General features: G+C 42.5%; 4 protein-coding genes and 2 long non-coding RNA genes across 10 annotated transcripts in view; 4 read left to right on the top strand and 2 right to left on the bottom strand.

The window, feature by feature from the left end:
• Positions 1-579: 579 nt before the first annotated feature.
• On the top strand, positions 580-12,675 carry LOC133273895 (uncharacterized). The gene is made up of 2 exons (XR_009744954.1): positions 580-700; positions 12,549-12,675. It is a non-coding gene; the product is annotated as an uncharacterized LOC133273895 (long non-coding RNA).
• Positions 12,676-13,188: 513 nt separating this feature from the next.
• On the bottom strand, positions 13,189-27,137 carry CGRRF1 (cell growth regulator with ring finger domain 1). 3 transcript variants are annotated; one of them, XM_061462567.1, is made up of 6 exons: positions 27,016-27,137; positions 20,708-20,847; positions 19,261-19,438; positions 18,925-19,072; positions 15,680-15,787; positions 13,189-14,201 (listed from the first exon to the last, which is right to left on the bottom strand). In XM_061462567.1, the coding sequence occupies exons 2-6, from the start codon at positions 20,784-20,786 to the stop codon at positions 13,893-13,895; spliced, it is 822 nt and encodes a 273-aa protein (XP_061318551.1). In that variant the 5' UTR covers positions 20,787-20,847; positions 27,016-27,137; the 3' UTR covers positions 13,189-13,892. The 3 variants fall into 3 exon arrangements, with proteins under 3 accessions (XP_061318551.1, XP_061318550.1, XP_061318549.1); XM_061462566.1 differs by lacking the exon at positions 27,016-27,137 and adding an exon at positions 25,985-26,118; XM_061462565.1 differs by lacking the exon at positions 27,016-27,137 and adding an exon at positions 25,875-25,997.
• A 455-nt stretch (positions 27,138-27,592) lies between these two features.
• On the top strand, positions 27,593-41,750 carry GMFB (glia maturation factor beta). The gene is made up of 7 exons (XM_061462563.1): positions 27,593-27,704; positions 29,972-30,068; positions 30,594-30,643; positions 31,601-31,652; positions 32,723-32,803; positions 35,679-35,752; positions 37,963-41,750. The coding sequence occupies exons 1-7, from the start codon at positions 27,702-27,704 to the stop codon at positions 38,032-38,034; spliced, it is 429 nt and encodes a 142-aa protein (XP_061318547.1). The 5' UTR covers positions 27,593-27,701; the 3' UTR covers positions 38,035-41,750.
• Positions 41,751-49,600: 7,850 nt separating this feature from the next.
• Positions 49,601-59,754, top strand: CNIH1 (cornichon family AMPA receptor auxiliary protein 1). 2 transcript variants are annotated; one of them, XM_061462561.1, is made up of 6 exons: positions 49,601-49,789; positions 51,475-51,543; positions 51,807-51,854; positions 55,149-55,261; positions 56,229-56,372; positions 57,128-59,754. In XM_061462561.1, exons 1-6 carry the CDS (start codon positions 49,709-49,711, stop codon positions 57,153-57,155), a joined length of 483 nt encoding a protein of 160 aa, XP_061318545.1. In that variant the 5' UTR covers positions 49,601-49,708; the 3' UTR covers positions 57,156-59,754. The 2 variants fall into 2 exon arrangements, with proteins under 2 accessions (XP_061318545.1, XP_061318546.1); XM_061462562.1 differs by lacking the exon at positions 51,807-51,854 and having other exon boundaries at positions 49,603-49,789.
• Positions 59,755-62,708: 2,954 nt separating this feature from the next.
• CDKN3 (cyclin dependent kinase inhibitor 3) lies at positions 62,709-69,093 on the bottom strand. The gene is made up of 7 exons (XM_061462564.1): positions 69,008-69,093; positions 68,261-68,316; positions 67,559-67,603; positions 65,989-66,211; positions 65,073-65,104; positions 64,154-64,257; positions 62,709-62,926 (listed from the first exon to the last, which is right to left on the bottom strand). Exons 1-7 carry the CDS (start codon positions 69,076-69,078, stop codon positions 62,840-62,842), a joined length of 618 nt encoding a protein of 205 aa, XP_061318548.1. The 5' UTR covers positions 69,079-69,093; the 3' UTR covers positions 62,709-62,839.
• Positions 69,094-120,404: 51,311 nt separating this feature from the next.
• LOC133273993 (uncharacterized) overlaps positions 120,405-121,810 on the top strand; it is an 8,470-nt gene continuing 7,064 nt past the window's right edge. The window contains exons 1-2 of one of the 2 annotated variants that reach the window (XR_009744987.1): positions 120,405-120,588; positions 120,702-120,836. This is a non-coding gene — a long non-coding RNA (uncharacterized LOC133273993). The remainder of the gene's footprint in view (positions 120,589-120,701; positions 120,837-121,810) is intronic. The other variant, XR_009744988.1, reaches the window with a different exon arrangement.

Here is a 121,810-nt window from a genome sequence, read left to right as displayed (position 1 = left end):
ACACACATATACACGCACACGCAGGCACACGCGCGCACACACACACATGCGGTACTTTCAGCGTGCCGCAGCAGCGAAAAGGGACATTTTAAACGTGATTGGATTTGGTTGAAGCGTTCTGCATGTCGGCATGCTCGGTGGTAAATGCTGCCCCAGGAATCGGGGGAGCAGGCAGTGGGGATGGATGGGCTTAAGGCTGAGAGCACCAATAGTGCCCAAGAGGGGCAGGATTTGTGCTTCGGGTTACTGATTTCCCCAGCAGTCATATTTCAGTTTAGTTTAGTTTAATTTTATTTTTCTATCCTATGATACTATATTCTGCTGTATTCTGTTCTGTTCTATCCTGTCGTACTCTATTTCAATATCCCTGCTATTCAAGGAATGAGTGATACAGGTATATCCAAGGGAAATAGAGGGGAGATGCGACCAAAACCAAGAATAAGCATTTACAAGAAGGCAGAAAATATTGAGCAGATTCTAACACGTTATAAAGCCCAAATAAAGGCGTAAAGTGGGTTTATTTGTGAATGTGGCAAATGTTGGGTGTGTGTATGGCTTGTGCTTCTGGGAACTATTGCAGCATTTCCTGGTACCTGTTGTGTTGTGGACAGGGAAGCTCGGAGGTAAGAGGAGTCAGGAGGTGGTGAAGGAGGTACGTGGGATGTGACTGTGGGAAACCAGGGGCTGAACCTCCCCAGTGGTGATGCCATTCCCCAAAAACAGCCATGTGTGGGTGCTGGAGAGAGGAAAACTCTGAATTTGGGCCTCCTTTGGCTCAAAAAATCAACACACATGGCTGAACCTATTACTTTTTTTGGGGAAAAGATAAAGGCTGCCTGAAGCACCAGGAATACCCAGTCCCGTGCGCAGGAGCGTCCCCCCCACAGCAGGACCGCAGGACGAGGATCACCAAGTTGCTTCCCGTACATCAAGCGCAAGTGGTCCATCTCGCCCTGCTTAAGAGTTTGCACATTACACGCTTTAGCTTTCAGTATGTCTGGTGACTAATTAAACAAACAGGAGCGGAGTTCCCTGCCAACAAACCCAACCATCTGCCTCATCCTCCAGCTCCATCCAAATAAATGGTCCATCAAAGAGCCCCTTTCCCCTCACCTCGGTGCTGACAGTCCTCCCGCTGTCCGGGTGTCTGAGGGACAGCCCGCCGAGCTGCGAGGATACACCATCTGTGTGTGCGCGTCTGGCATGGGAATGTGGAGCGAGGCTTGTTAAACTATCGGTGTAAACAGCACAAGGAGCTCTGGGCAGAACTCCGTGCACTTGCACGTTGCTAATTTAAGAGTTGCCAAGCTTGCTTTGCCGATAACGCCTCTCAGGTTTTGCATTTTGCACATCCAAAGTGGTAACAGCAGAGTATTTAGGGATCAAACATTAAATGCAGCCCTCTGCAAGGCCACGTGGATTGGTGAGATGTGGTGTCCCTCCACATGCAGAAGTCATGAATGAGCGAGAGTAAAAGGACTGAAGGCACAGAGTCTGTCCTGTGCCCTTGGAGACATTGACAGCTGCCTGATAACAGACCCCAAAGTAATCATCCACCACTCAGGACCCCACAGTACCTCTTTCCCCTTTAACGTCCCCAGGAAGCAGATGTGGAGGAGTGAGATACTGATGTAACAGCATACGCTGTGATGTTTGGAGGTTTCTATGGTAATTACAAATAATGTATCTGCGACCCATGGAAGAAACACCCTTCCGCATCCCCAGCTGCATCCGTAGGTGCATTGTGGGGTGGGCGCACATGCAGATCAATGTGACCCAAGGGTTCCAAGCTGGCTGGAAGCAAATCTTCTTTCCCAGGGCTCATATGCTGGGGCAGAGGTGCCCATCACCACCTCCACGGTCAATTCCCTTCCCCAAGGATGGAGGACCCCATGTGCAGATGTTGTGTCCTAGGGGCAGAGACGCCCTAGCTCCGCACAAACACGAGGCAGTGGAAAAGCAGGATAATTCTATTTGATATGGCAACTCCTGGGGAACCTTGGGATCTTCATAGATCCAGCTAGAGCATTTCTGCAGGGCTGGAAGTCCCAGGGTAAAAAGCAGAGGCTGTTAGTGGGGTTTGCAGTGTCCGGGCTGTCATTATTTGGCCAAGGCAGAACTGATGGCATGATCTGGCCTGCCTCCACTGCCAGCATGCCAGGGCAGCTTGTACAGCAACATTTAGGCATGCTCTACGTTTCTGTTTACCACTTGAGAGAGAAAACAAGAGGCCTGTGGTGATATCAGCCAAGCAGGTGGTCTAAGCAAATTAGAGAATCTTGATGGTTCATGAGTTCAAAGGAAGCAGTTGCTCATCTCTGTGGAAGCTATCCGATAGCACATTTAGCTGAAGAAAGGATGAGTACATCCACCGGCATACAATGGCCCAGATTTCCTAGCTCATGAAACCCAAATATTAGTGAAAATATCACAGTAGGCAGGCTGAGGTAAGTAAACATCCTTCCATTTGTTCCTAAACAAGGTGAGGGAGTTGGGCACTACGATGCTAGCATTTTCCTCACCTTGGGCAGTGAAGGGGAGCTGTATTATTCATGCAAATAAGCCCTACCAAAAGCAAACACAAATAAAAAAATCACAAAAAAGTTAAACAAGAAAACCTACATATTTCCAAATTAAATGCAGCAGCATTAAAAATATGTATTTATTATACTCACAGTCGTGTGCCCAGTCTCGGGTTCAGGGAGGACCTTGGGTCTGAACTCACCATGAGAGGTCACAGATCTATCCTGCCTGGGAGAAAATAAAAGACAATCCCAGGCCTGGAATACCTCATCTACATGCACCACACTCTGCTGGCATCGTTCTGGGGTAGGGAGTGAAATGCACATCTTCCAGCCTTTAATGCATGACGCTGGCATGGGGATCAGCTCTCAGCCTGGATGTACAACCATTCCTTCTCGAGTTAGCGGTAGGTTAGGTGTTGCACCCCAAGTCCTTCCAAGAGAAGTATGCACTGACCTGCCTGCCGCAGGAGGCAGTGATGGAAGATGAGGGCTGGGAAGAAGAGCGCATTTAACCCTCCAGCTTGAGCTACAGCAGGGGATTGGTCTGCATCTGAAGGGGAAAGAGAAGAAGTGCCAGCATCTGGGTGCTAGTGAAAGCATTGGGAAATACTGGTTAGCATGGGAAGCGCGGCTCACATTATATTTGTTTAGCCACTGTCAAGGGGTTGCTTTGAGGAGACCCTGCTTCAGTTCTGAAAACACTGTTGTGCTGTGAGCACACTGGCACCTGCCTCTCCAGCTCTCTGTGCTCTTGGTGAGCTGTTTTGCAGGTACCCTGGGGACACAGAGGCAACAGAATAAATCAGCTTAACTAATGGTTCTCAAAAAGCCACCCCTGGCTAAAGTACCATAGGCTGCTCTCGTGCCTAGTGATGTGCAGAGAATTGGTGACAAAGAGGAGCTGAGGAAGAAGGGGATGCGAATGATGTGTGTGTGTTGAGGGCAAAGCCTGACCCAAGTCCTGCTGGCCCGTTGGGGCAGCCTGGTTATGAGGTTTGTGCAGCACACATGTCCCATCCCAGCCCCTCTGGCCAGTCATCCCACAGCTACGGCTCACACCTCGGGTGGATCTGCAGCAAGATGCCTCAGTGGCTGTGGGCCCCTCTTCATCCGTGCTAACACCCTGTAAATGCCTGCTGGTGAGATAACTCCCTGGATGGCTATATCCCATAGCCTCACGTCATGTTTACCTACAACACCCAGATTTTTCAAACCATTTCCAGCCAGCAATGAAAGCAGCTCGTTGTAGGACTTGGAGCTGACTGAGTCTGTGTAGCAAGCAGATGGCCCTGATGAAACAAGACACTGATCCCCAAGGAGACACCATTCAACAGAGCTGCTTGACTCCCTGGCTCCAGCAGCTCCAAGGCAGGCTTGGAGATGTGCATTAGCACGCACCATTGAGGAAATTGCTTCCCTAACTACCCCTTCTCAAGCAATTCTCTTTGGAAGCCTGGTTACAACTCAAGACACATGTCAGCGGCACTGATACTAGGGCAGTTTTTCTGCTTAATAATGAAGCATGCCCAGTGCTGACAAAATGATAGTAATTGAAGGAGAATTTCCCTAAAGGAGAGTGGAAGAGTTGCCAGGCTGGGTGAGGGTTTAGATGTAGCCAAGGTTTTGGGTGGAGGAAAACCTTCACACTCTCACCTGACCAAATGGCAGGGGATCCAAGCATGAAAGGCAAACACAGGGGGAAAGAGCTCTCGTTGATCCTCCTGCTCCTGGCTCCAAACATGCAGCTTTCAGCCGGACTTGCAGAAATAACATCTAGGGCTGCACAGACATAGCAAGCCTGTGTGCATACAGCTAGAATAGATGTAAATAGAGACCACAGTATCATAGAATGGTTTGGTTTGGAAGAGACTTTAAAGCTCATCCAGTTCCAACCCCCTGCCATGGGCAGGGATGCCTTCTGCTAGACCAGGTTGCTCCAAGCCCCATCCAACCTGGCCTTGAACACTGCCAGGGATGGGGCAGTCACAGATGATTCACTGAGACACATCTATGGGGTATTCTACATTTTGCCTGTGTCCTCTGAAGACATTGCAAGAAGCAACAAGACAGAGATAAGCCATGGAAACTGAGTAAGCTGATGAGAAAGGCACAACATGCTGAGGAGGTAGGGTGGGTTTGGCAGAGGGCATTCAGTCTCAGCCATGCCCTGCACACCGCCTTCATGTCTCTCTCCATCCCACCACATCTCAGACCACTTGCTTGCCCAGGATGCTGCCTGCTTGCCTGGTTATGGAGGTTGCTTCTCAGAGTCCTCAGGAGAGCTCCATCAATGAAGGCTAGCTCATCTATGAAAGGCTAGAAGTAAACTGGATACCAGCCCCAATACCCTGATGAACCAGGCCAGTTGTACAACACTTTGCCAGGTGCTTAAATTGCTTCTTTTATATGTTTCCTTGAGATCAGGGAATAAATAAACATGTAATGTTGCTCCATATATACCAAACTCAGCTCTCCCAGCTAAGCTCCAGCCACCACCCAGCAGAGCACAGTGGTGATCATGGCTTCCCTGAGGAACATGGCATGGGAAGTGGGGAACTGTGGCATCTCTGCCCAAGTGCTCCAAAACCACCACTCCTGTCTTCATGGATATCAACAAGTTTCTCTGCAAAAGGTGAGAAAAGAAGAAAAGAAGATTCTCATGGAAATGAGAAGATGCAAAAAGGGAATCAAACCACCTTCTGAGATCAGATTTTTGCAGGTGGGGTCAGACCAGGGCCCATCTCCAAATCCTGTTACAAAGGATTGTGTCGCTCCAAATAAGAGATGTGCAAAAACCTGAAAATCATTCCTACTCTTGTGCTTTAAGGAGCTCATTCAGAGAAACAAGACATCATTGATCAAAAGTCAGCAGATACATCTTTGTGTTTGCCTTTCCCTTGTATGGATTGGTCCTGCTCCCTGCAGCAGAGACGACCACATAGTTAACACATGAGATCATGTTCCAGTGTAGATGGCTGTGGTTAGAACTGGTTGCTGGCTCCAGGGAAAAGCTTTACAAGCTGCCACACCTCCTGTGATTGTCCCCAACTTCACCAGTATCCAGCCACCATTCTGTTGCCACTACCTCTTACAGCAGCCTTCAGGCTACATGGGACAAGGGAAATATGGGCTGTGCTGGAGGACATTGATTTTATGGGAATCTTCGAAGAATGAACACTTAATATGCAGCAACCAGGAACATTTAAGTTCATTATTGAAAATGTGGCCTACTGGAGATCTACTTCTTCCAGTTAGCTACAGCAGATGTATCCAGAGGGGGGCTAGTGGGGCCCTGCATTGCAGAGGTCTCACCTGGCTGCAGTCATTGGAAGCAGAAGCAGGATGAATTGCAGAGCAATCTGCACATTGCTAAGCTGCCTGTCACACCCAGCAAAATGAAGCCCAGCAAAGTAAAGCTGAGGGTATAGCTTGGCAAAGCCTGCAAATTTCTGAGTTCATGTGGTTCTGTGAAATAAGTGTCTAGTGGGTTGCTGCAAGTAGACCCAGCAGTTAGACTGAGAGAACATCAAGGCAGATGTTGCTAAAATGAAGGATATAAATGACCTCATCAAACCATGTCATAGGGCCAAGAGTCCTTTATATTATCAAATACCTTTTTTAGGACAGGAGAAAAGCAAATGGTTTCTTAATCCTAGAATGGTTTGGGACCATGGAATGGAAAGGACCTTAAAGCTCATCCAGTTCCAACCCCACTGTCATGGGCAGGGACACCTTCTACTAGACCAGGTTGCTCCAAGCCCCATCCAACCTGGCCTTGAACACTGCCAGGGATGGGGCGGCCACAGCTTCTCTGGGCAACCTGTGCCAGAGCCTCACCACTCTCACAGGGACGAACTTCTAATACCTAGTCTAGATTTCCCCTCCATCAGTTTAAAGCCATTGCCTCTTGTCCTATTACTACAAGCCCTTGTCAAAAGTCCCTCTTCAGCTTTCCTGTTGGCCCCTTTAGGTACTGGAAACTGCCCTAAGGTCTCCCCGAAGCCTTCTCTTCTCCAGGCTGAACAAACCCAGCTCTCTTGACCTGTCTCCATAGCAGAGATGCTCCAGCCCTCTGAGCATCTTCATGCCCTCCTCTGGACTCACTCCAACAGTTCCATGTACTTCTTATGCTGAGGGCCTTAGAGCTGGATGCAGTACTCCAGTATGAATGGTAGAGTGTTAAATGCTGTTGGACTCGATGAACACTTTTGTTAAGAAGTTGGCACTGAAAGGGAAAACTGGAGTTGGAAGACTTACTTACACATTTTTTTATGTCTCTGGGAAGATACTTAAAGATTGAAAGACTGGAAAAGCTATAGCCATTCTTAAATGTGAATCCACCACCTCCTGCAAACATCTTTCTTTTGGTGCTATAGCAAAACTTCTTGTGTTATTCAGGAGAGGAGTCCAGCCAGGGTCTGGTACTGACCACCTAGGAAGAAGCTGACTTTTAAAAGCAAGGCAGCAGCTGGGTTGTCAATCTTGTCTCCCTGTATGGCAGCATCTGGTGAAAAGCATTGCTTTTCAACTGTCATATGCCATAAATCCTGCCGTCTTCTCACTTTGATCAATGAAATGTGCCCCCATAGAAAGGGGTCTGCTAGCCTTGGCAAGCGGAGCAGCGCATGAGCAAACACGGTGCCTGACTCCCTCGGAGCTCCCCACTTCCTTTAATTATCCTCAGCCTTGTTGCCAGCAGTATCCCACCCCAGGCTTCCAGCAAGCTGGTGCATTTTGGGCTTGCAGTCTATTCCCTATAAGGAAATCCTTGAAATTAAGGACCCTCAGGAACTGGAGACCAAATAGAATAGCTTCGAGCATGGTGTCTGTGTTGCATTTGACCAGTTAAGATGCAACAGAACTTCTGTATCTCACAATCAATTCTGGTGACAGAATATTGATGCATGGTGACCCCCGTAGATCTCTGGGGTCTCACTGCCTCCAAACTCAATAGAATCTGCAGAGTTAAAAGACAAAAAAGAAGAAAAGGAACAACTATCAAAGTAATTCACAAGTCAGCAATCCTCCCTCTAGCCTGTTTGTTAAAATATTGCTCACAAGGAGCTGATAGACACTGAAATAAATAGCACTATGAAGGAGATAAGTGGTGCATTAGACTTCTCACCAGTCCCCTGACTACAGCTACTGTTTCAAAATCTGCCAAGTGTGAAGTGGCTATGCAATGGGGGAGTAAAAAATATTAGGAACTGCCAAAACCTCTCATCTGATGAAGACAAAAAGCTGGAGGAGGCATCTAAGACCTAGAAAAGCTTTCTAGGTACAAATCTGCTGATATGAGGATGCCACAGGCTGAGGCTGTAAAACACAGGTAGCAACTAATTGTTCATATAATTGATTGATGGTTCTTGGGTTCACTCAACCCTCAGGAGCACCGGGCACAGCACAGGTAGTACAGAAGTCTTCTGAAGAATGGAAATGCAGTGATGCCTCCTGTCATGACTATGGCACCCATGACTATGGCAAACATCACAGCATCGCCCTTTGTATGGCTGAGGAGCACATGTGAAGGGAGGAGGATTAAAAGGAATATGTTGGGTTCCTCTGAACCCTGATGAAGGCTCAGTAATCTCAGCATTTATTTATAAAGTCACTGCTTTTCAAAATACTGTCAGAGAAACAGAGAGGCTGCTTACTTTTGACATCAGACTGAAGACTTCATCTAGTCTTATGACTAAGTTTACATATGGCATTTTTACCATTTTAAATCATTCCCATTATGAGTAGGCATAATGAAAGAAGGAACTCTCCCAGCTGAGAAGCAGTAGCATCCAGACAAAAGACCCTTTATGTAGGTGTTGCACATTCCTACAAATTTATGGAACCAAACCAGCAGAAGCCCCTTTTTAAAGTATAACCATTGCTGCACCGCAAGCTCATGTCTCTCCACCCTGGACTGGAGCACCTCCTGTATGAAGACAGGCTGAGGAAGTTGGAGCTGTTCAGCCTGGAGAAGAGAAGGCTGCGTGGAGACCTCATAGCAGCCTTCCAGTATCTGAAGGGGGCCTATAGGGATGCTGGGGAGGGACTCTTCATTAGCGACTGTAGTGATAGGACAAGGGGTAACGGGTTAAAACTTAAACAGGGGAAGTTTAGATTGGATATAAGGAGGAAATTCTTTCCTGTTAGGGTGGTGAGGCGCTGGAATGGGTTGCCCAGGGAGGTTGTGAATGCTCCATCCCTGGCAGTGTTCAAGGCCAGGTTGGACGAGGCCTTGGGTGATACGGTTTAGCGTAAGGTGTCCCTGCCCACAGCAGGGGGTTAGAACTAGATGATCTAAAGGTCCTTTCCAACCCTAACGATTCTATGATTCTGTGATTCTATGATCCATATTGCTGACAGACACGAGGGAATAAAAGCAACACAGAAACAATGCACAGAGCTGCCTGAGCGACTGCACACTGCTCAGCTTCTGAGCCCCTCTCTGTGCTCACTGGCTGGGCAAACATCCATAAGGATCATGGTTAGCACTGCTTCAGAGAGCAGTTCGCAAGGCAGGGAGCAGGGTCTGGCTGGTTCTGGGGGAACCTGCAAAGCACAGCACTCCCCAGTGCTTGGCTGTGGCCTGATCGCTGTGCTCAGGTGTATTACAAGATCACTGTATGCTATCAAAGCAACATTAAAATGGTAGTAATACTGAATTTATCCAGAAATATAACCCTAATCCTGATTTTCTCTTTGTCCTTCCTGCCCAGCGTACTCCAGCAAGACAATACCAAGTCTAATGCCTTAGTTTGGAGGAGCACTTTTGCTGTATCAGATAAAATTCAGCTACTGCTGGCATTAATTACATGAGCTATAAATATACAGGATGCCAGGGACAGCCTTTGCAGGGCCTGCACGTCCACTGCAGTGACAGAGGCCAGTGCTTGTTTATTCTGGAGATCAGGACAACTGAGTAAATGGCGACTTACTGCAGAGACTTCCCAGCTGCAGATGTCACCCCCCAGCCTCCTTCACCTGGCCCAGCTCACAGAGCTTCATCGGGGCATGGGGAGACTGAGCAATGCACAAACTAGTAGGAGAAACTCAGACCCCAATTCCTGGCTCCTTTCACCATACTTAAGGTTTAAAGTTTGATGTTAGCAAGTAAATGAATTATTTTAATCAGATTCACACAGAAGCTTGTCTTAAAGTTGAACAAAACGTGAACATGGGCTCTCATCTGCTCAGACCCACCAAAATGTGAGATGCTGAACTCCCCCTTCCATTATTCCCTGATGAGGAATGGCATTGTGTCAGGATGGCAGTGTTGGCTGCTGGTAGCTCAGCAGCCCGCCTCGGCACTCTAATGGTCAGTGATCATCCTCAGTGGCAATGGCACCATTTCAGCCTATAAGGAGTAAGGGGCAGGGTATTAGCTAGTTTTCTAAGCTCCTTATGGGAATTCAGAATCCCTTGTGGGAATGGAAAGACAATCTTAAAACGAATTGACCTGAATTGTCTCCCTCCTACCATTTGCCTTCTTCTAGGAGAAGGCAGGCAGGGATGAAGGAAGATCCTCACAGAGGAACTTTCTCTGCAAAAGGAAGATGTCCACACCATAGTTCACTGGCACTTGGAAAGGAACCTAATTTGGAAAGGAACACCTCTAGTACCACTTAGTTTGATCAACTCGTTTCAAAGCTACAGCTCTGATTACAGCTGATGAACCAAACCAGTAAGGTACCTCCGACCTCTCTCCTGCAGTAAAACTCATTACAAATTTGTAATGCTCCGATGCTGCCGAAAAGAAGCAAGTCTTGTTGCCTGCAGCTGCATATGTTCCTTGATGTTACCAAATCCATAACCATCACCTATAATGAGTGGAGAGTAATGTTATATTACCTCTATTACAACAGGGCGACAGAGCAGAACAGCCTCTGTCAATATACTGTGTTTTTGTGGGTCAGGGGAAGGTTTTATTTCTCTCTTAGAGCCTTGAATCCCTGTTTTAAAACAACCATTGGACACACAAGGCAGCTTTAGAGCCGGTCCTTTTACTTCTCCCTGATCTGTATTTTGAGATGGCTTCCTAGAAGAAGGGCTACCATACCTTTTATAACTCTCCGTCAGGCCTTTGATTTGGGCCAGCAAAGAAACTTGTTAGATTTGATAAAGTAACTAAGCATCTCTGGAAAATGCTATTAAAAGAACATGAAACAAATGAAAAGCCAGGATACACTTAATGGTAAATACATGGCCTCGCAGGTCAGCAGAGCTACATCCTGTTTGCCATTGTTTTTATTTAATACTGGCATCGATTTGTTGAAGGATGAGGCAGACCAGGCAACTCTCTGTAGGCTTTACTTGAATACCATTTCACTTTGAGATTAAACAAGCCCACAAGCTTGGATCACACCGTTTTGTTGGGAAATTTTAATGAATTGATTGAACATTGGGCACTGCTGTGGTCAAGCAGTAAACACCACCTCTTTGATTATCTGTGTGGACAAACCCAGTCCCTGCTGACTAGAAAGCAGTGCCCAGCTCAAAGTTAGGACCAGCGCAGCATTAACCTGCTCCTCTGGAATAACAAGCTGTCCAGACACTATTCCACATGCTGGTAGCACAAGCCGTTTGTATGGAAACAGTTATTATCATGGCACAGGCTCTTTATATGCTTTATATTATTTTTTCTGAGAGCCCACAGAGGCGTGGAACAATTTACAGCTGCTCTCCATTCACAGCAGTGACACATGGCTATGAAGGGAAGTCTGAAGAGTAATTATTTCCACCATCATCATGTTAACTGCTCCCCTTTAATGGCAGAGCAAGGCTCATAACACGGGTAAGGAAGCTAAACTCGGCAACTACCTCCAGCAGGTAGGCTGCAACCAAGCCAACAAAACTTTATGCAAGACCACAGAGAAAGGGAAGGTGACGGTTTTTATAGCTGCCCCATCCCTGGAAGCGTTCAAGGCCAGGTTGGACAGGGCTTGGAGCAACCTGGTCTAGTGAAAGGTGTCCCTGCCAATGGCAGGGGGTTGTAATTGGATGATTTTTAAGGTCCCTTCCTACCCAAACTATTCTATGATTTTTAAGGCTGATTTTACCCACTCATTCTTTCATGCTTATTCTTGCACGCTCACATTCTCACTAGCATCAAGGGATCCAGTGAGGCTTGCCTAGAGTGACACAGAAGACAAGTTCTCATGTGATTCACCCTGAGTGGTGAAGCCACCATATGATATATACAGTCAATATACTCTCTTTTGATACAGGCAGCTCTGGGTCTGCTTGAGTTACATCACCCTGTTGTTGCTCCGTATCTGTGCTGTGATCTTATCTGAGGTACGGCCTTGCTGCCACCAGCACTCATTCCTTCTGCAATGACTTTCTCCTCTGCTCTCCTCTCACTGTTCTCAGCTTCCTGAATTGCAGCATACACACCATTCATTCTTTGCCATGATTTCCTCACAGAACCATGTGTTCTCTGCAAGCACTAAGCAGTTCTCACAGACACCTGGGTATTTAATCCCTGTTTGATCCACAGTGCAAACACAAGGCCCATTTGGCCAGCAGTTTGTTCCCATGTTGTCCCTGACAAGGGAGGTCACTTTATGTAGACCAGATAAAGTGTCTTACAAACAGCCTGCTGAATGCTGGAGATCAATTCCCAACCTCAACGTGTCTTTACAACATTACTCTCCACCACCACCTAAATCTTTTCCTCAGAGGCAATTACCAAGAGTTTGGAAGCAGGGTCATGGCAAATGAAAAAAAAAAATAAAAAAAAAAAATGGAGAGATGCAATACCTTTGCTTAGGGGAAGCTTCCTGCCCTGGTTTTGAGGTGTGCAGCACATAAAACTTGTATGTACCTTGTACAGCAGCACTGTTAGAGGAGTTGCAGGCTGAATCACTTGTAGCATAGCTTGGAGCATGGCTTTCTTTCCCCAGTACTGAGCAGCTGTGCTGGAATTTGATGTGGGGAAAAGCTGCAAAGGAACAAGAGGGAGGACAGAAAGCAGCTACTCCCCATTTTCCACAGGTTCTAATGAGGATTTGCATTTTTGTCTTCCAGAAGCAGATGTGAAACCCAGCCTGTCTGTTTTTAGGAAAATTCAGCACTCTCTTAAGAAGCAAAACAACACTTTCTCTTCTCAACAGCCATTTTTATTGCTTTTGACAATACACCACTGGAGGGAAAAAGACGTAATTTTCTGCTCTTCTTTAGCTTCTTTGAATAAGTAAATTCCTTGGGACTACTGAAAAAAGGTGAATGGTTCATGTTACATCTAAGCTGACAACACAAATAAAGAGTTGGAAATTCCCCAAAGCAGGCTACTCGTATCAGAATAGCACCACAAAACTGCCCAAGTAACCACTCTGTGGAGTAATTAACTGACATTTGCATGGAGAACAAGTTCTTACAGCCATAGCTAACAAGATGGAAAGTCTGTCTCAAGATGAGATATCCTCCTTGGATATAACGAGGAAATTCTTTCCTGTTAGGGTGGTGAGGCACTGGAATGGGTTGCCCAGGGAGGTTGTGAATGCTCCATCCGTGGCAGTGTTCAAGGTCAGGTTGGATGAAGCCTTGGGTGGCATGGTTTAGTGTGAGGTGTCCCTGCCCATGGCAGGGGGGTTGGAACTTGATGATCTTAAGGTCCCTTCCAACCCTAACTATTCTATGATTCTATGACTTAGCAGAGCCTAGGCTTGAAAGTGACAGCAATGTTTAGTTCAAGACAACAATTATCAACTAAAATATTTCCACTCATGACAATGGACTTTGACACAGGTCCCTCACACATGCATGCACACACAAAAATCTTTCAAAACAGCCAGAAACAGTGTCCTGAATCATGCCTTTGACTCCCAGCTCCTGCCACAATACAGCCTTCATCTACAAAATAAACATACATGGGTTTAACAATGAAGAATAACTTTCCTTCATTTGACACATTCTGTAAAGTCCTACGTTTCTAAATTATACTCAGCTAAAATGATATATCAATCTAGTATTTTAAATACAATAAATATAGAATGAGCTGTGTGCAACTGCACTTGCAAGTTTTGCTCTTTTTTTAGTAGATGCACTAGATTTAGTAATCAAAACAGCCTCCAATACTGCTCCATGAAAAACTAGTAAGAAGTTATAACTGAAATCACATTCTTCAAAGATACCCCACACACTTCTCTCGTTCACACTGCATGGATAAGCATGGTGTTCCTGTGAGCATATGAAGAAAAATGAGGACACTGAGAATTACCTAACAACAAAAAGCAAAACCATATGAGTTAATGCTACGTAACCTCCCATAAACAGTCTGTTTTCTACATTTAATCTTGGTGCATACAACCCAGTTCTATTTTTCTCCATATTAAAAAACTCTTCTAGGAGAACATCTTGCAAGCTATGGGTTCATTCATTTTCATCTTGCTCTGTTTCACTGCAAAGTGGAAAAGATTCTTGAACAAACTGCCTACACATTGGACACTGCTGAAAATATTTGATGCAGCCATCACACAAGCACGTGTGCCGGCAGGGTAGGAGTACCCAGTTCACTGTGCCATTCTGGCAAACAACACAGTCTTTACTGTTTTCTTCATGCAATTCTGGTTCATCTTCAGCCAGTCCAGCCCTTTCTAGTAAACTTCTGTCAGTGCTTCTCTCACCGGGAGATGTGTCACTTGAAGATGCTGCAGTACTATTTGCAGACATGAAGAGTTGCTAAAATACACATATACACAAACATTCAGAAGCCAATAAACTTTCCCCTGATAGCTGAAAATACACATACACATGATGCAAGCTCCACTGGGTCAGACTGACTGGTTTCCACTGGGTCAAGTAGTGCCAGACAGTCTTCCCCCATGTCCTGACAGTTAAAGATAGTTCAGAAGCATAAGATTACATAAAACACTGGGAAAATATTAAGGATAAGTCATCAAATCTCAGCTAAACAAAATCAATGTACATGCATGAACTTTAACAGGACTGTCCAGGTTTTGAAACCCAGCTTGGGTTTCTGTTTCTGGTATACTGTTCTCTGTGCCTAGAGCAACGCTTCTATCCATTCCTACCCAAAATATATCCACCTAGCTGTTAAATCTACTTCACTCAACCCATCCCACTCTTGCTCACATTACAATCCCCTACTCCTTTTTGTTGTATTTTACGTGAAGTGCAAATTCTTCTGAGTGTGATAACTTAATAAAGCCGGTAAACTACCATGCAGCCAAAGGTGCCTGTGGAGAACACACTACACAACTGCAAAGTGTGCAGCTGCACAGTTATTTCCGTTCAGCTGAAGTGTGATTTACAATGGAAACCATACACTTTGTATGTGTTTTATATGTAAATATGAATATATTTATATAAATGAGTATATATAACTTTTATTTATAAATAAATGAGAAGGTTTAAGGGGATCAACAGGGAATTTTACCTGGATAATATGTCTGCAAAAAATGGCCAGGACAAACATGTCTTTGGACAAATCTATTTCTGAATGAATGCTAATCAACTCAATTGAATTAAGTTGGCCTAATTACTAGCTTATCAATACCATATATTATTTTTATTATGAGTGATAAAGTGGATTGCATAGAATCATATCATCAACTGCCTGACAGACACAGGAGAAAGATGCTCCCACAGGAAGCATAGATAAGGGAAACTGGACTGGAATAACAAGACCATTGGTTTAATTTTTACTGATTTGTGCTAGGTCTAAGTTTTATTTGTGTTTTTTTTGTGTTTGTCCTAAGTTTTGTGCATGCGTTGCAGTAAAAATACATTAAAAAAACCCAAAACAACAAAACAATCCAAAAAGAATTTCTTCTTCACCTTTCCCAACTGAAGGGCAGTACAGGAGAAATTCTGAGAGACTAGGAAGCAGGTAGCATGCTCTGGAGACAGAAAGCATTCAACAGCTAGTTAATTTCTTCCTACTGTTTTAATAAGCAGACATGACCTAGGTTGCCTAGATTAGAATCAAGTAATTTCTCCAGGAAATCTTTAATATTGTCACATAAAATATTTCTGTTCAATAACTTTTGCTGAAATCACTTAACTGATCATTTTAGCTATTATCCAATTCTTTGTTTGCCAATAAAACTCTTACACTAATTTAGACTTCTGAAAGCCTACGTAAGCTAAACTTAACACTGCCACCCGAATGAAACAACACACGGTATGGGGCTTACCTTCAGCTCATGGTATTGACCTCGAGCTAGAAGTAGATACTGATACAGTATTCTGCAGGGAAGTCTGTAGCTCTCATCAGGAATGTGAATTACAGCTACCATTGAGATCTACAAAAAAAAAAAAAAAGAAAAAGGTATGTTTAATAACTTTCCTTTTCCTTATATGATTCACATAAAACAGTTGGTTTGAAGGACTGCATACTTTGTTACAACCTCCTGACCTGCTTATTTCCTTAGACAATGGGGACTTCAACAATGTTGACTTCAAACACAGCTTAAAAAAAAAAAAAAAAAATAAAAAACATACAGGACATGGCACAAGACAGCACTTTGTGGCACTTCAGTTTTCTGCCCTTGCTCTCCATGGAGCCTTATTATGGCCAGCTTACAGCAGAGACCACCTCTGACTGCTCTCACCTAACGCAATCACACCCCACACTGAAAATGCATCTAAGCACATGCACTCCTGAAGGTAAGTGCTCACTCAGCTGAGGTAGGGCTGCTTACACCATCACAGATGTGCCGTGGAAGAAAAAAATTATTTCAATCACAAGAAGCAGCTCCTACACTCCTCTTTCCACTCCACTAACTCATGATGAGCTCCTCCTACATGGGAGAGAAGTTGACAAACTGCAAGGAGTTTCCTACAGCAACCGAGCCCCAGGTGAGTGCAGGAATTTAGGTTCCGTACAGCTTCTGCAGCCACATCCTGGGCTGTCTTCAAGACAAGAAATTACCCTGTCCATTGAGCTCCAAGTGCATAATTAGAGGGGAACATGTAAAAGACAAAGTTTTCTCTACTCTCTCTCACTTTCCTCACAAACACAGACCAGTTTTTTTTTACTCTAAAAAGCGTTAAGAAGGGTCCCTGATCGGCTTCTAAACCGAGTAGGCAAAAGAAAAAATTTCACTGGAAAGGATTATGACAGGATCCTGTGGACTGACTTTAGAATCATTTTTCTGAAAGTAAAAGCACTCCAAGCTTGCATGCTGTGCCTAATACCCCTCACCCTGCCTAAATTACATAACAGCCTCTAAAAATAAGAGAAAAAGAAAGTGAAATTCAATATTATTGCAGTTCCCAGAAGCTGTCAAAAAAAAAAATGAAATACAGAAAAAAGCTGTTTTGTTAAAAAAAAAAGAAAAAACAAGAAAATTAAAGGCAAATCAGACTTGCACTTCAAAATCCACATATGCCCAATTACATGCAGTTTCAATATATGTACCTACACATATGTATTTATACTAACTGAATTTACTATTCTTTGGCAATAAGGTCTTTTTTTCTAAATCACAATGTGTCAAAACCACTGCAAAACAAACAACCCCACACCACTACTAGCTTTGTTTTCAAACCTGAAAGCCATTAAATCTGCATTAAAATGACAGCTTTTGTCTTTTGATAGTAAGATCTCAAAAGTTAACAGTTTGCAGCGTATTTGTATTATGTCATTCCACCACAAATGCCTTCTCAACGACAACACGTGCTCAATTCTTAGTTTGTTCAGACACCTAGGAAACTGTTTAACTCTGAATGGGATCACTTCTGAATACAAGCATCTGAATCTTCAAGTTATTGATTCCTCTGTTACCCTGTAGTACAGGAACATATACAGTGATACTATGATCTAGTAGAAATGCTATGCTGTTTGATTATAGAGCCCCTTCCTCTTCAGTACCAGGTATTTTCTCTCTCTGTAAGTATTTGTACACCATAATCAAGTTACCTCTCCATCTTCTGTTTTCTACCCAGGCCTGAGATCTAAGCTTTCCTCCACTTCACCCCTGCCAGCCTTCAGATAATTTCTGTAACTCTTACATATGGTCATGTTAATTTCTGGAGCTAGAGGAAAATTAAGGCACAAAATCAAATAGGTATGATCTAGCCACAAATATGGTTTGGATGAAAATTAGTCTCTCCAGAAAAGAGATACTGGAACACCATCCATAGTGATGGACACAGACACACAAAATAAAGATGGTACTTCATGCACTGATGTGAGAATAATGCAGTAATACCATACTGGTCACAGTGGCAAAGATCCCTTTCCACACTGTATTTATATTTTAAAAGTTTGCTTTTACAACAAGAGATGCAATTCTGACATTTGTCTGGCAAGGAGTTCAGGTAGAGTTACTTCTTTGACCATATTAACAGATTCTAGTCATGTTCCTTTTCCCCAAAACCAGAGGAAAAATACCTTCCCCACTCTCATTTCATCCCTTTCTTCTATGTTAACAAACAAAAGAGGTGTTACAGATTCAGGTCCATACTGATGTCAAACACATGGAAAATAGCTGGGGCATGTGGGAGTGTCTCAAGTGGGGACAGGAGGGAGGGAGGCAGTCCTAAGGTTAAGTGACAAGGAGCCAAGGACAGGCACCACTTGGAAAAGAACCAGATTTCTTAGGCACTGGTGTGATCACAATCAATTTCCAAATGAATGTATACAAAAGTGTTTAGTGGATTTAGGCAAATTGCTTCCTAGTTCATTTGTATTATCGTTCAAGCACTTAGTGATATTAGATTATCAAGCAAATGAAAAGATGGGAGAGAAAAGTGTGTCTCAAATCATTCTAAAAAGAATCAATTTAGTGTTTAGAAGGGATATTGAACTGCATGTGACAAAGCTGAAGCTGCTTTAACTAAGAGATTAGGAGGAGACCTTTCCGGGGAGCAGAGTATCCCGTATCAGTCCACTGCAAGACCTTCATGCCTTCCTGTAAACACCCTGGAGCTGGCTACCGTGAAACACAATGTACTGTATTACAGAACTGGGCTGTGGCAGAAAGGTAACTTCTATGCTCCGAACAGCCAAGCCAGCAGTCAGCTCACATATCTGTGCCAGACACACACACAAAAAAATCCTCTCATTTTCCCAACAGCAATCCAAAAGACTCTTATCAGTGCAAGAACTCCACCACAGGTTTATGCGATCAGAAAAATGGGAGTAATAGCTTACTAACCTACAACAACCCCAGTTCATCTCACTACAGGGTTTACCACAGAGAATTTTGCTGAGATAAACGTTGTGAAAATCATAAGCATCTTTTGAATGGCACACACATTTTATATACAGCAATGATCTTTGCACTTCTGCCATGCTCCCATGGAGTCATGGGTGACAAGGCTAGGGACCAAATTCTAGGGGACAGAGAAAGGACATTGTTTTATTCAAGCCTATCTCCTGAAACATTCAGAACTTAAACACACTGACCCTAAAATATATTCTTATATTACTTACAATATCATATATTTCTCTGTCTTCTTCATCTGCTAACGTCAGCAATGCTACCAAGGGATAGCGAGATCTGGGCACTGGGCCAAAATCAACAACTTGAGCATCTTCTGGTAACTGACAAAGTTTTTCTTCCTTGTCATTTTTTTTAATGCTTAGTAGGTGTCAAGGAAAACAATCAGTGTTATTGCAATTGTAGACAAATGTGACGTTTGCATAAAGAATATTTGTCATATTTGTTCATAAATATGTTGTGCCAAGAACAGCTGAATGTTCACAAGTCTTAACACTCCCTGTGCCAATGAAACAGCATTTTGTCAAAACAATTGCAAAAAAGGATACAAGTACTGTTGTCGATAGAGGTATTCGCTGTACAGAGCATCCTCTAATGCCTGAGGAGTCTTTATTCTGAAGCAGTAGACATGTTTCTGCAATGCTTTGTGGAGTTTTTGAACACTGCAGCCCCAGTAGCATGTAAGAATACACTCTTCCAGACAGTCTGGTGTCAGTATTATACCCTCTTGTAGAAAGAAGATAAGGATTTCATTAACCCACCTATGTGCAGGAATTCTGGAATTGCTAAGTGTAGGTTCTTACAGGGCAGCAAGCAGAAAACAACTTCAGCATCCCAGACTTTTATCATTATAATCTAATCTTCTCAGAATTCAGACCAGGTTTAGTGCTATGAAAGTCAATGGAGATGTGGAAGTGGGTGCAAGGAAACAAAATGGCTGATTAAGCTAACAAAAGTAGCACATGCATTTTGTGAAGGATAAATGTTAACTTCTGGTAACATTATACACACTCACTGGCAGACCCATGAGTACAACCCCTAGTCCAAAGTCCATTCCCTCCTTAGATAATGGTATTAATTGGATCACCAGCCTACAACACTCTGTGGTCTCAAATAATAAGGCCCTTTTGATCGTACAGAGGGAGGATAAACAGAGGATCTGTGTGCTTCATTTCTTTTATAAAAATCAAACACCCAACTCATTAACTTCTAATCACTTACTGCACAAACAGCAGCAGAGCTCTTGAAAAGTCCCACAAAATTCAAATGTCCAAACCTCTTGAAAAACCCAAGTTACCTGAAGACTACATTGCTGGATTTCTTGTTTGGGGTTTGTTGGGCTTTTTTAATGTAGACAGAGGGGTGAAACTGCTGCAGCCCTTTTCTCATTCATAGGAAGGCTCCACATCTGTGATGGCAGAAGATGCCAATGCAAGTCAGCCTTGTTTACTACTCCCCAGTGAGATGCAGAAGGGCATGAATTTCACTTCCTATGTGAGCCATTTCATGGATGTTAGGAACTACCTTGAACTGTGATCCAAACAGATATTTAAATTCAGTTTCCGCTGAGACACAGATAGAAAGAGGAGATCTATTTTTAAAGTAAAGTAGTGCACTTCCACTGGAGACTGGGATTTAGACTTCAGTGGTTGGCATATATTCTGTAATAAAATCTATACAGTTCTTCACTTCTGTAAAGTTTACCAGTTACTGCAGGCGTTTTTGTAATCTACAAATGTTTTTGCTACTTAGAAATCTGTTACAGCAGAAAGTGTTTCATTAATAAGAATTAAACTCTGTTTAAATAGCCCAAAATTTTACTTTTAAAACCACCACATTTATAAATGGTGTAAACATTATTTCTGTTGTAATGATGAACAGAAGCATGTTTCTGAGGAATTTTGATAAAGAAAAAAGCAGAGAGCAAGAAAACAGAAAGCACTAAGTTCAGGAACCCAAACTGACAAAAATCAAGCACATCAAAAATCCACTAACTTGTTACAGAAGCTGTAGCAGGATGAAGGATTTCTAACCCAAAAGGATTCTTCACTTGTCTCATCTGCTTTTTCAACATTCTTGCACTGGATTCTGTTTCTTCTGAGTTTCTCAGAATAACAGGAACACCCAAACCAGACCTATGAGACACAAAACAAGAACAAGTGGGTTAAGTATTAGGGTTGACACACTTGAATTTTTCTTCACTCTAAATAGCAAGCAGCACAACATCTGCCAGGATGCAAACATAACACAGGCTGCCAATCTGACTTCAGTTTTCCGTGGCAGAAGGTAGGAGTCTTCACAGTGATACAAAAGATCTCTAAAAGGGGAATACTTTACTCTTGCCTCTCCACAAAGGGAGTAAAATAAATGAGAATGGTCAATGCCCTCTAGTGGTAAACGGTTAGCCAGTACTTTCTCGCAGTTGACATTCTTGCACATCCTTTTACAGGATCCCCGCCAAAAAAAACACTGCTTGCAAAGATGGAACAACCTTAATCTATTGGGTGCTCAAACGGAAGAGTAAATCATTCAGCTCTAAGATATTTCTCTAGCTGTAGCTACAGCCAACAAGATGGAGATCCCGATTTCCCATGTAAACCTCAATTACAATATGCTGATACTGAATCAAAGGCCATAAAGCCTCTACTTTGAGCAAGAAACCAAGTGCAAAATAGCTAAATCAAAGCTGAGACTCTACAACCCCTTCAAAGCCAAACCTAGCACACTATCCCAAGTGGTATTCTTACCCTAAAAGGATAATGAAGAAAAGGTTTCAAAGTTTAAACACCCTTAGAATAAAAATAAATTAAAAAAAAAAAAAAAAAATCAAAGAAAGTGAGGAAGAATATTTTGGGACGATGATTTTTGACACAAATTAAAACCCCCAAGATTTCTGTATTACCTGGGGCTTCTAAAAGAACCATTACATAAGGTCAGGATCTAGAAAACAAGCTCTATAACAGACTTCTTTTTACATGTGGCTAAATATAATTCTTAGAAATAACTTTCAATAACCAAAAGTTGATTAGAGAAACTGTCCCAGATATGCTATAAAAAGATTACTAAAGAGATTCCTTAATTGCATTAATCCAGTCCTGTTTCATTAGTAAGGTAACAGGGAGAGGCTGTGGGAGGGTTTTGTCAATGCATTTCAGAAAAGTTATTTATTAGCTCAGGCTGTACTTCCCTGAATTTGTGCTTTTGTTGCTGCCACATGTACTATTGACATGACAGCCTGTTGAATGGCTCTGAATTTTGGTTTAGGCAGCCATCAGAATATTGGGTGCTGGAAAACACCAAACGGCACAAAGCACCAGTTCTTCTCCGCATCAACTGTTGCCATTCAGTATACTGAAATAGCAGCTATTACAGTAAGATGGGTCTTATATCAATAACTCAAGCTGAAAAGGGCACTACCAACTTGAATTTAATCAGTTTGAAACTGCTAAAGTAATTTTGTGTACAATACAGCTCTGAGCCAAACAGACAATTCTGTGCTTAACTACTAATTTTCCCTGGTTTTAAAATCTTTTCCAACTCCTGTGCATCAAAAGCAGACGAAAAGCAAAGCTTTTACTGACACTGGGCTCTTTTCTATTGATTCATGTCAGAGAGGTGCCTTTGTAAGACTAACTGGGAAAAACATCAGTCAAAAGTGATTTTCAAGTTGAGGAAACTACTTCAGGGAAAAAAATTTTCAAATCCATTCTCAATAGCAAGAACCTGTTCCTGGCAGTCTAACAAATATTTGCCTTTACCATTTAACATCTTGTGTGCCAGAGTGTCACAGATACAACACAGAGAAAAGAGACTGGGCTGGCAGAAAATGCTCTATACTGATTACTCCATCTTTGAGAAATGCCTTTGTTTTGCTAGACTATGATAGCAACGTTTGCATTTCTTCAATGATATAATATGGGGCACTCAGCCATACTCGGTTTGGGCACATGGAGGGTCAAATCTCTCTGATGTAAGTAAAACCAGCCACGCTGACTTCCCTGGGGCTGTAATGAAAAACACCAGTTAAACATCTTACAAAGAAACCAGGTGCAGCAGCTGTTTCACTTATTCAATATCCAAAACTCAGTGGAGCTAATCTCTCCTACTGCACATAAAGATGCCTCCTGTTTTATACCATCTGGCTGATTCTGAAGTAAAACCCCTGTTCTTTGGAAACTTTCTTCGCTGGTCAAAAGCAACAGGATAATCACCATGAAAAGCAGCCATAGAAAAGAGCCTCTAGTACAGTTTTAGCAGCAGCTGAAGGCAGAAAGGCCTCTCTGTTCAACAATAAGGTACAGTGTTGCTGTAAAATTTTTAAGGTAGTATTCAGCATATGAAGGATGAATATAGTTTTCATTTTGTGATCCTGGTCTCTCAGCCAGGATCGTTAGTTGGTATAGAGGAAAATTCATTTCTTCAGAACAATGTTAGTTTATAAAAGGCAGGAGCTTCCAACAGTTTTGTTCATGGGTTAATTTCCCCAAAGACCAGTCTGGACTTCAAACAAGTGCTGAGCCTCCAGTTCCTCCTTATAATTCATCTACAGCTAAAAGATGACGCACAGGACTGTACTCAGCTAATTTAAATTCCATATAATTCCTATATACCCAGAGGATCTATTGGACTGGTTCTAGGTTACTGCTGTAGGTAGGTTACCTGTGCAGTAACCTACTCAGACTCTGAGCAAAGCCACAGGTACCCAGACCTGGCCGTAAAAACAGCCGCTCATCAAATCAGTGCAGAATTTTGCAAATAAAACCATCAACATTCCTAAGCAGCTGGTGGTTTTCAGGCTGACTGACACCACCACAAATGTATCTGTAAAACAAACTGACAATTGATGCTGAAATGATGGGGGAAAAAATGTCATTGCAACAATATACTATGTATTATATCACACCATATGCATTTATAGTACTCGCTGTAGCAAATAAAGAATCAAGTTGTTTTCACAAGTAAGTTCCAGAGCACTTAAAAAATGACTGCAACTACACACACACACTGAAGTTGCTTCGAGGCTATTGGTCATATGGCTGTGGTAAGGTCAAAGGCAGCAGCAATCACCTCTGAGCAACTGGCTACATATTCACAGGTAAGTATGTGCTGAGCTCCTGACTGCTAGTTCTATTCGACTAACAGTTCCTTAACAAACTAGTTTGTAGACAGTTTGTATATATTTACATGAATTGCAGTAATACCTAGTGTAGATACACCTAGAATCTCTGATCTGGAAATAAAAATGCCTCTGGACAGTCCTCTGCACACCCTCTGGCCCAAAATGCATCAATGGACACATGTAAGGATCAGATGTAAGGACCTTCCAACATTTTACAGTAGAGAATTGCAAAGCAGGCCTGCAGTGATAAGGTTTAGTGGTGGTCGTGGCAGCCCTAGGGTAATAGTTGGACTTGATGATCTTAAAGGTCTTTTCCAACTTAGCTGATTCTGTGTTTGAAGCAGGTTCTCAGCCATCACATTTAATTCCACACACTGTTTTCCTTCATATAGGGAAATAGAGTGCTGGCAGCTTCTTTCTTAAACAGGGGTAGGAATATTCCCAACAGCCTCATCTGCACCAGAAAACAGAGGAGACCAGATACAGCTTATCATGAATGGCACTGTTCACTGAAAGTCCACTGCAATGGATTTGGCAGTGCTGGGTTAATGGCTGGACTCAACGATCTTAAAGGTCTTTTCCAACCAAAATGATTCTGTGTTTCTATTAAAAAAATATTAAATTGATAAACGGATCATTGGTTTGGGATATATATGCAGGAGGCTTATTTAAATCATGATTCAGTATGATTTTTTGGTAAAGATAATATTTTTGAAGAACTGATGAAGCAAAAAAGTGAAGTAAATTGCAATGTAATACCATGAGTGTGCAGTAGGACACAGAGAGAGCATTATGAAATGCTTTAACTTTTTCTCCAAATAAATAATGGGGTGGAATTTCGTCCAGCAAAAAAAATAACAAAAGACCAGTTGCCTTCACTACCACTTGCCGACCACTAGGGGAGGCAATGCAAAAGAGGAACAAAAACTTCCCACCAAACGTATCTGACAGATCAAAAGATACACTTTATTCCCACTGAAAGGAATGTTTGAGCCAATGGTAGCGAAAAAAGTGATATAAAAAAGGGAAAGGCTTTACACTGAAGGAAAAGTCAAGCAGAGTATTTGTAAGCTGCCAAAAGAACAAATAGCTACAGCTAAAACATCTGTAATTCAAAGAGAGACAATGGATGGAAAACACTGAAACACAGCACTACAAATATTAATGTTGAGCTAATGGGAGGAAATGAAATAACCCAATTTTATTCTCTCCAGAAGCCCCAGAAGTGTAGCATATCCACAGTTCCTACACAAAATATTTTGATTGCTAATCAATGCCCTGCACTGGCAAGTATCAGTATTTACATCCATAGATGCTCCCCAGTTGGCAGGAAAACAGACAGAACAGTGCTATCTATGACAGACATGCAGGGACCTGCTTCTGAAAAAGGCAGCAGTGACATCTTTGCTGAATCCTCGCAAACACAAGTAGAAGGTCTTCCACTCCTGGCCCCTTTATATACTTTAGCAGATCAGTTATTTAAGGCTCCTCCTCATCTCAATCCCAGCACCCTGTTACGTTCACCTTAAACACCCCCTTCTCCAAGTTCCAGCAGCAGAACAGGCTGGTGCCCCATCAGCAGTCCTGGGTACTCTCATACCTCAGTACCAACCCTGCCTTAAAGCCTGTCAGATTTAGCTGCTACTCGGCCTGACACTAGTCATCTTACTCAATATCAAAATTTTATTTACCATCAAGATTTGATATGGTTATCTCCAAGACTGCCAAACTTTTCCCCTGAAGGAACTCTCCCTGACCCCACCCCCACGCTCAGGGTCAGGCCCTCTCCTGGCCACCGTGTTTCCTGACAGCTCTCATTCTCTTCTTCTGCCCGAGCAGCCCCTCTTCTTCCCCTATGGTCAGTACTAGCCCTCCTTATCATCCCTCCTTCAACACAGCCCCACTCCCCAACCTCTGCTAAGCCCCACACACCCATCCCCACTGCTAGACCCGACGCTGTGGCACCCCACAGACACCCCACATCCTGGAGCTCATTCCCCAAGGGGTACCAGCTCCTATTACCCGCCTCCTACGCCTTGCCACCTCAATACGCGGACAGACCTCCGCAGCCAAAGCCCATCGCCCCAGACCGGTATCCACAGGCAGGAGCGGCCCCATAGGGACCGCCACTGCCGGCCGCCCCGCCGACTCACCATGCCAGCACCAGGCCGCTGGTGACCAGGAAGCAGACGAACACCACGGTGATGTAAAAGAGCGGCGAGTACTCGTAGAGGGTGACAAGAAACACAGCGGCCATGGGGACAGGCCGGGCCGACGCGCCCACCTCACAACAGCCCTCTCCGGCTCGGGAGTCAAGCGCATGCGCAGTGGCGGAGGGAAGCCGTTGCTCTCATCTTGCCCGGAGATGGGCGGTGCTGCAGGCCCCTGCCGGCGTTCCCTGCCTGCGGTGGCTCAAAGCGTTAAAAGAACAAGAAAACGCCTATGCGCCGTCCGGTACCACCACCTTAATCGCCTCAGGCCTTAACGCGGCAAGCCCGGGCTTGCAAACTGATCTGCGTGAGGATGGGGTAGTGCCAAATGCTGAAACACTCGCTGAAAATGTGCAATTGTATCTTGTAGAGCTAGCGTTTAAGTCGTTAATTATCAAGAGGTTGTGTTGGACATGTGAAGTATTGACTACATTTTCATTCTCTTTGAATGAGCCAAGCAACCATACTCTCAATTCTCACTGATACAGGATTGCCACTAATACAGAATGGTTTGGTTTAGAGGGACCTTAAAGCTCATACAGTTTCAAGTGCTGCCATGGGCAGGGACACCTTCCACTAGACCAGGTTGCTCCAAGCCTGGTCCAACCTGGCCTTGAATGTTGACAGGGACGGGGCAGCCACAGCTTCTCTGGGCACCCTGTGCCAGGGCCTCACCACCCTCAGGTGGAAGAACTACTTTAATCTAAATCTTGCCTCTGTCAGTTTAAAGCCATTCTCCCTACATGCCCTAGTCAAAAGTCCTCTTCAGATTTCTGTTACAGTAGCTGAAATTCCCAGCAGCACGAAAAAGGCCAGACGTTTACCCCAGCACCACAACAGCCCTCCACCAACAGCCTATTAGGGAAGTGTCTGCCTCGTGCTCAACTCTCGTATTTGTGATTCATGAGCTCCAAACCCTGGTTTACTACACTCCACTTGTACAAACAAGAAGCGCCACAAGCAGCAGAACTTACTGATTTCTGCCTTGTGCTTGAATTTTCTGGTATTTAATGAGAGAGACATTCTAGCTGAGGCTTTTTAGTAGGCGTTTTTGTGTGTGCGTTCTCTGGTGTTTTAGTAAAGTATGCAAAGTTACTGTTACTTAACAGCCTAGTTGAAGTGTGGTCATCCTCCCCGGGCCTGGTGCTGACCCTGCCGGCAGGCTGATACCCCAGCCCGGCCTCAGCACAAGGGGGATCCTCAGCGGATCAGGACTTAAACAGCCACCCCTTGTCCCCCTAAGGGCCATCAACCGCTGACAAACAACCGTCCCCACCCCAACCCCGCTCCCCCTGAGCTCAGACCGGACCGTACCACCCCAGAAGAAACGGCCGCGCACCGCCCCCGCCCCACTGCCATGACTCCTGGGAGGGCAGAGCCTAGCCGTCACGGGCAACAGGGCAGGGCACAGCAGGGTGCGAGGCCGAGGGCATCACGTGGCGCCGCGGCACGTGAGCCTTCCCGCTACCCGTAGGCGGGTGACCCCGCCCGCCCAGCCGGGATAGCGATGCTGATTGGCTAGCTGTGGAGAAGGGGTGGGGGAGAGACGGGGTCTGAGCCGCGCAGGCGCAGTGGGGGTGCGCAGCCTCAGCGAGGGGGCGGCGGCGGGCGGCGGCTTCCGTTGTTGGCGCGCGAGCGGCGGCGGTTGGGCGCGTGCAAGATGGTGAGAGGACCCCGCGGCGCCTGAGGGGGGACCCGGCGCGGGCTGGGGCTGGGTAGGGCAGGGCAGGGCGAGCCGATCTCGGCCGCCTCTGCGGGCTTGGGGGGTGCTCCGCTGAGGCGGGAGGGGCAGCGTGCAGCCGGGGTCCCCGCGCGGTGGGCTGGGGTGGAAGCGCTGAGGGGGGAACAGGTGCCTGTGGAGTAATGGGGACCGGGGTCTCCTTAGGGCTAGCCCTTCGGGCTTGGGGTGCTGCCAGGGAAGGTGCTGCCGTGAGAAGCTCCCCCGGCCCTGGCCAAGCCCCGGGTCGTGCTGTGTTCACCTGCTGCGGACCTCCCCAGTTGTTTTTCTGCGGACGTTGCCAGCCTGCAGGGGGAGAGTGAAGAAACAGCTGTTTAAAAAGGAAGTTGTGATCTGCTTTGCCGGCAGCAAGCTAAATCGGTTTCTGATAGTCTCGTAGTATGGTGGCTGAGGTTAACCAACAGCAAGACGCCCCCTCCCCTGCGCTGAGTGGCACGTTTGCCTGCTGTCTGCAGCCCTTCTGTCTCTTGAGTTTCTTCAGTTTTTACTAAAGCAAGCACCGATGAGCCAGCTTAGCCCCAACAGATGATCCAAATCAGATGTCACCATGTGTTTTGCAGGCACAAACTTCATCTTCTATTAGGGATTTATGTTTGTGTGGCTGCACAGGTATGAACAAGGGTGTGTAGTGATAGGACAAGGGGGAATGGCTTTAAACTGTCAGAGGGTAGGTTTAGATTAGGTATTAGGAAGATGCTCTTCCCTATGAGCATGGTGAGGCCCTGGCCCAGAGAAGCTGTGGCTGCCCCATCCCTGGCCCCATCAAGGCCAGGTTGGATGGGGCTTGGAGCAACCTGGTCTAGTGGAAGGTGTCCTTGCCCATGGCAGGGGAGTTGGAACTGGATGAGCTTTAAGGTGCCTTCCAAACCATTCTGTGATTCCGTAACAGCACTGCTTACCCTGCAGTGTCTGCTGGAATTCATTAGGAAACTGCTGGCTTGGAGAACTGGGAGAAATGCCTCCTTCAGGAAAGAGCATTTGCCTTACTTGTTCCAGCTCCAGCTGGTAAAACGAAGCAGAGGCACAAGACTTTGTGCCACAATTTGGTCAAGGTGGATTTTTTTTCTAGGAGTGACAACAAATATAGGATATTTACAAGGTGATTTTGGAAGTGGGGAATGAGAGATGCTTCTCTGCTTCTTGAGGAAAATCTCACAAACAAGCCTGTGTTGAGTCCGAGGAGACAGAACTCAGAGTTTAAATAGTAACTTCTGATTTATAAGCAGTGATTTGTCTCAATGAAACAGCTCTTTAGAGTGTTAGGCAGAGCTTGTGATAGGTAATTTTGCAACTATTTATTATTTGAACAATTTTTTTAAAAGAAGTCCTGAAATACTGTTGGTTTTGGCACAAAAGCTTTGATGCCTTAGGACTTTATGAATACAGTAGCATGAATAAGCTGGATATATTAACTTTTCTTTGTCTAGCTGGCATGCCTGCCATAACTGGCAATAGAGGTTGTGTGTATAAAATGTTATTCAGGAAATGGCAGTGGTTGGCTTGGTGCATTTTGAAAATTGCATGTGTAATGGAAGATAACCTGCATAGTTGCTTGTGAAATAATAATTTCCTTCCCCATCTGCAGTGTGATGACTAATATGTTATCTGGACCTCTCTTCTGAAAATTTGGAGTTAATCAAAAAGCATGTGTACTTTTACTAAAATGTCTAAAATGTTTTCTGCGTGCATAAATCTTAAAAGTTCAATTAATATTTTTGTAGGTAAAAATAAGCCTTCACCCTTAACTACTGTCTGTGTTCTTCTGAAATACTAACAGTAGCTTCTGCTCTTTCAAATTGTTGAAAATAATTTAGTGCCACTCTGAGGGGCTTTCTTATTTCAGGCTTATTTTAGCAAATGAACTGCAAAATTTGTTTAAGAGCTCTGAGAATAATCCCACTCTGGGAATAGCTAATAAACTATTTCTAGTTAACTGTGTAGCTTTGAGGAGGGATAGTAAAACAGATAGGTTTTACTACCAGGTTCTGTTACTGTGTTTTTTAAACTGCATTCATCTGTGGTTTTTCTGGTTTATGTGTATGTTTTCAGACTTTGGACAGGGTGCATGCAATTCCACTTCAGTAGAGTTTATGTGCACCTATACGTGACTTGGGGATTTTTTTCTGCTTTTCTAGAAAGATTTATCTTGGCCCCCCACCCCCCCCCCCTCACCCCCAATTTCTGTTTTATAGAGTGAATCTCTGGTGGTTTGTGATGTTGATGAAGACCTGGTAGAGAAACTGAGAAAATTCCGGTTTCGTAAAGAAACTAACAATGCTGCCATTATAAGTAAGTTAAAAACATGTCTGACAAAAATTGCAAGGTCTTGCAGAAAATTCTGTCTCTTCCTTCCCATGTAATGTTGCTGCTGTAACAGGTAGAGGTGAGCCAAAAGGCTGTTTTTTGTATGAACTTAAGTTCTTCCAAGTCTGCCTGTAGTTTTGACAGTAAAGCAATGCTTTTTATGACACAAGACTGCATCTGCTCATAGTATTTTTACTTAATTCTGGCTCAGAGTCTACCACTCTTTGTAAAATGATAATAAAAAATATCTAGGCACAGTCATTTTGAGTTTGTAAGTTTTGTAGCCTTTAAGTAGGGGGGGGTTGATGTTTCTGTCATTGCAATATGAGGATAGCATATTGCAGTGAACTCAGACTGGGCACTTCTAACCTCAGTGATTTTGTGAAGTCATGGGATGAAGCAGCACAACGGAAGCACAAGGAATATACTTGTGGAGGAATGTTAAAATGCATCATGCATATGTTGTATAAATTGATTGAAAGAAACGATCTCTTTTATTTTGATTTATAGTGAAAATCGACAAGGATAAGCAGTTGGTGGTACTGGATGAGGAGCATGAGGTTTGTTAAATGAATTGTAAATAAGAGTATCTTCAGCCTGCAATGTATTGTTGTCTCTAAGGTACTGCCTTAGTTTCAAATTGTTATCAAACTCTTAATCTAATTTGGGTCATGAGCTTATTTAAATGCATGGTCACTCTGCATGTAAAGCACAGCACTATTTATAGTGGAACTATGCAGAAGCAATTGAATTGATTAATTAATTGCAAAAAAGAAAAAGTTGTTTTAAAGTTGTTAGGACACAGCTATGTAAAAGGTATCTTTTACACCTGCTGGCTGGCTGAAGAGGTTTCTGCTGTTTCCACGTAAAGCTGCGTATTTGCCTCTGAGCTGGTCTGCCATCAATTAGAAGCTAGGATTGCTAATCCTCTGCAGACTCTAAATTTGTGGGGTGGCATAATAAGGTCAGCCCAGCATGCAGCGTTTCTTAATGGTGCATAGGGAAAAATTAAATCTTTTCCAGGGATTTGAGCATTAACCATAGCTCTTATTCCCTAGAATGTAGGAGTTAATGTAACGTTTAAATAGAATGGGGACTCTTCTTGCTTGCTGAAGGAGGAAGGATTGATTTTTTTTTTTGTTTTTTTCCAAAAGAACCGCTTATGTCGTTGATTTTAGCAGATAGTTTTTTCTGTGCTTGCTTACTTCAGCACTAGAGTTAGAAAAGCATGATAGCTGCCAGCACATACAATCAGAACTATTTTTTAAACTCATTATGCCTAAAATAGGGGTGATTACTCATGCTAACATTAATCCTGTGTTGGGTCATAGGAATCTCTTAGCACATGAGTTTTCCTAAACTGCTCTAGTAATTTGAGAGGAGGTTACCAGTTAAGCTGTAGATGTACACCTGACTTACAGCTGTTTCACTGTTCCATTATTCTGCTTTAGCCTTCATACTTTACCTTGAAGTGCAAGATTGTGTGCTCAGATATTGCTTGTGTTTAATGTTACCAGGGTATTTCTCCTGATGAACTAAAAGATGAGTTGCCTGAGAGACAACCTCGATATCCTTTTTATGCTGCTGGCATTTACTCCTGGAAGCTGTTCGAAACATTGAAAGTTGGACTTCACCTTCTTGGGCCCATACTTGCCTGTAGTTTGACTTTACCTGTACTTCCTTTGTGAGATAACCTAGGGATCAGTTCTCATGATGTGCTGAGAAGTTGTCCCACTTGCTGAAACAAGATTTTATTTCTCTTTAGACTATATAATGTTTGGGAAAGTAAAGCGAAGCCGCACTACTGTTAATGTAAAGAAGTGAGTAAGATGTACCAGTTTTATATGTGGCTACTTCGAAACACAGAAAACTGCCTGTGTAACTTGGAATCTGTTTTGGTACTTTCTCAGTGTGTGACCCTTGCTATTTTGCTGCAGTTACTGGTTCTGGGAGTGCTGTAGGCATGTGATCTAGGGAAGAATCCCTGTATTTAAAAATAAAAAGAGAGGGACAAGTAAATTATTCTTTAAATAGATGAAATAAAAGGAGTACTCAAGTTACAAGTGAAGAAAATATCAGCCTCAAAAGTTGGCTGGCACTATTCCATGTGCTGTTCTGAATCATTCTTTTCATCACTGTAGTTCAGTAGGAAGGTATAAAGCAGGAGTCCTAGCTAAAACTTGAGTTATATTCAGCAAAACACCTGAAACAATGAAGTGCTTAGTCTACAAAAGAAAGAATTTTCCTTTCGTTAAAAGCAAAGAAGTTTAATTTCATTAAAAGAATTTGCCTTTCACTAGCCAGAAACATGTTGGTGGGTGTGGGAAATCCTTTTACACAGCTGGGAGCATTTGTGATGAAACAGTGATATTTAGCTCTGATGTGAAACAGCAGTATGGTTTAGTGTGAGGTGTCCCTGCCCATGGCAGGGGGGTTGGAACTTGATGATCTTAAGGTCCTTTCCAACCCTAACTATTCTATGAGTCTGTGAATATAGAGACAGCCCTTGCACCCAGCTGGGGTAGAGGTTGGTAAAGATGGGCAGGGTCAGTTCTGAAAGTCGGGTATGGAAGCTCTGATAACCAAGTATTATATGTGAATAAAATCATTGATAGTTTCTTTAACCTCAGAAAAAACATTTATTGTGTATAGTTACAAGTATCAGCATGAAGATGGAAGAGTTTCTTATCCACTGTGCTTTATCTTCTCCAGTCCAGTTGGTGAGTGAACATTGTGAATAGTAGCTAGTATGTGCTGTAAAAACGAGAATATTCTTTACTGTGGAAGAGAAGCTGAGTTCTTAATGCTAGCATACTGGTCAGGTGCTTAAGGCTACATGTGCTTATGCCACTGCTGGAAGCAAGGCACTGTAAAGCTGTGGCTTTACTGGAGACCTTCTTTGGCAGAGAGGAATCTCTTCACACCATCAGCTCATGACAAGTGCTTCTATCTGTCCAGTTGCACTGTCTTTAGGGGTTGACATTTAGGATAGATGATAGAACAGATTCTCTTTTCCATTTCTAAAAGTTAAATGGAACTGTTAGTTTCCTGTGTAGCTGGCCAAAAGATTCGTCTTCCTAAATGTGCCTGCCCTCTGTGTTCTTGGTGGTATGCTCAGCAGCACCCTCCTGTAAAGGAAGGGGGCCTGGAACACTCTGCATGTAGTCATACAGGTTTAACCTAATGGCTTTCCTGTCACCCTCTTTTCAAATCTTGGTGAATCTTCAAGATATGACCAGAAAAGGCTCAGGGGATAAGTGAGGAGAGAGCTGGAAGATGCCACCACCATTCCTGAGGGTTTCTGTTCACCCCTGTCCATCTTGCTATTCCAGTGTTAATGACAGAGGATGCCTCCAAACACTGCAGTGATCTGGAGGTCTAAAGGACTGCCACAGCTATGGGTGAAGGAGGTAAAGAGGGCTCCATAACCCAGATCTGGGGAGGTGGAAGTCCTGGGTGAACAGACTATGTTCAAAGAGAAAGAAACTAATTTTGGATCATTCCAGGTTTATATAGAGCAGTAGCTTCCTCTGTTTGTGCTACATCAACCTTCAATATAAATATACCTGTGCAGGGAACTGTGTGATTTTAATAGAAGCCAAAGTACCTGTGTGTGCTTGATGTGGACTTACAGAGCTGAATTGCTCCTGTGCCTTCCATCTGTGTTCTGAGTTGTAATAGGGTAGCTTGCTAGCATTACTGGATTATCCTTGTTATCCTATAGAAGAAGATAAAGTGATTGAATTGTTTTACCCTTCGTTACTCAGAACTAGAATAAGTAGGTAAAAGTTTAGCAACCTGTTTGCATATGCGTCTTTAGTTACACGAGAATGTTTGCGAGAATGTTTGCAAGGGTGTTATGGGTGTTACTTCTCTTCTGAAGGAGAGATACTATGTGAGTTAGAAAAGCAGTAAGAAACTTCCTCAGAGACCTTGAAATAGCAAAGCGGGCAGACTTGCAGTTAGTGGTTAGGCTGTAACTGTAGTCACAAAAAAAAAACATTAGTTGGGACTCTGAACATCAGTTAACTTCAACTGTGACTGAAGTTGCTCTGTGGTGCAGGAGGAGGGGAAGGGGAGTGTGTGTCACTTTGACCTATCAATACAATCGGAGTATTTGGGGAGAGATTAGATTAGGAAAAAGAATAACAAATTCAAACCAACTTAGCTTGTTCTCAGTTTGACTCCAGCTCAAGGCATGGAGACCAGTAACAAGTGGCGTCCCTCAGGGATCAATGTTGGGACTGGTCTTGTTAAACATCTTCGTCACTGACATGGACAGTGGGATTGAGTGCGCCCTCAGCAAGTTTGCCGATGACACCAAGCTGTGGGGTTCGGTTGATATGCTGGAGGGAAGGAATGCCATCCAGAGGGACCTTGACATGCTTGTGAGGTGGGCTGATGACAGCCTTATGAAGTTTAACCATGACAAGTGCAAGGTCCTACACCTGGGTGAGAGCAATCCCAGGCACAGCTACAGGTTGGGCAGAGAAGAGATTCAGAGCAGCCCTGCAGAGAAGGACTTGGGGGTGTTGGTTGATGAGAAAATTAACATGAGCCAGGAGTGTGCGCTTGCAGCCCAGAAAGCCAACTGTATCCTGGGCCTCATCAAAAGGAGCGTGACCAGCAGGTCGAAGGAGGTGATCCTGCCCCTCTACTCTGCTCTTGTGAGACCTCACCTGGAGTATTGTGTGCAGTTCTGGTATCCTCAACATAAAAAGGACATGGAACTGTTGGAACAAGTCCAGAGAAGGGCCATGAGGATGATCAGGGGACTGGAGCACCTCCCGTATGAAGAGAGGCTGAGGAAGTTGGAGCTGTTGAGCCTGGTGAAGAGAAGGCTGCGTGGAGACCTCCTAGCAGCCTTCTAGTATCTGAAGGGGGCCTATAGGGATTCCGGGGAGGGACTCTTCATTAGGGACTGTAGTGACAGGACAATGGGTAACGGGTTAAAACTTAAACAGGGGCAGTTTAGATTGGATATAAGGAGGAAGTTCTTTCCTGTTAGGGTGGTGAGGCACTGGAATGGGTTTCCTAGGGAGGTTGTGAATGCTCCATCCCTGGGAGTGTTCAAGGCCAGGTTGGACGAGGCCTTGTGTGATATGGTTTAGCATGAGGTGTCCCTGCCCATGGCAGGGAGGGTGGAACTAGATGATGTTAAGGTCTTTTCCAACCCTAATTATTCTATGATTCTATATAAAGATCTGTGTAACTGTAACTAGAAAAACCATGGGAATCTTCCAGAAATAGCAAGAGGGCAAAAAATTGAACATAGTGTAATCAGCACATTACTGTAGTGGTGGGAGATAACTACTTTGTTGGCTCTTGTGATTCGAGTTTGACTGCTGCCGCATTTGATGCTGGCTCAGAAAGGTTGGCATGTTGAGACCATCAATTCAACCTGCACAACTGTTACTTCTCGAAATGCCTTTCAAGTGGATGTGAAAGTAAAAGGAAGGATGAGATTGTGCATGAAGAAATAGGTCACTTAATGGAGATCTCTGCTTTCAGTTTGGATTCTTCAAATACTCCTTTTTTTTTTCTGTTACAGTCAAAGTAACTAAACAAAACCTGTGTTTTTCCACACAACTACAGGATGTAAGCCTGAACAGCAGATGATGTATGCTGGAAGCAAGAATAAACTTGTACAGACAGCTGAACTCACTAAGGTATAACTGACTAGTTGAAATAATTGTCTCCTCCTTAAACACAGGTTGTGAAAGCTGTTTTGTGTCTTGCTTGAACCTATCACAGGAAAGATGTTACAAGACTTTGCAATTCCACTGAACAGATAGTTTTAGGAACACTGAAGAGAGGAGTGGGGATTTCTGGCAGTTGAGGGCACAGGAACAACAGTGGTCTCTAAAACTAACATATCCATTGGTAGGATGGATGTCTTTATTTGGGGAATGAATTTACTGATGGGAGGAATAGACTGAAGTCTTAGTTTGGTGTGGTGCAGACTAGTTTTGCGGCATGATTTATGGAGCTGTATGCTTGCAGAACATAGCCTCCAGAATACGTTAGTGTGTGCCAAGTGCTGAACAATTCTAAATCTTCCTGTGTTTGCTTCTTTCAGTACTGAAATCAAAAGAGATCACTGCATTTACTAGGGATAGAGGTGTGTGTGTGTGTATATATGTATTTAAAAGTTTAAAAAGCTACCTAATTGTCATTTCAGAAATCTTTGAAATGTCTGCTTAGTTGGGACCTAGACTTCAAGTTCTAGTTCCAACCAGTAAAGCTAAATAGTCAGTGGTCACTTCAGCTTTTTCATATGTGAAATGACTTAACCATTCCCCAATGGCACTGTTCCCTTTTGTTTTTTTCCTTATCCTGACTGAGTACTTTAACATCGCAGTAAAAATGTTTATTGGGCCAGTAAGAGAACTGTGAACTTTTACCTCTTCCAGCTGTACCATGTAAGAAAGGACCTTTTTGTTTTAAATTAGATGTCAAGTTGGCAGGATTAAATAGTAGTGAAGCTTAAGAGAAGATGGTGGAAGCAGTCATTTACAGCCCCAAGAAATCTCTGTTTAGGTCTGTTGAAACTGCATCTTAGAGGCCTGACAACTTTAGCATTTTTGATAGCAAGGAAGAATTGCTTGAGGAGGAAGGCAGTTTTCAGCAATAGGGAAGGAAAGAGTTGATGAGAAGAAAGTGAAAGCCTGGGGACTAGCTCTATGGGACTTACTAGCACCTGTCAAGTAGGAGAAATTCACTCTGAAAGGGTTTTGAATGAAAGCCTAGGAGTGGATATAGAGGTCTTATGATCACCTTCCTTCTGAAGCTGGAGAAGATAGCCTGTCTTCACTTTGGGTTGCTTACTCGCACTTCAGATGTGCTTTATTCTTGCCAATCACTGAGCTATGTTTCAATTCAGCTCATGCTGTGACTTCTTCCTGGTGTGACTTCAGCATGTGACTCAACTGAGCCCTTTTATTTTTTCCAATGGCTTGCATATTAGCTTGGCTTTTGTTAAACTGTTCTGTCCTTATAACCCTGGATTTTGGGGGTTCCCCTTATATTTTACTTAAAAAATCAGTATTAGTTTGATAGTAGTGGATTACTGTCTGAATACAGGAAGGAGTGTCCAGCGCCCACTCCAGCAGAGATGGAAAATGAGGAAGAAAAGGTACAAAACTTGAATTCTTTCCTGAAAGAGATTAAAATGGTGAAATGGCTGAGGACAGGACTAAGTAGGAAGTTCACTCCAAATGGCAGTTTCACAGAGAAGCTTGTTTTGTGAGTCTCTCAAAATCCCATCCATTCTATTGGACTGAGCATGCTTTTTGCAGCTGGGTGATCCATACCATTAGAAGGGCAGATAATAGATTTAGTGCTGACGTGGTTTTATTTTCAGTATTGTCAGTATTTCAGATATTAAAATATTTTTGTTTTCATTGCCTAGAAGAATGCTTTTGAAGACCGGTGGATTTTTAAGGTCCCTTCCAACCCAAACCATTCTATGATTTGTAAAATTTACTTGGCTTTACCAGATGTTAAAGTCATTTGTATTCTTCAAATAGACAGTCTTCTTGCTGAGATAACAATTACGAGATGGTACCATTTCAGAGTAACTTTAAAATGTAGTACATGTGCTGTTGTCACATATTCTTAAAGAAGAGGGAAACCTAGAAATAGGAATTACAGGATTCTTATTCAAGTTAGAAATACTCCTTGCCACTTAGTCTTGTGCATTTTCCACTGATGTTACTTTAGAATACTAACCAATCCTTTCAAGAAAGCATATGAAAACTCTAGTTTGGTTACTCGTTTATTAGAGCTGAAGTTGTGTGGAAAGGTACTGTCTGCATTGTATACTTATCCCTTTCAAGTACCATCATCTCAAGAATTTCTGCAATGCAATTTTGTTTAGGTATTTGAAATAAGAAACACAGAAGACCTAACTGAAGAATGGCTGCGTGAGAAACTGGGCTTCTTCCATTAAGAAAACCTCTGTGATAAGTATTTATGTACCATCCTGATAATACTGGAACCATACATGAATACTTACATCTAAAGAATGCACTGTATTTACATCTGTCTCCTGCAAGTATCTCTCTTGTGCGAAGTTTGTGCAAAGAATAGCAGGTCTGTCTCATTGAAGTAACAAATCTTTGCAGGTGTTTCCTTGTTTGTACCTGTTAAAAGGGAATACTCCTCTGCAGGGACTCCTTTTGCACTCTTGTAACTAATATTTCTATAATTAAAACAGTTCAGTTCTGGATTTATAACTATCTCCAAACATCATTTGGAAGCTGACGCTAACTTTTTGTGAGCTACAAATGCATCCTTAAGACATACTAGCCATTTATATGCAAAAATTGTCTACTGTCAACTACTCTTCAGATTTTGTGACTTAATGTCTTCTTAATTATGAAAACTATTTCCTGGAAACATTTAGTATTAAAAAGACAAAATCATTGTACATCAAATCTTTCCTTCGAGTCTATGTGAACTTTCTCAAATTCCTGGAACAAATTTTTGTTATTCCAGTAATTCCTCAGTTGAGTCAGTCTTAATAAACTTCAGGGCAAAGCTTTGACTGTCCAGCTCTCATGCTAACACAGTCTTACAGGAACTAGATGATAACTAAGGGCTGAATTATGACTCTGGTTACTCTTGTACCAGATGTCTTGCATATATAACTTATTACACTGTTAGGAAGTTTACCTCTGCTCATCTCCTGTTATATGAACACATGTTAATACTGTGTGCCTTTAATTTGTTAGCTTTAAAATGACTTGAGAATTTTACACTGCCACTTACTATAAATTTGGTAAAAACTTTGTTAAAGAATCCAAGTAACATTTTTTTCCTAGTGCCTATTGTTGCAGTTGACATCTGTTTAAATAAAAAGAAGCCAACCTCATTTTCTTCGAAATTCCACTCATCTACTCCATTTGTAGGAGTCAGGAGGTTAAAGCTTTTCATTGTAATGAATGATTTATATCTCTTTTGTTATAAAAGTTGGCCACATATAGCTTTTGAGTACTTAAATTATACAGTCTCTTAACTTTCTTAACTGCTTGTTGGTCAAAATTACATTCCAGATAAAGCTTTTGCATAAGTGATAATTTGATTTTTCATTTATTTACGGTTCATCTCTTTGAAACAGCAAATATTCTAATGTGAAATTAGTATTTAACTTTTATAAATGACCAGTCTTTTTACAGGTCTGTTTTATATTGAATAGAGTAGTTGTCTGATATGGGACATGTTCAGCTCATGCAGTGGCACAAGGAGTACTCACGTGACAGTATCTCACTATCTTGTGTTTGTTGTGCTGCTGAATAAGTATCTGCATAAGAGCAGCTTCCTGTTGATAGCGTACCTTAAAATACAGCTGCCCTAACAAATCTGTTTGGTGGGAAGGAATGCAGTGTTAAATTTGGAGGCCAGTATTTCATGCTGTGAAACCTTTGCTGAAAGGAGGTTTATTTTCCTTTTTAAACATATGTTGTGTTAGTGTTAAAACACTAATTCCCCTGAGATCACAAGGAATTAATTTGCAAAGGTCCTCAGTGTTGGTAAACCTCTTCTTAGTTTGATGTTACTGCTCATTTATTTGGAGTCAAACCTGACTTGAGAGGAGCTTTTCAAAATACATGTTAGAATGATGCAATTAAATTGATCTTTCAGTATGGAAAAGAAATGCTTGCAATTAAATTTCTGTGTAAATGTAGTGAACTGGAAAAACAATTTCATTTCCCTGGAAAAAAAAATTTGATTATGAAACTGTTGCTTGATCATGATGTACTACAGATCAATAAAAGCCATGTGTTTTGTGACAAACATTGTATAAATAAGACTTTGGCTTAAAGAATAGTGTCATTTTAAGCGTCACTTTTGAAACAGGAAGATTTGATCTCATTTTGTGGTGTTGTGCTAAGGATAAGGCATGTTAAAGTACAGCGTGGGTGAGAGGGAAGATGCTACTTGCAATGTTCAGCTTGATTTGCAGTGGAGAAAACTGGATTAATCATCTTTCTTATTGTACTTTGTACACTGGTGGGCTGCCAGCATCCAACTGCTGCTTGCACAGGTCTTGACAAAAATAACAGTGAAAGGGCCTGTGTCTCAGGAGGGGGGGAGCTGCTGCAGCCAAGTGATTGAATTTGGTTCTTCATCTCTGCATCACTCCGCCTTCTGCCGAGAAAATATTTCTACTTTTGGCTATATCAGAAAGAAGTTCTTATTGCCTCCACTTAAGGACTTTGTGCCTTGAGTGCTTCCCCTCAAGTGCTGCAGAAAGCAAACAAATCCTGATGAGGCTGTTAAAGCCCACTTTCTTGTGAATGGTGATTCTATGATGCTGCTCAGCCCACCAGTATTACTCATCAAACAGCCCTGGTAGCTGTACCTCCTTCTCCTCTCTGAGCTATGGAATTGCGGAAGCAGCTGCAGGTACTTGGAGAATGAGTGTGCAGAGGATGTTTGCTGTTCTAGGCTTGTTTGTGATTTCCTTGTTTTTAATGCAGTGTTTTGACACAACTGTATGATGTTTACTTCCCTGGGCTTTCAAGATACAGGTAGTGTTAATACTTGATTAAACAAAGGTGTTAATCATGTCAGAATCTTTCCTGCACAAATAATACTCGCTTTCATAACATTTTTTCCCCACCTTATTTTCTGTACTGTTGCCCCCTTAAGATCAGCGGGTGGCAGATGTGTCCATGTTCACAAGGCCAGTATGTTCTGACTGTGCTTTATTAGCGAGTTGCCCATCTGTAATCATACATTTTTGTCTTGAATTTTCAGATGTTTAAAGAGGGTTTAGACAAAAGGACAGCCTAAATTAACTAAAGGCACCTGTGGGAGCCTTTGTAGCTAAAGGTCTGAGAGTCAGCATTTTCCATTGTGAGCTCCTATTTTTCAGGAGCTAGTAATTTGTCCATAAAATCTTTGGCCTGGAGTTAGAGTTGAAGGTCCCTCAAAGGGAGAATTCTGCCACAATTAATCTGGTTTGCTTTAAATATTGACTGTATGACTGGGATGCAGCTGTTGTAATCTTATTAATTGATGGTAGACTGAATTAAAGCATGAGTTTGCATGTCAGCTTGTAAAATGGACTTGTATTGTTTGAATATTTTTAACAAGAAAAAAAATTACATGCTGGTATTTGATGGTTTAAGTTTCTAGTATCATGAATGCTGTTTTGATCTGTCAAAGGAGGCAATAATGTGGGTGTTGACACCTTTTCAGTTCTCCAAAGGAGCATCTTAGGTGTTTGTACTAGCATTCCATTTTTGTTTTTTTTAACTGTCAAATAACTAGTCCAGAAATTATGTTAAGCTGGTAACAAGAGTCTGAATCAAACATGCAAAATGAGGGAGTTCAGTTCCCCGCTTCGGTGTGCTCAAAAAAGAAATATCCAACATACTTTTTTTGGATACATCTAGAGAAGTGGAGGTGTGGTGTGATCCAGACTCAGTGTGACCTGCGTGCTGTGAGATGCCAGGATTGGCACCACTGCTGCAGGTAGTAAAAGGTGCAAGAGGTTCATGGCCAGTTTTGTGCATTTGGTAATTCCATGAAAAAAAACAGTACAACTTCCATATGCTGTTTAGTCTCTGCTAGTTCACATTGCATGTTTACTTTAAACCAAATCTTTTTTGCTAAGCGTGGTGCTTGTATTGGTTTAAATAAAATGTTTAATTAAGAGGTTCTGGTGCCCTGTTTTAATTGCAAAGTAGCACATCTCGCATGGGTGTCTGACAGGGAAAATCTATTAATACTATCATGACTTTCTTCCTCTTGTCAGCTTCCTGGAGTTTACTTTGTACTTGTAGTGGGATCTTCAGTCCTGAATGTGCTCCCTCACTTGCTCTTCTACCCAAAATAATTCCTCTTTCCATCTGTTGTGAAGGGTGGCAGCGAGGGAGAGGAAGAGACTGCAGTTGATGGGGTACTGCGGGATAACTGCCATCATCCTCTGCTGCTTTGCACCTCCGTGTCACAAAACTCAGTGTACGTTTGTGACTTGCAGGCAGCATGAGAGCTGGATTTCATTCTGAAATGCCACATAGACTTCCATGTTGTACTTCCACAAGGCCAAGGCTCCTGGCGTGACCTGGAGCAGTGAAATACAGTATTTGAGTGAAATACAGTGAACTAGTATAGGGTGCAGGTGCCAACTGTGCGATGTTAAGAGTAGTTGTCAAGGAGACCTCAAAGCTTGAAGGAGTCAAAGGAACTTAGTTGTACCTTCTCATAGTTGTTGCCTCATCTCTTTCCTGGCCAAATAGACCATTAGATTAATTTGATTGAAACAGTCGTTTTCTTCATTCTTGCTGACTTTCTGCCTTTCCTGATCTTTGGAGGGTTGTGGGGTTTTTATATTGTAGAAAAAATTTACTAATGACCTAAGGAATTCACACTATGACGTACATTGTTTCTGCCAATGCTGAAGAATAGCAATTTTCTTCTACGTGTATATCTAGTTTGGTAACAGTTATTATCTGTAAGGTCTTAGGGCAGGCAACTGCTTCTCTCTAACAGCAGAGGAAGAGTTGTGGAGATGGTACCAAGTTGGCAGAAGGGCGGCTGCTTCCCCATCTCCTCCAGTAGGATATTGAGCACGGGGAGTCAGTCCTGTGCACTAAGCTGGCCTCGGGGCTGGCCTGGGTACACAGCTTAAATTGTAACTGCTGGGGATGAGAGAATTCTGCAATCTGTGAGGAAGCCCTCGTGTTCCTAAAGAGCAGTCCAGAGCTCTGGATATGCAAGTGTAAAGGTCCCTGCAGCTTAGTGAGTGAAAGGAGTCATAGTTCTCAGAAGACCTCTGTGGTCAAATGTTGATCTTTGAGAACTGGCAACATCTCTCTGGGCTGCTGCATAAGGTAGTGGACTGGCTTGATTTGTGCTGTATTCAAGGCACTGGGAGCTTTGCTTTCAGCCATGTTTCAGTAAACCCAATTCTGAAGTGTAGGAAGCCCTGGCATTAGCTTTTATTTGCTTCAGTTAATCACATTTGTATCTTCCAGGTGTCTATACTGAAAGGTTGAGCATGAGGCTGAGCAATTGCATACATACATTACTGATGCTCCATTTTCATTTTGTGGAAGACGGTGAAGGTAAATGGTGGAGTACTAAACTGAATATGCTGTGGTAATGGTTTGGACACTACTTCAAATTGTATTTGCATTAGTGTAAACTTGGCCACTGTTCCCCTCCCAGTTCTTGTAGGCTTTCTTCAGCATCTGCTATTCCTTTTGGTGCTACTAAGATTATGTGATCCTGTGTGGATGACAGACTATCTGCTGCAGCGTGTACTTGTACAGCTTGCCTTGATCTGACTAGCCTCTAGGTCTTTAAAGTGAAAGAGATCATTTTTAGTACACTTGCATAGAAGTAGTTAATCAGAATGGGCCATTTTGTCACACCACAGGGGAATTGTCTCCTCTGGACTGTTCTGTCATGTTCCATTCTTTTAGGGACTGCAAACACACTCCTGGTTAACCTTGTTCACCTTTGGTGATAAGTGAGACATCTTGTACAGAACGTGACTGAGCTCAGCTGAAACTCTCCCCACAGCTCTATCAGTTCCTCTGCAAGAGACAGACAGAAGAGAGCAATTATCAGCCAGAAAGACTCAATGCGGAACAGATGTGAACACTGGGAGAACAGCATGATTGTCTTTCATGGCAAATTGAGTACTGTGATGGGGAAGTCCCAGCAAGCCTTTTTGAAAGGTGTGCTCTTAACTGTCCCCACTGTTATGTGCTGCGGCAGGCAGCTAGTAGCATGAATGCAGCTTCTCCTCCCCTTTCTGCAGTGCTCAGCTCATCAATTAATATAGCGCACCCTTGAAAACCTCATGCCAAACAGCATCTGTTGCTGTCACCTCTGCTCTGCAGAAAGTGGGAAGACAGCAGAAGAAAATGGGGCAGAAATATTCAATTGAAAGGGAAAGGGGCACCAGCCATTCTATACTTTTACTGACGCCTCGGAGGACAGATGTAGAGCAGAAAGTTAGGGGTCAGTGCCCTTATTAAGCTGAATAAGGAACAGAGATTTAGCCTTTCTTCAAAATCAGGTCTAATTTTAAATATCTGCCATTAGAAACTGCTGCTGGATAATGGAAGGAGAATCTGCCTGCCTTGCTCACAACTGCAGCCTGCCTGGCCATCTGCTCTGACAGCACCAAATCCTGGATTGATTTGCGAATGTGATTAATTCAGCTAGGGCGACTGGATCAAGGGATCAGCTAGAGACAATATTTGTACCCGACCTCCAACTGTTAATGTGCAATTGTTTGGTTCAGAAGTACAAAACACACGGTATAGCTGTATTACTGGAAGAATAGAAAAATAGATGCATCCACTCAACAGCCCTTTTCTCCTTAAATGGCCCACATCCAAGGTCTGTACAGCCTGACATAAGCCTGCTTTCCCTCTCTGTGAGGTGAAGGAAGAGCTGTTCTCATTTCACAGAGCTTCTGCATCTTTGTTCCTTACACTGGCACTGCTGTTGCTCTTCTTGCTGTAGTTTAGTCCAAAGATCTTGGAGCTGCTGGCTCTGCAACCTTGTCCACATGGCCTGGAGGGGCAGATGTGATGGGTGAGCCTGCCATCCATGCTGGTCCCTCTGCATGTGGTTACTGATGGGAGAACTCCTGCAGACATAGAGCCCCAATATGTGGCAGGATTCTTAAGATTTAAACCTTAAGAACAACCAAGGAGGTGGATTTCTAGCACTGACAGAGCTGTGAGATGATTTGATAATACAGATATAGCTGGAGAGATGAAAAGCAAGATTTGTAAGGGAATTTAGATGTAGATGAAGCCTTTTGAAATATTATTTACTGTGATTTAAGTGTGTAAATATACATTGGGCCTGAAGATGCCAAACTCAAAGCCACATGGGTTGTCTATGGCAGAACAAGGAGACCAAAGCCAACTGCATCCCGTGTTGACTCTTTATTCTCCCTCACAAATCTTCAAGCATGCTGCATACCTGCTGGGACCAAAAGAGCAGCTTGGGGAAGCATGAGGTTGTGGTGTCATGGTTTAAGCCCAGCTGGTAACTCTGAACTATGCAGCCACTTGCTCACTCCCCCTTTTCTTCGAGGAGAATTGAACCCCATGGGTTGAGATAAGAACAGTCCAGTAACTAAGGTATAATGCAAAACCACTACTACTACCACCAATAATAATAATGATGAAGGGGAGAGAATACAAAACTAAAAAGGGAAAAGGAAAATAAAACAATAGTGATGCACAATACAACTGCTCACCACCCACTGACTGATACCCAGCCTGACCTGAGCAATAATCTGTCCCTTCCAGGTAGCTCCCCCCAGTTTCTATACTGGGCATGATGTGCTGTGATGTGGAATACCCCTTTGGCTAGTTTGGGTCAGGTGTCCTGTCTCTGCTCCCTCCTGGCTTCTTGTGCCCCTCTTCACTGGCAGAGCATGAGAGACTGGAAAGTCCTTGATTGGGGTAAGCATTACTTAGCAACAACTAAAACACTGGTGTGTTATCAGCACTATTCAGAGGCTAAAATCAAAACCACAGCATTGCACCAACTATGAGGAAGAAGAAAAATAACTGCTACAGCTGAAGCCAGGACATGTGGTAACTGGGCTGTGTCTTCTGGCTGTTGACAAGACACCAACCCCTGAACAGCTCATGGGTTTTATGATACAAAGCAGAAGTTGCATGTATCGTCCCTCCTTTTGGGCAGAAGCAATAATGAAGTTATGTCTGGCAGAGGACTGAATGCCTCATTTGTCCCAGTGAGTACCTTATTGCAATATTCCCGCCATATCCATCAGTGATGGGGTTTCTGCTGCAACAATTGAGATAATTAATGAGGGAGACCTTTTTAGGTGTCATCACTCAGTACCAAACATGATGCCATCTTAAAACACCACTACTATGGCTTCCTCTTCTGTTTATTCAGGCTGACACCACTGCACTGGTTTATATTTGGATGGGAATTTAAAGTTGTTCTTTGAAGAGTTAGACACTAAGGGTGGTATTTTCAGAGTCATCACTGCTACAGGCGAACACAGAATGCCTTGGAAAATCCCCCTCTTACTTTGTTAATGAGCAGCCACCTCCTGAAACGCATTCTAAAATAGTTACCGAAAACACAGTTATTGGTCCCTTTGCCTGATCACAGGCTGGTATTATGCTGTGGGCTCAGAATTGTACAGATAGGTATCAACAACACAGAGAAAAACAAAGCCTGTTATTATTAAAACAACAGGTTGAGTATTCAGTATTAAAAGAAAACTGTTGCCATGTGGCAGTAAATGTCAGGGGGATTGAGGCCACGAGTGGATTCCATAATGAGATGTGGTGAGATGCCTGGCAGTGTCTGTGTTCTGAAATTGAATTTTAAATGTGATTCTGGTTTCCCTTGAGACTTACTTTCACCTGGAAATGAATTTATAACATCAGTTTGTTTACGTGGTCGTATACGTAATGGTAGAGTCGAACCAGGGATTCTAAAGATGAGTTATTGAGTGCAACAGGGAAGGATACTTGGTGGTTTGGGAAGGAAGCTTGCAAGTCCAGGGATCTTTTCACTCTGCTAAGGACTGATCAGTGAACCACCATCCTCCCCCCTGCTGTCTGTTGGCGCAGATGTGAGGTAAGCGGGTGCGGAGATGGCATTGCTCCTTCTGATGTGTATCAAAAAGGTGTGCAGAAAGGTGACCTCTGTCACACTATGTCACAGGTACTTGGAGTCTCTACTGGATTGCAGGTAAACACTCAGATTTTCCTCTCTTGAACACCCAGGAAGTGAAATTTTTATTGAAATCAGCAGGATTTTTATTACTGAGTTCAACAGTATTAGATTCTTCCCCGATACTTGCAACTGAAATGACTGTTTTCCAGGGATATTATTTTTAATGTCAACAGATGTCATTAACCCAGGCATTTCTACCATGATAATTCAGAGATATTGCTCTGTAACCTTTTCTCACAGCTCTCTGCCAGAGCACTGCTGTCATGACCTGCCGAGTCTTCTTTCTTCACCTAAATCTTCCCTATGAACTGACTGTAACGTGCTGAATTATGACTGATGATATGACTGTTTTCTGACAAGGAAAAATACTTGAGAAGGATTTAAGATGAAGTGAACAGACACTGACATTTTCCCTTGGGATTCCAATCAGGATTAAACTCAATGAATCCAGGATAAAAGGACAGTGCATTAAAGGCTGTAGGCCATCGCCAGATCTCCACTGTGTCTTCCTTACATTGTTTACAAAGTTTAATCCAAGTACTCAGTTTATTGATTTGATTTTATTTGATTGTATTTGAGAAAAATTGTTTGATTTAAGATCCCAAATAAATGAACGAGAATTGATTAGACCCTTTTCTATAAAATTTACTTTTAATTTCCTTTTGTGTTATCTTAAAAAGACAATCTATAACACAAGAAATCCTTCAGTGAACAGATCTGTGTTGCACGAGATTACAGCTGCCTTCCATTTCTCCTGACAAGATAATTGCAGTTGAATGGCATGCAACCATCAGAGCCAATAAAATGTCACATTCCTTGAGGCAGAACCAATATTGCAAATGCAAGTACATGGCTGACACACCTTTTTATTTCTGATACTACACATCCCTGTTGCACAATGTTCTGTTGTAAAAGAATGCTGAATGAAATCCCATTGCTTATTCAGGTACAGAACAGATTGTTTCCCTTTTCTTTCCCCTGTTTCAGCTAATTCAGATCATAACATCCCAGTCCAAACTAACCAGCTGGAGTGCTGGGAAGGAAATCTTACTGCTGCAATGACTTGTGTGTTCGAACAGCCACTGACAGTGTGGTGCTGGCCTGCCCAGGTGCTACATGAACATTGGCTTGGCCTAATCCTGTGTGGAGTCCTTACTGCACATTTATGTGCCTTGAAGGACAAATTTCTGTGTTACATGTGAACCTGGTGGCTTCTTATGGGTCTTGTGGGGAGCCAGGTCTCTTTCTTGAGAAGTATTAAAGGGCTTAGTGCCAAAACACCTCTAATTCTGCAGGGCTTTGGCTTGTCAGCAAGGCTCTAGGTGTAACAGTTCAGGCAGCTATGGTCACTACATCTGGGTGTCTTTGTAACTGAGTATCTACCTCAAATGGATCAAATGGCTGGTTTCCATATTGCAATTAAAAAGCAGCACTACCCAGTTCCAAGTTATAGCAGGATGTTTACGCACATCTTCATCTTCTGTACATCCCACAGCTCTTCTGATGCAAATGACCCTCCTTGGACTGCTTAGAACAGCCTGAAACCAGGAGTTTGGCCACAGAACATCAGGTCTTCCAGCAGAGTCCTGTCAGATGGGCTTGGGAATAAGTGTTCTATGCAGCTGGAGTCTTCTCGAGGTAGTAAATGAACTATGCTAATAAGTACATCCTAATGAAGCATTTGGTTAAGTTGTCTGTACAAAAATAGCTTATTGCAGAGGAAGACTTTGGTCTCCTGTGTTTTCTAACTCATTCCTCAGGAACAAGGGATAAAGAGTGTTGGAGGGTGGCTGTGATGCACTGCCAGAGCCACATCTCCTTTATTTTCTTACCTTTTAATTAATATTCACTAAGGTTAATTTTCAGGTCTCTTTTCTAGGTTTCAGTTGAAGTTCATAATAACACCATGGAGGTTTTATGGGAGTATTTTGTGGGTAAGTGATTTTATACTGAAAGATCAATTTTATGTTCGCAATGACTGATTTCCCAAAGACAACTTGTTTGCTACACTTTGCCCTCTTATTTTGGTGAAGGACATAAAGCTTCTGCTCATCTCTCCTTGTGACACTCAATTACTGTGTGTAAAGCTTTCTGGCAGATGTCACTGGAAAATATTATTTGGCAGCTATTAGTTTTATGGAAATCATAGAATAGTTTGGGTTGGAAAGGACCTTCAAAGGTCATTTAGGCCAACCCCCATTACTAGTGCTGCTTGTCTGGAGGAAATGGCTGCAGCAATTACCCAGATTGTCCATTACCATGAGATATCCCTACTTAAAGCTGAAATTACTTTTATCTGGCCCTGCAGAAGGAAAATCGCAGAGTCACAGAGTGGTTTGAGTTTGAAGGGACCTAAAGCTCATCCAGTTCCACCCCCCTGCCATGGGCAGGGACACCTTCTACAAGAGCAGGCTGCTCCAAGCCATGTCCAACCTGGCCTTGAACACTGCTGCGGATGGGGCAGCCACAGCCTCTCTGGGCACCCTGTGCCAGCGCCTCAGCACCCTCACAGCGAAGAACTTCTGCCTTGTACCGAGTCTAAACCTACGCAGAAATCGATGTGCAGTCTACCTTAATTTCTATTCATTTCCTGCCGGCAGGCTCCAGGTGGTACCGATGCGGGGCTCTATGCCCCAGGGGCACGCACTTCCCTCCTCCCCTCACAGGCGCCAGGCAAGCCCCTCGGTCACCGCCACCGCCGCCTCCCGCTCTTTACCCGCCGCCACGTCTTGCCCGGCCGCTGGGCAGGTCCGCGCTCACACGGGCCCCGCGGCTACGGCGGCGGTGCCGGCGGTCCCCGACAGAGGGCGCCGCCGCGGGGCGGGGCGTGGCGGGCGGCCCCTGCCGGCGGTGGATGCCCGCTCCCGGCTCTCCCCGCGCTGCTCCCAGCCCGCCGCGGTTCGCCCGGCCCTGCCGCCATGGCCTTCACGTTCGCCGCCTTCTGCTACATGCTGGCGCTGCTGCTCACCGCCGCGCTCATCTTCTTCGCCATCTGGCATGTGAGTGCGGGGCGGGTGGCTCGCTCTTCCCGCCGGCCTTTCCCCGCGGCCTGAGGCGCGGCTCTCCCGCTCCCTTCCCGCCGCCTCGGCTGTGGGGACGGCCGCCGGGCCGACAGCGGGTCCTGCGGGTGCGGAGTGCGGCCCTTCCGGGTGGGGTCCCTGGGCGCTCGGCGGGCCGCTCTCTCGGGGGGGGCCGGCGCGGGCCAGGATAGTGCCCGTCAGTCCGCCTGAAGGAGCGGCCCGCTCTTGCGGCGGGACGTGCTTTACCTCTCTGTGTGCTGGGCCGTCGGCAGATAAGGACCGAAGACAGCACGGAGAAGGGTGGGAGGGGGACACAGTCGAGGCCGCCTTCGGAGCACCAAGCCCGGCTGGAGCTGAATGTGAAGGCGCGGCCGGCAGGGCCGAGGTGTGTCACGCAGGGCTCCCCGGTGAGACCCTCCCCGTGAGCCGCAGCGTGTGGGCTGTAGGCTTCCGGGGGTCAGCCGGGGATCTCCTCCCTGCCCGGGGGAGGGGACCCAGTGGAAGCTCGAGGCCGGCAGGTGCAGCGCTGGGCCGGTTCCCGAGACACAGCCCTGTCAAGAGCTGGGGCTGAGGCAGCGGCGTCATACTTGGCCTGAAGAGGGAGAAACCTGGCAGTGCTCGTCTGCGAATAACGTGGATTTTGGAACGCTCATAGAAGATACAACCGTTTAACTGAGCGGTGTTTTAAATGCAAGCAGCCTTTTTTAAATAGTGTATTTAGATTCCCTGTGAGGGTGCCGAGACCCTGGCACAGGTGGCCCAGAGAAACTGTGGCTGCCCCATCCTTGGGCAGGGCCAGGTTGAATGGGGCTTGGAGCAACCTGGTCTAGTGGAAGGTGTCCTTGCCCGTGGCAGGGGGTTGGAACTGGATGAGCTTTAAGGTCCCTTCCAACCCAAACCATTCCGTGATTCTTATAAAAATGTCAGTCTGAAGTCAGTCTGGCTGCTTATTTAACAAAAATAATGAATTCTGTGTTGTGTGATGTATTTTTTCTGTGCTTTATACTGAGATTTAATTTTTGAGAGCTGAGCAAATAGGAACCTACCTAGGGTCAGCTGTGAGATATTTCTCTAGAAGAGGTCATAATGCCTGGCAAGACATGTGTTCTATAGAGTGGCTTTTGCTGTGTTTCAGGCCACACCTTTGTCTCATTTTTATGACATGAAAAGCTTGAGTCTGTGTGATTTCTGTATGGATGCACCTTTTGGACATATATGTGGAGTCAGCGTTTACTTTGACAGTAAGACAAACCGTCTGTCTGCTGTTAAGATTGCTGCTGACTTTTCTTGGTTCAGGACCCCCGTGCCAGGTCACCAGGAGAGTCACTGGTGATGTTTGGGGTGAGCACATGGAGTGGGTCTGTGCGCGGGGAGTGGGGTTAGGAACTGCTGGGAGGGATGTTGGGAATTCCTTGCTGGTGGGAGGCAGGAAAGTGGGGTGTGGGCAGAGGTCTTTGAACGCCTGAAGTGTCTTCTGCTTTCTCATTTGTATAACCAGTTTTAAACATGTCTGACCTGCACATTTACGAAGTTAGAACTTGGCAGAAGCAGTGTTCTGGGTGGATATTACCACTCTGTGCCAAAACGTTACTTTTTCATGGTTAAAACTCATTGTTGCTCCTGGACTGAAGAATCACAACTGTTTCATTGTTACTTTTTTCTAGATTATAGCATTTGATGAACTGAAGACTGATTACAAGAATCCAATAGACCAATGTAATACACTCAATCCTGTGAGTAGCATGCTATAAATTTGGGGTTTTCGTTAATAAATATATGCAAGTGTTGTTTTTGGTGTTTGATGTAATCAAACTAGGCTATAGAATTGCACCTGGGTTGACAAAACCTGGCTGTTTGATAGAAGTTCTGTGGAAACTTCTTTGTCTGATTCTTTACTTTCAAGTTGAATATTCTGACTGTTGTTAATCTGCTGGTGATCTTGTCAGCTGTCGTACTAACATTCTTTCAATCTGCTTTCTACGTTTTCGGCACAAAGACAGTTGAAAAGGTCAAAAAGATTAAAAGAGTCAAAATTGCATTAAAGGTGTGTACTGCTTTTCAGTTTAATGTTCTTAATGCCACTTCCCTTTCATTTTGTTAGGAACGTTTGTAATACTATTAAGCTGTTTTGTTTAGTGTGCCTGTTCATCTGCTCACTCTTTGTTTGTTGGGGTTTATAACAACTCCGTGGATTTCCATATTTTGTGCAAAATGATTTGCTTGCTTACCCAGTGAAGTGGGGAAAACTGTTACATGCCTGTTAGATATCCTCTTGGTCAGTTGAAGTAACTTCAGATAGACGTAACTAGTGTTTTCCAAGACTTACTGATCTCTGAGATTATAGGAGACTATTTGGTTTTTTAAGCATTGCCCAAATATATTCTGATCTCAGAGGATTTAGGGGATGCAGCCTGGTAGGTGTTATCTTCACTTCTTTGTTTTCCATTCCAGGATCAGGGGTGTATCTTGGTGTTGTCCTCTCTTGGATGCAACTCCTGACACTCCTTGGTTTATGAAAAGAATTTGAGGCAAACTGCCTGCTTACGTCTGTAACAGGCTGATAATAAGAGGGATGCTTGTTAAAGCGCGTATTGTTTGATACAGCTGGGTTTTTGTACATTCCTCATGAGTTTTACTTCAGCTTGGTGTGCCCGGGCTGAGGTAGAATATAGGGACAGCACAGCAGTGTGGCCTGGGTTGTGTTCTGAAGAGTTGAAGTAAATTATGCAAATGAGAAATGAATTTGCAGTAATTGGGGGCAGAAAACCCAAGTGTTAAACATATAGCACATCAATTGCCAGTGAGTATTGCAGCATGAGAATGGGTGGGGAGGAGAAGAGGTGGCAGGCAGAGGATTGCATCTAGGAGAGTGAGGTTTGCTGCTCGATGGCTGTGCATCTAACAGTTTCCCTTGCTTGGTCTGTTCTACGGTCATCCCTGCTACAGTATGGGGAAAGGCAAATTCTCATTACATTTATGCATTATGATCTTATCGCAACCTCTGAAGTATTATAATTGCATGTTTAATGCAAATATTAACCTTCTGTTAACCCACGTGCATGTAGTGTTTATTTATCTGATAGCTTTGTGAACTGAAAATACTAAATAACTTCATATTTGCTGTTCTTGTGAAAGTAGAGTAGCCACTAAAAGTGAAGTTAAGTTGCAGACTCTCGGGATCCAGTAAATGGTGCTGGACAAACACACTGAAGTGTTGTTTGCCTCTGCAAAGAATCAAAAATCCTGGTAGGAATGGAGGCGCCTCGGTGGAAAGATTAGCTCAAAATAGTAACTGCTCAGTACGGTGCTGATGCTGTCTCTTCCCTGCTCTGGTTGTAGTCGTGTCGCTTCTCAGAAAGGAGATTTCTTCCTCCCTCGCTTCTGAAATAAATATCATGGTGGAATTTCGCGTAGTTAACTAGCCAGGGAGGATCAGGTGCAGTGGGTTTGAGAGACAGGTATTGTGGTGTGGGAGTAGGCTCTAATAAACAAGAGAAAGAAAAAACCTGTTTTGAGATGTGTAGTTAAAATAAACTACAGATTTTCCGACCTGGTAAATCTGCCTCAGCAGGCTGCCAAGTGCATTGTGTTTTGGATATGTAAATGCCAAGTTGTAAATGGTGAGTATACAAAGAAGGATCTGGGTGAAAATATTTACTTGAAACGTTTCCTGTGTGACAGCTTCTTTCTGTTGATGTTGATTCAAGTTTGCTCTATGTGGTATTCTTCATTTAGAGAAGCAGAATGTTGTAGCAGCAACGCGAGAATGTCTGATGGTAGGTTTTAGATGTCTATGAAGATGTTTTGGGGGGTTTAAAGCAGACTGAGAGAATGAGCAAACTGTTAAACCACGGAAACTTCAGTGCAGCTATCCTGTGCATTGTGGGTCATATCACACACAAAGAGGCAGAATGTTTGTGTGTGTGTGTGTGTGTGCACACATGTAGACAATTAAAGTCTTTGGGTAGAAGTGGAGTTCCGGTGTCCTCAACATAAAAAGGACATGGAGCTGTTGGAACAAGTCCAGAGGAGGGCCACGAGGATGATCAGGGGACTGGAGCACCTCCTGTATGAAGACAGGCTGAGAAAGTTGGGGTTGTTCAGCCTGGAGAAGAGAAGCTGTGTGGAGACCTCATAGCAGCCTTCCAGTACCTTAAGGATGCTGGGGAGGGACTCCTCTTTAGGGACTGTAGTGATAGGACAAGGGGTAATGTGTTAAAACTTAAACAGGGGAAGTTTAGATGGGATATAAGGAAGAAGTTCTTTACTGTAAGGGTGGTGAGGCACTGGAATGGGTTGCCGAAAGAAGTGGTGAATGCTTCATCCCTGGCAGTGTTCAAGGCCAGGTTGAACAGAGCCTTGGGAGACACGGTTTAGTGTGAGGTGTCCCTGCCTGTGGCAGGGGGTTGGAACTAGATGATCTTAAGGTCCTTTCCAACCATAACTATTCTGATTCTATTTTTCATGAGGAGATGTTTTAGTGTCCTGAGTTGAGAAGTCAGAAGTGTACAGATTTCCTCCTTTCTGAGCTACATGGTAAAGGAGTAACCCGTGTCACTCTGGGGTGACTTGTTTTAGAAGAGCTTACTCTTGTGGTGGGTGTGGGCTTCTGCTGGCTATGTGCATGCATTTAATCTTTGTATCTCTCCATATGATTCCTATTAATAGCACTAATACTACTTGGCATTTCACGCTTCCCGTGATTTCATAGTAAACCGACAGTTAGCTCTGTGGGCTTCTGCTGGGAAGCATGATGCTGGAGAGCATGCACACTGGGGAAGGAAAACGAAACTGGTCAACAAACCATGTGTGTGGCTGCTGTCGCGCCCTCCTTGTGTGCCGTAGGCACTGTTACCACTGCTCTGGTGTGTGAAGCTCTGCCTGGGGGGCTACATCCCGGCAGTAGTTTGATTTTGGAAAGTGATGTTTGAGTGAGTACCAAAGCAAAGCTGCAAAACAGGGAAAAACAAAACATCTTTTTGCCTATGAACTGTTCTACGGAGCATGTTTCCTACTGATATTTCACTGTTGCATGAGCAGAAATATCTCTATGATCTCTTCTGTTGCGAAGGTCACGTACAAAGCACAGAACCTGTTAGTGGTGCACCTAAATTAATAGAAGGAATCAAAACAATTGGTCTGAACGTTTAGTTTTGTAAAATTTTCTTCATGGTTCATGAATTACCACGTGAAAACAGCAGGGCACACACTGCTGGTTGTTGTTTTCACTTTCTGCAATCTTGTTAGCGTTGTTTTTGAATAATATTTTAATAGATTAAACCCCATGCTTTTTGCTTTGAGTAATTGAGACTTGCTAACTCATATTTTTCTTTTCCAGCTTGTACTTCCAGAGTACCTCATCCATGCATTCTTCTGTGTTATGTTTCTCTGTGCAGCAGAGTGGCTTACACTGGGTCTCAATATGCCTTTGCTGGCTTATCATATTTGGAGGTAATATTGACGAGTCTGGCATCTGTACTCACGTTCATTATTATTCATTCTCCTGTTGCAGTGCTTCCTGTTCAGTGTTCTGTGTCTTTGGCAAATAAAGATGCTTTCTGGTAGGGCACTGAGGAAGTTTAGGCCGTGGCTATAAGAACCATCACTTTGCTTTCTCTGCTGTCACTTTTGGGTTTTACTCTCTCATGCTATGCAAGAATGGAGTTGTGTTGCGGGTGCTTGGAGGTAGCTGCCGTGTCAGAGGGATACACTGCTGCAGGTTCACACTGTGGCTTGCCGGCAGCAGCCGCAATCCCGCTGTCCTCCTGCCACTGAGACGTGGGCTCCGCCTTTCCCTGTATTAGGTATAATGTCCCTGTATTAGCTGGTATTCGGCCTGTGCAGGGAGCTGGTCTGGGTGACTTGTAACCCAGCCAAACAGCTTCCACTGTGCAGCTCTATCTGTGCCAGTCCTGGTGAGAAGAGGGGTTGGAGAAGTGGAGGTAGGACTGTTCCTTTCACTAGTAGCCTATGTTAAACTACATTTTCAGTCTCATCTTGTACTGGTCCATGTGAGTATTCCTTCAGCATGGCAGCCAGCATGTGTTCTTTAATGAGGACAGGCTGTTGGTTACACAGGGTTGTATGTTGGTCTCTTCTGCAGCTTCTCCAATGCTTTTATAAGGAATCCCGTTTTTCATTTGTTTCTAAATTTGTCCTACTTCCTTTTGGTGTACCAGAGCTCAGCATGGTTTAAGGCTGAGGTGAGCTGTCATAGTGAGGTGAGCCTGTGAAAGCTCTTCCATAGGCAGGTTCAGTTGGGAGCTGTGTATCGCTCTTGCAGTTTGCCATCCCCTACATGGAGCTGATGGGCTTTTCTGGGGGGTGTGATTCCTTGTCCTGATTCTGCTATTACTTGGGGAGTGGGCTGGAACCAATGTTTCCCATCACCACAAAATTAACTGTGCTTCGCTTTCAGATACATGAGTAGACCTGTGATGAGTGGCCCTGGTCTGTATGATCCTACAACCATCATGAATGCAGATATATTAGCCTATTGCCAGAAAGAAGGATGGTGCAAATTAGCATTCTACCTTCTATCATTTTTTTACTACCTATATGGGTAAGTTTTGTTTTTCCTCTGTCTCCCATCTGATTTTCAATCTGACATTTTGTCTTGTTGCACAAGAAAGATTTTGTATATAGGAACATATGTAGTGCCAACTTCCCTGAAAAAGAATCCACAATCACCATTTATTATGCTTTAAAATGTAAGTCTTAACTTGGCCAGAATTACTGTTTTGAATATGTATACCATGACTGGAGGCTGGAAAGCTCCAAGCTTTTCTTCTTTTAGCACAATATAATCCCCCCTCTTTTCATTAAGAATATTTATAGAATAAGTAGTTATATTGATGTAAATATGATCTTTGTTGAAGTCAAAGGCAGAAGAGTCATTCTGAGAGTTAACAGGGGTGGGAGGCACAAAAGCCAGTGCTGCTGCCTGGTTCTTCCTCCCAGTTCTTCCTCTGAGCCAAAGCTTGTCACTAGGGTGGTGTGACACAGAACAAGTGTGCAGCCCTTCCTCTGGGCACACTGGGCTTCCTGCAACATGGCTGCAACAGTTGAGGCTTTTGGCACAACAGCATTGTGATTATACAGGCTCCCTGTTAGCGTGTCACTTGCTCTAGTGACAATTGGCTGTTGCATTGGCTTGTGTTGTACTTTATAATGCCCCTCTGATGTGTTCTGTGTAAAGCCTCCAGTCACAATCCCTGTACCTCTCACAGGTCTGTGCCTTAGAATGTAGGATACATATGTAGAATTAAATGTATAACACTAATGAAAATGATGCATTGTAATATTTTTCTTTTCCAGCATGATTTATGTTCTGGTGAGCTCTTAAGAAGGCATTCGGCAAGCTTCCTTCCAGTTAAGTGCATGCAAAAGCCACAAAACATGGATTCTTTACAACGAGAACCTCTTACCAAGATTAAATATGGAATCTGACGATCGCATTTGCTTTAGAAAACAATGACCCCTCTTTTTAAAACATTTCCACATTTTATACTTGTGGAAAGACTGTTTTCTTATTTTACTGGGACACTGAAATGAATGAATTGTATGTAAATTAATACGAAGGTTACTGGGTTTGAAAAGTTTTGACTTTGCACTCCACAAGGAACAGCCCTAATCTCCACATAGGTATCGGTTACTGACTAGCCTTAGCACACTAGGGGTCTCCTTTAGGCTGGGCTTTGTAGTGGCTCATCTGGACTTGCGTATCCCACTCTACCTGTAAATCAGCTGTAGGTGCTGAGGGCTTGGGGAGGACTGGAAGTGCTGTCTGTGCTTTACCTGTAGGCGACGTCAGTCTTAGGAGATGAATTCATGGATGCAATTGCAAAAGTAAGAGTTCTATTTTGGTTTATTTTGGGTTTTGTTTTCTATCTGGTTAATTTTCCCTGTATATGCATGGTTCAGAGAGTTCTGTATTTTCTCCAAATGTTAAGCTTGCTTTAATCTCGAGTATCTGTCATTGTGATAGAAGTTGAATTGTCCACAAAGGAATGAATTTAAATGACGGTTGTTTTTGTTAATGTGTGTGCTGTCTTATTAACAGATGGACAAATTTGCAACATTTATTGAGTCTAATGATGAAAATACCCTTGAGTTACTCTTTGAGTAACTTTTCATTGTGGTTTTAACCCAGCCAGTAACTCAGCACCAGGCAGCTGCTCGCTCACTCCACCTTTCCTCCTCCTCTGAGCAGGATGGGGAGGAGAATCAGAAGAGTTGTAACCCCCACATGTTGAGATCAGAACAATCCAATAACTAAAATAAAAAATAGTGATAATAGAAAGAACACCAACAATAATAACAATAATAGAGAAGAAACGAAAGCTCAGAAAACACAAGTGATGCACAATGTAATTGCTCAGCCTGACCAGAGGAGTGATTGGTCCCTTCCGGGTGACTCCCCCAGTTTCTATACTGGGCATGACGTGCTATAGTATGGAACACCCCTTTGGCTAGTTTGGGTCAGGTGTCCTGTCTCTGCTTCCTCCTGGCTTCTTGTGCCCCTCCTCGGTGTCAGAGCATGAGACTAAAAAGTCCTTGATTGGGGTAAATGCTAAGCAACAATTGAAACATCGGTGTGTTGTCAGCATTGTTCTCAGACTAAAGCCCGAACACAGCACTGCACCAGCTACTAGGAAGAAAATTAACTATCCCAGCTGAAACCAGGACACTTGTGAAATTTCTCTTGAATAATACTACAGACCTTTTCAAAGCAGAAAGTGGGATTGTGAAGCTGCACTGCTGTTCCATAGTGCAATAAATAATGATAATTACAAAATGATTCTCAAATGCAGAAACACTTGTTTTTACCTGGTGCCTTGGTTTGGTTTTGAACAGAACAGCTACTTGCAGTGTTCACCTCTTAGTTTTATGATGGATAATTACATACCTTTTAAAAACAGAACACTGAATGAAGTTATGCCTGGAAAAGGGAAGCTCTGCTTTCCTGATTTTTTTTTTTTTTTTTTTTCCTGGGTCTGCAGATAAATGGTAGATGGGGTGGGGGTAAAGATGTTTCGGATAAACTGATAATACTGCATTGTAAATTGTGACTGCGAACAGCCAGATTTAGGAGTAATAATTAGGAATCTGTTTTGTTTACCTGTGCTGGAGAATAATGAATAGGTGCCCAGTTTTAGTAAAACTTTTTTTGTATAAACTGTGTATTTGTTCACTTTGGGTGTCTTGGGTGTTGGATGCAGTAAGAGCTGGACAATGGCTGCATTGGCTTCAGCCAGAAATTTGGATACTCCAGTGCCGGTGTGTTGGACGGCAGCAATGACAGAGGGAAAAGAATATGAAACAGGGCAGGTACTGAGTATCTCTGCCTGAGTAGTGAATGTATTTGGATATGTTACAGATGTCCTGAGCTACAGGTTGAGCATCTTCAACAGCCCTTGAACAGCTTTTCTTCCGTTAATTCAGTTGCTTTTTGAGCACTTTCATAACCCACTATGGAAGATCCCTGACAGGCAGTGAATTCTGCAGTGGAATTACTCTGTATGTAAAAAGTACCTGCTTAAAAGTTCTGCTGCACTTTGTCTGGTGCCACATAGCTCTTATTTTTTTAAAACATACTGAAAATTTCCCTCTTGCCACCTTATTTATGGGGGGCATGATTGAATACACCTTCATCACATCATCTGTCCAAGCAGAGAAGCCCGTTTAACCTCTCCTCTATTGGAAGTCCTTCAGCTTTGTTAACTCTTTTTTTGCAGATTTTCCATTTCTAAGCTGTTGTCATCACATGAAGTGTGGCTGTCCAGGGAATTGCAATGCAACTTCCTGCTTGCTGCTTCTGAATTCCTCTCCTCTTACTATAATGTACTGGGGGTATGAGAATTCAAGCTGTGATAACTGCAAATTCTCAAGTAATAATAGGCACCTGGCACCTTATTACAACATATATAAAATTGTTTTTCTCACATGTGTTTCCTGGTTGCACTTATTGACAGTTCGCTTCCCGCACCATCCCTGCTCAAGCATTCAGTGTGACAATGTGTAGTTTTACTGTCATCATTGTCCCAGAACATTTGTGCCAGTCGCAGGCGTTAATGCCAGGGCTGGTGTTTTCTGTGGCTCCTCAACTCCCATTCCCAAATACTCTTCTATCAGTTGTTAGTTGACGAGGGTTTTATTCCTTATGAATCATAATTTTGAGCTTTCAGCAGAAGATTTTTTTAAAGGCTTTTTAGAAACCTGGGAGTATTGTTCCTGCTGGATCACTTTTATTTTGTTGGTTTATCTCCTTCAAACTGCTCTAAGGCAGCAGTAAAGCTCATTAATCCCTTCTTGTGTTCAGATCTTTATTAATCTGTTATAGAAATGAGACTGATTGGCTCACAAACCTTCAGCTGCCTCTCATTCCCTTCATACTGGGCTGATGTAAGGCAAGTTACGCTCCAGAGTAAGAGATGTAGGATGTACTGCATCCAGCTCATAGCTTCTTCTGAACCCCCACTCCAGCTGTGGAGGCTTTGCCCAGGAATATTTAACCAAGTACTTGCAACACTTGCTCTGTTTCAGCACGACTGGCTTCCCACATCTAATGTAAAAGCACCTCTGAGTATTCCTGAACAAGGGAATTCAAGAGGTGGGAATGGCACAGTGGTTTGGTGGCACAGTTGTGCTGGTGAACCTGAAATCGCCATTAACCCCAGGAGCAAAACGCTCATTTGGTTCAACACAGAACTGAGGAATTTAATCTCAGTTCAAAGGTCTTTAAAGTGTCGAAACATCACAGGGAAAGGTCAGAAATATGAGTTAGGAGTTAAAAAGTGCTATGAGAACACAGCATGATGGTGGGGTCCTTAGAAAACACAGTCTTGAAACTGGTTTCTGTACACTTTAAAAATGGTGTCTACCAGCATCCCCCAGCTGCTGGGTGGTATGAACATGGTCATCTCTACCTGGTGCCTCACTTGTCAAAGCCACTGGTACCTGTGGATACCCACACGTGCTGTGCAGCTGGAGTACCAGCTGTTTTGTGTCCAAACTGCAGACCTGATGATAATTGATCTTTGGAGCTCCAGGAGGTGAAAGATACGAAGAAAATAAAGAACATTTCTTTCCCTGTCAGTAAGTTTCCTGCTGAGCTGTCTTAAAATGCCATCTGGTACCTACTGTCTGAAAACCATCAGTTGCAAGGATCAGTCACTGAGGAAGGAACACAGACACTTTTTCCATGTTGCCGTTTGTGTGCTGGGAGCAATGTTGGGGAAGGAACAATGCACGTTTACAGCAAAGTATTTTCTGTAAGTGATTCCATGCTGTGAAAACTGTACAAGTTCCTGTTGTCTGCTTTAGGGGTGGAGAAGGGAATGGCAGTAAAAGCTAATTAAATACTATCTGTAGAAATTGCCTTTAAGCGTGTGTTCAATTGTCTGGGTTCAAACAATGTGTTAATGGAGAGCGGTGAATTTTAAAACTCACAAAGCTGCAAGACCTACTTCAACTCACAGCCACCGGTGATGTGTCAGTCTCATGGCACAACTTCTGACTTGGAGTTACCAAAACTTCATCAAAATGACTTGTGAATACTTGAGTTGCTGTGGCTATAGGGAAGTGCTGGCTGCAGGTTTGGGAGCACAGGAAGGTGCTGGTGTGGGGCAGGTAACCAGCTGTTTCCTGAAGCACTCAGCAAGGAAAAAGGCACTTAGAATTAACTGCAGGGAAAGAGGAGATAGGAGGATAGTTGGGATGCTGACACACCACTGACAGCAGCCACAAAGTGACCAGCCGATGGGCAACAGTTCCTTGACATCGCTTGTTTGTCTAATAGCGGAAGACAGTGTGTTTCCTGGAGCCAAAACTTACCTCATAGGGCATCACAGGATACCCAGATGCTTGTTACTTCTTCAGGATGGAACACAACTAATTTAAATGCTTTGTTCAGGAGCCTGTTCATCTCCCCTGATCTTTACAAGTGGAGATAGTTAAAGAGAAGGGATGTGGACCATTACAGGAATCTTGCTGTGAAGCTCTCTTCAGCCTACAGCTGTTTATTTACTTCCTCTAGCATTAGTATGTAGAAATGCTGTACCAGAAACTCACTCACACAGCTACAGGGCAGCAGCTCTTCCTACCACATTCATGTAAAACCCCACCTGCTTGGTTCATCACAGCTCTTCAGTACAAAACCTCCTTTGGGAAATGAGGGGTCTCATTCCTAAGTCGCACTGAACACACCAAGAGCAGAACTGTAATGTTTCAGAATGAGCTCTTACTAGTTGAGAGGAGCAAGCACTCCAGCAGGAAGCTTCTCATACTTGACTCTCATTCAGTTTAAAGCTACAGCCAAGGGATTTTTTTTTTTAAACAGCCCCAGTGTAATGTTTATGTAGCTATATTACCCCAGCATGACACTCTTACAAAGGCAGCTGAGGAGTTACCCTTCACTTCCTCTCCTTTTCCCTCCCTGATACACTGCAGTAAAAGCCAGCCTATCGGCACCAGAAGTCTGCATATAGCTGTAAGGAGTTACAGGCTATTCTGTTTTCTCACAGATCCTCCTTCACATCCAATAGCTTGTCCCAATTCTCACAGTATGTGAAGTGGACATGTAAATCAAACTGAAATGTAGTTGCTACTTTGCCAGCCTACCCTCTCTTCTGCTTAGAAAGTACACCCTTTGGAAGCACCCCTTTGGACCTCAATATGAAAATATCAGTGTACCGGTTCAATGGCAGCAGATGTGTGTGGCTGGTACCAAGTGATGGTAAAAGTGAAGACATTGTGCAAAAGTCATTATAATATTCCAAAGAAGTGCATGAGATGAGGCATGTAGGCCACCCTCAGAACAGCAATGAACGCAAGTACACTCCCATGTGTTTTTAAGGCCATGCATATTAAAAGCTACCAAATAGAGAAAGATGCTGATTTGGAAGCAAGCAGCTGTGTCATACATGCAGTACCAATGAGGAAACTGTAAAGGTCAGGAGCGAGGTGTCTTGCCCAAGTGTCTCCCTGCTGCAGCCATGTAGACACAAAGACATACCGCTCTGGTATTAGTTATCGCGACACCGATCTCGGTGTTGTATTCTTTGTCACCAGGTGTGCAGCCAGGTTCTCTCGGAAGTCATGGAGGTAATTGTATTGCTGAAAAAGCACAACCAGATTTGCAGTGAGTGCTCAGAAGAGGCAGTACCCATCTTAAAAAGCTTTTTGATATCCCAGGATGAAAACTGCACCCTTTAGTCCATTTATTTTTTCTTCTTGTGCTGACTCCAAATACTCTGTGATTTTTCACCCTCAGACAGAAGTTACATGGATCTTGGCTTGGATCCTGTGGTTCCTCATAAAGGCTACACATGAGCTCAAGGCAACACAAACCATGGCCTCATAGGTGGGAGTTTTATGTCAGAATTCAAAGCTCCTTTAATTGAGTCACCAAGAATATTAGTCTTTCCATAACGAGTCCTTGATGTGGAACACAGCTAAGTATCACGTACAACAGTTTGTAGTAAGAGTTCTTAGGTCAACTCATACATCATATGCTCAAAAAAGTTATGAGTTCAAAGTGAAATAAAACCACTGCTTAGCAGAAGCTGAAGGACAGATCATCTGACCCAAGTGTCTGTGAGGGTTTCTCTTCAGTCAAGGACACAAGCTGCTCCCCACCTGCCTCTTGGGTTGTGGAAAAATGGTTTTTAATGAGTAGTTTAAACAAGACCTGCCTTCCAGAAAGGCTTAGAGCTAACAGAGACAGTCTTTAGGCAAGTCTTTCTCTTCAGAAACTACTATCTTGTAAACTCCTAAAACGTCAGATCCTCTTTCCTGCACACAGAACTATGTTAAGAGCATTACCTCTAGGACTCCTATCAACAGAAAATATATAAAGTAGTAAAACCCATTATGCTCAGTAACTTAGGCCTCTGTCCATGTAGGTTTTACCACTAATGCTAGGGATACTTCTTTAAAAAACCTGCCAGTAGGTTGATGTGATAGCTACAAGAGATGAACATGGCTGGGTTAGGAGAATGGAACAAAACCAAGGCAGAAAAATCAAGCAGGTGTCCAAGTTGTGAGTAGAATGTGAGCAACAGAAAAAGAGAGAATAGTTGAGTTATGAGCAGGGGTAAGAAGAAAGCAGAAACTTACTAATGATGAAGAGCAGACAGGCAGAACAGCTGGTGAATTCAGCAGGGCCAGACCAAGACAGAATCAGCATGGAAGCAGAAAGCTAGAAGTAGCTGAACCCTGGGCAGCAGCAGGGGCATCAGCTGTGGAGTCTCTCAAACAGAGGGATCCCTTTGTGAAGGGAAGGGCTGTGCAAGTTCTCCACTCTCATTTCAGCACATGCATTGCCTGCTCTAGCTTCATTACCTTGATGGTCTGTATCGCCCCAGATCCTCTCAGGTTTCTGAGGCTGTCAATCACTTGCTGAGGTGCCAGAGCATCCGAAAGCTGAAGCAGGAGACATGCAGCTACTGTAAGAGAAAGGTACAGACACACACATGCTACTGAGCACCTCCCACTGTGCACTACATCACTTCTGCATGGTTTGTTTCATGAAAACCACTCCAGCAAAACTCAACTTTGTCACAACAGGGTCACAGATCTGTTGGATCTTTTGCTGAATGCTGTTTCTTGACACTGGCCTTGTTCACTTGCTGCTCCTGCCTAAGCCTGCAGGAAATTGGTGAAAACCCTCCCACTGTTTCCCCCCCTGCAGCATTTGGGATGCAAATCCTAAGCCCTTCAACAATCACAGTATACACAGTTAATTCCCCTTTGTGTCTTCTGATCACATTTGCTGAACTGATGACCCTGAAAACTTTAGGGGAAACATTGCACTGAGGAAAGATGCAGAGGAATAGGGTCATCTCCTTTTCTTGAAGAAAAGTTCAGGGAAAAGTGCAATCCCATCAGTCAGAGAACAGTAAAATTTGCAGAAAAAATGGAGAGTCAGAAAATATGAGAGAACTTCCCATCAGCCTCACTGAAAGACTGACCCTGCCTGACCCTCCTCAGCTACAAACTCAGATCTATAGCATGAAATACTTATGTCACTCATCCCCAAGGGTTTCTATACAGGCAGCTAATGTTACTACCATTTGATAGTACCTTTCACAAAAAATGAGCCCAAATATATTAACTAGCCCGCTACCTGTAGCCACAGTTTGCAATGTAACCACGGGAAAGCTTAAAGCAGAATTTGGCTACTTTAGACAGAGCTGTCTCACAAGAATGAGTTTGTAAGATGGGTTAGTCAGGCACTGAGAAGGGGAAAACAACTGCTTACTGAGACATGAGCGTCCAAGGCCACCATAACAGCTGAAAGAGAAGAAGACATTTGGTTGTAACAAGTAGTACACTGCAACACACAGAGCCCCCATAATTCATAGATAATTCTTGTCTCAATATAATCAAGAGGAGCAGTGGTGCAACAAAGTCAGAATAGGAATGTCTACAGAAATACCTACAAGACTATCTCCATTTATTCTTCAGACCTTCCTTAAGTAGCATTTTTCTAGAGAAACCATGGTTTTAACATTCCCCTTCGTTGATGGGGATAGTCTCAATGGCACAGGCCACAAAACAGCATGAAGATGGACACCCTCAATTTTCTTTCATTCCTGCTCCACTTTAAAGCTTGGATGATAGCTGTGAGCAGGGTTTTGCATCAGCAGGGAGCCCAAGGACTCCATTGATATATGTGTGAGAGCTGTCAGCAGAGTCATGCACAGAACTTGGAAAGCTCTTCCCCTCTACTTCAGCTACAGGTGTCCAAAGAAATAACTTTACATGAGTGTCATGCAATTTAAGAGTGAATTTTGCACTGCTGGAACCCTTAAGAGTCCCTGTTAAATAGCTCAGGGGTGTGGTATCCTCTGAAACAGCTGCTTTAGTTTACAACTCATATTGTATCCAACTCGCATCCAGCTAGGCTAGCAGCAATGAGAAACACGGTGCCATCCAACACACACTTTTAAGGGCTTGCTGGACAGAGTTAAGGGGAAAGGAGAGATTCAAATCTTTCAAATGACAAAATAGCTCAAAAAGGTGCACAAGAAGAAACAAGCGGTTTTTCCACAGCTTGAACTAACCCTGAAGAATACAACTGTTTGAGAGGATTCTGTTTCAGCTAGTCACACATCTACAGAGAAGCTGGTATCTTTTACAGAACATGGTGTGAAAGAGAGGCAACCAGAACCTACTGTACGATTGTTTTCCTGTTACTTTCCAGGCAGCTTCTGAGCTCTTCCAGGATTTTGCAGCACTTTGCAATGTCAGGAGCATCCCCATCGGGAATAGGATAGTGGTGCACACAGATCCCATGCTGTTGGTAGGCATCTATTAGGTTTGGTACTCGGTATTTTAAGAGCTCTCCTCTGGTACAGAGCACAAATATATCCTGGGTACCACAGCTCTTTAGTTCTTCTGCAAACAGATTAAGATACTTGCAAATAAACCAATGCTTGTCAAGTTCAAGTATAAACAGATAAGCTACTTGGTACTGATTCTCTTGCTTAATCTTTGAGGTTAAGCCAACAGAAGTCAGCAACTTTGCTTTGAGCAGCATTTACTTCTGAGTCTCTCCCACATTTGCTTTCAGGTAAGCCATGAGAGGCATTTTCTCAGTTCAGAGTGAGTCTTGAGACAAGCCTAACTAGAAGGCATGTTGGCATTTGGAACAGTCTGTTACTGCTGCTAGCTTAAGCATTATTCTGTCTTGTCTCCAGCTGTGGCTGTGTCCAAACACTATGGTGGTTTTGAATCTTAGAATCACAGAATGGTTTGGGTTGGAAGGGACCTTAAAGATCACCCAGCTCCAACCCTCTGCTGCAGGCAGGCATGCCTTCCATTAGACCAGGCTGCTCCAAGGCCCATCCAACCTGGCCGTGAACACTGCCAGGGATGGGCAGCCACAGTTTCTCTGGGCAACCTGTGCCAGCACCTCACCACCCTCATAGTGAAGAGCTTCCTAATATCTAATCTAAATCTCCCCTCTGTCAGGTTAAAGCAATTCCCCCTTGTCCTATCACTACATGCCTTTGTCAAAAGTCCCTCTTCAGCTTTCTTATAAGCCCTTTTTAGGTATTAGAGGGCTGCTATTTTTGTTTTGTTATTACTTTCTGCTCTTCTAGTGTCTATAGAAGAATATCCAGCACAAATCTTTGATAATTCCATCTTTTCAGTCCCAATCTCACTTTTCTCTGGGAATAAGAGATTACAAGTTTGTAATTCATCTTGACTCTATATGCTTTGAAAATGCTGTCTCCTGCACATGACTTAGCAGACCTCATGGTTACTGTGAAAGATACAGAGATGTCTTTCAGCTCCAGCCTGGAAACACCCTGACTATTCAATATTTGGTAGAGAAGCCACAGAAAAAGTGGCACTGCACACTTTAAAATTATGTCTAGTACTCATAACAGTGACTGTGCTAACATATTTGCTGTATCTTCAAGCAGTGTTACTAAAACTCAGACAGACATTGCTGTTGGACATACCCCCAGCAAGACTTTGTAAATAACTACCTTGCATTCATGCAATATCATGGCATGTACATGGACAACTATAGCAACCACTGTAAAAGCATCAGTAAAACACCACTGGTTTAGATACCAGGTGTCTGGATCCTTATGCCCAGATTAGATGAACAGCAACTCCAGCAGTCTCCAGACAAAGTAAACCTCTAGTAACTTATGCTTTCAGTTTACCTGTACATTTTTCTTGCTGTTACATGGAAATGAGAGGTACTTACACACTGGCCAGAAGACTCACCTATATCTTTCTGAAGATTTCTTCTAATATCTTTAAACCTGCAACCTAAAACAAATGATGAGTGACAATTACCACTGCGGCTAAGTGACATTTATGGAATGGCCACTACAGATGAAGAATAGAGCACACATAACCTCCCCCCCAAACGAAAGAACAAAGCCACACTCCAAGTAAAACACAGTTCTTGTTTTTGCAAATAGATCACTAGTGCAGAAGTCAGTTTAAGCACCATTATCTGCTTAATACTGTAATGTGATAAGATTGGAAACATCTGTCCAAGGTTTTAAGCTGCTATGCATTTTCCAGATAAAAAGTTTAGGATGTTATAAATCTAGGTACAATTATGAAAATAAAATAAAATACAAAAGCCTCACAAAACACAAACAAAAAAAAAAAAAGAGAAAAATGGCTGGATAGAGATCACTTAAGATTGTCTAGTTGACTGATAGGAAAGTAAGTTTCCTGTTCTGTAATACTCAGCACAAATCACATTAAAAATTCTCCCTCTTCACTATTTTCTTACCACTCTGCCATATGATCTTTCATCTAAATTAGCTTTAGTATTTCTGAAACAATTATTCCAGTGGTAGATTACAAAGCAAGTCACCACATCCAGTAAATGCAACACAGAACTGTGGGGTACAAGTTATTGCCTCTCTTCAGCTTCATATAGGCCTGCAAATTTTAGTGAATGCTTCTTACCTGGAAGGGAACATAATCCCAGGAACTCAGAAGAGCAGACAGGAGGCAAAGACAACCTGTCAGGAAATAAGATAAAAATTAGAAGAGATCGTTTTATTATTTGAATAGAAATACCTGCCTATATAGGTAGGTACATAGACTGACAGTGACTAGCAAACACTTCCAAAAGTGGAGCTGGCCCCACATCATAGAATCACAGAATGGTCTGGGTTGGAAGGGACCTTCAAGCTCACCCAGCTCCAGCCCCCCTGCCTGTGGCAGGGGGGCCTTCCGCCAGACCAGGTTGCTCCAAGCCCCGTCCAACCTGGCCTTGAGCACTGCCGGGGATGGGGCAGCCACAGCTTCTCTGGGCACCCTGTGCCAGCGCCTCAGCACCCTCACATGGAAGAACTTCTTCCTAATATTTAATCTAAATCTGCCCTCTGTCAGTTTAAAGCCATTCTCCCTTGTCCTATCACCACATGCCCCTGGCAAAAGCCTCTCTCGAGCTTTCTGGCAGGCACCCTTTAGGTACTGAAAGGCTGCTATTTCTGTTTGTTTCTCTGCAGCAGCACCAACTTAATCCCTTGTCAGGGGCACTATCCTGGCAACTAAGACCTCCGTCCTTGCTCTGACAGGGCACCAGAGCCGAGCAGGGGTTTCCTTCAGGTTAAAGCCTTTCCGTTTTGCAAGACAGGGATTTAACGCTAACTCCTGTGGAGCTTCTGAGGGAAAAGACACCGGCCCTCGCCTCAGGGTACGTCTCACCAGGAAATAAGGAGCGGCTTCGTGTCCTCAGCATCGTCTTCATCAGAGGAATCAAAGTCACCCACCAACATTGCGCAGGCCTGTGGCTGGAGGAGAGGGAGGAGTTCACCTGAGGGCCGAGGCTCCCCCCTCGGATGAGGTCAGCGCTGGGGGATCCCGGCCCGGCCATGGCCATGGCTGCAGCCCTCACCTGCTTCACCATGGCGTCGCTCCCAGGCAGCTACCGGTTTGAATTGTCCCCGCCCTCTGGCTGCGCTGTCTCATTGGCTGAGCCCTTGCCTGCCTTTCTCCAATGGAAAACTGTCGCGCACCGGATGCATGGAAAGCTCTCCCGACGGCTTCACGATGCTGCATTCTGATTGGCGGGCAGCGAGGCAGAGGCGGGCTTAAAGGAAAACAAACCGAAGCCTGTGGCTGTCATCTTTGCGCTGATTGGTTGAGGCCGTGCAGTGGGAAGGGGCGGTGTCTCGAGCCCGAGGGCTCTGTGAGGGCCGGATAGCCGAGGTGCCGCCTTCGTCCTCCCTGAATTCATTCGTTAAAGCCAGCTGTGCCTTTCTGACTCAAAAAGGGGGGGAAATAGCCTTTGCAATGTGGTTTGCTTTCACATTGTCCTTGGTCCTTTTCACCTGGGATGCTATTCCTGAGGTAAATGTGGTGGAAAGCACGCAGCAGACATGCGCTCCTTGGCTCCCCGTGCTCCTGCAGCTTTATCATTTTATTTCCATTTCCCTCTACCGGGTTTTTATCAGCTGTGGGGTGCTTAGCGCAGGTGGGGTGTGTCGTGGCTTAAGCCCAGCTGGTAACCCAGATCCACTCAGCCACTCGCTCACTCTCCCCCTTCCTCCCCTGGCTCCCAGAGGAATGGGGAGGAGAATCGAAAGAATGTAACTCCCACGGGTTGAGATAAGAACAGCAGTAAGTAAGGTGTAACACAAACCACTGCTGCTGCCACCAATAATAATAATGATAAGGGAAATAACAAGGGAAGAGAATACAAGCGCTCACCACCTGCCGACTGATACCCAGCCCCACCCAAGCAGTGATCTAGCCTGTCCGGGTAACTGCCTCCAGTTTATATAGTGGGCATGACGTGCTGTGGTATGGAATAGCTCTTTGGTCAGTTTGGGTCAGGTGTCCTGTCTCTGCTTCCTCCTGGCTTCCCCTCCTCCCTGGCAGAGCATGAGGCTCACAAAGTCCTTGATCAGAGTAAACATTACTGAGCAGCAACTAAAAACATTGGTGTTATCAGTGCTGTTCCCAGGCTGAAAGTCAAAATCACATCACTGCACCAGCTACTAAGAAGGAGAAAAATGACTGCTACTGCTGAACCCAGGAGAAGGTGAGAGGAAAAAGCTAAAGCAATGGGCCCTTCCTCAACTGTGGAGCTGTGGAGTAAAGAATATACATTCACACAGGCTGTGAGTAAGCAATGGAGGCAGATGGGAATGTTCACTCGCAGCACATGTGAGAGCAGGGGTGTGCTTGACTTTATCAGGCTGCAGTGACGTGTGGTGGCCATTTTTTTGTGTTTGCATAGTCTTTGTGTGTGGCTGTGGCCTTTGTGGGTGCAGGGGAGATTTCATGTGGCTCCCAGGTGCCTTGCAGAGGTTTTTGTGGTCAATTCTGCGTGCAGAGAAAATAGGGCTTTCTAAAAGCAGAAAATGAGGAATGTTTGCTCTTTTAAACCATGGAGTTAATGTCAGATATTCTGGCAGCAGTAAGACATCTAGCTTTTGGGACTGTCCAGGCCTCACAGATGTTCTTTCAATGTTGCTGCTTAGATAGCCAAGTCATAACTCTATGCAGAAGGAAAGCTAAAGGTGGCTGTGGTGTATGCCCTTGTGACATTCCGTGGAAAATTCAGGCTTTAGATGTGTTCACCCCGCTCTTGACATGGTCCTCTTCTCAAATGTTATGTGCAAATAGATTTAGGGATATTGTATGGAGGTTTTCATCTAAGCCTGAAAGATGGCTTCAGGGAGGGGAAAAAAAGATTCTGGCTTCCTCATTTTTAAGAGCTATGTTGTTGCCCATGCTTAGAACATTTTAGTAGACCTCTTTTTTTGCATCATTTCTTGTTTATGGTGCCAGTAATTCTGTCCATTTATTAACAGGAAGAAATGCATAAATTGATAGTGTGGAATTGTGTTGTTAAAAACTTTATTAAGACATTTCTACAGCCTGTGTTCAGACCTGTATAGAACTTTGTTGTGAAGGAACCAGGCACAAACAGTGATTTTTGGCATTGACCTAGAGGATGACATCAGAGACTTTGATAGATCTTGTTTGAAATCAAAAGAATGGCTGTGTACAAATTCCTGACGTGGTTTGGGTTTAGTGGGATTCTCAGTAGGACCAGTGCAAGGATCTCCATGTGTGAAGATTTTAGTTTAACACTGGTAATGTTAGTTCCACAGATTGAGGTTTTAATGAAGCTGCTTGAGGAGGATTGTAGAAGCAAATTGCTTGGCATTGCAGGATTTAAGGTAGGTTCAGGGAATAAAGAAACATGATGAGAGGCTTGAGAAGACCAGTTTATTAAAACTGGTATGATAGCAAATGTACAAAAATTACATTAGTGAGCGTAATAGAGGATTAAAATTATGCAGATGAGCAATGGGAATAAATACTGCTTAAGAATTGAGGCAACAGGAGACAGCCAGCTACTGAGGCTGCAAGCATCATTTTATTAACTTCTAGAGCCACTGTGTGAAGGAACAAGTATGTTAGTGTCTAATTAGCTTGGGTCTCCTTAGAATTTATGTGTAACACTTATACCATTTGATGTAGGTGTGAAATTTGCTGTTTTTTTTTTTTCCTCTGTGATTGATTTTGCCTATTCCTGTAAAAGGTATTTCACACTAACTGTGAGGGTTATATCTTTATGGACCCTCTCCAGCCTGTCCACATATTTTTTTGTACATTGGGGCCCAAAACTGAACACAATATTCCAAGTGTGGCCTGATAAGCACTGACTAGATGGGACAATAACATCTATATCTCTGCTGGTGATGCTCTTGTTGAGGTAACTGAGCATCCTGTTGGCTTTCTTTGCTGCAGCTGCACACTGTTCACTCATATTGAGTTTGTATAGCAATGATACTAAATAGCAACAGTGATAACACTTTTGGTTGTTTGAAAAGATCAAAAGAATTCTCTGGAGTTCGGGTGCCTTCATGTTTTAGAAATCAGTGCAGCGTTGCATGGAATCTAAAACGGTAATAACAGCAGGTGACGCCAAGGAGCCTGCAAAATGTGTGGCTGGAACTTAGGGTCTGCTGTGGCAGAGGTGAATAGGTACAGTATGTAAATATGAAATCTGAACTTAATATAGGGAAAAGGTGGGGAAAAAAAACCCAAAACCAAACCTGAGGAGATCCTGTGAGTTTCCTTATTACCTTGGGCATCTTGCAGCGTTAAATGACAAATATTATGTTTATTATGACAAATATTATCCGACTGCCTTAGGGTTCTCTGTTTAATTCTTAACTTGAGTTGTTGCCCAGCACATAAAATTGTAATGTGCTAAACTGTCTAGATCAGCTTGTTTATGGTGTATTTTATAGGAAAGACTAAACAGCAGCTGGTCTACAAGAAAGTGCCCTTTTGGCATATAAAAAGGAATGTATGAACATCAAAGCTTTACCCTCTGGAAATTTTTGTCAGTTTTGGAGGCCTGTGCAAAGTGAAGAAAAATAGTCACAGGGATGGGCTGAAATACATAGTTTGGAAGATTTATTTCATTGGTGAGAGAGGGTGATGAAGAAGGTTTGACTTAACCAGAATTTTAATTGGCCTTTTAGATAAACGGTTGGGCTAGGAACTGCTGTCTACAAGTACCAAATGTGAGGGTCAAAAAAAGATCCAAACTGGTCTTAGAGGTGTGTAGCAGAAAGAGAAGAGGCAATGAACAACAGTTAGAATATGGGAAGTCTCTACTTCATGGAAGAAAATAATTGCTTACTGTGGGTGTTGACAACAGTGATTAACGAGTGGTAAGTTTGTATTTACATGGTAGCTGCTTAGGGTTATGTTTTTTTGGTTGCTTTTTATTTTGAGAGAGATAATAACACTTAAGTTACACGACATAAGACACTTATGCCTCTAATGCAATGATAAATACACCCCCCCCAACACCCCCCAGAGGTATTAAAAATAGTTTACAGTGAGGGAGGTTGAACAGCAAGGTTTTCCAAGGAGCACAATGTTCCAGGCTTTAAATACATATATGTAGAATGGGTTTGTGGTCTGACACATACAAAATCTGTAATGTAACAAATTTTGTAATGTCAGAGATTTTTGAAAATCCAGACAGGCCTGATGGTTACCTGAGAGTTTTCTCATTGAGCCAACTCTGACTCCTATGAAAGCAATCCTATTTGGGAGCAATCTTATTTGGGACAAACCTATTTTGTATAAACCTATTTGGGCTTTGGGGTAATTTTTATTTCTTGTTTCTGAGCAAACAGTCAAGCTCCTGAGAGCCAGGTGGCTTTCAGATGTCACCCTGGTTACACCTGGTTCTCATGTCTGTGTGGAAAGACAAGGTGAAGATCTTTATACCCTGAGTTTACAGGTTGTCATATCGGTAGCATGTTAAAATTCTAACTGCTAGACAAATGCAGTTAAGCCTAACCTGGTTTTACTGTCCTTGGTCAGGAAAAGAGCCCTCATCCCTGAAGACAGTGGAGTGGCTCATATATGTGGTATCTCCTATCTGCTATTCTGCTCTCAGGTTTCTCAGACAAAATAAATAATTGATTTATCTCATGTAAAAGCCTGGGAATAAACTAGTGTGTATACAGAGACAGGCACAGTCTCTCCTTAGTGTGAAAGGAGGACCAAAAGAGCTTGATGGTATATAGTCTTAGTGCATATCTTGTTCAAAGATAAATACCATGCCAAGAAAACACCTACACAAATATTTGTGAATGGTGATTGTCTGCTCCAAGCCAATGTGTTGCTGAAGCCAGGTTCTTTGCAAGGTTTGTTATTTCAGAACATCTACCTTCCTATTCCAAATTTTCTGAGAGAACTTCTTTTCTTCACATCCATGTGGGTTTTCATTGCTTTCCATCACAACCCAAATGCATTTGTGGCTGACAGCTGGAAACAGAAGATTCATGGATTGGCTGTCTTTTCTGTCAATAAAGCTTCAAAACTGTCATTTCTCTGTAGCTTTGAACAGAACCACCCTGCCTACTGAGAATAGCTCTTGGCTTGTAGAGTGACTTACTTGTGAATATAGTGTTATATGCTGTTGCTGCTGCCATAAAACTGGATTTATGGATTGTTTTGTCAGGATAGTACTATGGGATTATGAATTGAAAGAAACACAAAGGGGCTTAAATTCTGTCTAGCTCTGTAAATCCTACTTGTCTGTTGAACTGAGGTTTGGCCCTAAAGCTGGTTGATGAAAAACAGTGTTGTAGGTAAATGAAATAGCATTCCATGCAGTTTTAGAATGGTTACTGGTAATTGTTAGTGCAGATGATCTTCTACACTTCTAAGCAGGGTGCAGCCTTGCTTTATTGAGACTAATGACGTATCAGGATATTTTGACTTGCAGTCGTCAACAAATCTGTGTTTATTCTGAGTTCAACTGTGAAGCCTTTTGTAGGGACAAAGAAGGTCTAGTGCTATCAGGAGTCGAGACTAGTGTGCAGCTGATGTGAGATGGTGCATGTTTCTTGTCTGCCCTTCTTTTATCACTATTCTGTCATTTATATTTATTTATATGTTTGTTCCTGTTTGTGTTAAATACACAAAAGTTATACCTGATGTGGTAAAGAAAATCTCTGTCATTTTTATTTTGTTTTCATGACTTGTTCTTTCTACAGTGGTCTTTTCATGCCCTTGAAGAACCTATTTTAGCAGAAATGATTCTTTAAAAGCAAGTTTTTTTTTTCCCCTTTTGTAGGGAATTGCAGACTGAAATTCTGTTGAGTGGAGTAAAAAGTAAAAATACTTTTAACTCAGTTTTTAGCACAGTTTGTTTATAACTTGACTATGAGTCTTACCATAATACAAATCATAGAATCATGCAATGACTTGGGTTGAAAGAGACCTTAAATATCATCTAGTTCTAATCCCTCTGCCACGGACAGGGACACCTTCCACTAGAGCAGGTTCTCCAAGCCCCATCCAACCTGGCCTTGAATGCTGCCAGGGATGGGCAGCCACAGCTTTTCTGGGAAACCTGTTTCAGTGTCTCACCACCCTCACAGTGAAGAACTTATATCTAATCTAAATCTCCCTTCTTTGAGTTTTAAATCATTCTCCCTTTTCCCATCCCTTCATGCCTGTCAAAAGTCCCACTCCAGATTTCTTGTCTTCCCTTTAGTTACCGAAAGGCTGCTCTAATAACCCCAATTCTCTCAGCCTGTCTTCAGGCTGAGAAATAATAATCACAGTTAATGGCAACAGCACGGTAGATGAGACTGCAACAGTTGTGCCTTCTGCTCCAAAGCAGGTCAGTTGGGAAACCTGTAGGGTTAACAACTTATCTCGTTCAATCTCCTGTAGAACATAAGCAAATGAATTTCACTGAGCCATCTCCATAGGTATTGTTGAAGACTGTAAATAGACAGAAGTATAGCAGTGATGATGAGCTGACGTTGGGGGTAAATGCAGAGAGAAGGGAGTGACGTACATATGAGAACCCATCCTTGGCAGCATCTTGCTGTGGAGTTATTATTCTGCAGTCATTGAGCTCACTCAGCAGTATATTTGTGACAGAAGGAACAACTTCCAGGCTGTGACACCACTGAGTTTGCAAACTGGTCCTTTAGCTTCCTATCTCGGTTATGTAAAAACTTCCTACAGGTAAGGATGAAAGCAACCTTCTAGTGCCTAAAGGAGAAGACAAGAAAGCTGGAGAGGGGCTTTTGACAGGGGTCTGTAGGGGTAAGACAAGGGGAAATGGCTTTAAACTCAAAGAAGGGAGATTTAGAGTAGATATTAGGAAGAAGGTCTTCATTGTGAGGGTGATGAGGCACTGGAACAGGTTGTCCAGAGAAGCTGTGGCTGCCCCATCCCTGGCAGCATTCGAGGCCAGGTTAAGACGGGGCTTTGAGTAACCTGCTTTAGTGGAAGGTATCCTTGCCTGTGGCAGGGGGGCTGGAACTAGATGGTCTTTAAGGTCTCTTCCCCCCCAAGCCATTCTGTAATTATCATTCTCCCTAGTTTTACACTCTCCTAAGCAGTAGAGGGCGATCTTGTCTTAAAAATTTAGTCTTTAGACTATCAATGCCTCTCTTTACAAATTGTTGCCGAAAGAATGAAGGTTTTTATCTCTAGAAACATATAGGATCAGATGTCTGTATTATTCTCTGTAAAAGTTATCTCTGTTACAGATACCTGCACTAACTATCAGGTTTTACACCACACAGCTATGCTTCTCTATATTAAGTGAGAATTACTGAAGTAAAACCACTGTAGTACTAATGGAGCAAATAATAGAATCCACTGTGCAAGAACACTATAAGTGTGCTGTATTTGATTAACACCCAAGAAGGATTCTGAAATTAACTTTTTTTTTTACTTAGAATAAAAAATATTGAAATAATTTGATTTGTGAGATGTAGATTAAACTGATTTTTTTACTTTATTTAGTATGTTACATGAATATTTGGGAAACAACATCCTAAATGTGTTTTGTCAATGCTTCTGTATGGAAAGAATCTGCCCTTTATCTGTTTACATGGAGATGGCAAATTGAGGCACTAAGTCAGCCTCTAGTATTCAGGTGAGTAATTCTATTGACATGGACAGTTCTTGTGAGTATGGATAGTCTGTATGAGTAAAAGCTAAAAGATTAACTCTCAAGTTACCTAGGAAAAAAAATATGAAGTACATGACTGGGTAGAGAGTTACCCTTCCTAATGTTGGGGGGTTTTGGTGGTAGAGTTTTTAAATTCTTTTCTTAACGTATTTTTATTTTCTGTAATAGTTTGTATTCCTGAAATCTCACCTTGAGACTTGTGTGCTAAAGCATTTGGCTGCTATGAAGGAGAATGATTGAACTATTACCGATGGCCTGCCTTGATAAACTTCTTTGTCAATTAATCTGTTGCAAATGCCCTTAGTCTTGACACAGGGTTTTCCTCTCACAGCCCTGTGATAGTTCCCTATGGCTCCAGGATGGAACAATCCTGGGCAGTAAAGAGATTGAGATAATGACAGTCAATGGTGACAGCAGGGCTGGCAAAGCCAGCCTGGGGGAAGAAAGACACATACTTGCCAATAGAAATACCTCCATCCTTTGGGAATTGTAGCTTGGGCATCAAAGCTGACCTCATAGACAAGAATGATGGAGAACAAGCTTTTGATTTATGACTAGATGAAGCTCAAAGTCTGCCCTTCTGATCCTTCTTTACAACACACCTTTTGTATTTTATATGAGCTCTTTCACTTTATTCTCAGAATGTTATCTCTTGGGGTATCGTTTTTAAGTCTTTCAGTGTTGTAATAATTCACTCATCTCCTTCACAGCAGTTTGTGGGGTTTTTTGTTGTTGTTTTTGTTGGCTATTTCTTAATGAAGCTAAATTCCCTTTTTAGTGTCACAAATAAACTGTCATTTATATTTAACATGACTGATCAGCTGCTTTACTTTTTGATTTTTTTTTTCCTGGGTTCTCCTGAAAGCTAAAACAATATTTTCTTTCTAGACTGCATACTTAATTCCACTTATTGCTACTGATGCTTTTGTTGCCTCAAGTGCATATTTGTACTTGACTATGAAAAAATCATGGTTTTAGTACTGATATTTATGTGTCAGATCCTTAGTAAGATGTTGACCTCTGCCGAGTTCAATGAAGCTATGCTACTTTTCACCACGGATGTCTAATTAAGGCATCCATATAATGATTGGAACAACATGTCTCTGCTGGGAAGTCCACTATGTGCTACCTGGTCACTTTGTCTTATAGGCCTTAAGCAGAATTGTGAACTCTCTGAAAATATTAAAAATATGAATCTGGGTCTAAATCTTAGCTTGTTCTTGTACAAGTTGCCCGTTGTTCCTATTTTCCAAGTCTTTGCCATGTCCTCTGTGGTGAGCTGAAGAAAGGGCACTAAAGGGCATAAAAAGCATTACAGTGGTGTCATTTATAAATGGGAAGGGCTGTGACAGATAGTAGTAGCGTAGCTTTCTGAAAAGGAGTGTTTCTTGTATCAGCTCTGTGGTATCTGTGTTTAGGGTGTTTGTATTTCCATATATCTGTCAGTCTGTCTGTCATCTGCCTGCCTGTCTTCCTGACTTATGTGACTATTGATAAATATGCTCCAATGGTGATTAAAAGGAAGTGACCTCATAAGTTTGTCTTTTCAACCACAAAGGTTTGGTTGTAATGTGACATTCCATCCTATTACTCTGGTTTACACCAAATTCAACAGTTTGTGGCCTGCAGATACTCAGTATAAAGAGCAGGAAGAGACTGACCTTGACAACCTCATTTCTCATTCCTTTCTTGTTATAGGTAATATAGCTGAAAATGTGGTTTTAATTATAGTACTAATGAAAACTGAAAATCCAGACAGACACTTGACAAACTCTGGTAGGCTTTATATTACATTTGTGCTAACTACAAAGTATCCAGCTGGGTGTAACATTATATCTCTTTTCCTTGAGCATCCGCCTGACTTAAGCTGTATAATTAATGTGTACTTTGGCTGGAGGTCAGCTTACAGTTGGTTTTTTAGAATTTTTACATTTTTTAAGATGTTGTAATGAAACGAATATGTTTATTACCTCTGTGCCTGCATTCCCCAGGGGGAGTTAATACCTATGGAGGAGCACTGGCTGGGAGAACTTGAATAAAATGCTTCTGCCAGCTGAGTCTGCATCAGAAGTGTGTTTTCAAAAGTGGTGTAAGAAATAGAATCAAAGAATGTAATGTCCACAGATGTGTTTAACTTTGATTCCCCTCCTTTGTATGGTTTGTTGATTTTAAGTTATGACATTGATACACAGTTGCCCAAAGTAGAATTTGTGAAAGGATTTCTTTTATTTCTTCTCTTTTTTTCTTTGGAAAGAATTTTGTTTTCAGAACTCACCAATGAGAAACTGATGTTCTCAGCTAGAGCCAAAAGCACTAAAAGTAGCTTCCCTGCCAAGCCCCACCAGTGCACCTTCATCCTGACCTGCCTTAACTCTGCTATTCCAGTCGGGCATCTGACTGCACCAGCATGTGTATGTAATCCTGTTAAATTAAATACTGGTTTTCACGATATGGACAAATGCTCTCTTGGGACCAGACTGAAATTAGCTTTGAAGGAATTTTATTGTGATGTAAGGCAAAGTTGAAATTGGGTTGCAAATGATAAAAATCTGAAGACTTACATGACATTGCTGTTTTCAAGGACCTGGTGTGGAATCTGAAATTTTTCTTAACAAAAATATTAGTATAGTTCTTATACCAAGCTTCCAGAAAACATTTCTGACATAAAAGGAAATGGCTGCAGTGCAGCCACATTCACAGTGGGGGCCACAAGGTGTTTCTCGTAAAAATGAATGCGTAATGATTTTCAAATGACCTTTTTTCTGGCATGTTCCTATGGCTGTTAATAGGGTTTGATGTTTTGTGTGAATGACAAAGAACCTCTCTACACAGCCTATCTGCAGCTGTGCCTTAAACTTGTTTGCTGATACAGATGATTTGAAGAAAGGCTGATTTTTCTGTAACAGCCTCCAATTGTTTCTGCTTTCCCTTTTTGTGATCACAAAGGCAAACATGGATGTGGAAGACCCCATAGTTTCTTCTGAAAAATCGGTCATGGGCAATTTTGCTAACGTTTAGTTTTTGGAAGACAAACTGAGTCCAACTGATCAAAAGCTTTTGCTGAAAGAGTAGAGCTAACAGGTGATTGGTTTTGAAAATTGCATTTCTAAAAATGACTGGTGGATAGGGTTCCTGGAAGCCTGTGCCTTGTCCTGGCAGGTATTTGGGAAATTCTGATGCTAAAGTGTTACATTTTCTTTGTTCAAAGGTTGGTATAGACTTTGGAAATTGCAATCTTCTCATACATTTGTATTACAGAAACACTAAGAAGCCTTTCCAACTTCAAGCTCTGTAGGACTAAATGCTACACTGGCATGCACAGTGAGAGACAGCCTTTGTTCTAAGGGCCTGCAGTCTAAGGAGACACTGTAGGCAAACCCCAGTCCCTGTCTTTACCGCAGCTGCTTAACTGGTTTTCATAGCATCTCACGAGTGCCCATTTGGCAAGATGGAGGTGCACCAGCATCAATTAAGGGCATTTCCCATTGCAAGGAAGAAATAACACCCTGTCTCCAGTTAGTAAACAGCTCAAAAAGGAATTAAACCAGATGTTGAGTCCTTGTTATTGACACACATGGTAATGCAGCCTTTAAAGTGTCTCTCCTGTGGCTCCTCTAGTCACATTATTTCCATCCTTTAAACATGTAGGAGAATGATTAAGCAACATTACTCCATGCATATCCCATGGTTATAGCTGCATTGTTTCTTGCATGACAGTGTGTTGGGTGGGCAATGTAATATCACTTATCTGTTGTTCCATTAACTGTTACTAGGCAGACTTACAGGACAGAAGTACCTGAAGTGTTTTAGATTTAATATTTGTGCATTATTACTGCTTGGATTGTTTTTTACCCCATGGTGATTTGGACTTTTTTTTTCTTCATCTTAACCATTTACTGAATAGTCCTGTTAACCTTAGTGAACCTACCACAAGTGTTTGTTCTCATTCCCAACATCTGCTATTTTTACCTTATGATTTGGAATTAAGAGACTGATGTTGAGGCACCAGTTCTCCATTTGGCATCAAATAACAGGCACAAACATGAGAATAAGTTCTTTTGTAGAGTAGCTTGGTTGTGAACTGGGCAACCTGCTGCTCAGTGGCTATGGCTTTGCCACCTAACCCAAAAAATATGCTCTGTGCTGGGTGATACTAGCCAAGGTGGGAAGTGCTGCTTTCTTAGTCTTTCCCTGATAAACTGTCAGCAATAGAGGTCTTAAATGGTCCTGGTGTGGAAAGGACCCAAGACCAGCAAACCTGTGGAACTGTTTAAATCACACACTATAGATGTGATGCATTCTCTAAGTCAAGGCTGGTACTAGTACTGTATACTGCCATGGGCCTCTCTACTAGAATTGGAAGCAGCTACTTGCTCAGCTGCAGGTAGTAGAAAAAACATTTTGTTCTGTCTGGGTTTTCTGCACTGAGTCTGGAGGACTCCAAGTTGTACCTGTGTGTCTGTATTTTGCCTCCTTTAGTGACCGGCAATGAGAAGCCATTAGTTAACCTTGAGATGTCTCTTCCATTTTCATATATTTTTGACATCAGAGGCACAGAGTTCCCACTGAATCGACTCAGATGGAGACAGTTTACTCCAATGAAGGCTTCAGTCATAAGTGTTCTGCATTTGGTCTCCTGTATATCAGCATCACAAGATAAAGCTGTTCTGGGAACATGGAAAAAAGTGTTAAATTTTATTATTTGCCCATTCATACATAACCACATCACAGTACTATCCTTGCTATGTGTGTTTTGGATTAATCATGTATTTATAAAAGCTACAAATCAAAAAAAGAGGGTCAGCATGACAGTATCTTGTGCAGTACCTTTTGTTTTAAATGTTGGTTTGTTGATTTTGACAAGGTGTTCATGCCTTTGTGCAGCAAATGGAATTTACTGGGGTAGATTTCTCAGATGTAGCAGTTTTTTTATCGTATAACATTTCAAAAGAATGGCTGAATGAAACCTGAGACAGTTTTCTTTGATGGGAACAATATTGGAAAACAGTTAGACCTGTCTAGAGCGAAAACACAAATCTACATGCCTTATTTTACTGGTGCTAAGCTCTCTTAGGAGATGAGATGTACCTATGCATGTTCGCAAATGTTTTGTATTTAGATCTCTGGTTTACTTGAGCCTCCAGATCTGTGGAAGTAGATTTTTTTTTTTTTTTAAGTGTGACTGCTATTAGTGTTTTATTTTTTGATGGGTTTCTTATCTGTGTGGGGTACTGTATGTGTGTGTGTATTGATAGGTTCCTATCTACATGGATATATATTCTCAGTTGAAGCGTGCAGGTAGTTAGGCTGCTGACTGGCAGATGCAGTCGGGTGCTTCATTCTCTGACAGAGTTTCATTCTCAAATAACACTGCAAAACTTTATCTGCAGATACTATCAGCTACTGAAGAATGGACTGGGAGCAAAGGCAGGATGCAGTTGCATTTAAACTGGCAAGCGCAGTTTTGGACAGCAGGACAGCTCCCTTTTGACCATACAACTGAAGAGATTTGAATTATCCTCAAAGTTGCTAGCACTGGCTGCCTGCCCCATGGTGCAGAGAGAAAAACATCAATGCTAGTCCTGAGGCAAGCAGTCTGGATTATAAAGTCTGGTTGTGTAATGTTTTATACTATATGTCATATTAGCTTGAGCCCAGGATTTTCTCTTGATCCAATTTGTACAGATTCATACCTGTTCTCTGTTAATTTACATTATTTAATAGTCACACAGTACGTGACGAAGGACACTGAACATTCACTTCCTGAGCTCGAACTCTGGAGGACAGAAACATAGTGTCTCCTGAATAGAACCCTGTTCAAGAAAATGTATTATACACTTTGTTTTCTGAATTGGCCTTTTTAAGTTTTGGAGCTGGAAGAAAGCAAGATTCTCAACACCTTAGTCTTGGAAGTATAGCTGTGGATAATAGATCCAAGGATAGAATTTGGCACTAAACACTAAGCATGGTCCTAATGAGTTTATAGGAAGCTATAGAACCAACTTTTTAAAATTAGGGAAAAGAGGTGCATTAAAGTAATAGTCTTCTGTCTGCAAGACCTAAATCACGTAAATTCCAAGATCCATTCTTTCAGCTGTGAAATGCAGAGGAAAATATTTCTCCCATCATCCATCTGTAAGCTTTCACTTAAATGGCAAACTTTTGGGGTAGATGCTGCTGCTTACTGTGTTTGCACAGTGCTTTGTACACTGCTGCTCCAATTTTAGTTAGGGACTTCTGAAAACGTAACGCTGAACAAGGGTGCCAGGCAAGTGCACTTCTACAATTTGCTGCAGTAGTGCAGTAAACAAATTGCTTTTAAAAGCGCAAAGGTGTGTAATTTCGCCAAGTGATAGTTCTTATAGTAGGGATGGACAGTTGAGCACTAACCCGTGGTAGTGTAGATTCGGCAACAATATACTTTCTGGTACTTTGAATTACGATGCAGGTGGTGGCCCCTGAGTTGTGTGGAATTGCTTGAGGCTGGCTGATGGGCTATTTTGTACCTTGGATGCAGAGGTTTTATGATGGCCAATACTCTGAAACTCATTCAGGCAATAAATTTACTTGTCTTTGCGTTTACAAGGCAATAAACAGTTGAGGCCTTTGACCTCAACATTTACCAAATACATTTGCAGCACTTGTGTTTATTGACAACTATTTATAGGGAAGTATTTTATACTGAATCTCACATGTGAAAGAGAACAGTTGAATTTTGCAGCTCTTATTCTTCTTCCCAATTTCCATCTCTACTTCCTGTCTTGGATTTACTTTGTAGCTGAAGATGCAGGTTAAGGCTGCAAAATGCTAAGTTATTGACAAAGCAATTAACTTAAAGCTTTGTGACAGATTTTTAGAACTTTATATTTTGGATGACAGATATAAAGCTATATGTATGCTATATTTGCAAGGCATTGTATAAGGTTCATTTTACATTCTCTTATGAACTTTAATAGGCCTTCAATAACTTGAAAACATTCACTTTATTAGGACACGAAGTAAAAAAAAAGAAAATAAGGGAAGTAATACTTGAAGCTCCTTTTCCCTGATTTCCCTGATTTTTGCTGTTTTCTGGTGGGTGATTAGCACCATGGACATTAAGGCTTCTCTATGGATCCAGAATATGTAGTGACTGACTAGTGTTTGCTCTGTATTCATAAAGACCAACTCTGTCCTGCTCTGCAAAAATCTCTACAGTTGAAGATTCCCTACCATTTAGGGATGTGTGAGATGGGGGCACTCAGCTGGGGTTGTTCACAACAGTAAGTGGCAGACCAGCTGGGATTTTAACTGGCATGAACTCTCATAGTCCTGAATCTGCTCCAATTCATACCATGGGTTAAATGAGGCACTGTCAGGCCCTGAGATTACTGGAAAGCAGAAAGGTAAAACTGCTTTCATCCCTTCCTGCAACTGTCAGGTGAGCTCATACACGGTGCACCTGAGTAACCGTTCCCAAAACAATCCCTGCTTTTGGAGTTGGCACTTTTAAAATTGTATTGGCCCTGAGTCAGAAAAATACTTGAGTTAATGTTAAATTTCAGGCATGAAGCATGAGACTTCAGCGTGACTGCTTGTAAGCTTAAAGATAAGCACATGCTCAAGTTCCTTGTTGGAAAATGGCCAGCATAATTTTTATCTTGCAGCATCATGCCTGTAAGATACTCATTTCAATCTGCTGAACTCTGATTGTTTGAGGAGTTCTAGAAAAATAATTTCAGATGCTGTGGAATTACGGTCAATCATTTCTAAATAGCTCACCAGATTCTTGCCCCGTGTAAGCTGCTTCATGCCAATTTGCAGTAATAGAGGGTCTGCTGCAGAGTTTTAATCAGGAATCCTTTATGCCTCTTTGCAATTGGATTCTTTTCCTCTTTGCCGAGGTATTTATCATTAGTAACTACAGACCAAGTGTAGCAACATTATGAAATCTTTTAGAAAAGTCATATTTAACCAGATGGTCAGAATCTCAGGTGGGTTACACCAAATAAGTTTAGAAACTAGTGTCCTTCAATAAATCACTACAAATGGGTCCACAGTAAATTGTCATCCAGTATTGATTTTCATTCATGTGACATAAAGAAAATGGGCTTATTCTCTAGAGTGGGTCTGTCCACACAGGAAGAAGTTCATATAAAAGATGTTTTATGTATTTGGTATGTTGAATGTTTAAACAAGTAGGAAAAACACTTTATCAGTGCACCTCCAGCTTGCCTTGTGAATTATGTTTACAGCCCGTACCACAGATTCACACATTAGAGGTCTGTGGAAATAGTACAATATGGCACTCACTCACGTTAAGGTGGTGACAAACTGGAGTTCTGGGGCAGGACACCACTTTCTTGGCACTTCCGTTGTCTGCTTAATGAAGTGGCAGTGACATTGGGCTGAGGTTAAGGTCCTCTGATAGGGAGGTGGGGGGGAGAAAGCCCTTGCTATTGTTGGGGTGAGTTTTGGATGAGTACCAAAACCTTCTTAAGGAAATCCTGTATGGGGTGCCTAAAGGCTGCCTCACTATGGATGTTTGGCTAAGCTCACTGTTTGGGAGGGAGTATAGGCCCATCAATCCATGAGAATGAATGCATGCAGCTTTGTTTGAGCTAAATATGAGTCAAAGGAGTAAAATGACATGGAGGAGGACAGATTGGGGGGGACATCACATTAGCAGCATGACCATATGACATTGTAAAAGGCAACTTCAGATCTCTCAGCACAACTGTGTGTGGAGCAAGCCAAGAAGCCAGATGGTGTTCCTGACATTGACAGACTTTGCTACAGTTCAGTCTTAGGGCCTTGTGATGTAAATCCCTGCCCCATGTGTGGCCATGGGTGTAGGATCTTGTTCCTGGCTAAAGTAGTGAATACAGAAGAAAGGGAGAAATCTTGTGCTTGCTTGGGCTGATTTATAAACTAAAACCAAATTAACTGGATTGCATAGTCTATTTAAAAGGGGGAAGGGATGAATTAGAGGCACTTTGTAACACTTAGTGATTTATATATTCAGGTGGCAGCATCTGCCTTCACTATCAGTGTGTTTCTCAGCTGTAGTCCTCTGCACAAATTCTCATTTTAAAAAGCATAAGAAATACATATAATAATTTTAAAAGGAATTGTGAAGCGAGTGACAAGTATACTTAATCTAGCCGCTTTGTCTTCTTTTGCATTTAAAGTAGTCTTCCTATTCTCCTTTATATGCATCTATACTAAAAAATTAAGCCTTCTCATGGCAAGCAGCCTGGGTGGAGGAGTCATACTCAAGAGTAGCATTTGACGCCAGTGGGCAGAAATCCCCACTAATTAAGCCACAGACCATTAAGGAATTCTAACAACCTTTGTATATCCTCCTGGCCCACTGGTTGCCCTCTGGGATCGGTCTCTGTTGCTGTGAAAAGAGTTACAAAGGTGCTCTCCTCTGTGGCCCATGAGGATTTACCCCAAAAAACAACAATAAGGAAACTGGGCTGTTAAACTATGAAGGTGGATCAAAGAGCATCTGTTGGTCATAAATTTGCTGTTGAGTCAGGCTATGACCACACCACCCAAGTCTTGGAAGGCAGATGCAGGGACTGTGAGAATGAAGACCTTGGGCCCACTGTAGGAGAGGATGTGGTTCGAGACCATCTTAAAAATCTGAACGTGCACAAGTCCATGGGACCTGATGAAATCCATCCATGGGTCCTGAAGGAGCTGGGAAATGAAGTTGCTAAGCCACTGGCCATCATATTTGAGAAATCAGGGCAGTCAGGTGAAGTTCCTGATGACTGGAAAAAGGGAAATATAACCCCCATTTTCAAGAAGGGGAAAATGGATGACCCGGGGAATTACAGACCAGTCAGTCTCACCTCTGTGCCTGGCAAAATCTTGGAGCAGATTCTCCTGGAAGGCATGCTGAGGCACATGAAAATCAACAAGGTGCTTGGTGACAGCCAGCATGGCTTCACTAAGGGGAAATCCTGCCTGACCAATTTGGTGGCCTTCTGTGATGGGGCTACAGAACTGATGGAGAGGGGTAGAGCAGTTGATGCCATCTACCTGGACTTGTGCAAAGCGTTCAACACTGTCCCACACAACATCCTTGTCTCTAAATTGGAAGGACATCAATTTGATGGATGGGCCACTTGGTGGATAAAGAACTGGCTGGATGGCCGCACACAAAGAGTTGTGGTCAATGGCTCAATGTCCAGCTGAAGGCCAGTAATGAGTGGTGTCCCTCAGGGATCGGTGTTGGGACCGGTCTTGTTAAACATCTTCGTCACTGACATGGACAGTGGGATTGAGTGCACCCTCAGCAAGTTTGCCGATGACACCAAGCTGTGTGGTTTGGTTGATACCCTGGAGGGAAGGAATGCCATCCAGAGGGACCTTGACACACTTGTGAGGTGGGCTGATGCCAACCTTATGAAATTTAACCATGCCAAGTGCAAGGTCCTACACCTGGGTTGGAGCAATCCCAGGCACAGCTACAGGTTGGGCAGAGAAGAGATTCAGAGCAGCCCTGTGGAGAAGGACTTGGGGGTGTTGGTTGATGAGAAAATGAACATGAGCCGGCAGTGTGCACTTGCAGCCCAGAACGCCAACTGTATCCTGGGCCGCATCAAAAGGAGAGTGACCAGCAGGTCGAAGGAGGTGATCCTGCCCCTCTACTCTGCTCTTGTGAGACCTCACCTGGAGTATTGTGTGCAGTTCTGGTGTCCTCAACATAAAAAGGACATGGAACTGTTGGAACAAGTCCAGAGGAGGGCCACAAGGATGATCAGGGGACTGGAGCACCTCCCGTGTGAAGAGAGGCTGAGGAAGTTGGGGCTGTTCAGCCTGGAGAAGAGAAGTTGTGTGGAGACCTCATAGAAGCCTTCTAGTATCTGAAGGGGGCCTATAGGGATGCTGGGGAGGGACTCTTCATTAGGGACTGTAGTGACAGGACAAGGGGTAACGAGTTAAAACTTAAACAGGGGAAGTTTAGATTGGATATAAGGAGGAAATTCTTTCCTGTTAGGGTGGTGAGGCACTGGAATAGGTTTCCCAGGGAGGTTGTGAATGCTTCATCCCTGGGAGTGTTCAAGGCCAGGTTGGACGAGGCCTTGGGTGATATGGTTTAGTGTGAGCTGTCCCTGCCTATGGCAGGGGGGTTGGAACTAGATGATCTTAAGGTCCTTTCCAACCCTAACTATTCTATGATTCTATGAAAACATGTGAACTTTGTCTATGTAGAAGATATCTACTTTCATGGAAATTTTTTACTAAATCCCAAAAGGTGCATTTTTGGCTGAAAATCTTTCCTTTTTGTACCACTGGGGTGTTACTGATTGAAAGAAATTATTTTCTACTGAAAATTTGTCAGAAATTATTACCTTTCCTTGACATTTTCAGGAAAGAGAAAAGCACTTACAATTTTGCCAGTAGCTTTAATAAGCTTCTAATATTTTTTAATAAGCTTCTAATATTTCCCTGGTTTATTCAATATTTCTTGGCTTTCATATTGTCATTGGGACCCAGAAATTTGGGGTGAGAGGGAAGAACTAGGTACTCAAATAGCTGGAAGAGTACAGAAAGATGCACTGTCATGAAATTTCCTTTGCGAAGCTTCCTGGCTAAATGGAGTTGAATCCCAGCTGCCGGGAACTGGTTGTCAGATCTCACTGGTGCTCCACAGGAATTTTATACCTGGAAGGTACTCAAAGGAAATGACCAAGTATCCTGACTGCTATGGACAGTGCCTGCAGCTCATTCGGTAATAGCACTCTTGTGTTATGGGTGATAGTGTTTTACACTGATATTCCTTTCCCTTTTCCAGGTCAAGTAGCCATCATTAGTGACTTAACCTCTCAGGGGACAACAGAGCCCAGCTTTTGTTAATTACAATCTGTAATCATATGTTAAACCAAACATTGTCCCACCAATCCAAACCATCTCATATTTGTGTCCTTGTATTGCTTGATATCCATTTCTCAAGAGTGTAATAAGTTCTGCAAAATCATCAGGAGTAAGCTTGTCTCCAGTAATGTTTCGATTAATCCTGGGGACTAAAATGGGAAAGGGAATTTATATGGGCTAAAAGAAATTAAATGTGAAAGGCAACAAAGACTGCCAGGGTCTTGGAATCACCACCCTGTAGTTAGACTGAGTGACCACCTTTATTTTCTAATAAAATATGAGCTTAATGGGATGCATGGGAGGCCAGCATTCAGATTCTGGTAGGCCAAAGTGCAGGGAAATGAACTGAAAAAATCCTACTTAGGACATCCAGAAAGGATAGTCTGATGCATCCCTCCCTATTTATTTTGAGGAAAACCTAGGTCAAGCATAACCTTCCTAAGCACAAACTGACCTGCATTCTGTGAAGTTATTCCAACTGATCTCAGCCAAGGGTCTACCCAGAGACACTAATTTGAGAAGGACATGTAACATGGTGTGCTTTTGAGGATTATGCTCCAGATGAGGAATACTGAAGGTCTTTCTTGTTCTTTCAAATGTATTAATTTCATACCAATGGAACTCAATTGCAGAAAGCACCCACTGCTCTTGTACTATATGAATGTTATGTTGTGTTATGTTGCTGTTTAAAGGAAGGCAGCATGTCTAGCTGGTGACATTTCCCATTGTGTGGTTTGGGAACTGTAGGATTTGGCCCAAGGGTCATACTGTGGCGCACAGGTGTTGCCAGTATGAGCTAGACTGAGCTTTGCTGTGAGTGGTAACAGTATTTCTCTCTGTTAGTAGGTACTCTATCACCAGGCAAACAATTGTTCTTCTCATCTTTTAATTCCGGTATTGATAAAACCACCTAGAAGATATCTGTGTTGTACTTGTCTGTGATTCTAGCATTACATTAATTACATGCAAAACAAGTAACACTATTTATGATGTTATCTGGAGCTTTACATTATAACAGTTACCTGTTGATTTTATCATTGTCATTCTGCAGCTATTTGGAAGGAATAGCTAAACCCAGCTGCACTGTTTATGATATTAGAAAAAGACACATTTTTGTTGTTGCTAAAATGAAAAATATTTTTTCAATTATGCTTTGGACAAACAATTGAAATCTGCTGTGGAAGTTGTTCTGATATCAGAGGATGATCTCTTGGCATCCCTATAAAAATTTTCCCAAAGCTGGCCAAGATGTATGGCTCTCAAAAGATTTTAGTTCACAGATGTTTAGTAGAGACTTGTTTGAGTTTGGCAGCTAAATCCTCTGAAGTTTTCATCTGAACTGAACAAATTCCATTGTCTCATAATTCTTTTTCTTTGCTGCTAGTGCCGTCTCTGAAATATATAGGCAGGAGAAATAAAAGGAAGAAGCACCTGATGGGAATTTCAGTGGAGAAAATGGGAGGGAAGTAGAACATGGGGGTAGCAGGAAATAGAGAATGAGCTGAGTGGAGGCTACTAGTTCTGTTCTCACATATCTGTTGTGACGACAAGCTTTTTACCCTATGTGAAGCTCTTGGATGCTATGCCAGTAGGACCATAGGAATGCTTATAAGGAAATTGGTAATTCTGTATGAAATGCAAAGTTTGAAGGCCATGTATAGGATAAAGCCTGAGGCTACAAGTTGAATGGAAGAACAGAAAGAAGTACTGAATAACCGCTTGCTTTCTGACTGAGTGAGGGTTTCTACAGACAGCTATCCCCTTGACAACCCAAATCCTTTCCTCAGGTTGTCCCTTACCTCACAACAAATGGGGAGTGGTTCGGTGAAAAAAAATTGTTAATGACCACATAATGAAAACCTGTATCATGAAGTGCACTCAGAAGAGGGCTGAACGAAGTTTCTGCAGGCAACCTTAATTTTGGCATTTCCTATATTTCCTAACTTCCTAACTTTCCTGGCATTGCATTGTCAGTCTTATTTTAACAGATTTTGGATATTATAAGTAAAAGTGATGCCTTTGAAGCCTGTATTTCACCCTTAGCTCCAATGAAACATTCCTCATCTTTATCTGAATGAGCCTAAAGGGGCTTGTTTGTCAGACTAGAGTCAGTGACAAATTGTTCACAGCAGCATTTTAGCAATCAAACCTCATGCCAAGTTTACAAATGATTTTGCAAGAATGCACGTTTTGAATCTTGCCCCTGCAGCTATGCGGACAGCCACTTGCACACTCGGAAGACACTTGCCTGCAGAGCTCAGGAACGAAGATGTACAGTAACATAGCTAGGACGTCCCTGTGGATTTGAGAGGCTTTTTTCTGGAGACTGAATTTGCATTTAATGCTTGGAATATTAGGAAAGACCACATGCCATTTCCACTAGACTAAAAGTGATCGGTCCCTTTGTCAGTTGAGTGGGAACACTAATGAGGGTCCTGGTTCAGAGAAACTTGCTATCTGTAAAATAGTGGAGCATATTCTTCCCATTCTTATATCATTAAGGGCACACTTCACCCCAGCAACTTAATGAGGAACATACATCTTTAAAGGTAATCACATACCTAAGTGCTCTGTTGAAGAGGGATTGATTTAAACCTGATACAACTCTGTAACTCATCTTGTTTATCAAGTACTCATTCAAATTCCTTGCTTAACTGAAGGGGTGGTTTACACCTTGTAGACATGCTTTGAGCAGTAGCAATATTGGAGCAAGTCCAGAGGAGGGCAATAAGGATGATCAGAGGGCTGGAGCACCTCCCACATGAAGACAGGCTGAGAAAGTTGGGGCTGTTCAGCCTGGAGAAGAGAAGGCTGCGTGGAGACCTCATAGCAGCCTTCCAGTATCTGAAGGCGGCCTAACAAGGGTGCCGGAGAGGCACTCTTCATCAGGGACTGTAGTGGTAGGACAAGGGGTAATGGGTTAAAACTTAAACAGGGGAAGTTCAGGTTAGATATAAGGAAGTTCTTTACTGTGAGGGTGGTGAGGCACTGGAATGGGTTGCCCAAAGAAGTGGTAAAAGCTTCATCCCTGGCAGTGTTCAAGGCCAGGTTGGACAGAGCCTTGAGCAATATGGTCTAGTGTGAGGTGTCCCTGCCAATGGCAGGGGGGCTGGAACTAGATGATCCCTGGTAAACAGCCCAGGGGTGTGGTATTCTCTGAAACAGCTGCTTTAGCTTACAACTTGTACTGTATTGTATCTTAAGGTCCTTTCAAACTTAAACCATTCTGTAATTCTATGATAATATGGAGCTGTACTGCTTCACACAGAATTGTAGTTGGAAAATAGGGCTCAAAGACACTTAAGAGAGGTTCTTGATGGCAAGGCTAATCATCCTGTGATCCACAGGCCGCATATTGCTCAAAGGATTAAACAAGTTTGCAACCTGTGCCTTCTTTTCAGGTAGCAACTCAGGAGCATATAAAGTGCGGACTGTTGGCTTCCAAAGTTGTTTTGGTGGTGGAAACCCATGATCATGACCCCTGTTTTCCTTGTTGGGTTTCTGGACTTGCATCCATCGGGCATATGGTGCCAGAAGTGAGGTCCTGTGAGAAATATCAGCAAAGTGTAAGCTGCCGCCTTCACAGCAGTTCGTCTGGCTTGCAGTCTGCATCCTCCTGAAAAGAAAGAGGTGACTGGGAACTGGCTGCACAAGCAGCACATCCATGACTTTATTTTTTCCAAGGATAAGCTGGGGTGCTTAGAGGCTTTCCTGCATGCATGTGCATGCGTGGAAAACAGAGAGAACCAGGAAGTGCTGCTCCAGCTATTTGAGCACTCCAAATCCTTGTTAGCAGAAGGACAACAAAAAAATGGTCTGTCCATTCAGAATGTCTGGATACTCCTCATCCAGTGTGCTTCCTTGCCAAGTCAGGACCAAATGTACCTGCGTTTTCTTGACAGTTCTGTGTTTATGTAAGTTTTTCTGTCATTTTAAAATAATTATTGGGATTTTTTTCCTTTTTAATAGCTTCTTAGAACAAAGGTATGAAATTTTCCTCCTTCCTATAAATGCTTGCTGGTGCATTGTGTCAAGGACAGCAAACACAATGTTACTGTGTATGTTGCAGGTATCACAATGCAGAGACACATTTGGCCAACAGACTATGAATCCTCATGGGAAGTGGCACAAGGGGTTTCCAAACCTCAGAATTATATGTTGAAAATAATTGTCTGGAAGGTAATAGTCCCCCAGAATGGACTAATAGCCTGTCAGGTTTCATGTTTCCTTAAGTCACTTTTGAATACATAAAATCTTCTGAAATACTCAGATCCAAATTTAGTTCTAAAAAATGTTGGCTCATGGGATGAAGCTTTCACCCCAGATTTTTAGCTGAGGCTGGCTTCTGTTTGCCTTTCACATTTGGATAGCTTGAGTGAATCAGATGAGCAGCCTTTCTCTGCAGGAATCAGTCTGTATTCACTCTGTCAGCAGAAACTCAGTGAAAACCCTAGTGAGGGTGTTGGTAGTAGAAATGTCCAGCTGCTAAAATACAGATGTTGCACAGCTCAACTGGATTGATCCAGAATGGTATTTCACTGGCAAGGTTTAGCATTCTTGATGCAAAGTGAACCCTCATAGTAGGGCCTCTCATACTGTAAGGTTTGTACTTTAATGAGGTAGATATTTAATCAATTTTAGGCTAAACTGGTATCTGTGTTTTGCATGTGTTTCAAATAACAATGAAATTTATACGCAGATGAAGTAATTGAAGCATAGCCTGATTTCAGAAGGGCCCACAGTCCTTACTGCAGTGTAATTCGAAGAGATTGGGGATCAATCAAAGTGCTTTAAAATTAAGAGTTTTCTGCAGCTGGGACACTCCCAAGTTGAGCTACTTTGGTTTCAGTTTATAGCTCAACTTTTTTCCCCGAGTCAAATGGTTTATTGTACCCAGAATTTTTTAACTGTCACATTTGAAAATGAAAAGTATCTTTAAAAACCTGATATTCTGTAGAGATCTAAACCCGCATTGAGCTGTGTGACCCAAACATACCCTGAGCTTTAATGGCAAGAAGTTTAAAATTTAAATCCAGCTCCACATTTCATATGAGTTCCTATCCCTGTATGTCAGAATTTGAATGCAATATTCAGCTAAAATACCTTGGAATTTACTTGACTGCTCTCACACGAATTACACCTCTGGCAGTTATTTATTGCCTCTAAGCATGATATTAGCTATTGTATAGCAAATAACCCTTATCCTTACAGTGATCCATTTGGTTTATATCTCTATCTGCAAACTGGAATATTTGAAATTCAGATATGGATTGTTGGGCCAGAACCATTAGCAGATTTTCACAATGTTGCTTTACAAATCGTCTTCCTTTTGTGGTGAGTGTATTTTCAAACTTTCTTTGCTGGGAGTGTATTATTAAGTTATTCTCTGAGGTTCAGTTTCTGATACCTTTTCTTGCAGTAAGTAACACCAGGTTTTGTGGAGAGTTCCCCATGGAATAGGAACTATTCATTGTGGAGATAAAAGAAGCAGACTTTGGCTGTCAAGATCTGATCCAATAGCCACTGAGTACAGTGGAGGTCTCTCATTGCTTTGCAGGGCTTTGTATGTGCTTGAAGAATAGGACAATCAAGTCGTCAGGAGGAGGAACTAAGACAAATTGCATCTAACTGTAGTGAAACAGTTTGTTTAACTGTAGCTCAGAATGGTGTAGATTGTCAACTATAAAATTCAGAATCCAGCACAGAAACAATTAACTTGGAATCTTTCTAATAACAAAGAGCCTCATCTGGCCAAATGATAAGTCTTAAATGCATTGCTCTAATAGTCACAGGTGGGTTTCATGAAAAAATTCCAGTAGTCAAATGTAGACCAATACTCCATTATATTTTCACACTCATTCTTTTGCTTTTATTAATAGGTACATTTAAAGGATATTTTGTTTACAGTTAAAAAAAAAAAAAGGAAGTAAAAGCATCTTTGTAGAAACCATAAGCACAATAAAGTGAAAAAAGTATATAGCACGTCGAACACCACGTTAAGTAATAAGCAGCAGTCACTTATATGGGAGTTGTTACAGGACTGGGTCCTGCAGCATAGGTTCTGTAACATTTACAAATAAACCTATATTGAAAGAATTACATTGAACAGGAAACTATAATTTAGTTTTAATGATATTTTCAATAATTGGGAACAAAGCACAGGGTTTCAGTGGGGTTTTGGCAAGTTTCCACATGGTCTGCTAAAATTTTCTCTCCCATTTGAAATAAGATACTTGGCATCCTTTCTATTAATCCAGACTCTTGTTGAGCAGTGTTGCATGAGGAAACTTGCAATAAGCAGCATGCCATATTTTTCACAATACTATCTCTTTCAGAGTGCACTGCTGATGAATGGAGGCTTGTTAGACAAACAATGCACATTTTCAAAATTCTTTCAAAAACAGTTTATTGTAGGATTATGTATGCAATTTGGAAATCGATTCTGATATGTTTAGATCTTGATTAGAAGTAAGAATAAATATCAGGTTCTGTAATGGGATATAGCAGCTGGCAGCTAGTGTGACACTCTGTGCTTATCACTATTTCTTTCTTTCCCTAGAGTTGCTATTTATTTAGTTTTTCTCCCTCACCTGCTGCTTATGATGGATGGCAAGCCATTGGTGGGAGTGCACAGCATTCCACAGCTTACACCACAGAACAGGTGCTGGCCAGGCTGGCAGTGGGATGAGTGGCTTTGCACCATGCTTGGATTCTCTCCCTTCTAGCTGTCTGGTGGGTGGTGTACTTAGAGCTGTGGTGGTCCTGCACCCTATGCTCTCTTCTCAGAACTGACAGATCATTTTTTTGATCCCTTCTATGCTGTTTTAATAGCACAAAGGGATTAGTTTAAGGGATGAAATGGGGACCACTCCTTCTGGGTACATTCACTAAACCTTCTGGTTCCTGATGTGCTGGTGGCTGTACCACACAATCAGAATAGTCTGGAAAACACCTCTAAGATCGTAGAATCATAGAATAGTTGGGATTGGAAAGGACCTTAATTAAGATCATCTAGTTCCAACCCCCCCTGCCATGGGCAGGGACAACACCCGCTAAACCATGTCACCCAATAAGATCACTGAGTCCAACTGTTAACCCAGCACTGCCAAGTTCACCAGTAAACAATGTTCCTCAGTGACACATCTCTACGTCTTTTAAATACCTCCAGGGATGGTGACTCCACCACTGCGCTGGGCAACATCTTCCAACGCTTGACAAGCCTTTTGGCGAAAACATTTTTCCTAATATCCATCCTAAACCTCTGGCACAATTTGAGGCTGTTTCCTCTCATGCAATTGCTTGTTACTTTGGAGAAGAGACCAGCACACCCCCCCCTTGCTACAACCTCCTTTCAGGTAGCTGTAGAGAGTGATAGTTTAAAAGTGCTTGTCATGAGCAAAATTCTCTTTTAGACTATTATTTAAAGGGTAAATTACAGTGTAGTTAAGTACAGAAAAACTCCAAACAGAATCACAACAAATTATTTAGCAAAATAAATATTTTCAAAAGTGATCTAAATTGTCTCCTTTTGCACAACGTTAATGGAATTGTATGGTGAATAAGGCAACATTATGAAGTCCATTCAACTTTAAGAAGGAAAAGAAAAAATGTTTTGCTGCCATGAAATATCTGCCAGCAGCTACCTGTACATGAGGAAGACAAACGCTGGGGATGCAGCGTGCTTTAGCACAGATGATTTTCTGTGTTTTGTCTTTTATATCAATAAATTCTGTGGTTAGAATATGGTTTTAAGTACAGAGATAAGAGCCCAAGTAAATACTAACACTCCTCCATTCCTGAGGGAAGTTGGTGGCCTGCCCATATAATTTGCTGATAAAGTTCCATCTGTTAAAACAAAGTACTGCAGCCCTAGTAATAAATTTCAGGCAAAGACCATGAGAGGTTATTTTAGCATGACAGTCTTTGCTGAGCTTTATTTTAAATGAGAAAAAGTATTTGAAAATGAAATAAAGATTATAATAGTGGCTTCAAGTCAGCTTTACACTTTTACAGGGCAAATGAGAAATCCTGCTCCACTTTATTTTACCCGTAAACAGTGCTGCATGATAAACTGTTAGGAGAATAAAGTCATAAGGAAAACTCTGCTTCACAAATGACATACGTAGAAAAACAGCAGATGTCTGATGAAGTAAAGAACCAAACTATTGCCAAGTCTTTGGAAAACAAAATTAATTTCCTTTCGTCTTTGATAATGATGATGTAATGTAGTTAATAGGAAGAGCCTGCCTTGCTCATGGAGTTATTAAGGAAGAAATGTTAGACATGCAGCAGGTCAGAAATATGGGTTTACTTACCAGTCCCATTTCCATGAGAGTATTTATAGATGTGGAGGAGAAAGACGATAGTGATGGAGAATGTTGCTTTTTGTCTTATTTGAAGCCTAAGAAATGAGTAATGAAACAAAACTCGTGAATGTCCTCTTAAATAGCCCAGAATTCTGGTTGTTCAGTGCAAGGAAGAAAACCTTTTTTGGTAGGCAACTTTTTTCGGTTGAGGCCTTACTTCAAGGAAAATAAAATCTTTTTCTAGAGTAAAATTAAACCCCAAATGACTTGCCTTCTGTTTTTCCCTGGTGAGGGTAAAACCAAGTGAAGATAGTGGATAAGTGGACAAGGCCTTGGCTGTTTTAGTGGGTAGAAAATATCTCAACAACAACAATAACAAAAGAGATCTCTTTTTTCTTAGTTTTCAAGCATTTAATTTTGATCTTTTGATACTAACAAAACAGTGTAAATTGCTTTGTAATGCTATATTTATTTGCAATATCTTTTTTGGTCACTAGATGTCCCTGCATGCTGTTGGAGGAGCTGGCAGGGTGTGGTGCCTGGTAAACAAAAAGGTAATGCTGAAACTAGCTGGGCAGATTCGTTGAGGGTATGTAGGGAGCTGTCCCGTTTAAGGACATCTTGTGATCTTTGTGTGAACTTAAATGGTGGGGGAGGGAGTGCTGGAATGTCCTGTACTTTTCTCATAGATACAGAATGAAAATCAGATTTGTTCATGGAAACTTTTGAGGAGCTACTTACTGAAGGGGTCATAGCGGTCAAACATGGTTTAGCAAGCATTGGTGACTCAGACTTCTCCCCAGGGATAAATATTATAAGTATACAAAGGTGGTATTTAAAATCAGAGTTTCATTGCTGACACGAGGAAAACCGTGGTACACATTCTTACATGCACACACACACACGTGTGTATATGTGTGTTTACATGAGAGATACCGCAGTCCTGCAGTCATTGTAACTAATGTTGGTTTTAACGCTGGCCATGATAACAACCTTGACAGTAAAGTTTTAAGTTATACATCAGGTTTTATATTATGTGGCAAGGCTGGGAGCCGTACTTATTACCCGAAACCGAATGTTGACCTGTCGTGTAGGAGGTGTGCATTATTTCTAAAATTTTTCTCTTTGACTACAAAATGCATGTTTTGTTAAATATGGCTGGGAAATTCTAGCCTGGTGTGAATACACACAATGCTGCTGCCATCACTGGAGTCTTCTTCTCATGCAGGTTGTAGAACTGGGTTTTGTATTTCTAGTAACTACTTGTTTGCTACCTGTAGAAGCCAGGACTAACTTTCTGGAAGGTCAGGTTTGAGGAGAGCTAGGACAGATCTGCTGCCATCTAAGTGATTTCACTTGCTGGGACAGCCAGCGGGCTTTCGAAACAACATTTTGTGCCTTAATTTTATAGATGTTTTTCCTCCACCATTAAAGATTTGACACTGGAGTGCAAATCACAGATATAGAAAGTAGAGCAAAACACTGCAGAAGTAATTGCAGTTTCCAATTAACAGGAGAAAAATAGTGCCAGAATTTAGTGTAAAATACCAAACAGAAATCTCCAGAGAAAAAGAACATGTGACTGAAACATTTACCTTCTGCTGAAATGTATGCATGGGGACTACTAAACTGCTTTTATAGTTACCATTTTATTTTTTGCATATATGGCTAAAAGTTTATGGACATTTATTTGAGCTTTAGGCTGCCCTATTCCCTGTTTGACTTCACACAGGTTGTTATAAAAATGAAATTATTTTGGGTTTTTTGAATGCCTACAGAAATGGTTATTAAAACACACACAAGCTGATAGACTGCATGTTTATTAAGCTTGGATACTCAGCCCTTTAGAGCCCACCTACCAGTGAATATCTCACTCCCCAAAAAATCAGTTAAAGTTCACCAAATTAATTTTGCACTGGGCTGCTCGTACAGGGATCTGCTAGTGTGCCATCAAAATGCTGAGAGCAATTTTAGTTCACTTCACTAAACTGGGTTTCAGGGGTGAATTAGGTAGATGTTGCAGACTCAAGCAAGTACCTCATCTTGGAAGTTGCTTTTCTGCCCATGGTATCTCTGAACTCTTTAGGAAGTGGAGATTAGAAGGTTCTCTGTCATGTACCTGATGAGTCCAAACCTCTCTGTCCCTCCACCTCCCCTTCCACAGATACTGTACTATGGGTAAAAGAATTGTAAAGAATCATTTCTATTTTGCAGTGTTTGTCTAGATGAGGGGAACCACGGTTATCCAGCTGGAACAATGGTTCACAAACCAAACCTGATCCTTTGAAAGTCTTGCATTTACTACATGTTTGTTCTAATTTCAACCGGATAACTAATTTTTTTATTGTGCTAATGGGCTGTTATGCATATGTGGAAGCCATTTACTGAATGCCCTAGATGGAAACTGACTCATGTTTCAACTGAATATTTAGCACTTAATAAGGTAGCCACCTGCTTTTAAAGTTATTCCGACAGATTTGAATGGCCTTTACTGCTCATTGCGAATACCAGGATTATTTTTGATCTCCTGTAATGAAATAAATAACCAACCCAATTTAAGCACTAAATAAATAAAAACCTCTAGCACCTCCATTTTTCAGAAATTCAAACAACTTTATAACAGCACCTTATAAATTGCTTGGAAAGAGTTCTGTAACTTTAAAAGCCAGGCCTGCATAGAGTGAATGTTTGTTCTTCTCAACAGGACACAGTGAAACCAGAGAGCGCATAGCAGGATGAGGGTAGGTGCTGAGCTCTGATCACCACCCAGCACTGCCTGCTCTATTCAATCCTGACCAAAGGTGTCTGGAGCATTCCTAGGGAAACCTCAAACCGGGAGAAACAATTCCATGCATCTGTTCAACTTTGCCCCCAAATTTTGTCATGGCTCATGAACCTGCATCTGGGGAGTATGAAGTACAAGCCAGAAATTGGCAGGGAGGTATTGCAAATGTGGCTTGAAGTCATGTACTTATTCCTCCCCTTAGAGCTGGCTGCTCAGGACTTCAAACAGCTTGAGAAGTCGTCTAATTTACAAGGGTTGGCATTGCTGCAGGGACAGAATTAGGACTGTATGGTGGTTTGTGTTGGGGAAGTGTTACCTTAATCCAGCACTTCCTGTTTCTCTCGTTTTTGCTATTTGATTTTGATGATGAGTATCCAGGACAAGAACATGATTAATACCATACTATCAAGCTCCAGTGTGCCAACCTTTTTGTGTAGTGCCAAGAAGGCTGGGGACTGCTGAGGTAAATTTTCTTTCTGGGAATAGCCACCCTCTTTCAACTCCCCAGGGCAACCAGCTTGCCAGGTTAGTGCTCTGTTGTCCACTTCTTAACTGCTTCACCTCTGGTGATCATCTGCAAAAAGCCCCCACTTCTTTGCAGTTTCAAAGCATAGTAGTGCATTGATTGCGTAAATGCAGAGACAAATGTTAATGAAAGGACGGTTACCTTTGGTTTGCTGTTTATTGGGTAGGTTGTGCATTGCTCCTGTGGAATGAAAGATTTCGGATGAGCTTGGGCAGGAAGGTGGAAGTGCTCATGGTGGCCTTGGGTACAGGAAAAAATGTTCTACTATGGGTAGGAAAGTGTGCTGCAGCCTTTGGTACAAGCTGGAGTTTTTCTTGGTAACAATTCTTGAAGTCCAAATGGACTATAGTGCCATAGCCAGATGGGAAGTGAGGAAGGCATTTATCCTTGATGCCAGGTCATCCCATGGATGTAATGCAGACGCTTGACTTGTCAGAGATGGTAGAAGGCATCTCTCACAGATGTTGCTGTATGAGAGCACAATATGAATAAGGAGACAAAAAAAAGGCTTCCAGAACATGGATTCTCTTGATAATCTGTGAGCATGCGTCCTTGGTCTGGGGGAACCACAGCGCTCCTTAGAGCATTTCACTCTGCCCACAAGTCTAACCTCTGTCCTGCTGAGTCTTAGCTTCAGCCAGCCCCTGCTCTTCCACGTGCTAATCTTGGCGAGACACCGGGACAACTGAATGTCTGTTGCATTATCGTGGGTTGTAAACAACAGACAAAGCTATGTGTCATCTACAAGCGCTCTGGATCCAAACAGTGGCGTGAGCGCCTGTGCACCGTTGGGAGCATTTTTGTAGTGTGCTAGGCGTGCTAGGGGGACAAAGGATGGTCAGCGTGCCAAATAGCTCTAGCATAGATGAGGCTTGGACACGTGTGTTGAACAAAAGCAGAGCAATAGTGGCAGAAGTACTTAGGAAAGCAGCTTGAGTCATTTCGGCCACTAGTAGTTTTCTTTCAATGCAGATAAGTAAAGAGAGTAATGTTTTTGAAGAGAATGGCTCCCCTTTGAGGGAGCTGTTGAGTGTTGGAAGAGGCTGGTAGCAGGGAGGGACTGTCAGGATTTGCTGACAATGTCAGTAGAAAAAGACTGTTTTGCTGCTTTGTGCTGTTCTTTTGTTTAAACTTGCTCTTTTTGTCTAAAACTCAGGGTTTTTATGAAAAAAAATCATTTTTGTGATGCTGGAATTTGCTATCCACTTCTGGAGTGATCCAGGGCTTTTCTGCAGCAGATGAGTTATGTCAACTCATGGGTCATGTTTAACCTTTTTACCCTTAAAATGAGAAAGATTGAAATCTGGGTTTTGTACAGCAGACGTTACTAAAACAAGGAGAAAATTTGGTTCTTTTCCTGGGTTTTGGAAGAAATCTGATATGTAATATTTAGGAATTTATTCCATTGCTGTGCCTTTCTTTAACCATCTGTAAAATGGGAATGATACTGGCTATGTTATGTCAGGTGTTTTAGGATGTAAAGGACAAATGAGCCAGGGAACAAGTCAGAAGCTGATTGGAGTGTCTTTCAAAACCCTGAATCTTACAAAATCTGAACTGTAGAAGGATCTGCAGTCCTCTTTCATTCCCAGTGTCTACCCCATGCAGAAGTATTTGAAACTATGTTTTCATTAGGAATATGTGCTTTGTTATTAACTAGCAACATACTAGCAGAGGCTAAAAATGTCTTCATTAGTAAGAGCTTTTTTCTTGTAAGGGTGAAGAATGTACAGATCCTGTAGCATTAGCTGTCACCTATTTTAATTTTAAACAACTCATCCCTGTCTGTAATAGGGAACAAATTATCTTGAGCAGCATAACAGTTTACATATTTTCAGTATATTCATCTTTCCAGGGAAGACGTAGCTTGAGCTTTTAAGGCAAGAGCATACAACATGTAGTTATAGTCTGTAGTAGTCCTTCTGCACCCCATTTTCCAACACCTTTCTTTTGTGAGTCACACAAGAAGCTGAAAGTAGACCTCAGGCAGCGAAAGCTTTTGTGTGGGACCAGCAAGCAGTGGCTTCCTCCTCTGTGGACAGGGCATCCAGCAAAGCAGGTGAACCAGGATCCTGCTACTTACCTTGGCTTGGTGGCACAATTCCTCACTAAACATACATCTAAAACCACCACAATTCAATTTGATTGAAGGGATGTGAGTGCATCGAGAGACATACACTGCATACCTTATGCCTTGCTGCTATCTCTTCTGTGTCTTCCTCTCTATTCTGTGAATGCAGTAGAGAGAACCCTAAGTGATGTGCTGCTAATGCTGTGTACGCCTCGCACAGGCTCTTGGTGCAGGAATGCTGACACAAACAAAAAGGAGATAACTTGGAAATTCTATTGCTCCATTTATGTTATTATTGTAGTTAATGGTCTGTCAGCATTTCCATTATAAACCCCTATTTTCAGGGTTTTATAACTCAGCCGTAAAAATTCTCTCCAGGCTGAATTTGGCATGTGTGTTTTCAGCCTGGGAGCACATGTGTTGTGTTTTTTTTTTTTAACGAGTTGGTTTGTTGTTTTTTTGTTTGCTTTTTTTTTTTTAACAAAAAAATAAAATAGAACTGCATTCACAATTTTTAAGATACAGAATTGCCAAAGAAAAAAAATAGCCAACAAAAAATAGGTGATTGGTTACAGATGCTTTCTTTGCACTCATATAACTCAAAAATTGCTGAGTTATTTCAGCTGTAATTGTGGGTGTGTGTAAGGTTAAAATGGTGGATTTAGTACTGTTCCTTTCTTTATGGTGTTGGTATTTGACAAGCAAATAGAAAACAGATCCCGATACTGTATACACTCATGTATAAGCTGACCCATGTGTAAACTGACCTCCCAAACTTGCCCCACGCTCCCCTCTTCTAGGCCAGATTGCTTCAATATCAGCAAGGGTGGGGATGCAGGGAAGGGAGAGTGGGGGACAACATTTTACATTTTGGTTAGTTTCTTTTCCTTTATTCCATTGCTTCCCATAGGCCTGTGCTGATCTGCAGTTGCAGAACCCACATCAACCAGGTGGTGTTATTAATATAAAGCTACAATAGACACATGTTCCCACACATTCTGAGTCTCAGTTTTGTCCATCTTGTTTACAGAGGGACTGCCCTCTGTCTGAAACTTGCTCCGGAGAAGTTTACACAAAGAGGAGTGTAAACCACATGTTTTACACTGAAGTATCTGAAAAGAAAAGAAACAAGGCAGAAGACCAAGAGATTATGTCTGAATTCTTTGCTGTATGCACACAGACTTTTCCTCCCAATCTCCCCACAAAGCCTGTGGTGGTTCGTATCTGCTCATTCACCAGTGCTAGAACAGAAAGGGGTGACCAGCATTCGGATAATATTTTATTTCAGAATCTCACTTCCCCAGATTGGTTTGCTTCCAAATGACTCAAATACTTCAAGAACTGACCCCAAGAGCAGGCTGAAATAGAGGCCATTGATTTTATTATTATTTTATCTTTTATTTGCACATAGGGTGCTTTCTGAGTAACATTTTATTGTGCATAAGAACATCGTGTGTCTTCCCAAGAGTGAACACTGTCTTTCACTGTAAGAGAAAGTGCTCAAGAAACTGTAACAATCCTATGCCATAGTGATTCCTGCCATTATTGTACTTCAGCATTGTGTACGCACTGGTGTCTGTAAAAGTATGAAAAATTATGATTATGGAAGAGTATAATCTGTTTTGATATGTTTTTGCATCTTATCAGATACATCTTTTTGTAAGTATTCAATTCTTTAGATTTTTCCTATCCTTACTAAATTTTTCCATGATGTTTTTAACATCTTGTGATATATAACATCCCATCATATCTTAAACATTCCTTTACATCAGTATGAAAGGTCATGTACTTGGGCTGTTTTTCATTTCATGAACATCTGGGCTTATGAGATTAACAGAACAGTATACCATTGCCTTCTTTTTGGTCTCTTTTATTAATAACTTGTGAATAACACTTGTCTTCTACTATGTGGATTATACTTCTGTTGAGGCAATTTCCTCAATATAATAATGGCTGCTGGTTAACCCCTTACTCACAACTGCTGCTGTTACTAGATCAAGTACATTTCTTTATATGTCCAAATGTACAGTCCTGTATGTTTTCATGGGGTGGCAACAGTTCATTTGCCTAAACATAGGCATCTAGCACCATTTTACATGCTGTAAGGTATCCCACCTGGTCTCCAGCTGCCCCTCTGGAACAGGCACGGGTCTCCTGTAGGTTCTCTGTTCTATCTGCCAGTGCTCTGCAGATGTCTCTGATACTGTAAGGTATTCTCAGTGTCACTAGATGCCTGTGTTTAGGTTAGAAACTTATTTCTATATTTGCAGTGAGCACAGTCAGGCACTGGGGTCCTCTCACAGTGCAGTGAGGAGGGCCACATGATTTCTGGTAAGCAAACCATGAAAGAGGAATGAGTCACTCAAAACATATGTCAGTAAAGGCTTTACCTGAGCATGTGGTGGTTTTATATTCTGCCCAGACCACACAGGTCACTTAGTTACAGCCAGCCATATGGAACATGAAAGGTGACCTGAAATCATCTAAAAGGCCAAAAGTAGCTTTTCTATGCATAAATATGTGATCATTTTCATGTTCTGAAAGAGCTAACACCAAATTTTTGTGGTGTTCCCTAGCAGTGGTATAAACCTCTCATTCCTTGCGTAAGGTGTGAGATAGCAGGTTGTAAAGCTTCTGCTGCTTTGGGAGTGAATGATCTTCATCCAGAGATTTTGGCAGGTTGGCAGCTATGAAAGGAGGGAGAAAACACAGACAATGGGTTTGAAAAAAAGGTTGTTCAACAGAAGGGTGAGGGCAGTGCTAATGGTTTCATGCCTCTGATAGTGTGACACATCAGAGGGACCACGAAAAAATCCTGGTTCCATCTATGGTTGGCAGAGTGTGTTCTATTCCCTCCATAACCTGTGCAGTGTACATTTAGGTGGTCTCTTTACATACACCTTCTCGTTCTCCTTCAGATCTTTTGCTATCATCAATATCCTCATTTCCTCTATGCAGACATTTTCCAAGCATTTAGGTCTCAGAGTCCACAGGTATGTCCTAGTAGGAGCATTTGTCTTACAGGAAAGGCACCTACTTTATGTCGGGGAGTAACACCATGCAGTGACCTCGTTGTCTTTGGTCTCCTGCAGTTTCTTTTGCTTCAGTTCAGTCAGAACTTGTAGAGGATGTATGGAGGTTTTTTGCACATAAAACTAGTGTGGGGGAAAATTTCAGTAATAACACTTATCTTTTAATGGAGTCTTAACTGTCAGAAACGTGGAGGAGTTGGTTCTATTCCTGTGGGCAGAAACATACTGAATAGTGAAGACAACTAAAGACTTGGAGATGAAAAGCTTCCATTGCATGTCGCCGATCTTTTAAGACCTTATTTCTTTTGTCTGTGTATTTATTGTGTGCTTCGTGTACTGTATCTACCATAGCAATTTAATGGGGTTTGGCCACAAGATGGCATCTGATTTCATAATTTTCTTTTAAAATATCACTTTTTTCTTTTTTTTTTTCACCCTGTCTTGATGGAGTAATGCTCGGTTTTCTTGGGCAAATTATAACCTGCTTTCCTTCTGCCTTAGGGAATGCCTCAGGAGCAAATTCAGTATGATTTTCCATGGCATTCTTAATTCCTGATATTTGGAACTGGGAGCAGAGGTAATGGGTGACACTTGCTGTGAATTCTGTCTGTAGCCCCCATCTTCTACCCTTCCATGGTGTAACTGCTGCCTCTGTTAGGATTATTGCTTGGTAAATGAAAACTGAAACAAAAGCTTCAGTTCATTTCACTTATGAAGTGATCCAAAGTCCCTTGAAGTTGTTAGAAAAATTCTCATTGCATAAAGAAAACTTTAACTTGGCCCTTGTTTACAGAAAAATATCCCACAATTTCTTAATTCTACCTAAACTGCCTATAGGTATGGGTAATGTGTTTCCTTCTTCATTCTGCTTCAGTGCATCTCTCCCATACACCTGTACGTGGGGAATGAGGAACAGTCAGATTTGAAAGATGAGCAAATAATCTAGCAGACTCTTCTCCTTAGCAGACTGGGAATTCTGCCTCTGCAACTGCAGGAGAAATTGGTAACAGAATTATCAAGGGATCAAGGGATCAAGATCTACAGCAAACCACAACAGTTCTTGGAAGCTTATAAAATGGGAAATGGAGTAAGGCTGGATCTTAATTTGCAAAAGGAGAACTAAATTATTCATTTGGGTTTGGCTTAACTGTGTGAAAACCAATGATTCAATTCAGCTAATCAGTCTGTAGTTAACATGCTGATTGGAAACTACTGGATGATGTGAAATAAAGCAATCTACCTTTTTCTAAGTAATGTGAGAAAATAACATAATTGTGAATTGTTCCAGGATATTTTATCACAACAGACCTTCCAACAACTTAAGAAGGCAAGAAGTGAAAATGGAGTTTTAGAAGAGATTAGAGAGATTCATAGGGTTCTGTGGTGGCTTTTGCATGTGATTGGTGCAACCCTGGCTTAAAAACTCCATGTCTCTTTGATTGTTGGAAGCTGGTGTACTGTATTTGGCCTGTATTTTATATTCCTCCTTTGATATCTACTACTCTCTCCCTCTTCCCTTCCCAGGGACTGAAGACTGAACTCAGCAGGTTTTAAGGTCAGACACAGTGGGCAATTCCCGTGCTCTTTCTTGTGTACTTAAATGCTCAGCTGTTTATCCTCAATCTTCATTGTTGGCTGTTATGCTGTTATAGTTTTTGGAAGCATGTGTGTAAAAACACTTCCATTCATAGTCACTTAGACCATATCCTCTCCATTGGGCAACCACAGAAACCATTTCCTTTCTGTTTTGCAGCAGATTGTTGAAATAGTGACTATAGCACCTGTGTCCTTGGTTGATCAAATAAAGCAATACTAGAAGGTGGCAAATGCACTTTAATTTTTCAAAAATAACAATCCCGTAGGATTGTTCCAGTCTAGTTGGAGAAAAAAGCCTCAGCAGCATTGCATAGCCACATTGTCTCTCAAGCCCACTGGGAAGGACTGTAGAGGTTCTTCACAGGTTAAAGACTACAGGGTAGGAACCTCTATCAGCCAGGATGGGATTTCAGATATGGGCAGTGCTCAGCAAGGAGTCAGGGGCAAAAGCACAGCAAACATGAGACTGTAGACACCACATAGTTCAGCCTTACTGCTGCTGCTGAGCTGGTGGATCAAGAAAAAGGGGAGATTTACCTCTGCAGTCTGGTAACCCTGTATGAAATGTAGATGAAATGGTAGGTGCTCAAAAACGAGAGGAAAGCAACAAGCAAAGTGATAAAGATTGAAGCAGTGAAAAGGATTTTTAAGCAAGAAGTTCAGCAAAGAGCGGAACAAACGGTCTTGGTTTCTGTATTGATGTGTCTCATGGTTGGATCTTCTGACTGAAATTTTCCTGTGTTTGGGGCAGAGGTAAAGGCTCTTTGCTCTGTGGGCTCCTAATGCCTGCTGAGAGCTGACCGTGTCATGTGGGGTTTTCTTCAGTGGCAGGATACACTGCTAAGCTTTCTCTCCTATAATGGAGGGGAGGTACCTGCTTTTAAACAATTACAAGTATTCAGTTTCTCTGAAGCCTCCTCCCTTCAGTCCAGTTGCATATCACTGAAATCGGCAAGTGGGTAATGTTTGTGGAGGGGACAAACACACACCGTGTAATTGGAAAACTGGGCTAGATCCCATGTTTTTCAAATGATGGTTTAGTACAAGCTTTGTGTGGCTTTTTCTGTTGATACTTACCTTAGCACCTCAGACACTTAATAGGTGTTACATTCCTGGGAAATATGGAAGGGTTGCTGTCTTATTTTTCCCTTCAACAACTGGAACGCAGAGAAATTTTGACCAACCAAGATGACAAAGCTTTTTAAGTGTGTAATTCCTAATAGTAACTTAAAGCTCCGTAAAAATAGTCCCACAGAGGATCTGAATCCAAGCTGCACAGCCAAGATCGCATTGGAATTGTATAGCAGAGCCTCACTAGGCTTGACTTCCCTAGAGGCAGGTGCACTCTGGTCAGTAGGCTGCCTTCCTCTTGATAGAGACAGATACTGCACTACACAGCAGACTGAGGTGGGGCAAGCAGTTGCTGCCAACAGGGGTGCTCCTGTCAGTCCTGTTTCAGGCTAAAGGAGCAGGGCTAGTTTAACTGATGAAAACAACAGGCCTTCCCTAATTTTGCATGCGATACGGTGCTTCCGTGAACAATTTTCCAAGGAAACTGACAGGGCTGAAGGCTGTCCCATTTTCCACAGGTATTGCCGGATCTGGGAGAGGATGTTTGTAGAGTAAGTAACTGCACATTTCCATTCTGCCTGAACCTCCCTTCAGCTCTCTGTGGTTGAAGAGTCAAGAAAAAGCTGCTGTTAGCAGAATTTGCTTTTGTGCTGAGACTTTTCCAGTGGTACGTATTGGTGAAGTGTGCTGCAGGTAATTATTTGCCTCTTGGTGCACTTGATGGTACGAAAGCTCCTCTGTTCTATGTGAATGTTAAAGAGCTGGTTTTCAGACAGCATGAAGCTAATTTAGAGACTACTATAGCTAACAATTTATTTTTGAAATGTACTGATTCTGTTACCAAAAGGGGCTGTCTCTGGTATAGAGAAGTTTCAAACTCTTCTACTCCAGGTCTTAAGGAAAGAAATTACTACAACAGTAAGGAGCTAAGGACAGCTGTCCACTGACACCTCCATTTTCAGCATTTCACATCTGGCTAAGGGCGTTATGACATTTTTGCTTTCACATATGAATCATTAGCTATAAGTTGTGGCCAGTAGGAAAAAGAGACAGCAATTTTCATATGCCTATCCATATTCATGTATAGAAAGGGTGTAATATTTCTTTGAAATACACTGTGTGAGTGCTTCTGTTGTATCTCTCATCAAAGTACCCCCAAGTTCTCTGCAAATTGTAATCAAATCAGTTGTATGTTTCATGTTGAGACAATTAAAAGAACAAGGGGAAAGGAGATCTGCTTCCATTTCTTCTATGAATCCAGATATGAACACATTTTCCTTTCTTGCCTGGCAATGAGAAGTTCATGTTTTATTCTGAATCATGAAGTGAAACTACAGTTTATCCATACTCTTGTTTTTCTGCTCATGCTTAAAGTGTGATTTATGTGCTACATATGCTTTCTTCAGCAGAACTGGAGTCTTCACCTAAGCAGCCTTTCTCCATCTAAGCAGGATAGTAGGTGGAAAGGAACTTACTCCTCTATTAATCTCCTGCATGGCTCAGTAAAAGCTCTGGTAGTCTCTTTTGTGACTCTCCTGTGTCAAATGGGAAAACCTTTTATGCCTTCCAGTTCTCACTTCTGTACTTCAGTCGCAACTCCAAATTTCCTTCTATGTCAGCTTCTGTCTTTGCCCCCTTTGATATACCACTGTCTGATTCAGTGAGATTTGAGCTGCATATTTGTGCTTTGTTGTCTCACCTGCTGTCGTTTTGACAGCCTGAAATGGGCAAATGAGGCAGATTAGCAGGTTCTGTTAAGGCTTAAACTTTGGAAACCTGCAGAGACCAGCAAGCTCGTTGGCAAGGCCGCAGTTCCCAGGGCTCTGAGGGATGGGTGAACACTCTGAAGGTATGCTGGGAACACTTACAGCAATCTTGTTTGCCTTTCCAACAGGCTTGCTGTGACAGTGACATCTGCCTCTAGCATGCTTTGTGCTGTCTCTTCTTGACCTGCAAGATCACCCCAAAGAAACTGCTGCAGAAATGTGTCGTTTTGTTTTTTTGGGGGGGTTTTTTGGTTTTGTTTGTTTTTTGTTTCTGGTAGGTTTTGTGAAAAGAGAGCAAATCTTACTCCTTATATAAGGAAAAGAAAGGCTTTTTGGAGAGGCATTTAATACTTGTGATAAAAGAGTGTCTCAGTGATGTTAATGAGTGTATTCAAGGGATGGGGATGCTGGCTGGTTGCCTCTCTTTCTAGAAGGAGCATTTTTCACTGAGGCTGTAATTCCATAGCAGTTTAAGCCACAGTAAATTGGTGTTCTGTGGTCTGGTGCTACCCCTAACCTCTACTTGCACATTCCCACTCCCATCTCTTCCCCTCCCCTTTCTCTAGCAAGCCTGTAGCTGAGGGTGAGGCAAGGCTGCTCCCTGCATGCAGTGGGGTTTGTAGTGTGGCAGGAAGGAATGGCAGAGGTGCTGTGTGTCTGTAACACTCAAGAATCAGAATCACCACCTGGCAAAAAATTCTGGGAGCTTGTGGCTTGCTTTAATCAAATCCACATGTCCAACCAGGAAACCACCTAGTGCTGTTCTGCTTTTACATGGGTAGTCTAGGACGGAGAGTGGGGAAGAAACTGTTGAGTATTTCCCTTAGTGCTACCACTAACTTACGCTGTTTCTGACCTTTGGCAGAACAATTTAATTTGCAGGTGTCCAAACTGTACAATGGGGCTATCAATACATTTGATCCCATAGGAAATGTGCGTGGTACCACCCTGTGTGGGATTCTTGGACGGAAAGTGCTCCACCTATCTGAATTGCTATAATTATGATTTTGCTAGTTACTTTTATGTTTGTAAACACGAGGCAAGAAGTGTGAGAAAATACCATAAAGAACTCTGGAAAAATGTTGAAAGAATGTTTAGTTCCTCTCACTCTGAAGTTTGTAAATCTTAGAGTCCATATTAGGAAAAAATATTTTTCTGCATTATGTCACTTGTCAGACTGTGGCTAGTGCCACTTTGTCCCCATGTTAAAAAATACGGAGATAAAAGTTTGCTTACAATTATGTCCACATTTTTTCTTTTCTTGAGGGGGGGGAAAAGAAAGCCATGGGGAACCCAGAGCATTAGTCTGTCTGGGTTCTGCTGCACAGGGCTAATTCAAAACTGAAGAGCCACAAGATTCAGTATAGAAAAGTCAACTGATAAGAGGAGCCCAGGCCAAGCCCTTCTGCTGGTCCCAACTGCTGGAGTTTGACAGGTTCTAAACTCGTCTTGGCTCTGTGACTCTCATGAGAAAAGTAGAAGTGGTTACCAGTCAAGAAAACACTAAGGAAAATGGCACTGTTTCATATTTAAATGTTTATGGTTTTGGACACGTGCAGCGAGTTTCCATCGCAGCACTGCTGGAAGCCTCCTTCCTCCTCCTGCATTGGGGGTGACAGTCTAGGAGTTATGTGGGAGCCCAGGCTGACAAAGAGCTGAGTATTATCCTGAGGATAAATGAGTTAACCCATCACCGCAAACACTGTGCTGGCGGATTTTAGTGCAATTAGCTCCACAAATACCAAGACATGCAGTCTGCAACCAGACTAAAAGGTCTCCTAAACAATTAGGGGACCACGGCCCCATGGACCCCTGTCATGCACATTAATGTCACTAGCCTTAGCAAGGGGTATGTGTGTGCTTTGATGCCAGGGGAATCCACAGTTTGACGGCCCCGTAAACCTCATACCATTTTGGTCCCAACTCCCACGCCTCAGTGGCATTTTATTTACTACACCTAATAACATTTAGTCCATAAACACGTACAGGCTGGAGAGAAGGTCTAGTGTGACTTAATTACCTCAACTCTCTGCCTTCTCTTTTGTTATGTACATCATGGATACTTGACAGCATTAACATTCCTGGAATTGTATCTACCGTCCTTTGTAAAAGGATTGAATACTACGCATTAGCTCGGGCTCGTGGGGCATTTGTGTCTCCAACAACAGCTTAATTATGGACATTGTTTACTAATCAGTATTAAATTGACAGACTATGAGGGCTAATCTGGAGATTAACACAATAGCTTGTTTTCATTTTGTTCTTCTACCAGTTTATTGAATGCAAGTTTTAAAACAAGACCCTTTTGTGAGCCTTACTTGCCGCATCACAGCTGGTGTGAGTGTAAAGATCTGTGCATTTCTTTTCGGTAACATCAGAGTTTGAGCACAAATGTTTTGCTTAATATCATTTGAACAATCGTTTAAGATCCCCATGTTGTATTGGGATACTGCTGGATGTAAAAGCAATGGAGGGTGTCCTTTGTGTAGAATCAGCAGTTCACAAATCTTCAGGCTCATTTAAGCCTTCTGTTTGTTCTGTTTCACAAGCTACACAGGGTATCATCACTCAAACAAATACCAGCAGACCCCAGGCCCCAAGTAGTAATTTGTGTAGTGGGAAGATCTGATGTCACTGTGTGCAGAGTTACTCACTGAAAGCTGTGTGCACTTCTGGGACATCTGTTTTGCTCATAGAAATTATTAAACTCCCTGATAGTTTTGATTTGCCTGTGAATGATTTCCACCACTGGCCATGAAAGCTGCCCAGAAGCTGAATGTCTGTTCTGCATAGGCAGGTGACTGCTTGATTATGAGAAATATAAGGGTCCATTTAGGGAAGAATACACATCACATGAAAGTCTGTCCTTCTCATCTGCCTATAGTGCTTGAGAGCTACAATAATCATAGAATCATACGTGGCATATCAGATTTCCAACATATTCATATCTATATTCAACTCTAATTTTTCAGACTGCTGAAAATACCTTGGGTTTTGTAGTCTGGGAAACTTTGCTTCTTGATGGATTACTTAGCTGATTAAGTATGAATGAATGAAAGCTCACTTAATGATAATGAGATAATCTTTTTCTGTTCTCTTACTTCCTGAAAGAGTGATGTGAAGTAGGAGGAAGCGATGCTACACTGCACTTCACAGCAACAGTGACAGTGGGAGAGGGGATAAAACAACCAGAAACAAGTGGAAAGCTCTGTTGCTACCCTCTGTCACAGCCACGGCAGAGCTCATCCGCAGGGTTTAATGATAGTGTGGCACTCCAAATTTAAGGAATCATCAGTCATTTTACTTGTGGCAAGAGAAGATGACAAACATTTCTGCACTGAAATGCCCAGCAGAGTGTCTCCAAAGTCAATACTCTTTGGTCCAGGCACTCCTCATGCTGGAAGTAATTAGTATAAAAACCCTAATCTTTTTTTGCATCCGAGCCACGCGGTATAATCCAGCCTTTCAGAAGGATAAGTCGGTATTTCTGAGCTCACTTGTATTTAATGTAAACAATAAAGGGCTAATTCAATAAAATGGCTTTGACCCATCAAAATCTACTTTCAGGAGCTGTACTGTAGGCTGGGAGCCCACATGGTGTGTTGTGCATTCAGAAACCTTCCAACCTGCCTATTCAGAGAATAGCTGACAATGCAGATGTACCAGCTCTAAGAAGAGCCAGTTGTTAGAGAGTTTGCGCCTTGCTTTTTGGGGTCATATACCTTCATTCTTAGAGAACTGGTTTGTCAAATACAGTGTGACAGCTTTTCTGATTTGTTCACAGGTCTTAGAAAAAGCAAAGGAAAAGAAAAACAAACAGAAAGACAATTTGCTGGGATTAAAAAAGGAACTGATCTGCCTCCTGAAGAAAAACCCCAAAACCAAATACAATAAAATCACAAGAATGCTGATAAAAATTGAAGCTTCCAAATGGTGTCTTGAAAATTTAAGCTAGAGATGTCCAAACATTTCAGTTTGCAGTCTCTGAGAAGTCTCCCAGAGGAGAAACTTCTTGTACAGTGTAGACTCTTGCACAGTGAGTTTAAGATCATGGCAAATAGCCTTTGTTGTTATGCTGCTGACTCCTTAAAAATTGTTGATAACAGGTTGCAAGTCAGTGATATGAAAGATTGGTTATTGTTCCATAGTCAAGGATTAAGTCAAGTTGTACTTCTGCTCCTTGATGCTTATTTACTCAAAGGACTGTTCTTTTACATAAGAGCAGCTGGATTTTAGAAATGGAATCATACTGCCTTCATAGACCATTGCACACAAAGGTTAAAAACTCTGCCCTCTTCATCTAACTTTTTTTAAAGTTGCTCATATTCAGGTTCTTTTTAAGCAACAGTCTTGAAAAGGTGAGCACTAGAATGTTTTCATAGGACTCTTGGGAAGCTGATAAAGTTTGCTAGTTAATCCAATAAAGCTAAGTCTGTTGCATCAGACCACATCAGTCAGATCAATTTACACTCTGGCTTTTAAAGCGGGTCTTTGTTTATTTTCTTAAAGAAGTACCTGCTACCTGTACACAGGCTCTCAGGGCAGAAGGGACCACCCCACCAATCCTTTATTTCCAACTCCCTGTTTCTGTAGGCCATACGGTGTTTCCTGGAAGCTGGATTAAAGCATTAAATTAGAACTGTATTTGGTCTTGATTAAGGGCTAAGAAGAACAAAGTCAGCCATAACCTGTACTAAGATGTTCCAATATTTGATAGTGCTTATTACAAGGAAATTACTTTTTATTTTAGAGTAGAATTCATCTGTCTCCACTCCATCCACATCCATCCAGCCACAGGATTTTGCTATACTTTTTTTAGATCAGGAAGTTCCTGTCTGTCAGGTCTTTTCTCCATGTATTAAGCTCAATAGACTGAACTCAATAAGCCTCATAATATAAGCTTTCGTTTTCAATATCTCAATATTTTTTGTAGCCCTTCTTTGAATAGCTGTGGAATGTTCCAACCTCCTTTAAAGCATGGGTATCAGACCTCACCAGCTGCTCTAACAGATGTCTCATCTGCATACAAAGGGAGTGTTGCATCTCTGCATCCACTTCATAGACATCTGATGATCAAACAAACTATTTTTTGCCACAGTGTGTCAGGGCTTCATGTCTGTCCCCTTGAATCCTTACTGCTTTCCAAGTCAATCTCCCATCTTGCTGACAAAACCTGCATGTTTCAATATGTATTAAAATGGCCAATGGATCCATCCATGATAATACAGTTTTTCTTTCTATCCATTACAGACAGAGGCTTGAAAGCAGGTTTTTAAGCTTAGTCTCTCTCAAACCACAACACGTTAAATTACCCTTAAACATTGTCTTCTAGGTCTGGCAGCCCCAGTTTCAGATATTATCCTCAGCTATTATTCACCACTAGAATGTAAAGATTCCTTCTTCCCCAGCTCTTAAAACATCAGCCTGATTAAATCAGAGTGCATGTCCACAAGTTTTTATTTTCTAAACCAGAACTGCCTCAGCATCACACTCATCTCTGCTTTTCCTACTCCCTTCTTCCCACAAGCTTTAGTAGACATGAGGCTGTGTAGTGAGGCAGCTTGAAAAAGGAAAACCTGTTGGTAATTACTCACTTTTTCTTAGGGTTAAGATGCAATCATATTAAGTTCCTTTTATAATTTGGGGAGAAATCTCTGGGGAGTAATTCAGTCAAGCTAAATTCTGATTTTTCACCTCTCCTTTTAGGAAATCTGACGATAAAGTTATATCATACAGTTGAGCTGAATTAACATCTTGCCCTGCTGTTGAAAGAGGTACTTCTGCTTCTCCCTAGTTCCTTCTATACAGTCGTGCTATCTACCAGTTTTCAGCAGCTAAATAGCTGTCCTGTGTAACTGCACCCTTGTCGTGGTTTAAACCCAGTCAGGTAACTCGTTCACTCGCTCCCCCCCTTCTTTCCCTCCCCCTACTCCCGGGGGGACAGAGAGGAGAATCAAAAAGAATGCAACTCCCACGGGTTGAGATAAGAACAGTTTAGTAACTAAGGTATAACACAAATCACTGCTGCTACCACCAATAATAACAATGATAAAGGAAATAACAAGGGAAGACAATACAACACCTCACCACCAGCCAACCAATGACTCGCCCTGCCCCAGCCCGACCAAGCACCGACCGATACCTCCTCCGACCCTGCTGTCTCCCAGCCCTTCCGGCTAACTCCCAGTTACATCCTGGGCATGACGTGCTGTGGTATGGAATACCTCTTTGGTCAGTTTGGGTCAGGTGTCCTGTCTCTGCTTCCTCCCGGCTTCCCCTCCTCCCTGGCAGAGCATGAGGCTCACAAAGTCCTTGGCCAAACCAAAACATCATTGTTGTCAGCTCTGTTCTCAGGCTGAAAGTCAAAACACTGGACTGCACCAGCTACCAAGGAGAAAAATGACTGCTACTGCTGAACCCAGGACAACCCTAAACCATCTTATACAGGTAGATAAGCACTAGACATGGCACAAGAGAAGGCATAAGGGTGAACCACCCTTTTTAGTGACAGTTTACTTTTAAATTGCTTAGAAGCACCATTGGACCATGTCCTAAAATTGCTTGTCTGAACTGCTAATCTCAATTGCTACTCTGAACTGCTAAACTGTTAATCAGGCTGATACTTGCACCAGGTAAAATCTGATGATCTCTTGCTGGCTGAGCTGTGGTTTTGTAACCTGCAGCAAAGGAGCAGTGACATGTTGTTAGGCTAGATAATGCCTAGAATCAGAGTGCTATTTCCTGATTGAACCCTTGTCCAATTACGTATGCATTGAGGCATTTGTATCATAATTATCCCATTTTCAGCCAGTTTGATAGGAGATTCTCAGCCAATCTTCCAGGAGGCTGTTAACCCTCTTAAAGTTGTTCCACTGCTATACAAAACCAGATTTCTCCCCTCACCACTTACTTAATGAACGAAACTTTCACATATTGTTCTCCTTGCTTGGAAAGTTTTCTGAGAAGATAATTTAAAAACTATTTTCTGTAGTCTGTCAAGAGCTTTGGGATGGTTCCTGGTGTAACATCATGGATGTCAATGTGGACTGTAACCAAAAGTTCTTCCTGAACTTGGAATCTTCCATACTCATTGTAATTATATATTACCTTAGTTCCTGGAAAACTACTAGTTTCCCTACTGTCTGTCTTCTGTCTTTTGCAGATTGTCTTCATCAGTTTCCTTCAGGGATTTCTCAGACTATCGATCGACTTTGGCAAATTGAGGGTTGTGTTTTGACTTCTGAAGTCTGTCTGCATTGAGCCAATGGCCATTCCAGCTTATTCTTGCAAGGCAGTCTTGTCATATGTTGAAATGCCAAGTACAATTAAATACACCCAGAGGTAAAGGTTTTGGGCTTCTTCCTTGCTGTGAAATGGCTTCAGTCATCTTTTGTTTCCTTGTCTGTGCTTTTTGTGTGATTTCCCTGGGAGAGTGTGTGGAGTCCCTGTGGAGTAATTTGGAATAGTCTATTGAGGAAAGATGTTTCTCTCAGCTGCAAACTTTCTTCTACACCTGAACAATTATCTTGTACTTCATAAAGGCAAAAATATATCTCTTTTGAGGGAGGAACCAAAATTTGGCACATGCGGTGTAGTGTCATATAACTGATGACCCTCTGTCCATCTGTGTTGCTGATGGGAAACTGTACTACAAAGCAAAGCCTCATGTTCAACTCTGGCAGTATTCTCAGAAAGTCAACTGCCAGCCACTTGCTTTTCAAATGCACAGTTTGTATGCCATCAGTACCACCCTCTTGTAAAGGGCTACAGATTAGCTTAGGAAATCAAAGTCAGAACCTACAGCACATCCTTGTACCTGATGCAGACAAGTATCCTAAAAGCAATCACGTGAACTCCAAAAGATCCTGAGCGTGGGCTTTATACAGTCTCCATGTGTGATACTGAGGACAGAGGCATCATGGAACTCAGCCCACTGCCAAGTCAGACGAGGACTCCTTAACATCGCTGTTCACCATTAGGAGTCAGGCTTGATTACTTAGTTTCTAGTGGACAGTCCCATATGCCTTTGTTTCCTCCTTTTCTCAAAGCTATATTTGTGCCCAGATGGAGTCAAACCTGTTTAAATTACTGCCAGTCACAGAGATGCAAAAACTGTCAGGCCTTTTATTGGGCTTCCCTACTGTAGCTCCACCTTGTGCTTTAGCAAAAGAAGGTTTAAGAGAGGAAAGTAACTGGCCTATGTTAATTAGAGACTTCTCTGCTTTTCCCAGGGGCAGACTATCAGTTGATAACTACAGTGCGTAAGTAACCCCCCACTTGCCTCTGATGCTGCTGCTTGGTGAGCTAATGAGGGAGAGAGATGAGCTGTAGTAAGAGGCTATCCTGATTGGTTTGAAGTTGTGTAGGGTAGTGTTTACTTCACTCTAAAAACGGAGTTTGAACGGTAAGATTTGGGTTTACAACAATAATGCTGTGAATTACCTTCTCTTGTGACTTGATATTAGATATGCTCCTAATTCCATGTTTCACTAACACACATTGCAGCACATGCTTGTCTGTTTCAGAGTGGAAGGAGGTCTGTTCCCATTCCTTTTTGTGTGCAGATGACCTGCTCCACCTCATTAGCTCTGTGGAGCTGGCTGTTTTGTGGAGAAGGATGATCCTGAAAGATCCGCCCATCTGAAAAGGATGAAGAGCAGCAGCCCTGACAAGGCTGCCATCCCTGCTTCCTGCATGGAAGTTGATTCCATGAGGGTGGACAAACAAGCAGGGATGCAAAGAAGTGATAAGCTCCCATCTCTCTTGTAGGCATTCAGTGAAATAAATAAGAATTTTCCAGCTCAGATTTTTAAAATCACATACATGTATATAATATTAAACCATATTCTATATTAACTGTTCAGGTCCTGATTTGAGTTAAATGGACCTCAGCTGAGGAGCTGACCTTACTGTTCCTATGACATTTGAAAATGCCAGCTGCTGCGTTATTTTAGGTGTTTTCTCAAGGACACAATGCACAGCTAGGTCCTATGATCAGCCCCTTGAAGGAAATACAAGTGAAGTACTGTCTCCTTTAGTTTTGCAGAATTATAAACCTAGAAGACTTCTGATTCTTAAAAAAATCCTTCTCTATGGCTGGATGAAAAATACCCCTTTCCTAAAAGCTAATACAGATAACAATCTAACCAGTAAACTAAAATAGCACACTAATATTTTGTTAGAATACTCTGATCTACCTCAACCTTCAAAAACTGATATTTGAATAAGGCGTTACTACAATTCAAAACACCTTATTGGATTTTACGAAACACTGTGGTTTAAACATATATATCATATCTCTTAGGACACCACTGAGATTTGAGTATGTGCTCAAAGACACTGCAATATTTTGCTGAAGTTGGATGTTGTAAAATGTGTCCTTAAATTAAGAATATTCTTAAACTCCTAAATTAGCTAAATGTCCATATCTGTTAGAGTTGATTTGGGCTCAGCTGGTGCTGTTAGAAGGAAGGAGCACATTTGGTAAAGATCCAGAGCACCAAGTTTCAGAGTGAAATGAAATTCTCTTGTGTAAAGCAGTTGTTAAAGTCTCAGAAAGAGAGATTTGTACTGGGAATGTCGTTGGCATAGTGATAACTATCAAACTGAATGGAGTCTTGGAAAGAACAACACTTGATAACAGCTGTGTTTGCATTAAACATTTTTAGAGTTCAGTTCAGAGTAGTTCTGTACCATATATGTAGAATTTTTATGCAGAATTTGCATACGGAAAGCATGGAATGCTCTTTACTGGGTAAATTATTTGCTTCTGCTATTTATTACACTCCCTCTCTTCTCCTACCCCTCCTGTCCCATCCCCTGGGCACACATGGCTGCAAGGATTTGAGTTAGTAGAGAAAACAGGTGTGCCTGGTCAGAGGAGCAAAAAGCATGCATTCAAAAGAAAAGGAGGATTTTTTTTTCGAATGAGATGTTTAATGCAGTCGTCCCTCTGGGTCCATCTACACTGACCTTTTGGCAAGAATGAATTAAGGCATAGATACCATGGCCCATATTTACCTCATCTAGTGGAGATGCTTTAATTCTGTCCTTATTAGGCAAAAGATTTAAGTACAGTGGTAAGTTAGGCTTACTCTCTCCTCTAAGGGAAGAGAGGTTCCTCTAGGTGGTACTTTGGGTCCTCTATGCACTGAGCCATCTTCTCTCTTTTTAAAGAGACCAGCAGGGAAGTTACATGGTAAGAATGAATCCGTCCAACAGCTCACTTCAGGTGAAAGGGGTAGTCTCACTCCTCTTCCTTGCCCTTCTTCCCAGCTATGTGGATTGATTTCCTCTATTGCAGCATTTCTTGTGCATGGTAAAAACTGAACCAATTCACCAATCTGAAAGAAAATTACCCTTTTTCTTTGGTTGGGTGGAGCAAAAACTTTCCTTTGTGAATTGCATCAGGGGTCAGGGGAGTGCCAGGGAACACATAAAGAATACCGTGATGTGAAAAATTCATTCTTTCCTTCCAGCAGAGTTTGCCTCAGAAGGTTGTCCAACTTCCCATATTCCAAAAGGCCAGGGATCACAGCACAATACTCTGCAGCCTGCAAATTTCACCTCATGTCATTCCTGGAAAAACTGTGGACATGTGGCTTCTTTGGAGTTCTTTTGAGAGTGATGTGTTTCCATGAGCCTCAAATCAACTGAAAGTGAAGCTCCCAGAGGTGGGTGAGTCCCACCTGCCTCCATGCTCCTGGATAGCACAACCTGAATGTGTTGGAATTTGGCTGAAATGCTGCAATTAGTAATCTTTTTCCCGCAAAAGGTACCTTCTCATTTTAATGACCAAAAGTGTTAAGTCTCTTGATTTTACATCTCATGTCAGAGACAGTGTCTGTTAGCAACTGACATTAATACCATTTTGGGTCATCTATTTAGAAAGTAGGATGCAGCTACTGGCTCAGCAGCAGCACATGCAGCAGTTCAGGCGCTCTTCAGAGCTTGCTGCCTGAAACTCTGTCCTGGTCCCACCTGACCTGCGTAGCTCATGAAATCTGATGGTATTTCTCAAAGGTACTATGACTAATGTGATTTCACCCATGTCTGTAGTAACTGTAGCATTTTTCTTTCCTTATGAGGGAGAGGTACAATGAGTTATAACAGATGTCGTTAATTCTTCTGGTATTTTTTCTTTTCTAATCATATTTTAATTTTTGAGCCAGAGACTCTTTTCCTTCTTCAGACTTTTTGCAAAGAAAAAATATCTCAGCAGAAGATTTTCTTGTAGGCCAGTGTCCTGGGTTCAGCAGTAGCAGTCATGTTTTTCCTTCTTGGTAGCTGGTGCAGTCCAGTGTTTTGACTTTCGGCCTGGGAGCAGAGCTGATAGCAATGTTTTGGTTTGGCCAAGGACTTTGTGAACCTCATGCTCTGCCAGGGAGGAGGGGAGGCCGGGAGGAAGCAGAGACAGGACACCTGACCCAAGCTAGCCAAAGAGGTATTCCATGCCACAGCACGTCATGCCCAGGATGTAACTGGGAGTTAGCCGGAAGGGTTGGAGGAGGCATCGGTCAGAGCTTGGTCGGGCTGGGGGGGGGCGAGTTATCAGTTGGCTGGTGGTGAGATGTTGTATTCTCTTCCCTTGTTATTTCCTTTATCATTATTATTATTGGTGGTAGCAGTAGTGATTTGTGTTATACCTTAGTTACTAAACTGTTCTTATCTCAACCTGTGGGAGTTGCATTCTTTTGATTCTCCTCTCTGTCCCTCCGGGAGTAGGGGGAGGGCAAGAAGGGGGGGGAAGTGAGTGAACAACCTGTCTGACTGGGTTTAAACCACGACAGCCAGAAAGAAGAGTGAACGGTGGAAGTAGGAAGATAGAGTTCTGTGATTGTATCACCGGTGTAAAATCTATATCCAGGTTTTGACTCCTGGTTGTTGCTTGTATAAAGAAAACTGTGAACTAAGGTGCTGGTTCTCCTGCAGGTAGTTGGTGAGGACAATTCTTTAATGTCCCGAAGTACTTATGTTGATTGTTCTTGTTCTTATCA

This window comes from Pezoporus flaviventris, unplaced genomic scaffold, assembly GCF_033815535.1.
Source record: "Pezoporus flaviventris isolate CSIRO_AGI_PZ_B2104156 unplaced genomic scaffold, CSIRO_AGI_Pfla_v1 ptg000035l, whole genome shotgun sequence".
Taxonomy (NCBI): domain Eukaryota; kingdom Metazoa; phylum Chordata; class Aves; order Psittaciformes; family Psittacidae; genus Pezoporus; species Pezoporus flaviventris.
The sequence above is the reverse complement of the archived record's forward strand: the minus strand, read 5'-3'. Positions and strand labels throughout refer to the sequence as shown.

Bases quoted from the DNA above. Each gene is read 5' to 3' on its own strand.
- CGRRF1 (XM_061462565.1), bottom strand. From the start codon at position 25,987: ATGGTGAGTCGGCGGGGCGGCCGGCAGTGGCGGTCCCTATGGGGCCGC. The intron at 19,439-20,707 runs GTTAGTGGATTT...TCTTTCTACAAG, and splicing joins TGCTACAGCTTCTGTAACAA to AGGGTATAATACTGACACCA. The intron at 14,202-15,679 runs GTAAGCCCCATA...TGTGTATTTTAG, and splicing joins GTCAATACCATGAGCTGAAG to CAACTCTTCATGTCTGCAAA.
- GMFB (XM_061462563.1), top strand. The intron at 30,644-31,600 runs GTTTGTTAAATG...TAATGTTACCAG, and splicing joins TACTGGATGAGGAGCATGAG to GGTATTTCTCCTGATGAACT. The intron at 32,804-35,678 runs GTGAGTGAACAT...ACACAACTACAG, and splicing joins TATCTTCTCCAGTCCAGTTG to GATGTAAGCCTGAACAGCAG.
- CNIH1 (XM_061462561.1), top strand. From the start codon at position 49,709: ATGGCCTTCACGTTCGCCGCCTTCTGCTACATGCTGGCGCTGCTGCTC. The intron at 49,790-51,474 runs GTGAGTGCGGGG...ACTTTTTTCTAG, and splicing joins TCTTCTTCGCCATCTGGCAT to ATTATAGCATTTGATGAACT. The intron at 51,544-51,806 runs GTGAGTAGCATG...TTCGGCACAAAG, and splicing joins AATGTAATACACTCAATCCT to ACAGTTGAAAAGGTCAAAAA.
- CDKN3 (XM_061462564.1), bottom strand. From the start codon at position 69,078: ATGTTGGTGGGTGACTTTGATTCCTCTGATGAAGACGATGCTGAGGAC. The intron at 67,604-68,260 runs GTAAGAAGCATT...CATTTGTTTTAG, and splicing joins GGGATTATGTTCCCTTCCAG to GTTGCAGGTTTAAAGATATT. The intron at 65,105-65,988 runs GTAGGTTCTGGT...CTTCTCTTTCAG, and splicing joins AACAGGAAAACAATCGTACA to CTGTTATGGTGGCCTTGGAC.